This window comes from Pygocentrus nattereri, chromosome 12 (assembly GCF_015220715.1).
Source record: "Pygocentrus nattereri isolate fPygNat1 chromosome 12, fPygNat1.pri, whole genome shotgun sequence".
NCBI lineage: Eukaryota > Metazoa > Chordata > Actinopteri > Characiformes > Serrasalmidae > Pygocentrus > Pygocentrus nattereri.
Genome location: NC_051222.1, coordinates 34,598,931 through 34,740,211, shown reverse-complemented (window position 1 = coordinate 34,740,211; position 141,281 = coordinate 34,598,931). Strand labels below are relative to the sequence as shown.

The window sequence follows — 141,281 nt, the reverse complement described above, 5'->3', positions numbered from 1 at the left end:
ACACAACAGCAGGCAGGACTCTCCTTAGACACATGTCTTCAACCACCAGACCTCGGTCAGCATTTGTTGTCATATAATGATGGAGTTTTTTGCATTGCCCCTGCTGAGAGGAATAATCCAGTAAGCATATTTAAAGTGCCTAAACTGGAAGCAATGGCCTTTCCTGTCCAGTTTCCTACAGGTGAAAACACATTTGATGAACCTCACAGACACACAGCTCTCTCACCCAGCAGATACTTCAATGCCAGGCTGTTTTCTGCTGATAATCGCTTTGCAAGGGACACAAACTACATTTTCTTTGCACAGTTCATGACTGAAATGCATTTAGCTACTTCAAGCATGTCCATTCAGCTGAGAAAAGCCAAATCCATGACCTGTGATGGACGCAGAATCAACATTGCACTGTTACAGGATAAACAAGAATTAGATGCATGCAGATTCATGCAGCCCCTGAGAGGAACACCTGCTTACTGGGAAAAAACCCTAAGAGATCTGTTCGCCATGCTCAGACAGCTGGGAACTCCCACCTTCTTCTGTACATTCAGTGCTGCAGAGATGAGATGGCCCGATGTAATCACAGCCATGGTGAAACTGTGGACTTCTCAGCCTTAGACTGGTCAGAGAAATGTAAGATTCTGCGCAGTAATCCAGTCACAGCCATGTGCATGTTTAAGAAACGTGTAGAAGTTCTCATGAACCTCATTCAGTCTCCTGCACAACCCATTGGTAAAGTGATTGACTATTTCTATCGTGTAGAATTTCAACAACGAGGCTCTTCACACATTCACTGTTTATTCTGGGTAAAAGATGCTCCAGAATTTCAAAATGATATGGATCAAGATGTTTGTGATTTTATAGACAGATACATCTCATGCAAACTGCCAGACCCAAACACAGACACTGAACTACACAGAATCGTGTCAGAAGTACAAACACACAGCAGAAACCACTCAAAATCATGCAAAAAGAACAATAAACACTGCAGGTTTGGATTTCCTAAACCACCTATGGCAAAAACAATCATTACACGACCCAGGCCACCGCCTGACACTGACTCAGATGATGAAGGTGGAGAAAAAGAAGAAACTGTGACGCACACAAAACCAAAGCTTCAGCCTGTCTGGGATCTGTTGAATGATGCGACTCAGCACTTTGACAGCATTACACAGCTGCTTGAAACAGTCGGTATGACATACCAGGATTATAAGGAAAGTGTAAAGTCTCTCTCTACATCCAGTCTGATTATAATGGAACGTAAACCAAATGACTGCTGGGTAAATGGCTACAATCCACTGCTTCTAAGAGCCTGGGATGCCAACATGGACATACAGTTCATCCTGAACCCACACAGCTGCATAATGTACATCCTGTCCTATATTTCAAAAGCTGAGCATGAAATGATTGACTACCTGAAACGAGTGATGAAAGACACGTGTCCCAGCTCATCTGAGAGTGTAACCATGAAACAGGTCATGCAGGCCTATTCCAAAAACAGAGAGGTCAGTGCTCAAGAGGCCGTTGCTCGTACCTGCAGTCTGAAACTTAAGTCATCAACTCGTGCTGTGATTTTCATACCCACAGACGACAGTGCTGTACGGATGAGTCTGCCTATGAAGTGCTTACAGGACAAAGACCCTGATGATAAGAATGTGTGGATGACTGGATTAGCAGAGAAGTACATGGCCAGGCCAAACACACCAGAGTTTGAGAACATGTGCATGGCTGAATTTGCTAGTGAATATCGAATTGTGTATGCAGGACAAAGAAAGGGTAAAAATGTTTCTGTTTTGCAAAATAATATGGGACACATAAAAAAGCGCACCCGAGGGAAACCTGCCATCATTCGTTTTGCTTGTTTCTCACAGCAAAAACACCCTGAAAAATTCTATGGAACTCTGCTGAAACTGTACCTGCCTCACCGAAGCAGCGCACAGCTTAAAACTTCCCAATTCAACACTGTGTTTTACTCTATATGTGACTGGTGCAAAAGAAAAGTGCTGAATGAAAACCCACAACAGTTTTTTACTATGTTGCTGGAACAGCAGGAACAGGAAAGAGCCACCTCATTAAGTCAGTTTATGCAGAGGCCACACAAATACTACAGAAACTGCCATGTGTAAGTGAAGAAGCTGACATTTCCAAAGCCACAGTGCTTCTGACTGCATTTACCGGCTGTGCCAGTCATAACATTAATGGCAAGACGCTCCATGCACTTCTGAAACTCCCAAGAAGCCTGAAACCTCCATATCAAGGACTGGGAAACACTCTGGATGAGATGAGGGCAAACTTTTCTAATGTACAGATCATGATCATAGATGAGATTTCCATGGTGTCAAAGCCGTTATTTGCATATGTGAACTGGAGACTGCAACAGATTAAAGGCAACGATAAGCCCTTTGGTACTGTCTCCATTATGGCTGTTGGTGACTTCCATCAATTACCACCACTAGGAAAAGCCAAGCCGCTGTGTGTGTATGAGCATCATGTGCTGGACTTTTGGAGAGATCATTTTAAGATGATTACACTGACAGACATCATGCGTCAGAAAGATGATCTTGCCTTTGCTGAGCTGCTGAACAGACTGACAGTGAAACAGAAACATGAGCCGTTGTCTGATGCTGACAGGAGTATGCTCAAACAGGTCATTAAATCACCTGAAGACTGCCCCTCTGATGCATTACACATATTTGCTACCAATAAAGAAGTGGATGGATATAACTCAGCAGCCATAACGTCACGATTTTCAGACATCACTAATATAGATGCAGATGATTATAAAAAAGACCCCCGATCAGGCTACATGCAGAAGCAAGGAACACCTTTTAAAGGAGAGAAAGGTGATCTTATTGACACACTGCAGGTTGCAGTTGGTGCACGAGTGATGCTTACCAGAAATATTGATGTGCAGGATGGACTGGTCAATGGATGTTTTGGTACTGTGGCTAAAATAATCACACAGACCTGTAACAGTGTTCCTGTGGTACAGATGATTGGTCTTGAGCTGGATAACACAGATGCAGGACAGAAACACCGCAAAAAAGTGCCCGGAGGATCGGATAATATTGTTTACATTGAGAGAGAGGAGGAAAGTCTGAGAAAAAAGGGAACAGTTCGGAGGCAGTTTCCTTTAAAGTTAGCCTTTGCATGCACTGCTCATAAAGTGCAGGGAATGACCACACACTGTGCTGTTGTATCACTGAAGAAGATATTTGAACTGGGTATGGCTTATGTTGCATTAAGCTGAACTACATCACAGAGTGGACTACCTGTCATTGACTATGATGAGAAGAAGATTTTTTTGTGACCCTGAAATCAGCGCTGCATTGGAAAACATGCCAAAAGCTGACCTGCATGTCATCCAGCCACTTCTCTACATAGTAAGAGACCCAAATCTGAGCTCAACTCTGAAGATAGTACATCACAACAAAGAAGGCCTACAGAGTCACATTAAAGATATCAAACACCATCATGAGCTCCTCCTATCAGATGTTCTGTGTCTTACTGAGACTCATCTGACTGGTTCTGCTGTTCCTGACTGTCTTCAGTTGAATGACTACAAACTGTATAAGCGTAACAGACACACATCCTACACAAACTACACACACTTGTCAAACAGAAGTGGTGGAGGAGTTGCTATTTATGTGAAAAATGACATTCAAGCTCATCCAGTGCAGTATATACAGAATGTAACTGACCTGGAGTTTTGGTGTTAAAAGTAGAAGCCCCGAAACAGGCTCTGATTGCAGTTGTCTACAGACCACCAAACTACAGACTTTCAGATTTTCTGCCAAATCTTGTGGCACTTTTGACTTCGTTGAACATCATGGACTACAAACCAGTTGTTGTGTGTGGTGACTTTAATGAAGACCAGCTGGCTACCTCAAATAAGCCCATTTTGAATTTATTTGGTTCAAAAGATTACACCCAAGTTATAAACACTGCCACAACAGGGAAAAATACACTTTTGGACCCAGTGTTCATTTCCAATCCACACACCACCACTGCAGCATATTACAGCTACCACATTCCTGTTTATTGTGTTTTGTAAGATTGAAAATCTATGTAGAATTTTTATTAAATGAATTAAACATTTTAAACAGTTATTCATATTTATAATAGTATATAATTAATAAATGAATTAATAATCAGACTAACAATAATGAAGAGCTATAGAAAATGTCAAGTTTATCAACTGACTCCTTTCTGAAGAACAAAAAATGTGTGCATCTCTCTGTGTGTGTGTGTGTGTGTGTGTGTGTGTGTGTGTGTGTGTGTGTGTTATACAGGCTCATCCTCTCTCCACTCATTCCTGATTCCACCTCATCCTGGCTTCACCTGGGCTCCACCTAATCCTGGCACCAACCCCGGCTCCACCTCTTTGTGGTTCCACCTCATTCAGGCTTTATCTGGGCTCTAGCTTCACTTCATCCTGGCACCACCTCTTCCTAAATCCACTTTGTCCTGTCTCCACCTCATCATGGCTACACTTAATGCTTGCAGTAACACTGGCTTCACTTGTTTATGATTCCACTTTGTCCTGGCTCCACCCAGTTCTAGCTCCAACTATTCCTGAAAACACTACTAAACAATAGACACATCAATGCTCATCTTACATTTGCAAAAAAACACACTTGAACTATTTTTTTACTGACTGACCAATCAAACATTTGCAAAAATAGAGCATAAATATTACAATTGAGGTTAAAGCTGTAGATATGGTTAAACCGATATTACCTGATGACTATAGAGTGTTAAACCTGTTTAAATATTACAGTTGAGCTTTAAAGCTGTAGATATGGTTAAACTGATGTTACCTGATGACTGTAGAGTGTGTTAAACCTGTTTAAATATTACAATTGAGGTTAAAGCTATAGATATGGTTAAACTGATGTTACCTGATGACTGTAGAGTGTGTTAAATCTATTTAAATATTACAATTGAGGTTAAAGATGTAGATATGGTTAAACTGATGTTACCTGATCACTGTAGAGTGTGTTAAACCTGTTTTACCTTAAAAAGAGTTCCATCCTAAATTCTGTGCCACCTTAAATTTAGTGCTAGGTTAACTTCAGTTCCATCTTAAAGTCTGTGCCACCTTAAAAGAAGTTCCAGCTTAAGTTGTGTGCCACCTTAATTTTGTTTCCATGTTAATTAATGTTCCACCTTAAACACTGTGCCATATTTAGTGCTTTGTTAATAGCAGTTCCACCTTAATTTTTTTGCTATGTTAATTGAGGTCTCACCTTAAAGTTAGTGACAAGTTAATAGCCGTTCCACCTTAAACATAGCGCTATGTTAATTGAAGTTCCACCTTAAATTTATTGTTATGCTATTGTTAGTTCCACCTTAAACTTCTGTGCTACCTTGGTGCAATTCCACCTAAAAAGCAGTTAACCCTTAACGGAGCTGCTGAGAATCAGGCTGGGAGTTGGTGAGACATTGAGCTCCGTGCGTGGATTGTAGGTGTTGTGTGAGAGAACGATGCATTGTGACATCATGTCTGGCAGTCTGCCAACAGCCTCCCCATTCATTCCCTATGGGAAAAAAAATCCACTTTGAACGTTAATATTCCGGAAACCGTACGTTTCAAGCCAACTCATTTATACATCATAACCTAACAGGTAGTAGATACTGATTGCCAATTTCCTGCATTTTTTAAAAAAGTGTTTCACTGTACATCAGGTGACATTGAACATTATGAATTGTTTATTAGAGTCTGGTGTGGTATTGAATTTCTGAGCTAATTCACATACGGAAACATTTTATTGGACCTTTTTTGTCTGATGAATCACACCAATTCAACATTTTATGTGGATCCTGCAAGAGACTATATATGTCACCATATAGTCAGAAATGTCTCTGTCTGACAATAGTCAAATTGCCACACTTTATAGTTTGTATTAAGCACTGCGCTCATATGACTTAATATTATATGCATCCACTTATAACAGGCACAGATCAAGCAAAGGTACTCAAGCCCAGCAATGCTCTCCTCTCTATCAGATAAGCTGCAAGGCCCTGAATATATTATTCAAAACACACAGATTATAGAAATTTTACACAGAAATTTTTTTCACTGTTAATTTTAATTGAAAACTTATGCAGCCCTTTCTCATTTTTTCTAATCACAAACATCTCTCAGATCTAATCCTTCAGCCTTGTCAATACGAGGAGCTGTCAATACAAGTTTTTCTGTTGCTGTTGCTCGTTCACAGTCTCACACTCTCTCCACGAAGTTCTTAAACTAGTTGATTTGTCAGCTTTGCTTTGCAGAATGGGTAAGAGACCTTCTCCCAGGTCTAATATGATTGGCTTGCAACTTACAAGGTCTGATATGACTCGGCAAGCTGAGGGTACCTCTTTTATAACATTACGTTAGTAATTCTCTGGCAGCACGACAGAGGTAGGGCAGCATAAGGGCAGCAGTAGTGTCTACTGCAGGTTGTACCCTGGTATCACAGTATATTGTGAATTTGGAGAACACCAGTGAATGAATTTAACAGTTTCTAGTTTAACAGGTTCAGTGATAAAGGAAACGGGATCCATTCCAACTGGTCCTCCATTCAGAGAGGTGACCTTGAGAGGGATCTGGAGATCCTGGACCAGAATCTGAACTTTGGCCACCATGTTAGAACAGACGAAGTTCCCTTTGGCTCCAGAGTTAATTAACGCTGATGGTAGTGAAAGGAAACTGGGAGTAGTACTGACTAATAAACTATTCCCTTTGTGTGAACACTCACCATACTAGCTGATTAAAATCCACACGCTTTCCTGGGGTTGACATCTGAGGTATGTGCAGATGAGTCCGACAGTCACGTAGAATGTGACTAATCTGAATTTGACAGGTAGGTAGTGTAATAATCGAAGCTACTGATATGTTGCAGTTTTACATATTCAAAACAAGGCCGGTCACCAAACACAGGTATTGATTAACAAAGTAACTGAGTACAAATTTCTTTTCTCCTCTTAGAGATACAAACACCCACCCCTTTATTCACAAAGAAACAGAACTAGCATTACTGCTATATTCCACCAATGCATCATTAGCTATAGTTTGCAGGAAAAATAATAATGTTAAAAAATAACATTACAGCAATCCCCTATAGACTTTTTCCAATTCTTTAAAACTCTTTAAAAATTATCCAAGGTGTAAGAATCTTATAGTATTATCTGACTAATTTCTATATGTTTTACTTCTATCTAAGTGAAATAGTCTCACTATATTCATCATTATCATCATCACTTATTTATATAACGCCTTTCCCATGCTCAAGGATGCTTTACTATCAAAGAACATCAACACATTAAACAACAACACATTAAACAAAAGGCAATACAGGTAAACATTCAAGTATAAATGGAACAACAATAACACAATGAAAACAAGTTCATCTTTAACATAGATCTGAATGAAGACAGAGAGGTTGCATCCTGAATAGACTGTGGGAGAGTATTCCATATCTTGGGAGCTGCTACATTAAATGATCGACCACCCATAGAAGTCAATTGAAATGTAGGAACATGAAGGAGGCCTATATTTTGCAATCTCAAAGTACGTGATGGGACATATAGATGAAGAAGCTCTGTCAAGTTTTGAGGAGCCAGGATGTGCAGAACTTTATATGTTTAACTTTGTACTGCATATGGAATGCAATGGGCAACCAGTGAAGACTCTGAATGACAGGGGTGATGTGGTCATTCTTTTTTGAAAAGGTGATGATCCTAGCAGCGGCATTTTGAACATACTGTAACTTAGTGAGAGTTTTTTCAGGGAAGCCAGAAAAGTAAACATTGCAGTAGTCCAGTCATGATGTCATTAATGCATGCTCAACTGTTTCTACATTAGCTTGACTGAGAAATTATTGGAGATGAGAAATATTATAAACCCATCCATCCATCCATCCTCAACCGCTTATCCGGGTCTGGCTCAAGTTGGGCAGCTGGAGGGATACCAAGGCGTTCCCAAGACAGTCGAGAGATATAATCCCTCTAACATGTCCTGGGTCTTCCCCGGGGTCTCCTCCCCTAGGGAGGCATCCAGAGGCCATCCTTGCCAGATGCCCGAACCACCTCAACTGGCTTCTCTCAACGTGGAAGAGCAGCAGCTCTACTCCGAGCCTCTCCAGAATTGCTGATATTCTCACCCTAAGGGAGAGCCCGGCGACCCTGCGGAGAAAGCTCATTTCGGCTGCTTGTATCTGCAATCTCGTTCTTTCAGTCACTACCCAAAGCTCATGACCATAGGTGAGAGAAGGAATGTAGATTGACTGGTAAATTGACAGCTTCGCCTTCTGGCCCAGCTCTCTCTTCACCATGACGGACCGGTATAGGGTCCACATTATTGCAGACGCTGCACCAATCCACCTGTCCATCCTTCCTTCACTTGTGAACAAAATCCCAAGATATTTAAACTCCTCCACTTGGGGCAAGAATTCACTCCCGACCTGGACAGCGCATTCCACCCTTTTCTGACTGAGGACCATGGTCTCAGATTTAGAGGTGCTGATTTTCATCTCAGCCGCTTCACACTCGGCTGCAAACTGGTCCAGAGAGAGCTGGAGGTCCTGGCCTGATGACGCCAACAGGACCACATCATCCACAAAAAGCAGATGTGAAATCCTGAGGCCACCATACTGGACACCCTCCGCCACTTGGCTGTTCTGAGAAATTCTGTCCATAAAAGTTATAAACAGAATCGATGACAATGGACAGCCCTGGCAGAGTCCAATCCTGACTGGAAACCAGTCCGACTAACTGCCGGCTATACGAATCAAGCTCCTGCTCCATGTGTACAGGGACTGAATGGCCTGTAACGACGAGCCCCTAACCCCGTACTCCCAGAGCACTCCCCACAGGATCCCCCCGAGGGATGTAGTCGAATGTCTTCTCCAAATCCACAAAACACATGTGGACTGGTTGGGCAAACTCCCACGCACCCTCCAGGACTCTGGTGAGGATAAAAAGCTGGTCTAGTGTTCCACGACCTGGGAGAAACCCACAATGTTCCTCTTGTAGCTGAGATTCAACTATTGGTCGGACTCTCTTCTCCAGTACCCCTGCATAGACCTCACTGGTTAGGCTGAGAAGTGTGATTCCCCGGTAGTTGGAACACACCCTCCGGTCTCCGGAACACACCCTCGTTTGGGTCTGCCAGGTCTGTCCAGTATTTTCACCCACCATCTGATCCAACTCACTACTAGGCGATCTGTTGACATCTCCGCTCCTCTCTTCACTCGGGTGTCCAAAACACATGGTCTCAAATCCAATGACACAACTATAAGCACAGACAACAGTCAGAGCCCATTCCCTGACCTGAAGGCACAGGGAAATAACCCTCTCATCTACCAGAGAAAACCCCAATGTACAGGTGCTGAGCTGGGGAGCTATGAGTAAGCCCACTCCTGCCTGACGTTTCTCACCCTGGACAACTCCAGAGTGGAATAAAGTCCAACCCCTCGAGAGAGAGTCTGTTCCAGAGCCCCTGCCATGTGTTGAGGTGAGCCCAACTATATCTAGTTGGTATCTCTCAGCCTCATACACTAGCTTGGGCTCTTTCCCTGCCAGAGAGCTTATGTTCCATGTTGCAAGAGCCAGTTTCAGTAGTCGAGGATCGGAATGCCAAGGCCCCTGCCTTCAGCTGCCACCCGATCCACATTGCACTGGACTCCCATAAGTGCCTCTTCCATGGGTGGTGGGTTCATGTGAGAGAGAGAAAGAAAGAAATATTCTCTATAAGAGAGAGAAATATTACAAAGATGGAAAAATGCTGTCTTAACAATGTAATCGATGTGGATGTCAAAAGAAAGTGTAGGGACAAAGATACATCCGAGGTTGTCAACATGGGGAGAAGGTGTTACTAGAATCTCATCGATATTGATGGCAAGAACAAATGAGCTAGATATCAGTGACTTAGAGCCAATTAAAAGCAACTCAGTTTTGCTAGCATTCAGTTTTAAAAAGTTCAGTCTCATCCATGACTTTATGTCATGGATACAGTCAGATAGATCAGGTGGTGGTGTAGTCTGAACAGGGCTAATGCGAACATAGATGTGAGTATTGTCTGCATAACAATGAAAACTTAAACCATGAAGGCATATTTGCCCAAGTGGATAGTGAAGAGCAATGGACCTAAAACTGAGCCCTGTGTAACACCCTTAGTCACAGATACCATAGAAGATTTATTATTCTGAATAGCTACATACTGGTGTCTGTCACTAAGATGTGAGGAAAACCAGGAAAGGGCAGATCCAGTAATACCAATACTGTGCATATGAGAGAGTAAAATCATGAGCTAAGATCAAGAAGTATCAACATACTAAGAGCTCCTGAATCAGCTACACCCAGAAGATCATTGGTAACCATAAGAAGTGCGGTCTGTGTACTATGCAAGGGACGGAAACCGGATTGAAAAGGCTTTTTTTTTTTTTCAATTATTTGCTTCTAGGTGGGACTGCAACTGTGTAGCAACTACTCTTTCCTACAGTTTAGCAATGAATGGGAAATTAGAAATTGGTCAGTAATTATTTAAGTCATGGGCGTCTAGACCTGGCTTTTTCAGGACGGCGTAACAACAACGGTTTTGAGATCAGTAAGGACACAACAGGTTGCAAAACATCTATTAATAAGGTGTGTGATAGGGTTATCTCTGTCACACATTCCTTAATAAAGGAGGTTGGAGCAGGATCTAACTGACAATGAGTTGGATAAGATTTTATGGGCAATATGCCATCCCCTTACTTCTGTCCATCAATTCAATTCAATTCAAGTTTATTTATATAGCGCTTTTTACAACAAGGTTGTCACAAAGCAGCTTTACAGAAAAACAGGTCCACGCCTCTTATGAGCATCACCACAGTGAAGCCAATTTTGTGGTGACTACAGTGGTAAGGAAAAACTCCCTTTAAGAGGAAGAAACCTTAGAAGGGACCAAGGCTCAGTCCGAGGAACCCAACCCCCGTGGGTCGACCCGCACAGAAGAAACAGAACAGAAACAAGAACAACAGTACAAAGAGAGTGCAAAAAGATGGCTGGAACGCTGGAACCACGAATGGGGCACCTACAGACAGGCCAACGGTGCATCTCGACACATGTGAGAGAGATAGAGAGAGAGAATGGAGTGGGAGGGAAGAAAGATAGGTTAGAAAGGTTGTGTTAATCTCTGTTGAGCGGGACAGGGCCGATTCCAGAGAGCTGCAAACACGAATCGGCACCTCCAGACAGGCCGACCGAACATCTCGACGCATGCGAGAGAGACAGAGAGAGAGAACAGAGTGGGAGGGAAGAAAAAGAGGTTAGAATGGTTTTATACTTTGCTGAAGAGCGGGCCACGCCTGTGAAAAAGCACAGGGACCCTGGATGGACACCTCCAGACAGCAGCTCAGGACATGAGGGGAAAAAGAGAGAGATAATGATTAGAACAGGGTTTGTGTTTGGTGTGTGAGCTGTAAGAGAAATCGTTAAAGGGAGACCAACAGTACAGACTAAGTTTGTGTGCACAGGACAATAGTAGAATAGCTGCAGGCTACAGCTTGAGAGAACCGCTAAGATAAATTTATCTAAAAGCTTGTTCAAAAAGAAATGTTTTGAGTCTGGATTTAAAGACTGAGAGTGTGTCTGAGTCCCGTATATTAATAGGGAGATTATTCCAAAGTTGCGGAGCTTTATAAGAGAAAGCTTTACTTAATGCGTTGTTTTTTCTAATACGCGGGACTGATAATAAGCCGGCCTCTTGCGAGCGGAGTGTACGTGGCGGGTTATAAGGGATAAGGAGTTCCGCCAGATATTGCGGGGCCAGCCCTTTAAGAGATTTATACGTCAAAAGGAGTATTTTATAGTCTATACGGAATTTAACAGGTAACCAATGTAGGGATGAGAGGATTGGTGTAATATGATCAAATTTTCTAGCTCTGGTGAGCACCCTAGCAGCTGCATTTTGAACCAGCTGGAGCTTGTTCAAAGATTTACATGAACTTCCAGCCAACAAAGCATTGCAGTAGTCCAGTCTAGAGGTTATGAATGCATGCACCAGCTTCTCAGCATCTGCATGAGAGAGTATGTTGCGGAGTTTAGCTATATTACGTAGATGGAAGAATGCGGTTTTAACTATGCTGCATATATGCACATCGAATGAAAGAACTGAGTCAAAAATGACTCCTAAGTTTCGCACCGTTTTACCTGGTATGATTAGGTGACCATCTATTTCTACTACAATATTATCGATTTTATCAAGTTTGGGACCTAGTAGGAGGACCTCAGTTTTATCTGAATTTAGTAGGAGAAAATTAAGTGTCATCCACTTTCTTATTTCTCTAATACAGTCAGTTATTTGGTTTAGACAGAGGTCCTCATTGGGTTTAGCTGATATGTAAAGTTGGGTGTCATCTGCATAACAGTGAAAGTTAATACCGTGCCTACGGATTATTTTACCCAGCGGTAGCATGTAGAGTGTAAAGAGTATTGGGCCCAGAATTGACCCTTGTGGGACACCATATTTAACTCTAGACTGATAAGAGCATTTATTCTTTAAATGAACACACTGGTAGCGATCACTAAGATAGGATTTGAACCAGGTGAGGGCGCATCCTTTAATTCCTATAAGATTTTCTAATCTATTGAGCAAAATAGCGTGATCTATAGTGTCAAAGGCAGCACTGAGATCAAGGAGCACAAGAATGGCAGTGCTGCCCCTATCGAGTGCAGAAAGTAGGTCATTTGTTACTCTTAGCAAGGCGGTTTCTGTGCTGTGATTTTGTCTGAATCCTGATTGGAAAATTTCATGAATGCTATTGTTTTGTAAATAAGAGCACAGCTGCTTAAACACTATTTTTTCAAGAATTTTGGCTATGAAGGGGAGATTGGAAATCGGTCTATAATTAGCCAGCTCACAGGGATCCAGATTTGGCTTTTTTATGATGGGCTTAATGACTGCCAATTTGAGAGAATTAGGTACATAGCCAAAGCTGAGAGATGAATTGACTATATCTAGTAATGAGTTCCCAACCTTAGGCAGTGCCTGTTTAAATAGCTGTGTAGGTACAGGATCTAATAAGCATGACGTCGATTTTAATGAGCTAATTATATTAAGCAAATCCTTTTCTATAACTGGGATAAAATTCTCTAGGTGTGGCTCAGAGCTGGAGCAGCATTCATCTATGTCTATAGGTATGTTATGTGAGTGACACTGAATTTCTAGTCTAATATTATTAATTTTATCATCTAAGAACTTCATGAAATCGTTACTATTAATGGTGTCAGGGATAACGGAGCTAGTTTGTTTTTGATTTTTAGTAAGTTTAGCCACAGTACTGAACAGAAATCTCGGGTTGTCTCTGTTTTTTTCAATGAGAGCTGAGATGTACTGTGATTTAGTTTTAATTAGCGCTTTTTTATAGTTCGTCATACTATGCTGCCACTCAAGTCGGAAGGATTCTAGTTTAGTGAGTCGCCATTTACGTTCAAAGTTACGAGCTGTTTGTTTTAATGTGCGCGTGTGGTCATTATACCACGGGGCTAGCTTTTTATCCCTGATCGGTTTTATTTTCATCGGCGCAACACTATCTAGGTTAAAGCGGAGCACAGATTGAAAATGTTCAGTTATGCGTTCGAGATCTATTTCATTAGACGGAGAGGAGCTGTTTAAGTCTGGGAGGTTATTTATAAACGAATTGGCTGTTGAGGTTGTTATTTTACGCTTGTTACTGTAGCGGGGAGGCTGAAGGATTTCTTGACTAAGAACAACTTCAAACATGATTAAATAATGGTCGGATATTGAGTCATTTTGTGAAAAACTGACTATATTCTCTGCTTCAATACCCATTGTCAGAACTAAGTCTAATGTATGGCTACATCGGTGAGTGGGGCCTATAATATTTTGATTGAGGCCTAGAGCATCTATAATTGATTTAAAAGCAATTTTTAGTGGGTCCTGATCCTTTTCAAAATGAATATTGAAGTCGCCTGCAATAACGATCCTATCAGAGCAAAGAGTTACTGCTGCTAAAAAATCAGCAAATTCACTAATAAACTCTGAATATGGTCCAGGAGGACGATACACTGTTATCAGTAGAAACGAATGCTGAGTTTTGGAAGCAGGAGACGGACCTGCTACTTTAAGACTAAGAACTTCGAACGACTTAGTATCAAACCCTGAGTTCTGAGTTACACCTAGAACTAAATCATATATTGTGGCTACCCCACCACCACGACCGGACCTGCGTGGGTGACTATAATAGCTAAAGCCTGGGGGAGTGGATTCATTTAGAGCAATGTATTCGTCAGGTTTAACCCAGGTTTCACAGAGACATAGTGCAGTAAGCTGATTATCAGTAATAATTTCATTTACAATAACTGATTTAGGTGCTAGCGATCTTATATTTAGAAGCCCTATTTTAATACGGACGTTGCTAGTACTCTGAGAGACGGATACGTTTGTTTTAATTCTAATTAGATTGTTAAAACAGATTTTCTGATTATTCCGATTTCGCGTTACACGGGGGACAGACACAGTCTCAATCTTAGAAGGTTTAATTACACTGTTCTGAGAAAGTGACACAGAAATATTATTTCCAGTAGTGTAATCAGAACAGTGGTAGGGTAAATAATTAGAGCAGTATTTCTCACTAAATGGACTATTATTAAGCCCACTAACCTGCCCGGTATGACTGAATACAGGCAGTCAGTCCCGGCGTAGCACCGCCTCAATGTTTCCAGAGAGGACGGTGGATCCCAGGGGACTGGGATGAAGCCCGTCGCGGTGGAAGAGGGACGGTCGCTCCCGAAAGCTCTCCCAGTTGTCCACGAAGTCCACGCCGATGGTAGGGCACCACTCCCGCAGCCAGCAGTGGAGTGCGTAGAGGCGGCTGAACTTCAGGCTCCCGCGGCGGTAGGTGGGCAGGGGTCCGGAGACGATGATCCTGGCGTCGGTCCGCTGGCGAGCGGTGTCCAGAAGTCTCCGGTAGTGCTCCTTCAGGACCTCACTGCGCCGGGCGGACGTGTCGTTCGTCCCCACATGGACTACAACGGTGCCAGGATCCCCACGGTGCCAGAGCACCGCAGGAAGCCGCCGGGCGACGTCCAGGACACGAGCACCTGGAAAACATGCCACCGTTGCATTAGTTTTAGCCTTAGCTTTAGCCTTTGATACCTTTAAATAGCGAACAATAGAATCCCCAACAATGAGAACACTCCCCTTATCTATTTTCCTCGGGGCTGGGGGAGGAGGAGGAGGCGAGGGCGACGAGCTGAGGACCTCGAACCGGTTTGCGGACGCAAAATCCGGCTGAGAAGGTAGGGGGGAGACCCGCTTGCCTCGGCCGCGCTGCCGCTCCCAACCCCTCCCCGGCGCGGGGGTGAAGTTGCAGACCGCCGCGGTCCGCCCAGCCGGTAGCCCCGGGGAAGAGACGGCGAATGAGGCGTCACGGGCTTCCTCTAGCCTCGACTTCGCCCGATGGAGCTCCGACTGCTTCACCAACAAGGCCTGGATCTGCCGGTCCAGCCGGGCGAGCTCCTCGGAGAGCGTCTGGAGAGCGCGGTCCTCCATGGTCGCCATTTTCCTCGGAGTAAACACAGAAGAGAAGCGGGTTAGAAACACGGAGTTACTAATAAACTGAAGGACTTTATAAGTTTCGAGGAAGTTTAAAAACGCAATTTAGGAGTTAACAGATTTTAAAACTCGAATTAACGTTTAAAATAAATCCAATAGCGCGAGCTAACACAAACAGTAGGTAGACTGTCCTGTGACCTGTGACCTCCCATCAGTCCACCCTGGATTTCTTCTCCCCCCGATATTGCCCAGCCACTCTCATGTTTCACTCCTGTCACATCTGTTTCTATAGTAGAGCTGATTATAAAATCTCTTTAAACTCATTGTCAGGTAGATTAGATTTTATAATCAGCTCTACTCCTCTACTCTATCATGTTTCACTCCTGTCACATCTATTTCTATAGTAGAGGACTATAGACTGATGGACAGAAGTTGGGGGATGACATATTGAGTCAATTTTATTCTGAAAAAAGTGAGCAAATTCATTGCATAATTTAGCAGAAGCACAAGAAGCTACTATAGAGGACTGCAGTAGTTTGTCAATACATTTTGAAAAGGGTCCTGGGTCAGCATGAGCTACAGTGGATCACCAAAGATAGATAGGAGGAACGTGCACTATTTAAAGCATCTCTGTATCTAGTCATATGGTATGCATAGGCTAAAGAATATAGAGTAAGGCCAATTTTCCTATAAAGCCACTCAAAACATCTGCCAGTAAATCTCTGAATCAAGGCGTAAATGGCAGTTCCAGCTACGTAAGTCTGCTGATGTATACTCAAGTACCATGATTGGGAGATTCAAAGCAAGTATTCCAATACCCAACATCAGCCAACTGTACTGCAAACCTCACTGGCCCTACGTCCACAACACAACAGAGCCATCAGACAGTGCCTGCCAAGGTAGGGGATATTTACTTACCAAATGGGCCAAATAACAGAGTGCTCTGGGGAGGGTAACAGGAGAGAAGGCTTCTAGGCACGGCAGGGCAAGGCTGTGTTGGTGGAAACGTCCAGTGATCCGGAGGGTAAGCAAAAATCCAAAATGTTAGACAGTCCAAGAGCAGTGCAATATGACTCCAAAGATCAGGTAGGAAGACCGTATAGTCCAGAAAATAGTCCAGCATGAAAGCTTAGTGATGTGTAATCCAGCGACAACACAAAATCAAAACAGACATATTGGCAAATGAGTTGGTTTGTTTAAAAAATATGCTTGAAACAAACAAGATGATCTCCCAAAACATAAAAAATGAATAAGACATTTAGCCTATAATGAAACTGTTACAGGTTCTATTTGTATGATATATTTATATCAGTGAAATGTGACCTTTCGGTTAGTGGGGTATGTTATAAAATATGCAAATAAATTGATCTTATGGCAGATATTTTCATATCACATTTATCATACATGTGTTACATGGAAAAGGCCCAGGGCCAACAAAACACAGTCCTTTGTTTCAACAGGACATAGCAGGGAATGAACACATTTCAAAAACCAATTTAACAAAACAAATTAATTTATTGAAATTATCTTATGGCAGATATTTTCATATTACATTTATCATACATGTGTTACATGGAAAAGGCCCAGGGCCAACAAAACACAGTCCTTTGTTTCAACAGGACATAGCAGGGAATGAACACATTTCAAAAACCACATCATTTGTTTATGGAAAGAAATGTGAACTAATGACACCTAAGGAAAAAAAAACATATTTCACATCTTGTGAAAATCAGAAGGCACATTACCTGAAGCTCTGCAGACAAGAACATCTCCCCAGAAGATTATTTAAAATGAACAAAAATAATATAGGATCTTTGGCATGTGAGTATATTTTTTTTTATAATAGAGCATAGTAAAATTGTAAATAAATGTTATACATATGTGGAAAGGAATCTGTTTATATATTTAGCTGTAAAGGTACATTTTGCTTTTAAAACTGTTAATTAATCATAGCTTTAGAGTCATTCTAACAATTACAATGGTATTCAGTGTTTATCTCTTTTAAGTCTGATGTCTTGCTGCTATTAATTTTACTTTTTGACCTAGTGAGCGTCTGATCTTGTCCTTATTAATTTGGTCGTTATCAAAATAAAGCTCAGTTCAAGAAATCAAAGCAGATGCTAAATGTAATCTATTTCTAATAGGTTCAACTGTTTTAGCTAGTTAAGCCTGTGAATTTACTGAATGCTGAATCTCAATACATCTACATTAGTGCAGCTTTAAAAGCATTTACTCAGGGGTCAGACTGCAGTCCTGGAAGGTCCTAATACTTTTTTTTTTTTTTTAAATGTGTGTTTTTTCGCCTTTTAAATTCATACATTTAGTTATATTGGGCACCTTCCAGAACATTGCTTTCCCCTCAAAGACAAACAAAATATCTTAGGGAACCATGGAGTATTTTATTTTATTCTATTTGTTGGCAGTTGTATGAATTGTTTATATTGTGGACACTTGTGACAAAACATATTGGGGAAATAAGATCAGTCTAATATCTTGCTATCATTGCTGCTATTACATTAGTTGGGAAGTCTTCATGCAACATGTAGCAACCATAGTTACGGTGAAGGAGCACATATACCATGAACAGGGCAGGCTACAGAGCCCTGTGTGTACAACTGGTTGGATATGCAAGTGGAAGTTCATGGAACCCCAACTAATTGTCAATGGAAAACAACACCATACAAAGTTTCTCTCAGACTAATAACAAGGATGGTAAAAGAAAAGCCAGAAGTCAGTTGAAAATAGTTGCAGTAACAGTAGCTCTAAAAAATAGTACTGGGGCATTGCACATACATCTTTGTATGCTGTGGCATTAACATTACCCTTCTTATTATCCTTTCTCTACCAAACTTTACTGTTGGCACTATGCATTCCAGTAGGTTGCGATGTCCTGGCATCCGCCAAACCCAGATTCATTAATCATACTGTTAGATAGTGAAGTGTGATTCATTACGTTAGAGAATACATTATCTCTTCTCCAAAGTCCAGTGGCAGCATGTTTTACATCACTTTACACCATGCAAGCCAACGCTTGGCATTGCACATAGTGATCTTAGACTTGTGTGCTGTTCAGCCACAGAAACCCATTTCACAAAGCCCTTGATGCACTATTCTTGTGCTGTTGTTGCTTCTTGAAGCAGTTTGGAACATTGTAGTCAGTCCTGCAATACTGTGCCAAACCTTATACACCTGTTAGCAATGGGTGTGACAAACTTTAACTCAGTAATTAGGAAGAGTTTCTACATACACACTCTGCATGGCTATAAGTAAGTCATAGCATAGCTTTCATTATGTTGAGTAACTGTGGGTATGCTTAGTGCAAGTGATCAATCAGAATGGCCCTGTGCATTCTTATGAAAGTAGCTAAAGTTACCACTCATATTTGTCAATTTGTGATTGTTTTTGTTATAGATTTTGTCTACTAAACTTTAAGAGCCCTTCGGAAATTATACTTTAAATGATCAGAAGTTTAGTTAAATTAAAAGTTTTTATTTATTAAATATATATATATATATATATATATATATATATATATATATATATATATATATATATATATATATATATGTTTTTTTTGTTATTTTTGGTAGAATAGCTTTAACAGACTGTAAAAGAAAACATTTTTGTAAATTATTTTGCTGGAACATCTTGGTCTGCTGCTAGTTTGCCCCTGACCAACAATGATCAGCTGTGCTCACTTGATTTAAGGAGAGTTCACATGCAATTCCCTGCTCAGTCATGAGTTCACGCCACCATGTGCACGTGTCTATTGGCAAAGCTGGTAATCTCTGGTATTGTGCTCTTGAGCTAAGGGTCTTGGGCATTTGGTTCTCTCAAGTCAAATAGTGAGCATCAGCATAAAAAAGCCTCCTTTGTCCTTTGTATTGGCTTCCTCCCCTGATGTTTTCTGAAGTCCACTTTTGTTTGAAGGCACTCCTCCTGGTTTTCCTTTGTTTGCCCTTCTCCTTCATGATAAAAACACTTGCCTCTGCATCTTGAGGTTGCTCTTTCAAGGTGCAGCCTTATTTCTCTCTTTAAAATCACTGAAATGCCAAGGCACTAATGGCTGCCTTCCAGCAGGGACTCAGTAGAGAGGTGAAGTATCAGCTGGCCACTTAAAAGGCTCCTACTTAGGATTGATAAAGCTTGCCTTGACATTGTATAACTGCCTATGAGAGCACTGCAGAGACTAGCATCCTGTGCCCCCTTTGTACAGTATCCCAATTCCAAGGACCCCGAGCCCTCAATCACCCAAGCTGCCTATTCCAAAATGGGATTCCTGCATACAAGAAGGCAGGTGCCTTTACTGTGGGCAAGCTGATCACTTAGGGCCCCAATCCACTGAGCTGGCAGATCTGCCATATCCCAGCTCCTGGCAGTCTACCATGATCTACCATAGGTCTTTAGTAAACACCAAGCCCAAATCCTGACTCCAATCTGGTCTTACATCTGTGCCATAAATCTCCTCCCTAGCACTACCCATCTGCAAGGGAGCCTGTTTTCTCTTTCAGGCCCCAAGTGAACAGCCATGGAGGAGTATATCAAGGGGACATTGGTCCTGGGCTTCATTTAACCATGCACCTCACCTACTAGGTCCAGGTTTTTCTTTGTTAAAAATAAGAATGGTATGGTCTTAGATGCTGCATTAATTACTGGGCCTCAATAAAATTACCATCAAAGATCACTACCCCTTGTCGTTAATGACCTCAGAATTCAAGGCACTGCAGCAGGCCTCAGTTTTTACTAAGCTGGACCTGTGCAGTGCCTATAACCTCATTAGGATGCACCCTGGAGATTAATGGCCACATTTATAACATTATTTGGCAGTAAAGTACATTGTAATGCTGTTTGGGCTCATGAATGCCCCCACAGTCTCTTAGTGCTTCATGAGGTCCTGCATGATGTTCTGAACCACTAAGTGTTTGTCTACCTTGACAACATTCTTATTACAGCCATTCGGCAGACAAACATATGCTTTATGTCCAGTAGCTTCTCCAGCTTCTGCTTGAGAATCACCTCTGGGTGAAGCTCAATCGGTATCAGTCACCTTTTTGGGCTTTGTGGTATCTAAAGGCTGGTTGAGCATTGACCCACCCAAGATCAAGGCTGTTGTGGAAAGGCCATGCCCCACGTCTCTGTGCTGTACCCAAGGCTTAATTCACTCAACAAGTTAATCGTATTTTAACAAAAACTTTAGTTTTCTGTTTCATTTTAAATTTATTTTAAATATGTTTCTACAACAGATGCATTTCTAGACTCTTGCTTTGCAAGATAGATAAGACAAGATGATGCCCCGCTGTGAAGAGAAGCTATGTGTAATGTCCTCATAACACACACCCTAAATAAAACCTATAGAGCACATCTCTGTCCATCATCACCTCAAACTAAGCACATCAGAACACATTAGAGAGTTTCAGTGAGCCCCTAGCCTACTAGCTTTCTTCAGAATAAATTTTTTTTAACCCTGTCCCGTCTGGGGCTCTTAATGTTTTGTTTGAATCTTGAATGTTTTCTGCACAGCTGCACTCAGTAATTCTTTATCTTTCCACCAGGGGTCACTATGGCTCTAATAACTACAATCACATTGACCAACACACAAAATAATTGTAAGTGAAACCTACAGTTTACTATAGAGGTTTGACTAAAGTGATACATGTTTCTTGGTTATGTTAATAAAGTTTTATGCAATTTTATACAGAGTAAATAGTTTTGAAGAGCAAGTGAATTAAATATGTTAAAGCTGATCATCCCTGATTGCCCAAACTGACAGGAGATCCGGTGTATGGGTCAATTATCTGCATTTGTACACAATTAAAAAGTTGGTTCTTCAAAGATTCTTTAGTGAAGCAAATAAGTGTTTGTATGATTAAAAAGTGCTTTGTGAAATGGGTTCTTCTATTGTTACAGGCTTGACATTGTAACTGTATTGCAGAGATGCAGGAAAGCTATTCTAGTAATATTGTTTTAATGTCAATCGAAGGACAGACCTGGATGAATCGTGATAGCAATGTTTTATACAGATATACCTAATTTAACTGAGAAACTATTAAGTTTTAAACAGTTGGTTTCTAGCAGCTTTGGACCAAGAAGAATCCATTTTGTCCCAGTTGAATAGGAGAAAGTTAATCAACAGTCACTCTTTTACACAGTCATTAATCGTATTAAATTGAACCTCTTACGTTACCCAAGAACCTTTGAAGAACCATATTAGCATTTAATTCTAATAAAAAAACCTTTATCTCTTGGTTTTTATTTTTTTAATTTTGATCTTTTTTCTTTTTTTTTTTTTTTTTACTATTTTTCATCATTTCTTTTAATTTAACTTATACTGTTAAGCTCTATCCCTGTCTGTAAAATACTTTGAGCTGCCACCAGCATGAAAAGTGTAATATAAATAAATATATCATCATCATCATTACTGTTTTGACAAAAAAATTGTTGAAGATCTGGTGCATTTCTCAGTTGTTTCTCACAGCTGTTCTTAATGGTGGTCATATAGTAATTGTTTCAGATGACCTTCAATAGGGTTTTGACATGACACTGTCTGATTATAGAGTGTGTATGCCTGTTGTACCATTCAATATTGATGCACTTTACTTTGTTTTACACTTTAACAGTGTCTTAGCAGGGCCAGTATTCAGTGTGATATTAAATACAGAGTCCTTTTTCAACCAGACAACAGTTTACAATTCTTCTATCGGTTTGGATGTTACTGGATACATTTCCCTACTGATGCATTTTTATGTTGTTTTTAACAGCTACTTCTGATGACCCCTGCAACAACTACACTGCTCTAGACAATCCTTGGAGAGCCACTAATACAACCACCCAGCTGAACATTTGTGACCGCCCATTCAACTGGACTGGCTGGTACCGGATGCTGTATTATGGAATGAACATCCGTATGCCACAGAGCTGTGTTAATGAGTACAGATGTGGTACTGATATCACTCTGTGGCTGAATGATCCTCACCCTCAGATAGTGGATGGAATAGTTAATTGCAGGGTCTGTGGGAGCTCAGGAAGTGACTGCTGCGCCTCTGTTTCCACCCCGATTCGAGTCAAAGCATGCCCAGGAAGCTATTATGTCTATGAGTTTGTCAAGACTACTTGCAGTGCAGCATACTGTGCAGGTATTTTGATATGTTGATTTTACAAGCATTGACTAAGAGTGTTGATAATGGTGTTAGTGTTGTTTATATGGCCTTTATTTGTTTTACTATGTCCTTTTTTTCAGATGTGAATACTATCAGTCCAAACATCGTCCCAACGACTGCAACTATTACTGCAGTGTCTAGTAGGTGTCCAAAAGATCTCTACATTTTTTTGGATTCTGAATATGTTCTACTTTGGATACAGACTGCTGGCTCTCTCGTTTCCCAAATTAATATACTGTGTATTACTTGTTGTCAAAGCTACTTTTAACAGATGAACCACTATTAGTGTCAGGCCAATGACAAGTACAACTCAACGGTTAGAGGACAGTCTTTGACACATAGGCTATCAGGATATTATTTGAAGTACTGAAACTGAAACTCCTCAATCTTAGGCTGGACTATCAGTCAGAGACTCCTTTCCAGCACATTGGCATAAACTTTCCTAGGGAGGCTGAGCAGGGTGATATCCTGGTAGTTGCCACACACCCTCCAGTCCCCACCATCTTGGTATGCGAGTCCAAGGGTACTGTTCCCAAGGTCTATGCGATATTGCAGAGGGGTGTCAGCCACGATATACAGAGCCTTAAGAATCTCCAGGCGAATCTTATCCATTCCTGATGCTTTGCCTTTGAGGAGCTTACCAACTCCCTCAGTGACCTCCACCAGGGAAATGAAACCCGACACACCAGAAACCTCTGGCCCTGACTGAGTTTCTCCACCCCTGCCAAATATATGTCAGGCAAAGTCACCCCAAACATTAGTCACTGGATAATTGTCCAGAACCTCCTTGAAGCTGGCCAAAAGTTTTTTTTCCCATGGCCTCTTCAAACTCCTCCCACAGCCTGGATTTTGCTTCCACCACTGTTGCACTGCTGCTGCCTTTTTTGCCCTTCTCTATCCATTGGGATAGTCAGCAGTCTTCCAGGCCATCCAGTCCCTAAAGTCCTCTTTCTTAAGCTTGACAGCCTCCCTCACCACTGGTGTCCACCAGGACAACCCACCACTTGGGTTACTGCTCTGACAGGCACGAACAAACTTTTGGCTACAGCTATGTCTGGCAGCTTCTATGACAGAGGTTTAGAACTGGGTCCATTTAGAGTCCATTTACCCTAGCTCCTCCAGAACATGAGAAAAGCTCTCCCGGAAGTAGGAGTTAAATTTATTCTGAATAGGGGCTTCTTACAATTGTTCCCAGCACACCCTCACTATTCGTTTGGACCTCCTGGGTCTGACCATGAGTCTTCCCTGCCATCCGATCCAACTTACCATTGATTGAAAGCTCAGCTTCTCTCCAAAGTGCCCAGAACATATGTTACCAAGTCAGATCAAGATGTTGACCTTTGACACAAGGAGCTCTGGCATCATGTACACTTATAAACATCCTTGTGTTTGAACTTGGTATTTGTTATGGACAATCCATGCCTAGCATAGAAGTTATAATTAGTTATACTTAGATACTTGGGCAGGCCGCTCTTCCCAATCACCCCTCTCCAGGTCTCCCATTCATTGCCAACATGAGCATTAAAGTCTCCAAGCAAGACTATGGAGTCCTTCACGGTACCTTCACGGTACCCCATCCATTCACTGCAAGAAAGCCAAATACTCCTAACTGTTGTTTGGTGCCTAAAGACACACACAGTCAGTTTTCCTCTCTGCAGTTTTAATTCATATTGAGGCCACACGCTCATCCACCAGGATGAACTCCAGCTGCACAGCAGCCAGTTGGGGACTTGTGAGTATCCCCACACCTGCCAGGCATCTGTCACCCTGTGCAACTCCTGAGTAGAAGAGGGACCAACCCCTATCAAAAAGTTTTGTTCCAGAGCTGGCATTGTGGGTGGAGGTGAGCCTAACTATATCTTATACCTCTCAACCTCCCTCACAAACTCTGACTCCTCCCCGCCTGTGAGGTTACATTCCACGTACCAAGAGTCAATTTCTGCCGCAGGGGCCCATGCTGCCAAAGGTCTTCCGGCCATCTCTCACTGCCTAGTCCATCAAGCTGGACCTTGTGTGTTGTGGGCCCACAGGGTTCCCCCCAACATTGCCTTGACTGGCTCCAGGGGTAAGACCCAGTAACCCTCTCCTGGGCATGGTGCATGATTACCTGCTACCATGATTAAAGTCACTATGCTCTTCAGTATGTCTCATTCTTCTGCCAATGTTTGTCTATGGAGAATGCATGGCTGTCTGCTTTATTTAACTGTGCACAATGAATGTGCCTGAAAAACTTGTCCATATAGCACATACAAGGTTACAGGAATAAGCTTAACTCATAGCAAATAATTAATCTAATGATTTTTTTCTCCACAACAGACTATGCTGTGTTTGACCCTTGCAATGTCTACACTGTTCTTGATGATGAATGGAGGATAATGGATGGTCTAGCCTACACAATATACCGTGGTCATGATGACACAGTTGCTAAATGGAATGGTTGGTATCGGCTATATCTTCAGGGAAAAAGTGCTCAGATTCCTGAACCTGATTGGTGTGCAAATTACATTGTATGTGGTGGTTACACACCACTTTTCCTTGGAGGATCTCATCCACAACCGCAGGATGGCATTGTCACCCGAGAAATCTATGGATCATACGGCTATGTGACTGATGGCAGGCAGTGTAATTCCTACAGATCAAACCCAATCCAAGTCAAAGCCTGCCCAGGACAGTTCTATGTCTATAGACTTGTCCAACCAGCTGTGTTATTTCCAAGGCCTACATACTGCTCAGGTAAAATCTCTCAATTATGTAGCTGCATTTCCACTTTTATCTAAAGCATCATTTGGTTTGCTGCAAAATGTTTCTCAGATGTTAAACAAGTTGCTCACCTCATATGGTGATAGTGGTGATAGACGTCAGAGATTACAATATGTAAAAATAAAAAATAAAATACCAAAAAACGCATTTTATTTACTATCCAAAATCACTAGTGAACCGACATGTGTCTTCTGAGATTTTATATAAAAATGTTGATGGTATAATTGTAATACATTTTCTTTAGAGACTGTTTAAATAATAATAATAATAATAACATTCTATTTATATAACATTCAACGCTTAAAGTGCTTTACAGACAGGTGATAAACAGTTATACCATAAAGTATAAGAATTAATTTAGAATGAAACTAAAGTGATAGATTACATTAAAAGATCAACAGGATGAGACAGAGCTTGAAAGATGTCATTACTGATGTAGGTGGCTTATCAGGAGATTTAGTTTCAGTTAGCTGAGCTGTACCCGGGTTTATTTTATTTTAAAAATTACTTGTGAACTCTTCACAGATCTTAAAATAAATCAGCATGAGACACACTAGCAGAAAAGCTGGGGTTGATTGGTTGGTCTAGGGTGAAAAAAAAGGATTTTTATTATTATTATTTTTGTCTCTATTAATTACACTGGAGACACTGTCTGGATATTTTCATAGCATTGATATAGACAGAGATCTGATCTTTGAGAATATCATAATGTACCTGCAGTTTAGTTTTCCTTCATAAGCATCTGATTTCCAACATTTTCTCTTAAGATGGTTTATTTCTACATTCTACAAGTTTTTTTTTTTTTTTTTTTTAACCAATAGACTTGAGCAAGAATGTCAAGGGTTACCCATAATCTACCACTTAGACCAGAGACCAGATCATTACAGGATGGAGTCAGATCTGTATTCAATGAACTACTATGTATAAATGCTTTTAAACTTCTCAACTGTTTAAGTCAAAGTAAGGCTTTTTAAAACGTGACTTTCAGGTGCTTTCATCCTTACTTCTAAATTGATTTCAAGAAAATTACTTAATTAAATGACCCTTATTAGTCCCACAACGGGGAAATTTCACCTCCGCATTTAACCCATCCGTGAAGTGAAACACCACATACACACTAGTGAGCACACACACACTAGGGGGTAGTGAGCACACTCAAGGACACCTCAGTCATGTGCTGTTGGCTCTGGGGATTGAACCGGTGGCCTTCCGGTCACGAGGCTGGATCCCTAACCTCCAGCCCACGACTGCCCCCATAAATACAGAACTGATCAGATTTGAAAATAGAGATTTGGGACATGGTTGTGTTTAAACCTTTAGTGATCACCAGATCCAGGACGTGACTGAGCTTGTGGGTAAAGCTGCCCATGTGCTGATTCATATGAAAACGTCTCTGGAAGTCTAATCGATTATAATGCACTAGTATCATCAATATGCAAGTTAAAGTCCCCAGGTAGAAGGATCTCATCATACTTTGTGGATACAACTGGTAATAATTCCACAATTTCTTACCAAAAAAATTTATTTTGCTTTGGAGGTCTGTACATTACAATTGAAAAGGTTGACAGCAACATACTCAAAAGACATGAATTCACCAATAGTGGTATTTTTGCAGTAAAATAGTCACTATTATAACTGCAGGCCAATCCTCCTCCTCGTCTGCCCATCTTACTGCAGGCATAAATCTGTAGTTTTCAGGAGCAGCTTTAAGTAGAGTTGTTGTACCATTATGACAGCCACATTTCAGACAGAAACAAAATCTAGCTTAGGCTTTTTAATAAGATCTCGAACCAGCAGGTTTTTGTTATTTAGTGACCTTATGTTGAGTAGAGTGAGGTTTAATTTTCTGCCTACTACACTGTGTTTGAGGGGAACTTTTTTTGGGGGGCAAGCGAAGTAAATTATTTGGTTTTTGATTGTGCACATTTTCCTTTGATTTATTAATACTCAGGGTTTGATGACTAATAATGTTAGGACCCGGGGGGCAGGGGGGAGGGCAATAGTAGAAATGGTATAAATTCTCTATATTTTTGGAAAGAATGAGAGACCTGTGGCTCAGGTGTAGTCTGTCTCTGTGGTAAAATACCGGTCACTCCAAGAAAACACTACAGTTGCTCATGTGAAAAAGTGTTTGCCCCTTCCTGATTTCGTATTCTTTTGCATGTTTGTCACACTTAAATGTTTCAGATCACCAAACAAATTTAAATATTATACAAAGATAACAAGTAAACAAAATGCAGTTAATAAATTAAGGTCTTTATTATTAAGGGAAAAAGAAATCAAACTTACAGCACCCTGTGTGAAAAAGTGGTTGCCCTCTAAACCCAATAACTGGTTGGGCCACCCTTAGCAGCAACAACTGCAATCAAGTGTTAGCGATAACTGGCAGTGAGTCTTTTACAGCACTGTGGAGGAATTTTGGCCCACTCATCAGTGCAGAATTTTTGTAAGGGTTTCTGAGCATGAACTGCATTATTAAGGCCATGCCACAGCATCTCAAACGGATTCAGGTCTGGACATTGACTAGGCCACTCCAATGTCTTAATTTTAGTTAATCTTAATGTCTTAGGTGTATTCTGGATCATTGTCCTGCTGCAGAACCCAAGTGTGCTTCAGCTTGAGATCAGGAACAGATGGCCAGACATTCTCCCTCAGGATTTTTTGGTAGACAGCAGAATTCATGGTTCCATTTACCACAGCAAGTCTTCCAGGTCCTAAAGCAGCGAAACAGCCCTAGACCATTATACTACCACCGCCATATTTTACTGTTGATGTTTCTTTTCTAAAATGCTGTGTTACTTCTACGCCAGATGTAATTGGATATACATCTTCCAAAAAGTTGGAAGTTTGTCTTGTCAGTCCACAGAGTATTCTTCCAGAAGTCTTCAAGATGTTTTCTAGCAAAACTGAACACTGCTCAGTGTGTTTTCAACTTTAACATTGAACTATCTCAAGATATTCTACCGGGAAATATCAGTTAGTCTCAGATGATGGTTGCATTTCCAGCTAACTGAATAAACTTACAGACAGCTTCACACAACAGACTGCCAATAACTACAAACAGTAGGAAGTAAGGCCAGAGGTGAAGTGGTGTCAGGGACAGGCAAGCAAAGGTCCCCTATAGAAGAACAATCGAAAGCACTGATGTAGGGAAGGTTTACAGTGACCATCAGCATATGTCTGCATAGAATATCTGAATACGGATAATTCCATTGAGCTAGTTCAATGTTAAAGTTGAAAACACACTGAGACTAAAATCCTTTTGCTTTGAGTCAAATGTTTTGATAGTGACTGTTTTGGTAGTGAACATTTTAACTAATTTTTCAGCAGAACTCTAAAACATTAGCCAGTATATGACTAGCAATGGGTTGCTTTAAACAGATACAGAAAATCATAATCATTTATTTATTAATAATTAGATGAGATAATTGCAGAAAATATTTGTTTCGGTGTTTCATTCTTAATGGTCCAGATTGATTTTCAGTCTTTGGTTGTTGGGATAGTGTAGTGGTTAACCCCTCTGCCTTCTATACTATAGACTGGGGTTCAAACACCCTACACTATACCTGTAAGAGTCCTTGGGCAAGACTCCTAACACCACCTTGGCCTACCTGTGTAAAATGATCAAATTGAAAGTCGCTCTGGATAAGAGCGTCAGCCAAATGCCATAAATGTATGTCTGGGTACCACAGCAAATGAATGACTGTCAAAAAATGTTAAAACTGTGTGCAGCAAACTACTTCAGATGAGTGATTGACATTACTGTATATCTTCAACTCTTTTCATGACAGTTGCTTTGGACACTCCTAGCAATGATCCTTGCAACAGTTACACATCTTTGGATCAACCCTGGAGAGGCACTAATGCAACTGGAGGGACCAACTGTGACAGATCTTTTAATGGGGACGGCTGGTACCGGCTGCTGTATAACCGGATGAACATCCGTATGCCGGAGAGCTGTGTTGCTTTATCCAAATGTGGTACTGCAACCTCTTTGTGGCTGAACGGATCTCACCCTCAGATGTTGGACGGAATAGTTGCTCTCCGAGTCTGTGGGAGGTCAGGAACTGACTGCTGTTACTACAGATCCACCCCAGTTAGAGTCAAAGCATGTCCAGGAAACTATTTCGTCTATGAGTTTTTTAGTACACCTTTCTGTGATGCAGCTTACTGTGCAGGTACTCGAATTGATTTATAAGCTTTACACTGTTTTTTTCCTGTGTTTCTAGCATTTATTATGCTTAGAGTTTGTTTTATACGATCTCTTCAGATGTGACCACCATTATGCCAATCTCTACAACAACAGCTGCCAGTAGCACTAAACTGACCACGAGATCTGATCTGTACACAACAAGTAAGTTGTCAGGGGGGGTTCTGAATATATATATATATATATATATATATATATATATATATATATATATACATACATATATATATATATATATATATATATATATATATATATATATAAATATAATATTGCTTATTGCCATTTTTGTTTTCAACAAAAGGTTCAAAGGATATGATTTGTTAAAGGCTTAAAATCACTGTTTCATTATTATTCAGTTTTGATCAATTATTTAATTAGCTTTAGATTGTGCTTATTTGGTGTGGTACTAGCAATAATCAAGCTTGCATGGTTATTTTATGCCCTCTTTTCAGATGTGAGCGCTGCTATGTCCATCATAACAACAACACTGGACGTTCGCAGTCAACTGAACAGAATAAGTAGGTTTCCAGTTGGATTCTCAAAATTGTTATGTTTGATTAAATTATTAAATAGATTAACGTGGTAGGCAGTGGTATGTTTTAAGGTTCAGAGTCAAATATGCATTTGATTTCATTAAAAAATATCAAATATAGAATACATTCTTTTAAAAAAAAGTTTGGTGAAACCAATTTAGGCTTTAAAATCTATTTTACATTTGGTCTCACTTGCCAGGTGTTTTTAGAGCTTTATCAGTAATTATTATTTAACTTGTCAAGATTATAGCTTTTGAGAAGTTCAAAATTTAGGTTTTATTTAAAAGTTCAAAACCATCATTTTATAATAATGTACAGTGACACACCAAAGTCATGGGACAGGAAGTAGTATCATGTAGGACCCGAGGTGGCCTGGCAAAGTGCAGCAACTTGAAGTGGCATTGATTCCACAAGTGGACAGAAGATGTCTGGAGGGATGTTGAGCCACACCCACAGCACTGTGGCGTTTATAGGTGCAGGATCTCTGGTGTGAATGGAACTCTCCACTACATCCCCTGAAGGCCACGCCATTTATCTGAATGGTCCAGAATGCTGCTTGAGCCAATTCTGGATAATTTGGGCCCGGAGACATGGTGAATTATCCTGATAGAATATCCCATCACTGCGGCGGTGCATGAAGTTTATGAAGGGCTGCAAATTGTCACCAAGCAGTGAAATGGTCAATGCCATGTCCAGGTGGACCAGTGGACCTAACCCATGGCATGAGAACACACCCTACATCAGTATGAAATCACCACTAGCCTGCCCTGTGCTGAGGTCTATGGCTTCATGGGGTCTGTGCCACACACGAACCCTACCATCAGCCTGAAATGACTCATTGGACCATGCCATATGTTGCCAATCCTCTAGGGTCCAAGTAGCAACCTCACAAGCCCAAGTGCAGTCCTGTGTCGTGGTGTTACCAGAGGTAATCTGGTGGGTCTTCTGCTCCCATACCCCATGGAAACAAAGAATGTGGATGTGATTTCCAGAGTCGCTTGTCTGTTCTCACAGACAATTCTAGCCAGATGCTGCTGGTCACGATCATTAAGCACCCATGGGCGGCCACTGCGCTGTCCACTGTGGCAGGGGGGGTAGTGCCTTCTGTGATGTACTCCTAATATACACATGACACTGTGGATCAAGGAATGTTAAATACTCACACAACTCTGGAAATGCAATATCCCATCCATCTGACACCCACTACCAAGCCTAGTTTGAACTCCCAATTCACATAGCCTTGCCAGGAACACACTAGGCAGTGTTCAACATGACAAGATACTGTCTAATACACTTTACTGTTTGGATATCTTTTGAAATAAATTTGTATTCCAGGATCTTCGTTTTAAATATTAGCGAATGAGACTTTAACATAGCCAAAGATATTCAATTCATATTCACACCTTCTTAATCTTTATGTACTTCATTAATCCAGAGAGGGTGGCATCTGCAGCTTTCCCCACCCATACACACAACTATAAGTAAAAAAGCTAAAAGATTTGATACCCCGTTTATTTGAAATACATTTAGTGTAAGCACTAAATAAACACATTTATACAACATTTAATGCAAAGTACAGGGCAAAAGACAGAAGTGAAAAAAGCATGAGCTCATTGGAGGCATTAGCCGCAAACAAAGCAGGTTATGATGTACAACCCCATTTCCAAAAAAGTTGGGATGCTGTGCAAAATGTAAATACAAATAAAATGCAATGATGTACTAATAATTTGAACTCTATATTTAACTGAATTGATGCTTATTTGGTGTGGTACTAGCAATGATCAAGCTTGCATGGTTATTTTATGCCCTCTTTTCAGATGTGAGCACTGCTATGTCCATCATAACAACAACACTGGACGTTCGCAGTCAACTGAACAGAACAAGTAGGTTTCCAGTTGGATTCTCAAAATTGTTATGTTTGATTAACTTATTAAAATTAGATTAACGTGGTAGGCAGTGGTATGTTTTAAGGTTCAGAGTCAAATATGCATTTGATTTCATTAAAAAATATCAAATATAGAATACATTCTTTTAAAAAAAGTTTGGTGACACCAATTTATGCTTTAAAATACTATTTGCATCTATTTTACATTTGGTCTCACTTGCCATGTGTTTTTAGAGCTTTATCAGTAATTATTATTTAACTTGTCAAGATTATAGCTTTTGAGATAAGTTCAAAATTTAGGTTTTATTTAAAAGTTCAAAACCATCATTTTATAATAATGTACAGTGGCACACCAAAAGTCATGGGACAGGAAGTAGTATCATGTAGGACCCCCGGTGGCCTGGCAAAGTGCAGCAACTTGAAGTGGCATTGATTCCACAAGTGGACAGAAGATGTCTGGAGGGATGTTAAGCCACACCCACAGCACTGTGGCGTTTATAGGTGCAGGATCTCTGGTGTGAATGGAACTCTCCACTACATCCCCTGAAGGCCACGCCATTTATCTGAACGGTCCAGAATGCTGCTTGAGCCAATTCTGGATAATTTGGGCCCGGAGACATGGTGAATTATCCTGATAGAATATCCCATCACTGCGGCGGTGCATGAAGTTTATGAAGGGCTGCAAATTGTCACCAAGCAGTGAAACGGTCAATGCCATGTCCAGGTGGACCAGTGGACCTAACCCATAGCATGAGAACACACCCTACATCAGTATGAAATCACCACTAGCCTGCCCTGTGCTGAGGTCTATGGCTTTATGGGGTCTGTGCCACACACGAACCCTACCATCAGCCTGAAATGACTCATTGGACCATGCCATATGTTGCCAATCCTCTAGGGTCCAAGTAGCACCCTCACAAGCCCAAGTGCAGTCCTGTGTCGTGGTGTTACCAGAGGTACTCTGGTGGGTCTTCTGCTCCCATACCCCATGGAAACAAAGAACGCTGCACTTTGGTTTTCATCATCTGTGGTACATAATAACATTACAAGATTCAGAGAATTCAGAGAAATCTCTGTATGTAAGGGCCAAAGCCAAAAACCAGTATTTGCTGGCCATGATCTTTGGGCCCTCAGACAGCGCTCCATTAAAAACAGACATGATTCTGTAATGGAAATTACTACAGGGGCTCAGAAATACTCCTGAAAAACACTGTCTGTGAAAACAGTTTGTTGCTGCATTCATAGATGCAAGTTAAAACCCAAGAATGCAAAGAAGAAACCATATATGAAAAGAATCAAGAACTGCTGCCACCTTCTCTGGGCCCAAGCTCATTTAAAATGATAAAGAGGAAAAGTGACCTGTGGTCCCACAAATCAACATTTGAAATTCTTTTTGGAAATTATGGACGCTGTGTCCTCTCGGCTAAAGACCACTCAACTTGGTATAAGTGCACAGTTCCAAAGCCAGCATCAATGATGGTTTACAGATACACTAGTGCACATGGTATGGGTCATGTGAACAACTGTGAAGGCACCATTAATGCTGAACAATATATATACAATACCTTTCATACACATTCTGCATGTATTACAACAGCATTGCATCATATTAAAAGAGTCTCTGTGCTAAACTGACCTGCCTACAGACCAGACCTGTCACCCACTGAAAACATTTGGTGCAATATGAAATGTAAAATATGATAAAGAAGACCCTGAACTCTTGAGCAGCTGAAATCGTATATCATATAAGAAAGGTGAAAACATTTCACTTCCAAAATTACAGCAATTGGTCTCTTCAGTTCCCAAACGCATACAGTGACAAAAGAACAGATGATGAAACACAGTGGTAAAAATGCCCCCGTCCCATTTTTTGGAATGTGTTGTTGGCATCAAGTTCAAAATGAGCACATATTTTTTCAAAACAATAGCATTTCTCAGTTTCAACATTTGATATGTTGTCTTTCAAGTATTTTCCTTTAAAAATATAGTTTGCATGATTTTGCATATCATTCTATTCTATTTTTATTTAGATTTTAAATGAGATCTTAAAGATTTAACTGTTAAGGTACATTGCACTCATTTACACAACACAAGTAGGTTACTCGGTATATTAAAAAATATGTATCATACTCGGTTTGAAAAACACTGGTATTGATGCATCTGTGTTTACAATGTCACATATAAAGCTATACTGGTCTGATGGAAGGAGCATTTTTTTTATTTAGCATGTAGGTGGTGCTGTAGTGTCCACTTAGTCTTACGTGTAGAACATGATCTTGAAGATTTGATGAAAAAAATGAGAATATAATCAAAGTAAAGAATGGCAAATCATGGGGACCTCACATTCACCTGAAACACATTCTAACACAAAGTGCTAAAGTAACACCTTTTATTACAATGCTTGAGAGCATTGGACCAATATTCATAACCATTATTCTTACAGTTTATATAGTTTCACTTTATAAGTTGACTTGCTTATTGTTAAGGCAACTTCAATATGTGTCAGGTTTTCAATTGACATTAACTTTACATCAAATGGTAACAAAAACTTTGGTTTTAAAGTATATTCTCCTATTGCTTCATCTCTTTCAGATCCAAATATCATGGTGTCTGATGAATGCAAGGTTTGTGGTGATTTAATTACAAGTAATGCCTGATAACTATCATTTCGGAACTTATGTGATATATATATCACTTATATGACTTCTCCTTTCAGGACAATTTAACAACAAATTGTGCTGACAGTCTCTTTAGTCAAATTGAGAATATCACAGTTCAAGTGCTCTCACTAGAAGTAAGTAGTGGAACAATGAAGAGCAAGTAATATAAGAGTCATCCTTTGTATACAATGTGTTAATGTGTATGTAAATGTCTCTCTGATTATTGATCAGGTAGTAATACGGTATATAGACATGGTGCTGAATGCCCAGGAGCAGCTTCTGAAAATTGAAACATTAGGTACAGATGAACTGGCATCTTATGGGAACACAGTGCTGACTAGGACTGAGAAACTGGTGTCTAAACTGGTGAAGCCAACAGAGACCACTGACTCAGTTAACATCTCTATGAACAGCTTAGGTAAATGACTACATAAGTAAATAGACCAATGATTAATTTTACTCTCTGTTTCCACAGCTGGACCCTTCGGTATGATCCAATTTATTGCCAATTATTTTGCGTGTGCAGATAAACAGCTTTTACTTTTCAACAGATATCAATACTATTCATACTCACTTTTAAGAAAATGCTTGCAGAAAGAAATCCTCTTTATTTGATGTAGCATCAATGACAGTAGTATATGGTTTATGACTGATGGTTTATATTTCTCAGATGTTCAGGTCTTTGCAGTTGGACCAAAAGCCTCCTTGAAAGAAATCCTTCAGCTCAGCCTAAACAATGCACAGATGGATATCGACCTTATCCAGATTTCAATGAATAACAATGGTATAGTAGGAATCTTTTCATGTTTTTGCATGCCTTTTGGGAAAACACCATTTGACTAAGTCTTAAGTTAGGAACCACTGGATTACTTAGATATTTGCACACAAAATAAGAATAGTCCACTCATCATTCAAGCTACAGCATAAATTAGAAAACACAAGGCTGCTTATTCATGTTGGTTTCATCACATTTTATGATTTTTTTTTTACTGTTAAAGCTTTGCGCACAAGCTACAGACAAAATTGCTTCTTAAAAACATGCTGATTATAATGATGTTCATATTTTGCTGTGTTTCAGGATCAGCTGCTGTGGCCTTCATGAGCTTCACCAACATGCCAAGCATGCTGCAACCCAGTGTCTTCAAAACAGCTACCAACACATTAAAAACCATGGTGTCAAATGTGGTGTCAGCAACACTGCCCAAAACCACCAACATACAGCTCACCACACCGGTCAACTTCACCCTGAAACACACTGCAGTGAGTTTTCTGATGTTTAAATCTTGAAGAAAATCAGCCTCATTTCATGATGTACTGTTTAATGTATTTCTTGCGTTTTCCATGCCCATGGCCCACAGACTGTGGGTTTAGGCTCGTGCTCTAGTTTAGTATATCATGTTTGGCATGTTCGGCCCAATTTCTAACTAAAACTGACACAAAATGCTTAGTACATCAAACTCTCATAGTCGGTTAATCAGTGGTTCTTGTATCTTTGCCCTGCATGTTCTGAATGTTCCTCCCCTTGTTCTGCACACAGTACGTTGACATTTTAACATTCTGTGAAGTAAAAAAAAGTGCATTGATCAATAACATTTACATATTAGTAGAGTTAGAAATTTGCAGAAGATAGTAGCATTTTTGGTCACCAAAGTCTTACAAACGGCAGTTAGATTCCACATTTATGCCAGCAAACTATTTGGAACGTATGGCTGAGCAAAGCCCCTTATTTCATCTAACCACTTTGATCATTGGGACACAGTGCTAGAACTTTGACTTGAACCAGGTTCTGTGGTCAGCTGTGAAATTTTGGTCAACGAACATTCTGACAAAACGGTGGGTTTGATGAAAAAAGGATGGTTATTTAGAAAATTATCCATAACCACACAGTGGAGGGTCTGTTTTTTTGGGGCTGTGAACCTTCTTGTGGCATCATGGACTTGGTGAAGTACCTTCATTTAAATGAAAATCTAGCTGCCCCCGCCAGAAAGCTAAAACTCTGTCATGGTTTGATCTTCCAGCAGGACATGGCCATTTCAGTCCAGCGTCCTAAACCCCACTGAAAACATATGGTCTGTAATTCTGTGTTGTCTAATCTCATCGACCATTACATGAGAAGACTTACTGTGGTTAAACTGTTATACACAAAATACTAAATGCAGTGGTGCCAATAATTGTAACATGTGGTTTTGTTTATGCTTAGAAACATATTTTATAGACTACATTACAGAAGTCTGGAGGGGCCATGTGCTGTGGCTATAATTTTCTGGATTGTTATCTTGAGATCCCAACCTAATTGTGTTGTGATCTCAAGATAACAACTTGTATTTTTTCTATAGAAACACTGGTAGCCTAAGGCAGCCTTGGTAAACATTGGTAACAAGTTTTTTTGGTTAATTAGTTCAAACTCAATCTTATTAATTTAGTTAACAATCTAATCTCTATTTAATGTAGTTAGTCTATAAACCACTATTATTATGAAAGTCCATGAGGTAGTCATCATTTTCTTTATCTTGAGATCATGACTTAACAAAATTGTTATCTTAAGATCACACGACAGTTGTCTTGAAATCATGTCTTAACTATCCTGCCTCATGATAACAAAAGTTTTTTTTTAACTTAATTATCTTGTGATCTTCAGGTAACAACATTGTTAAGGCATGATCTCAAGATCTAGAGAATCTAGAGACTATCTCGTGGACATCCATAATAAATAGTGGTTGATAGGCTATCTTTACATTAAACAGAGATTAGATTGTTATATAAATTGATAAGATTGAGTTTGAACTATTTAACCAAAAATAACTTTTATCAATATTTATCAAAGCTGCCTTAGGCTACCAGTGTTTCTATAAGCTCTTGTAGTCGTGTTAGTTTAAACTTGGTGGTGGCTCAGTTTCTACCAGTAGAACGGTTCTGCGAATGTCTTCATAAATATTCCATTAGTCACACACATCTCTCTTCTGTTTGTCCAGGAAATCAGCCCAAACAGTGTGCTGTCCTGTGTGTACTGGAATAAGACTGAATGGGTTGTAGATGGGTGTTCCCTCCTCCAGACCAACAGCAGCCACTCTCTTTGCTCCTGTGTCCACCTGTCAACCTTCGCTCTCATCATGCAGACCAACCCACCTAAAGGAGATGATGTAAGATCAAAGCTTTAAAAACTATTTTAGTAGTCCAGCTACTTAAGCATTGTTGTCATACGATCATGAGTTTGATCCGCAGTGAGTACTAGAGAGGTGGCTATGAGTGATAGTTAGTGTTCTCATCCAAGCGTGTTGAAGTGCCCACTGATGTTGTGTTGGCATCAGTTTGAAAAGATGTAGAGGCTAGCTTCAGATTTCTTGCTGGTATTGTATGGAAGGTTGGAGAACTGAATGGACTGGCAGCACCACATGGTTTTAACCAGTAACTGAGTAAATGTAATTCATTTCTGTACTTAAGTAGTTTTTTTCTGTATCTGTACTTAAGTTTTTCCATTCTGAGCGACTTTTTCCTTTCACTCCACTACATTTCAGAGTCTAATATCCGACTTTTTCCTCCTACATTCTGAGAAATCTGTCGTTCCTTTTGGTTTCTGTGTGTATAAATACGTAACATGTCAAAACGAAAGAGGCGCAAAGCCAGAGCACCAATCAGGGCCCAGCGGTCACTTTGTTCTGAGCTGGTTTTGAGCTGGTTTTGACCTGTTGACCTCACTGTTTAAAAATACAACAAAGGTTAAAATAAATAAATAAATGAAAAGTATAGATGCAATGAATATATGACACACACAGACAGAACAAATGCAACTGTCCACAGCACAGGTGGGTGAAATATTATTTGAAATGTAATGTATATGGGGTACACCAAAAAAAAAAAAAAAAAAAAAAAAAGTTAAAAAAAAAAAGTTTTATCAAATGAATTTATGTTAAACACAGTATTGGTTATGTCTGTATTTCATTTGGAGTCAGTAAAGGTTGAGATATAGAGCTCATATTTTTAATGTTTTTTTAATAAACTGTAATTAATCAATTAATAAGTCAATTAACATCCTCATAATGTACTCAAAAATTTTTCAATTTTTATGCAAATAATATTCTTTTTAAAAAAACAAAACACAGGTATAATAAGAGAAGAAGATGTGACTTAATACATAACGCTGGTGCTTCTCAGCAGCATTGATTTCTGATATTTTTTTTACATTTTGCTGACACTCTTTTCCAGAGCAGCTTACAATTTTACATTTTACACAAGTAGGCAAAGGTGGTGTTAGGAGTCTTGCCCAAGGACTATTGGTACAGTGTAGGGTGCTCCAGCTGGGTACAGCTACAGCGTAGGAGGCAGAGATGTTATCCACTACACCATACCAACCACGTCCCAAGATACCGAAAACTTCATTAAGAACTTTGTTTAGCTTGGTTTTAGAAGCAAAATCCAAACCTTAAAAAATTAATTTGACTTGTCTGAGCTAAATATAAGCGCAGAGCAGTTTCCATCGTGTCTTCTGTAACATTCTTCAAAAGTAAATAGTGAGCTAAAAGATATTTTCTTATTTTTCTTCATTGTTGAATCTTCTATTAACGTAAATATATTCAGGTTTTGAGATTACATTGCAAGTAGAATAAGCAGAACTAACTGTTCGCTTCCAGAGAGACCCTCTCTTGGACCTGCTCAACACATTGGCAGTGGCCGTGGGCCTGGTGTTCCTGAGCTTGGCTCTGCTGACCTTTGCTCTTTGTCGTCAACACCTGAGAGTGAACGCTGCTCCTCTGATAAACCTGTGCATCAGCCTGTTTCTGGCTCACCTCCTCTTCCTTCTAACACAGACATTCCTGCAGTACATACGGACTAATCAGGTGAGAATACCAACACCTTGTTTAAGCTCATCAGTTTCACTTGTCTAGCACCTTCCTCAAACCAAAGGAAACTTGCATTTCTCTCTCTCTGTCTCTCTCTCTTTGTCTGTCTCTCTCTCTATCTCTCTCTCTCTCTGTCTCTCTCTCTCTTTCTGTCTCTCTGTTTGTCTCTCTGTCTGTCTGTCTCTCTCTCTATCTCTCTGTCTGTCTCTCTCTCTGTCTGTCTGTCTCTCTCACTGTCTGTCTCTATCTCTCTCTGTCTCTCTCTCTGTCTCTCTGTCTCTCTCTGTCTCTCTCTCTCTCTCTCTCTCTCTCTCTCTCTCCAGCTGCTGTGTGCAGTGCTGGCAGGTGTTCTGCACTTCCTCTTCCTCTCTGCTTTTGTGTGGATGTTCATTGAAGCTGTGCTGCTGTTCCTCTCAGTGAAGAACCTCAAAAAGATCAGATCAAAGCAGAAGGAGATGCTTGCTTGGAAATATCTGCTAGTGATTGGATACGTCATTCCTCTGACTGTGGTGGGCGTGTCTGCTGGACTGGTTCCTGATGGCTACGGCAGTCAACAGTGAGTGTGGAGAGCGGGCGAAGCTCCATCAGATGGGATTTATTTTCATAAGTAAAATTTGGTTAATTGTTTATGTTATGTTTGTTTATGAATATAAATGAATAATTATAAATATGCAGTGATGATTTATTCCATGTTTGCCTGTTTGCAGGTGCTGGATTAAGACGGACAAGAACTTTGTGTGGAGCTTTCTGGGTCCAGTGTCTTTTATTCTTACAGTAAGTTCTGAGATCGCCATCCTACAGTTTGCTGTAGCAAAGGGGTGTCCAGTCTTACCTGTATAGAGCTGGCATGACTGCAGGCTTTCACTGCTGTCAAACCAAAGTACAGGTACTTTTCCAAACAACTGATTAGCTGCTCTACTGCTTGGTTGGAAGGAGAACTTGCAACCAGACTGGCTCTGGACAGGTGGACTGGTGACTGGACACCCCTGTCCTACTAGTTCAATAAGTAAATATTTGCTTTTAAAATGTATTTCTGGGAGACCGTCACATATATTGTTGTACAGATTTAGATTTGTTGACGGTGTTACTTGTTACAGTAACACATTATAGTGAAGCCACCTGGTGAAAGTGTTGGTAACAGTGCAGTATACAGTTCAGAATGCTTGGTCAGGAGAGCAGAACAATAACTTATTGAGCAAGAACTTAAATCGGTTTTATTTTGTACTTATTCACATTTACAGTTCAACTTGATCCTCTTCATCATCATCATCCTCACTCTCAGAACCACCCTGGCAGGACGGAACACTGAACATTCCAAAATCAAAGAAATCAAGTAATTAACACACGACTCGTTTTCACATTCGGACGATCACTCCTAAAACATTCCTGCATTAAAACTGAAATGTTAATGTATAAAATCTCTCTCTCTCTGTCTGTCTCTCTCTCTCTGTCTCTTTCTGTCTCTCTGTCTGTCTCTCTCTGTCTCTTTCTCTCTCTCTGTCTCTCTCTCTGTCTGTCTCTCTCTCTCTGTCTCTTTCTGTCTCTCTGTCTGTCTCTCTCTGTCTCTTTCTCTCTCTCTGTCTGTCTCTCTCTCTGTCTCTCTCTGTCTGTCTGTCTCTCTCTGTCTCTCTCTCTCTGTCTGTCTCTCTCTCTGTCTCTCTCTCTCTGTCTGTCTGTCTCTCTCTCTGTCTCTCTCTCTGTCTCTCTCTCTCTGTCTCTTTCTCTCTCTGTCTCTCTGTCTGTCTGTCTCTCTCTGTCTCTCTCTGTCTGTCTGTCTCTCTCTCTGTCTCTATCTCTCTCTCTGTCTCTTTCTCTCTCTCTGTCTCTCTCTCGCTCTGTCTGTCTCTCTCTTTCTGTCTGTCTCTCTCTGTCTGTCTCTCTGTCTCTCTCTCTCTCTCTCTCTCTCTCTCTCTCTCTCTCTCTCTCTTACTCTAGAACTCTTGTCTTTAAAACCCTGATCCAGATTGTCATCCTCGGCTGTCCCTGGATTCTGGGGTTCTTTGTAAATGGCAGTAAGGTGCTGGAGATTCTCTTCCTGTTCCTCAACTCCCAGCAGGGCACCTTCATCTTCCTGGTCCACTGTGTCTTCAACCATGAGGTCAGCCAGCTCTTTGTTTTGTACCAGGTCTATGGGGCTAACGTAGATAACAAATAGTGGAAATCTGTGTCACCCAAATTCTTTTTCCGTGAGACAGTCTTGTATCACCTTCAGTACTGGGCACTTTTTACTTCCTTCATTTTACCTCTACCTGCAGGTGAGACTGCAGTACCGGAAATGTCTGACAACTTTATGTCCCCCCTTCAAACCTCCAACTACGACGGACGATCAGAACAGAAGGAAAGGAGCTCCACGTTTACAGCCTCTTTAAAGGATGGTAATGATGGCCCTCTAGGGTGATAATAATCCTAAATAATTAGGATAAATACTTAATAAAATTCTTAATAAAATTCAATAATAACTTATTGTCTGTAGATTATGTAGACTATATTCCTTTCCAGGTAAATCTAGCAGAAAAAGCCTATTGCAAAGCAAGTTTGTCTATTCCATTAAAATTATTTAAATCAATCCCCAAGTTTGCAATTCCTGCAACATTATGAGAGCAAGAATTTCGCTATTAGATAAATTAGACCCCTTAAACATCTGGATCTGGATCGTTGGATTTTATTTTTATTGTGTCTTTGCTTGTCACCACCAGAACCTCCTGCAGGCTGCAATGGTTATTATTAAACCAAATTCTAAGCGCTACTGACTTCTTTCCGTTGAGTATAGTATATAGTTGAGTATATAGTATATTGTTTTGCATGTCTCTCCAGAGATATAACATTTCCAAAGCCTGGTATTCTGACTTCATGAGATGATCGAGGGTCATCAGAACAACCAGTCAAATCCTACACTGAAATACAGCGTCAGTGAAAGTGATCTCTCTTATGTGGTTTTGAGATATTGAGTCACCAGGAAGATCGATTTGTTTGTATTGTTCTCCAGATACATAAACCAACCATGTTGTTTACATATGCAAAAACTCATCGTAAGTCACGCAAGGACTAATGGAACCTGAGCTGCTGGGTTCAAACCTCTGCAGAGCCTCTTTGCCCCAATCATAAACACTCATGACCCACCCTTTACCTGCTCATATGATTACACTACTATAGTGTGTTATGTCATTATCTGCTGATGTTACCTTTTCACCACCACTGTCACTCATTAGCTCAGGTTTTATTTAAAATAAAAAATTCTCTTTTTATTCACTCACTCGGGGTTTATCTGTGACCTTTTCTAGGCTCCCATCAAGGTCAATAACAGTGTGGATGTCAGGCAAATAGCTAGTTATTTCAGACCCACACTACATTATATGACCCATTATCTACTTTTTTATATCCTAATACGTTACAGCAGGTTGTGTGTAACTAATTTAAAAAAAAGAAAGAAAAAGAAAAAAAAAAAAATATATATATATATATATATGTACAGGCCAAGCTATCTTTTTTGGAGGTTTAGACTGTCAGTTAACTTCTCTGTCTCATCTCTTGATAATAAAATAACACTGATAATAATAAATACCTATGATAATTTTACTGGTTTCACTTGTTTAATATTCTCTTGTCAAATTCTGATGGTTAGTTTTCTTTAAAGTATATCTTTTATATCGCTTTTATGTTGGAAAAAAACCTTATATCTCCATTTTTGTCGTTTTTAGTTCATGTTATAATTTGAAAAGGCCTGTTGGTCTTTACATTGTGTGTAAATTTCGTGATGAATGGACCAAAAGAAATGGTCCAAAATGACTTAGAAAGACGTCTGGTTCCATTGACTTCCATTAAAAGTAAAGTAGGTTTTTTCCTTCTCCTGTAAAGTTATAATTTTGGAGATACAAGGTTTTCATCCGACAACAGCGGTATGTTTCTTTTTTCTATGTCTTTGTCTTTTTGTGTTTTTGTCTATTTTGTCATTTTTAAAATGATATTTACAGATATATTTCACCACAGTGCATTTATAGCGCTTATGACAGCCCCTTACTACGGGGTAGAGAGCAGTGCGGTTTAGTATGGTGTGTGAATTCTAACATGATGTTGGTTATGCATATATGTGATCGCGGATATGGTCTTTGTCACATCCCAAGGTGGGATATTTACAGCTGATCAGTTTAATGGTGTATGTATATCTCTTTCAGTATATATTTTTACTCCCAGTCTCCTCATGCGCTTTTGTTTATCTTTTAGTCCTGTCATGTGCTTTTGTTTTGATTTCTTCCCACTCTGGCCCCCTTGTTTTGTGACTCTGCCCCTGATTGTTCCAACCTGTTTTCCACCTGCGTCTGGTTATCCCTCGTTATCCCTGTTTGTATTTAAGCCCTGTGTTTTCCTGAGTTTCTTGTCAGTCTTTGTATCTATGTTTGTTTGATCGTGTTTGATGTGTTGGCTGTATTGTATTATATTCTCATCCAGTTTTCTGGATCTTGCATAATTGAGCAATATAAATGGTCAGTGGACATCTCATAGGAGATTTTTGAGGGCCTTTGAAAAAGAGAAAAAAATCACACTGCTGTTATCTTTTCCAGGTTTAGTCATCCAACACCAATCACAGAAAAGTGTATAATATTCTTAGTGATACTTTTTAAATCCCACCTCCACATTTAACCCATCCGTGCGGTGAAACACCACATACACACTAGTGAATACACACACACTAGGGGGCAGTGAGCGCACATGCCCGGAGCGGTGGGCAGACCTATCCACAGTGCCCAGGGAGCAGTTGGGGGTTAGGTGTCTTGCTCAAGGAGACATCAGTCATGGACTGTCAGCTTAAGGGATTGAACCAGCAACCTTCCGATCACAGGGCCAGTTGCCTAACCTCCAGCCCACGACTGCCCCCAACCATGACAGGCTGCTGTCAGTGTTCATGACTACTATCAGACTAAACTGAATAAGCTTTTTGTTTCAGGAGGATGGCAAAAAGGAAGACATTGCTCTCCAGGAAGAACGCTGCTGCCTGTTTAATGTCCCTAAAGACTGCTGGGATAAAAATGTGGAATTATTCATGAAAACAGAACTTTAAGGCCTAAATTAGAAAACTGAACCGTGGAACATGGCGGTGGCAGTACTCTTCCTTGCCTTGAGTTTAGAATAGAGAAGTAGCACCACTCTCATGATTACATTAGACCAAAGAAACCACGAAAAGAATAACTTGTTCATGAGAAAGTTCTATGACAAGTAAAGGATAAATCATCATCACCTTTGAATAAAATGACTATTCATTCAGGAGATATTTACCATGTAAAGCATTATAAGATTTAATACAAGTAGCCTACACTGCAAAAAAATGAGATGCTTCCACATCCGCTGACCTCCTCTAACACTGCATTTCCAAACTACATAAACATTAGATAACTCTTGCAATATGATAAATAAACAGGTTATCAAAGTGATTAGTGAGCAAGTCACTGAGCTAAAGAGTAAATTTGGGAATCTGGTCTTTCGTTGTGCAGTTCCACAGTGCTGTACAGTGTGTTCACCAGCATATCTTCTGCAGTAGAGGAGACCGCACCGCTTGGCTGGTTGATCTTCAGGTGTTGAGTAAAGAAAGAGGTAATTAGGTATAAATTATTGCATGAGCCATAAAAGACTACAGGCAGCTAGATGCTTGTTGTCCACTAGAGGGAGCTACACACTAGGGTGAATAAAGCTAATGCTGAGTTCTCTTCCTTACTAACAGCAGCAGCATTTCATAAACTAGTAAGAGAATTTTGGTTTTGGTGAATTATATCACAGGACGCACGGTGTGCCTTTCTTAGTATAACTGGTAAATAAAAACAAGGCATATTATTGATGACTTACTTCAGTCTGGGGTGTCTTAACTTCTGCATAGACAGAATCCGGACAGGGACCTGAAGTGAAGAAAAAAATAATGTATATATATATAATTTGAAAATGCATTCCTCAGCCCCTCAAACGGCCGCTCCTCTTCCTCAGCCCCTCAGACGGCCGCTCCTCTTCCTCAGCCCCTCAGACGGCCGCTCCTCTTCCTCAGCCCCTCAGACGGCCGCTCCTGTTCCTCAGCCCCTCAGACGGCCGCTCCTCTTCCTCAGCCCCTCAAACGGCCGCTCCTCTTCCTCAGCCCCTCAGACGGCCGCTCCTCTTCCTCAGCCCCTCAAACGGCCGCTCCTCTTCCTCAGCCCCTCAGACGGCCGCTCCTCTTCCTCAGCCCCTCAGACGGCCGCTCCTCTTCCTCAGCCCCTCAGACGGCCGCTCCTCTTCCTCAGCCCCTCAGACGGCCGCTCCTGTTCCTCAGCCCCTCAGACGGCCGCTCCTCTTCCTCAGCCCCTCAGACGGCCGCTCCTCTTCCTCAGCGCCTCAGACGGCCGCTCCTCTTCCTCAATCCCTCAGACAGTCACTCCTCTTCCTCAGCCCCTCAGACGGCCGCTCCTCTTCCTCAGCCCCTCAGACGGCCGCACCTCTTCCTCAGCCCCTCAGACGGCCGCTCCTCTTCCTCAGCCCCTCAGACGGCCGCTCCTCTTCCTAAGCCCCTCAAACGGGCGCTCCTCTACCTCAGCCCCTCAGACGGCCGCTCCTCTTCCTCAGCCCCTCAGACGGTTGCTCCTCTTCCTCAGCCCCTCAGACGGCCGCTCCTCTTCCTCAGCCCCTCAGACGGCCGCTCCTCTTCCTCAGTCCCTCAGACAGTCACTCCTCTTCCTCAGCCCCTCAGACGGCCGCTCCTCTTCCTCATCCCCTCAGACGGCCGCTCCTCTTCCTCAGCGCCTCAGATGGCCGCTCCTCTTCCTCAGCCCCTCAGACGGCCGCTCCTCTTCCTCAGCCCCTCAGACGGCCGCTCCTCTTCCTAAGCCCCTCAAACGGGCGCTCCTCTACCTCAGCCCCTCAGACGGCCGCTCCTCTTCCTCAGCCCCTCAGACGGTTGCTCCTCTTCCTCAGCCCCTCAGACGGCCGCTCCTCTTCCTCAGCCCCTCAGACGGCCGCTCCTCTTCTTCAGCGCCTCAGACGGCCGCTCCTCTTCCTCAGTCCCTCAGACGGCCGCTCCTCTTCCTCAGCGCCTTAGACGGCCTCTCCTCGTCCTCAGCCCCTCAGATGGTTGCTCCTCTTCCTCAGTCCCTCAGACGGCCGCTCCTCTTCCTCAGTCCCTCAGACAGCCACTCCTCTTCCTCAGCCCCTCAGACAGCCTCAGTCAAAATAAGCTGCCTTATGCTGCCTTCCCAATGGGACAGCACTCGACTCAGGAGTGCACAGATGCTGCCTTAGAATGTTGTCTACTTAGACAGCTGCCTTCTGATTGGAGTGCACTAAAAATCTTGGCACCCCCGCTTGTGTGCAGGTTTAGCTGTTAGACTATCATTTGTGCACTTACCTTTGATTTCACTGGTTGCTCTCTTACACTTAAACAGCACGATGAGGCCCAGCCCAAATATCATCAACATGGCAACCAGCCCAGCAGCGGTGTACAACAGGGTGCCTGCAAGTCATGTAAAAGCAGTTGTGGTTTATATCAACAGAAATCTTTGATATTAAGTAATAAACTGCAGTGCTGTGAAAAAGTATTGGCCCTTTCCCAATTTCTTTCTGTTTTTGCATGTTTGTCATACTTGAATGTTTCAGATCATCAAGCAACATTTTATATTAGACAAAGACAACCCAAGTAAACACGGCATCCTGTTTTAATTGACAATTAAGTTTATTAAATCACTCGCCACACCCAGTCCAAGTCCTGACTTGAATCCCATTTAGATGATGTGGTGAGAAGTTAATGCTCAAAAACCTCCAATGTAGCTGAATTGAAATAAATTTGCAGAGGACAGTGGGCCAGAATTCTTCCACTGTGACGTAAAAGACTCATCACAAGTTTTCACAAACATTTGATTGCAGTTGTTACTGCTAAGAGTGGCATAACCAGCTATTCGTTTTTGGAGGCTTTTCACATGGGTGGTACAGGTTTGGAATGAACTTTTATCTTCAATAAATCGAATCCTTTAAAAGACGCATTTTGTGTTTATTTTATTCTGAAATTTGTTGGATGATCTAAAACATGTAAAAGTTTAAAAACAGCAAAAATAGAACAAATCAGGAGAGGAGCTCATACTTTATCACAACACTATACAGTAGCAGTATAACCCATAAAAATAATATATAGTCTGTATGAGAACAGTGTTGGATTAATACCCACCAGATCTGTCCTGTCTGTCTTCATGGGGAACTAAGTGAGAAAAAAAGAGAAAAAAAATGACAGCCAAGCTGGCATGACTTTATAACAGTGTAATAACAGACCTTAATAAACAGCAACTTTAAAAACCTGTTAATGATTGTCACGATTGGCCCCTCCCAGTCTCCTCATGCGCTTTTATTTAACTTTTAGTCCTGCCATGTGCTTTTGTTTAGATTTCTTCCCAGTCCGGCCCCCTTGTTTTGTGACTCCGCCCCGATTGTTCCCACCTGTTTTCCACCTGCGTCCGGTTATCCCTCGTTATCCCTGTTTGAGTTTCTTGTTGGTCTTTGTATGATTGTTTGTTTGATCGTGTTTGATGTATTGGCTGTATTGTATTGTATTCTCGTGGTGTTTGGTTCTTCTTTGAGGTTTTGTGTTTATTTTGTCATGTCTGTCCCTGATGGTCTCCGTATCGTCTGTTTGAACCTGGACCCTTCTGACCATGACCCTGGGATTGCCCATAATAAAAGTCGCTTATCTCCGCATATGTGTCCACCTCCTCGCTCCCCGGCGTTACAATGATTAATAAATAGTTACATATTCATAAGAAAATTGCACCATCTGAATTATTAACCATTTGGTAATGTCATATAAATAGTCTAAAATTATTTCCATTATGAAACTCTGTCAAAAGTAGTGATACTTATACTAAGCACAAAAACAAAGTTCATAATAATTAAAATGATTATTTATATCCTGTCTTGAATTATTACATACTTATTTATTCTCTCGCTTCTTCTTGATGCATAAACAGTTCCTTAATTATTATATAATCATTATTAAATGGGTCTTTATCATAAAGCTGAGGCTTTATAATTTATTTATAAAGATATATTTTCTCACTATTTACAGTGAAATGCTGTTTAGTTATGGAAAACATTTATAATGTTTCTATTCTGTCCAAGTCACTAAATAATTCAAACTGTAGCATGAGCAACAATTATAACTATTAGATAACGATTAAGTTGCTATTTAGAGGGGACTGTTATTATGAAGTGTTACAAATAATATTTTATATAATACATCAAATGATAATAAGTAAAATGTTGGTAAATTTGAATTAATAAGTAAAGATGAAGATTACTAAGTGAAGATGAAGATACCTCGGGTAGGTGATGAGATGTTGAGTGAGTGCTGAGCTGGAAATGTTGGTTTAGGTGCGGAGGAGGAGGAGATGGTGGATGAAGAGGTGATGAAGAGCTTAAATCTCACTGTTCTTACAGCAGCTGCTGTTGGAGTAGCTTTGGGTGGGTGTTTGTGGGTGGAGGGAGCTGCGTATGAAATAAACAAATGTTATTTTATAGTTAAATGATTAATATTCATAAACACTCTAATGAAGTCAGGTGTATAGGCAGATTATAGGCTCATTACCATCTGTGACTGTGAGGAGCACCTCGCTATACGTGTCCTTCACCAATCTGTCCACTCCACACCAGTAAGTTCCAGCGTCTGATGTCTGGAGGTCAGTGATGGTCACAGTGAAGTCTCCTTTCCCTGAATCCTTCAGTGTGTATCTTCCAGTAGGTGACTGACCAGATTTAATCAAAATGTCCTGATCTTTTTTACACGGATCCCTGCAGAAATACTTTGTGTTGGTTTTAGCTAACAGGTGAGGACACTGGATCGTCACTGATCCTCCAACATGTCCTGACACACTGATATCTGACACCACAACAGCCACTTCTGTCATAAACACACACAGAAAAACACACACAATTAAAATAACAACATAAAAACAAACACAAGTTCACCCAGCAAAGGCCTTTAAGGTTAAAGGACCAGCCGTACAGCTCTCTCCTCACACCTTGGAAGACTCAGAGGAAATGACAGAAGCGTTGGAGGCGGAGTTTGAAGAACTGCTTAGGCTGCTGAGTCTCTGTGGTTAGAGACTCTATTAATGCTGCCGCCTGCACTCAACCTCTGCTTCCTGTTTACACTTGTCCACTTCATTAATACGGTTACTATGTGAAATATGTGGACGGCCGGACACTTGAAAAACAAACTTTATCCATCTTCAAGGGGAAATTTGCACGTTTTCGTAGCTAAACAACACGGAATATTGTACACAGATTAAATACACTTCATTATACAGTATTTAGACATCAGAGCAGGAACAAAGCAAAGTGCAGAAGACAGAAGCAGCTGAAACCTTTGTTGTTCATGAGAAACTGAGCACTAAGTTAAAGTAGGTTTTGATACATGTTCAGACTTTCTCTGAGCACATTGAGGCTGATTGTATACGGGCTTGTCTGGCTTCTCCTTCTGTGAGCAGAACTTCATCATTCTTCTGTTCGCTACATCACCATACAGTCCCTCAGGGGTCAGATAAGAGCTCTCCAGCCTCACTCAGCATTACCATGAAGACAGTAGAGATGTGAACCACTTTACTCATAGACGTGCACACTGTATGTGCTCTTGTATGCAGGTCAGGACTTACCCGAGAGAAGAATCCAGATGACCACACAAAAGCACCTCATTCTGACCGTTCTGGATAGATGGATTCTCTTTCAGTAGTTTTTGTAAACAGCAGAAGTTGCTGCTTCTGTATTCTGACGTCTTAAGGAGGAACTGACAGCTGAACCCCAGCATCGCCTTGACCACTAATTTGAGGTTTAGACCAGGAAACGAGTTTCTCTGTCTTTCTCAGTCTCTCTTATCAGTCCTGCACTGCATATCATACATTAGGCCACAACGCTTTTAGTTTGATTTTACATTGTCCAAGTCACCATAAAGCACTAATTTTTAATTTTATACATCGTTGATCAAATTTCTTCCACATTCTATACAGACATATGTGCTCTGTGTAGTGCCTAGACTTCCCGCCACAACACACACACACACACACACACTTGGCAAGGGGGGTGGGGGGGGGGGGGTGTGCCCACACTGCTCACATGCTGCAGCCCCAGACATGGCAGCTCCCAGTGCTGCTCTTCACAATAAGAGTCCTCCAGCACAACCTCCTCAATAACCTCAAACACATTCCCTGAACACACTACTATGCTGTTTGTTGGTAGATGGCAAAAGACTACAACTAGTTACATTTTTGATATTTTTATTTTTATTCATTCTTCTTTTCTTGTTTGTGGCTGATCATTTGAGTGTTACTTACTGTATCTAGAGATCCAGCAGTCAGTATGGCTTATACTGAGGGTCATCTGAGGGTCAGCCCTGTCTGATCATATATCAACTAAACCAGATGAATTTCAAGCAACACCAGTGAATGTGAGAACACACTGAGCCAGATTTATTAAAAGAGGCCCTATGTAAAAAAGGTTACCTACTAAGAACCTCCATGCGAATAAACACACAAATAAAAGTGCACAAATGTAAATGACATATTTTATGTATAATTGAGTGTAATCAACATACAGTTAACATACGAGCAACACAGTACAACCATGTTTGACTCATGTTATATTTTTAATGAAAACCCTTTTCCCAAAGGTAGGGCACCACATATGGAAGCACATTAGTGTCATATGTGAAAGTAGGGAACTGTATTGTTTGGAAAGCAGGCATTTTTCTTTGGAACGCATGCATGTATGTTAATGTAGGCTGATCCATAATTAAGTGAGATCCATAATTAAAATCCTCCTTAATTACTAAACATTTGATCGATTTTCAAGGGCCTAGGTTTTCCAGTGGGGTCATTGCTCCCCCCTTTACCTGCCATCCAGGAGGGAGTCATACACAGCAGTTCTTCAAAAGATGTTCATGGTGACCCAACTAAGAAAGAGATGTACAGGCCTATGTAGCATCCTGCAAAGTTTAGGTTTAGAACAAAGAGCCCAGAACTAAATCTGCTCCTCTGCCCACACCATCCAGGTCTTGGTCAATGATCTCTGTTGACTTTCTACAGGTCTACCATCAGCACAACAGCATAAAAACAGTTGTTGTAGATTGATTTTCCAAGCCCTGTAGTTTCTAAGCCCTAGCAAAACTCCCCTGAGCCAAAGAAACCACCATGATGCTGCTTCAATTGTCAGAATCCATGGTTTTCATGTGGATGTGGTTTCTGACGGAGGGCCTCAGTTTACCAGCAGGTTTTGCGGGGCATTTTGCTAATTATCCTCAGAATTGCACCCCCAATCGAATGGGAAGATTGAGAGGATACACCAGGAAGCTCTGGCGCATGGCATCCTCTAGACCCTCCACCTGCTCTGGGCAGAGTATGTCCATAATCTTCTCTAGGCATGTCGCCCTTTGAGTGCCAGTTTGGGTATCTTTCACCCATGTTTCCCAAGCAGGAGTCCAAGGTCAAGGTCAAAGCCCGAGGCCTTGTTCTGCGGTGTTGGCGGTTGTGGCAAAAGGCCCATGCAGCGCTGCAAAAGGTGGCAGAGCAGAAGGAAACAGCTGATCACAGGTGATGTTTGGGTCCTTCCTTCCATCCTGGGCAACAAGTCTAGCTCTCCACCAAGGACTAAAGGTCCAAAAAATTGGCCCCAGTGGATTTATTTTAAAGTGGTAAATCAGATTAATCTGGTACCCTACTGGCTTTTCCTCCCCGAAACCTAGTGAAAGTACTCATCTGTTGCATCTGAAGCTGATCCTTTGTAGTCCTCTTGCTAATGCCTCTGTTCTTCCACCACTCCATATAATACTGTGATCCCTGGCTTACCCTGTCTTGGGCTAGGCCTCATCCAGCCACTGGGGGAGATAAACAATCACTTCTGGCTGATCAGTGCTGATGAGGTACAGCTGTAGACGTTCTACTTAAGGAGAGCTCTCCCACAGCTCACTGCTCAGTCCTGAGTCTACACTCCCACATGTATATTGTTTAATTACCTAGTAAATGGTTTTGTCTCTCTTGGGTCTCAAGTCTTGGTAATTCTTATTTCTCTCCAAATTGTTTTTCAGCATTAAAAAAATCCTTTCAAGTTTGTTGTGGTGGTTTGTTAGTGTAGTGGGTAACATCTCTGCTTTCTACGGTGTAGACTGGGGTTCAATCCCCACCTTGACAAACACCCTACGCTATACCAATAAGGGTCCTTGGGCAAGACTCCTAACAATGCCTTCGCCTACCTGTATAAAAAAAAAAATTAAGTTGTAAGTCGCTCTGGATAGGAGCGTTTGCCAAATGCCATAAATCTTTGGTGCACACTCTGTTCTCAAGGAGCACAGCTCAGTTAAATCCCAAAAGTAGAATTATTTTGTTTTCCTTTTTTAAAACTTGGGCTTTAGTTCCTCTAAAGCCATGACTACTTCTGTCTTAGTGGAGCATTCCTTAGCATCTTGGTTTGGTAACAGAGGGTTCAAAGGTTTGATCCTCTTGTCACCTCCTTTGTCCTTTAGTTTCCTTGTATTTTTGTTGGCATCTAAGTCTTTTCTTCTCCCTTGTCACTGACTCGAGTATTTCACTGTGCTTATTTGTTTTCTCTCAAGTCTCTACTGATCTGCACTTGTCTCCCTCCTCCACTCATGTCTGGCCAGTGGCTGCCCATCAGTGCTCCTGCCTATGGACTAGGATCTTGAACTTGATAGACTTGTTTCTGATGCCCATGTGCTCATCCCTGTACTCTGTGCTGGAGAGGACATGCCAGGAGGTTCAAGAGCCGTAGCTGGAGTGCTGCCATCGACAAGCAGGGGAAAAGATACTTCAGCTACTATGGGAGACCAGTCAGTACCTGTGTCTCACTTGATCAATCTGTCTTCTCACCTCTCTTCTTTTCTCTAGGCTGACACTGCCAGACACAGGCAGCCTTTTTGTTCACTTTTCCTGGTATCCGGGTGGAACTTGGGGAAAGCTTTCATGGATCCACTCTGTCAACCACCTGTACGCTCTGGTACGTTGACTGTGGCAGAGTCTTTGTTTCTGCTGCTTGTTCTGTACCTGTCTCTGCCAGCTCACCCTACTTTCATGGAACATCTAGTGTAAATATGGAATTGTGCAAAATTACTAGTTCAGGCTTTACAGGGTCACTTCTTGTAGTTTTAACAAAAAACTTAAATAGTGCCTCACAGCGAGGAGGGCCTGGGTTCGATTCCCCGGCCGGGTGACCGAGGTCCTCTCTGTGTGGAGTTTGCATGTTCTCCCCATGTCTGCGTGGGTTTTCTCCAGGTTCCATCCACAGTCCAAAGACATGCAGTCAGGCCGATTGGACGTGCTAAATTGCCCCTGGGTGTGACTGTCTGTGTCTGTCTGTCGGCCCTGCGATGGACTGGCGACCTGTCCAGGGTGTATCCTGCCTTCCTCCCAATGACCACTGGGATAGGCTCCAGCACCCCGTGTGACCCTGAGGGGGAAGGAGCTTAGGTGTGTGTGTGTGTGTGTGTGGTTTAAACAATTTCTAAAATAAAACAGTACAATGACCATTTCCAGGAATTCAAATTTGATTATTTCCCTTTTTTAAGGGAATTTTTTTAATCATAATGGAGCTAGCGGATGTTCTTGATGTTTATTTTTTATTTCTCTTCTATTGCAGTTCTTCACTGTGGTGAAAGATGAATGATTATCTGTCTAAGCTGTAGATCACATGTGCGAGTAGTCCTTTCTCTGTGGAGTACAGCAGGTTGTCCAAAGCTTGGTTGTTGGGAGTCTCTGAGGTGAAGCCAGCAGAGCAGTTGATGACAGTAAAGCAGACGTGTGAGTGTAGATCTTCTTCTTCTAGACTAGCAGTGGAGGACATTGCTGAGATAAGATCACTTTGAAGCTGCTGGGGAAAGTAAATGAATGATAAATGGATTCAGTAACATCTAATAAATTGAGCTTTGTTAAGATAAAGCTGGTGCTAAACTCGTTTGGTGTGATATTACACCATGATTGATACTTCTTGGTGAGAGTGACTCAATGACGTAACCTAAAGAGGGCAGCAATAGTGTTGTAACTATTTGAGTAGCCAGCTGGAAAAATAATGAATATTTCTACCATTGGCTGGCATGCATCACAATTTCACCATCATGACTGAACATCGTACACTTACTTTTGAGTGCCTTGTTGGTCCTCTAATAGTGTAGATTACAGCAGCAATGCTGAATACAATAATCACAATAAGCCCAGCAGCAATATAGAGTGGAGTCCCTAAACAAAGAACCCAAAAAAGATTACTGTTATGCCTTTCTCTGGCTCTGAAGCTTTCAGACTCCATTCCCCAGAATCAACTGGGGGTTCATGTGACACCTGACCTTCCAACATGCTCCAATCAGCGCTCTCCTTCACCTGAATACTGATCTGTAACACCTGCTGTTTTGATCATGTGACTAGTTAGTGTTAGTTTAAAGCCCGGGCTTTTACTGAGTGGTTATCCTGGTTTGTTTATATTTTGGTATCGATTGTTCTTCCGTGTTTTTCGATTTATGCCCGATCCCATTTAGATTTGTTTGCCTCATGTTATGTTTGTTTTTCTGTGCCGCCTGTCTGTTTCAGATTTGACCTATGCCTGTTTTTTGACGAGGACTCTGGATCACGATTTAACTAGAAAGCTTCTCTCTTCTTTTTTATCCGCACACACCTGGCTCATTCTGACTCGTTACAATTACATTGAGAGTAGTCTCAGCATTTTACATGAAATGGTCACTAAGCAGTTCTTTGACACTCCCAATACTGATATCTTGGGACAGAAAGAAAGTGAAGATAAGGACGTAGCCCTGAAAGAGCACGAGACAAAAGGTAATAATTGCCAATTGTTTTAATCAGGATTTAGAGAATAATGGAGGTTGTATAATGGAATGTTATAAAAATATAATGAATAAAATTTGTATTAAGTTTGTACATTGTAGAATGACACACTCTACATACAGTAGTACAAACGGCGTGCCAGTTTATTAGGTTTACCTCTGATTTGTGTACCTCTACATTCACTGCCCATTTTATCAGGTATTTCCATCACATTCATATATACCTGCTTTTGTGCTAGACTGTAAGAATATCACAACTTCTAATGGTGAATGTATGGTAATGGCATTAGTACACTTACTTATGCCGCATTTATTCTAACTCACAAGTCTGGGAGACAAGTGTGTGTGTGTGTGTGTGTGTGTGTGTGTGTGTGTGTGTGTTTGTGTGTGTTTATATATATATATATCAAGTTCTAAATGAGTTCATATTTTTCATGAAATGGTTAAATGTCTCACTCTCAACTTTCTCTGCTCTATTGTGAATCAAATATGGGTCTATGAAATTTGCAAATCATTGCATTCTGTTTTTATTTATATGCATGTATAGTTTACACAGTGTCCCAACATTGTTGAGGTTATAAATATAATTGGTCAATTTTTTTGTGATCACTGAAAAATTTAGGTTTATTTTCATCTGTTGAATTTTTGTTAATGGCTGTTGCTATGACTCGCCCAACCTTGTTCGAGTCTTCACCCAGCGCTTGTACATATGTGGATGTCGTTTCACATTAAATTAGATGGACTATGATTTGAAACTCCCATGAAAGTTGATTATGATGAGTAAAGAGAGGTGATATGCTGCTAGTTTTAGTGAGGAACGTTGTCTGCTCTTTTTAACTACTGCCATTTTTGCAGTTAAGTGGGTTAGTAACAAGTGACAGTCTGGTAAAAGATATTCTATGGAGTCAAAATGAGGTCAAAAGCTCATATATTTTTTAAACAAGATTGCCGCCACTGATGTAAGGAATTAAAATTGCAGATTTTAGGCAAGTAAACATTTAGTCACACCATATATTTTGCAATGTATTTCCATAAAAAATATGAAAAAAGCAAGAATAAAAAGTTGGTCTCATCTGCTTGATTCATTAAAATATTGAAGTTTTTCCTGAGCAGTTGTTGACATGTGAACATCATTTCAGGTTAAAATTGGTTGCAGTTAAAAACTCCCTTTTGCATGCCCCCCCCCCTTATAAAGATAGATAAAAAGCAAGAATTAAAAATTAAGGCATCACTGATGTGACTGACCCACAGTCACAGTAATACAAATCCTGTTAGTTTAGAAAAGAGTACTGCATAGAGGTCTTAGTGTAACAAAGTGAAATATAAAGCTATTCATCCAAGCAGTTGGCATTAATTTGTTCAAAAATACTAAAACTAGAATGAATCAATCAACAAATTAAATTTCCATTGGGATTGTTCTGTGTGCCAATATGTATGTCCAATATTTATGTATTAAGTAGCAGAATATTTACTGTTACTTTACAATACCTTAATCACTGTTCAATAGTTTGGAATGACTGGTCGATATTAAATAAAAACTTTTACCATGTAGATTGACGTGTTATAAATTAGGCACCAAATTAAACATCAACTGATGGTCTGTTCACAATTTAGAGTATTTTTGTAATAACAGCAAGTTGGCTTTTTGAATATGAGGCGTATTGGATAAAGTTTTATTAGTTTATTTTTACTGTTGTATATGGAAGCATATCAGCAGCGAAGTAGCACGCTACTTTTTGTAGGTAAGTACAAATTTTAGTAGCTAGTAGCTGTAGCGCCTACAGATGTTTGTGTAGCTACGGCTTATAGATCAATGGAAAGAGATCGACGTGGCACCACAGACAACCAGATGTACCTCATGTGCAATACGTGTCACGATTGGCCCCTCCCAGTCCAGTCCACGTGTTCGTGTTTTGGTTTACCCATGTATGTTTGATTCGGTCCAGCCCCCTCGTTTCATGACTCCACCCCTGATTGTCGCCACCTGGTTTCCGCCTGTCCCCCATTATCCCTGTTGTATTTGAGCCCTGTCTTTGCACTTTGTCTCGGCTGGTCTTTGTATTGGTCTGTCTTTACTCTGTTTGTACTGTCACTGTGGTTTGTTTATTAGTTCTCAGCTATGTCTGTCCATCCTGAACTTGGTGTAGATTATTGGAACCTGGACTGTCTCGATGATGACCCTGGGTTTCCCCTTAATAAATCTCACTTGCTCCACGTTACAATACTCAATGTGAATTTTAGGTGTATTTATTTATTTTTCTTTATATTGTTGTTTTTTGTTAAGGGTGGTTATTTTTTCTCTTATTTTTTACTTTAGTGTTATAGATATTATTTATAAAGTGAAAGAGTAAGAAACTGTAAAAACCCTGTTAAGTAATTAACAAAGTCAATTACTTGCTTGTTAATTCTCTTCTTCCCCACTACTTTTCTTTTTCCTTGCTCTCCATTGCTCCTTGTGACACTGATCATTTCCCCCGTTGTGGGACTAATACAGGGTTCTCATCTTATGCTATTTGGATAGTGGAACATTTTCAGCACAACAGCGGAAACTGACTACTGCTGAAGAGCTAGAGGATGGCTACCACAAACTGTGCTTGTAGCACAAGCCTCTATTCCTTTGCGTACACCATGGCAGGTAGTTTAATGAAGTGGACAGTGAGCGTACATCAAAAATCCAGCTATGTTGCTGTGCCTGCAACACTTATACCAGCCATGTGTAAGGAGGAGCGAGGAGGCGGACGCACGTGCTGAGATAAGCGAGATTTATTAAGGGCAAATCCAGGGTCATGGTCAAAACGGTCCAGGGTCATAGAGCCAACACGGATAGATCGGGGGGCCGACATGACATAAACCAGAATACAGCAGAACAGAAAAAACAGAACATCCAACACAGACAGATTCAAACAACAAAAATCAGCACAAAGACCAGCACCAGACTAATGAAAACACAGGGCTTAAATACAAGAGGGCTAGTGAGGGTTCACAAGACACAGGTGGAAACACAGGTGAGAATAATCAGGGGAAGAGGCACCAAAACAAGGTGCCGGACTAGGAAACCAAAACAAATGCACATGGAAGATCAAAACACAACACGAACACATGGACGGGACTGGGAGGGGCCAATCATGACACCATGAAGTCTGAAAATAGATGAAATAATAATGATAATCATTTCTATCGATAATAGTCAATCTGACGATACATGCGAATATTATATCGGAATCGTACTGACCTGATTTCTCCCTCGGGCCGGTTAGAACTGGAATCAGAGAGAAAAGAAATCAGTTCATCTAAAGTGTGAAATCAGTATTGTGGCTAAATGAAAAGGTTCGAGAAGTTACATTACCTGTAGGTTCACTGGATCTCACTGTTCTAGCAGGATCTGCTGTTGAAGGAGCTTTGGATGGAAATATGTAGAGGGAGGCAGTGACTTAGGCTTAGACTTTGTGAGAAATGACAAGTATTATTTCCAAGAGGTGTTAAGTACTGAATATATAAATAAATAAATAAATAAATGCATATAAATAAATAAATACATGAATAAATAAAAAATGGTAACACTTTCTATGTAGCCTGTATTCATATTTCATTAAAAATGCACTTTGAACTCTTTGTAACATGGTAACAGTGCTTTGTAGGCATGTATAAACTCTAATAATGCTTCATGCTATAATTCGGTAACACTTTTTGAATACCGTGTCTATGAACATCTATAAAAACATTCATGTTATGATGAAATCACAAGGCTTTATAAGCGTGAGCGTAAGTATTTATGATGCATTATGAATTGTTAAAATAGTTCATTGTAAGTGGTGTCCACAACAGCCCCAGCTTGCAGAGTGTAAAGCGCGACATACGTTTATCAACTGCATCACGTTTCCGATGTTTTATTTTACGCTACCTAGAAAAGGTACGACACTGTCACTGGAGCTATTCCCCTCTTGTTACTGGGGTGGTACTCTCAGGGGTACATCTCAGAAACCTTTAGTCTGGATACATAACTCTATCATAATCCACTGAAATGATATTTTCTAAGCTGTACTGACTCCACACACCCCGCCTCGCCTCCAGGCTTTTTATTAAATGGTTCTGTTTTAAAACATTCGGTTATAAAAAGACTCTTAAGGCACACAATCAGACCTTAAAACTGGTTGGTTAGTGTAGTGGTTCTCACCTTTGCCTTCTACGCTGTAGACCGGGGTTCAATCCCCCACCAGGGCAAGTGCCCTACACTATACCAATAAGGGTCCTTGGGCAAGACTCCTAACACCACCTTGGCCTCCCTGTCTAAATTGATCAAATTGTAAGTCGCTCTGGATAAGAGCGTCAGCCGAATGCCGTAAATGTAAAACCGCTGTTGTACCTCTGAAGGAAGTTTGTACCTTGATGAACGAATCCTGTACCTGCATGTTGCCTTTATTTCTAACACTGTATGGGTGCTGTTAGTGCTGGACCTTTTGACTTCAGTCCTCATTATTCAGATGCCCCAAACCAAGCTGTCCAGCCCAGAGTTATGACCACAGTGCGCTTTCCTTTATCAGTGCCCTAACTTTGAAAATTACACCACAGCAATCCAAGTACTAATTAAGAACCCCCTCCCTCTCCTCCTTAGTGCTGGAGGGGCCTTTAGTACTGTATGCCTCACATTTATAGCCATATTTATGATGCCTTATGAATGAATTATAACATGTCATTCAGAGATTCTTATAAACAAGGTATTTATACAAACCATTCATTCTGTGGTCACTTACAAAAAGCATACGTGTGCATATTCATTACAATGAATATACTATACATAGATGAACAATGACCTGTGTGTAATTATAAAGAATCTATAATATATATTAATGGTAATATAACAGTTAAAATTCCATCACTGAGTGCATCAAGTGAAGCAACTGATATTTAAAGTTATTCTTTTTTGTAAATAAACTGTAATGAAGTTCTTTGTAATGTGGGAAACATTTCATACCAAACTAATACCTGTAATTTAATTTAAATAATTTCTCTAAACTCTGAAAAAAAAGATTACACAATACTTTATACATTTAAGGGAGATTTTTTCCCTACAATGTGTGCAGTAATTAACTGAATACACATGTGGCAGCTTGGAGTTAGTTGGACTAAGATAGAGGTTTATAATTAATTAGTTTATAAGCTTTCTCACAAAGCATTATTACCAAGTTAAAGAGACTTGAGCCAATTAGAATTGGTGTTGAATATAAGCTTAGTGAAGGGTTTTACACAAAATAAGCAGTACATCATGTGTGCAACTTTACAGAGGCTCATTACCGTCTGCAACTGTGAGCAGCACTTTGTGATACGTGTCCTTCAGAGATCTCTCCACTCCACACCAGTAAGTTCCACTGTCTGATTTCTGGAGGTCAGTGATGGTCACAGTGAAGACTCCTTTCCCTGAATCCTCCAGTGTGTATCTCCCAGTAGGTGACTGACCAGACTGAATCAAAATGTGCTGATATGTACACGGATCCCTGCAGAAATACTTTGTGGTGGTGTCAGCAAACAGGTGATAACACTGGATCTTCACTGATCCTCCAACATGTCCCGACACTGTGATAACTGACGGCTGACCAGTCACCTCTGTAACAAATATGCAGACGAAACAGCACGCATACAATTAATATAACAGCCTTAAAAGAAACGCATGTTACGTTATTTCTTATGTCAAAGTCCATCACAAACGGCCACCTCTCACTGAGCCTCCTCCTTATAATGTGTAGGTCTGGAGGAAATGACAAAGGCCAAAGAACTGCTTTGGCTGCACAGCCAGTGTAGCTGCTGATGCTATTTACTGTGCCATCCTGTTTGTTGTTGGTCTCCTGGTTTACACAGAGAATTATACAAACACAATGCACCTTATTATATAGTTTGTCTATAGATACACAAGTGCACAGTGTAAATAAATCATTGCACTAACAAGACAAAGTGCAAAAGGCAAACTCAGCCAAAACATTCACATTCAGTCGTTTGGGTAAATGGAGTATTGTGAGTTACAGTAGTTTGCGATGGTTATACAAACTTTCTCTAAGCACATTCAGGCTGATTGTAGATGGTACGCATTAGTTTCCCAGGCTTGTATCACATTCCTCTCTTCTTTCTTTTCTTCTAATGGAGTCATCTGCACTTCTACATTCAAATATTAACTGCACCACCACTCTCAGAGTTCAGCTAACAGCACTACAGACTTACTCAACATGCACGTCTTCCCAACCAAACAAGTCTAACTAAGCTTACGCAACCATGAGCTTATTGGCACGAATGTGAACCACACCCTCTAGTTGTCTCTCTGTCTAAACAACCCAGAAACACCCCTACTTGATGGGTGACTGCCTCCACCTTTGTAATTAAAGTAGAGGTGTTGAGGCCCAACCAGGAATTTCTAGGATGCCAGGATGTCTCCAAGATATCCATTCAACAAATGGCATTGCTAGATTGGGAAGCTATAGATAACCAGATGTGTAATGGGGAAACAATAAAACCAAATAAAGTGAAATAATATTCAACAGGACTTACCAGAGAGAAGAAACCAGATGACCACACACAAGAGCATCATTTTGATCAGAAGTGTTGTTCAGTATTCCCAGAAGCTTCTTGTGTGACCCTTGTCAGAGTCCGTCTGGTCGTCTGTATGTTTGCTCTGCTTGGTTCTTAAGTGTGGTATCCCAATGAGGAACTGACAGCTGAATAGACGTACCATCATGACCTCACTCGAGTGATTCAGGCCAGGAAGGAAGTTGCATTCTCTGTCTGTCTCTCATCTTCTCTCATCAGTATTGTAGCTCTTGCATTTTGAAAAAAGTTACTTTACTTTTAATGTAAGTCAATGGAACCAGACATTGTTCCAAGTAACTTTGGGCCGTTTCTTTGGATCCATCCATTATGAAATTTATGCACAATTTAAAGGCCAACAGGCATTTTCAAATTTTGTCAAAAACTGAAAATCATCAAAAATAGAGATATATATCATACACTACATGCACATATACATTTGACACAGACGATTGAATGTGAATGTTTTGGCTGAGTTTGTCTTTTGCACTTCGTCTTGTTAGTGCAATGATTTCTTTACACTGTGCACTTGTGTATCTATAGAAGAGGGTGCAGGCAGGATGGAGTGGGTGGAGACGGGTGTCAGGGCTGATGTGTGACAGAAGGATAGCAGCAAGAGTGAAAGGGAAGGTCTACAAGACAGCAGTGCGTCCTGCTATGATGTCTGGTTTGGAGACTGTGGCTCTGTCTAAAAGACAGGAGGCTGAGCTGGAGGTGGCAGAGATGAAGATGCTGAGATTTTCGTTGGGAGTGACAAGGCTGGACAAGATTAGAAATGAGCAGATCAGAGGGACAGTGAAGGTGGAGCAGTTTGGAGATAAAGCCAGAGAGGCCAGGTTGAGATGGTTTGGACATGTGTTGAGGAGGAATAGTGGATATATTGGGCAAAGAATGTTGGAGATGGAGCTGCTGGGTAGAAGGAGAAGAGGTAGACCTCATAGAAGGTTTATGGATGTAGTGAAGGTGGACATGGAGATGGTTGGTGTGAAAGTAGAGGAGGCAATGGATAAGGCAAGACGGAGGCAGATGATCTGCTGTGGCGACCCCTAAAGGGAGCAGCCGAAAGAAGAAGTTTGGTATGAAATGTTTCCCCTTCACATCACAAAAAAGAAGTACATTACAGTTGATTTACAAAAAAGATTAACATTAAATATCAGTCACTTCACTTGAAACACTCAGTGATGGAATTTTCAATGTTTATTTTATTGGCAATATGTTTTATATGTACTGTATAATTACACACAGGTTATTGTTCATTTATATGTAATATATTCAATGTAATGTATATACTTCTATTGTGTGTAAGTGACCAAAGAATGACTAATTTATACGTGTTTTATATTTTTTTTATTCTTTGGTCAAATTTCTTCTTGCATTGAATACAGAAAAAGTGATTGTTTTAAGAAAAAGTGGTTGTAATAAATGTAACATCTTATTTAATAAATATAACAGCAGTTTTGCAGGTGTAGTGTAGTTTGGAATCTCTGGGTGACTATATAAAAGTAACACTGACTGTAGGCATTCTGTTGTTTCAAATAAACATCTAGCAGTAGCCTTAAAATTGCTGATTAAAGACTGTACACCCAGTGTGGAAATTCAGTATTCCTCTTTATAGTTGATCTTTTTTAGTGCTTCTTTCTGTCTCTAGAAATCAAGCTTTCAGTGTGGCGCGTACCTGAGAGCACCTGAGTCTCAGCCATTTCAGATCAAATATAAACTGCACCAGATTAATTTCACACTAAGGGACACTAGTGAGTATGGCTCATACCTGTGTGAGCCCAGCTGAAGCCCGACAAGAGGAAGACAGCATGCATCCCTCTACCTACAATAGTGAATGCGCCTGAGAGCCATAAATTTGCCTGTGCTTGTGGACCAGCTAGTGGATCGACACTGTGACCTATCAGGATTGACCACAGCTCTTCAGTGGCAGTTCAGGCAGGTGGCAGAGGTGCTGTCAGTTCAAAAGCTACTTCTAGATAGATGGAGACAATAAAGAGAGCAATCAAGTGTACTGGCAGTTGAGTTAAGCATGATAGTACAGCAGACACATCCAGCGTTCGAGAGGGAGGAGTTGGCAGTGGATAAACAACCAGCGACATGATGGGCAGTAAATGACTCCTGATCATCCTGAGGGGTCTCAGCTGAGCACACGAGTTCTGGCTTGTGCCCATACGGGATGTGTGCATACTTGGCTTGGACATCCTAATTGCAGCTGGAGTCATCCTTGACCTGAAGAAGGTAATTCTGGGTTTGGAGAAGAGGCAAATAGATTGGCATGTACCAGCTAACGGTGGAGTCAAGGCAGAGAGTCAAGGCACCCTGGCAGGGGGACCTACATGTTACATAGAGGAAACCACCAGCACTGGAGAAGCTGAACATGCACTAGAGCACTAGAGCCAGTCGGCAGAACCCCAGGAGAGGACCCTTGTTGGACCCTGACATGTGGACTCTCTGTTTCTGCTTGCCTATTTAGTGTAGCCTCTTAATGAGGAACTACCAGCTGAACATCAGCATCGTCATAACCTCAAAGTGGTAAATATCTTTGGTCATCTTCATACATTCTGGACAGAACACCATTAAAGTACCATTAAATTGCATTGAAATACATTCTAAAGAGTCAACAATCCTCACGAAGAATCACTTGTTTGTTGTTTAGGCTGATTCCCTAACCTACAGCCCATGACTGCCCCAAACAGTTGTCAGAAGTGGGATAATACTAACATGACACTGCAAATCCCCTGGAGATTAATCTAATAACTAGCTGAAATTAACAGTATTATATTAGTGGTTTTCAGTTACTGACAAAGTCAGTTTACTACATAATGACAAATAATGACATTTTGTAATTCGGGTTGTGAGCACGTTCAAAGTATTCGGTGAGAACTCAGTTAAAACTTGGCGAAGGGTGTGTCTTACAAGGATATGAGTGAATTATCTTCTGCTATCATCATATCTTATTCGGCCTACTGATCATTATATGCTACTACACAGAAGCATTTGATAAGGTCCAAAACCTTCTGTGAAATCGGACTGATACAATAATCAATCAACCCATCAATCAATCAGTCTCTCTTTATTTATACTCTGAGTACAGTGAGGTGACCCTCATTTGCAAAGTAGCCAAGCATTAGAACTGAAAACTGTTTTTCTCAGAAATCAACACAGGGTGCTATAAAAAAACATTTGTAATCTCACACTGGCTTGAACACAGTACTTTCACCAATTCTAAGGTAAAGCATGCATAAAGGAAATAACATCATTTTCCTGAATTCATATGTGATCATTTACTTTTCTTGTGAAGCTACTAGGCCAAACAGATGTGCTTAATGTGTATTTTTCATTCAAGACAGTCAGGTCGAGTCAAAGATTATTTATATAGGACTTTTTATAACAACTTTACAGAAAAATACGGGTCCGAGCCCCCGTGAGTATCACACCAATGGCAACAGTGGCAAGGAAAAACTCCCTAAAAGCAAGAGGAACCCATCAAAAGGGGAACCCATCCTCCTCTGGACCAAATTGGATAACAAACAACATTAGTATAAAATATTAAAATACAGAAACGGGGAAAAACAGGTGAAGCAATGGTTTTGATTAAATAGTTTCAGAAAGGTCAGTTCATGCAGGTGAGGTCTGCACAGCTTTGGACAGCGTGAAGCTAGAAGTTTGTTCTGCTGATAGTGACTAATTACAGTTTACAGGATTAACAGAGAGCAGCAGACACTGGGGCAGGTTAAGTTATTGCAGCCTGACTAAAAGGCAGAAACCAGAAGATACAAGTTATGAGTGCTCCCTGAGATGGCAGCACCCCTCTACTCCACCGTCAGCAAACTTGAGGGAATGTGTGAGAGCAGTGGGACGACACCACCAGTTCTCCCAGTTTATATAGCACCCCCAACCCCCCCATGTAACTTTATTAATTCTAGGTGCTAATAGTAATCCAGCACCTTGTGATCTACGTAGGTATGATGGTTCATAATAACAGAGAAGTTCACTCAGGTGCTGAGGGGTGAGGCTGTTTAGAGCTTTATACATCAGTAAAAGAATTTTGTAATCAATGTAAAAAATGCAATCAGTCCTCTTACATTGCAGTTCTTCACTGTGGTGAAAGATGAATGATTATCTGTCTAAGCTGTAGATCACATGTGCGAGTAGTCCTTTCTCTGTGGAGTACAGCAGGTTGTCCAAAGCTTGGTTGTTGAGAGTCTCTGACGTGAAGCCAGCAGAGCAGTTGATGACAGTAAAGCAGACATGTGAGTGTAGATCTTCTTCTTCTAGACCAGCAGTGGAGGACATCGCTGAGATGAGATCACTTTGAAGCTGTTGAGGAAAGTAAATGAATGATATATGGGTTCAGTAACATCTAATATATTGAGCTTTGTCAAGATAAAACTGGTGCTAAACCCGTTTGGTGTGATATTACACCATGATTGATACTTCTTGGTGAGTGTGGTTGGCTAGGAGTGGATCTTAGACAGGGCTATTCATACTATGCTGTCCTCTAAATCTGCTTTGCCTAACGCTGTTATGTGTAGCTGCTTTATAAGATAATTGAGTCACACTCTAAGGTCCATCCCTGTCCTGTCGCTGGGCTACTGATCTCCGGATCTGCCCCTCACTTGCTCTTTTATCAGTTCTCTATTTAACGTACTTTAATTATTTCACTCCTTGTGAAGTCTCTGGTATGTTATAAGGTTCTGTGCCTTGCTAGTCTGTCTGTCACTTGGAAACAGCCTGTTTGCTGGTTCTTTGACTGTCAGACTGTCTGCTTACTCTGTTATGGCTGCTCATTCTCTTATAATAGTAAAAGAAAAAAAAAACTGCTTAATTACTGTTGGGCTGTTTAAAGTTGGTTGGCTGATCAAAAAGAAATAGTCTGGCAGCGTTTTCATAAAATATGATTCACACGGCATATCGCTGCTGTCGGAAGAAAACCTTGTATCTCCACTTTTGACATTTTTCAGTTTTTAATATAATTTGAAAAATGCCTGTTGTTCTTTACATTGTGTGTAAATTTTATGATGAATGGCCCAAAATTGCTTGGAAAGTTGTCTGGTTTCATTGACTTCCATTAAAAGTAAAGTAGGTTTTTTTCCTTCTCCTGTAAAGTTACTATTTTGGAGATAAGAGGTTTTCTTCCAACAACAATGACATGCATGTCTAACTTATTCTATTCTTAACAGTATTTCTATTGTCAACTGATATGTACATCATTGAGGAGAACATCGTGTTAAAAATACGGAATATTTTAACAGAACAATTTCACCTTCATGACTGAACATTGTGCACTTACTTTAGATCGTCTTTTTGGTCCTCTACCAGTGTAGATTACAGCAGCGATGCTGAATACAATCACAGTGACAAGTCCAGCAGCAACATACAGTAGAATCTCTAAACAAAGACCACCCCCCCAAAAAAACCCAAAAAAACAGGATTACACTGAGAGTAGTGTCTAGCAATTTGCATTGACCCTCCCAGTAATGATGTCTTGAGGCAGAAAGAAAGTGAACTTGATAAAGTAGCCGTGAAACAGCATGAGACAAAAGCCATAATTGCCAGTCTATTATTGGAGGTTCTCCATTCCATGTTTCAGTTTTTAAGTGATTTTGAAAATGCATTTTTCCCTTTACATTCTGTATAAATTTCATGAGGAATGGACCAAAATGACTTGGAAGAATGCTCTGGTTCCATTGGCTTACAGTAAAAGTAGTGTAAGGTTTTTCCTTCTCTTGTAAAGTTATCAGTTTACAGTGTAAAGTTAACAGTATTTTAGGTCCACCTATGATGTGCATCTACATTTATTGGCCATTTTAACAGGTACAGTGATGTGACAAAGTATTTGCTCTCTTTCCAATTTCTTCAACTTTTACATGTTTCGGATCATCCATCCATTCTCTAAGCCACTTCTCCCGCCGGATCGCGGAGGGGTGCTGGAGTTTATCCGGGCTCGCGGGTCATCGGGCGGAAGGCAGGACACACCCTGGACAGGTTGTTTTGGATCAGCAAACTGTTTTTAATAATAGACGGAGACAACCCCAGTAAACAGGTGCTGTTTTTAAATGTTAGTTTCATTTATTGAAGGAAAAATGCTCTTCTGCCCCACCTGGCCCTGTGTGAAAAAGTAATTGCCCCCTTAGCTACTAAATCAACCAGTTAACCCAATTCAATTGACTTTTGGGACCAATTTCTGCAGCCACACCCAAACAGAGTGGAACTGCCATGGTGCTCTTTGCCCTCAGAGAGGGCCTAAGGTATTTTAAAAACAACAAAAGCAGTCAACAACTAAATAAATACAAATCTAATCAAACAAATCCTTCAAACCTGCCTATTTAACTTGTATTGGAATATGAAGGGTTAAATTAAAGAAGCCTCTTTGTCTCCCTTTCAACATAATGTTGCTGGAAAGTATGTTGGTGAGTGGTAGTCCAGCTCTGAATTTACAGAGTGCCAACCAATAGTAACTAAGTGGGAGACCAATTCAAATGACAGTAGTATTGACCAATCATATCCTTCCTCTAAATGGGTGGGCTTTGTTATCTCTAAATTTATGACAAGTTCCACCCACTGTGGGGACACAAAGCTGGTGGAAAAAAAAAGCTAGCTAGCTTGTTGGTTCATGATGGAAGCTGAGAGTAGCAGTACCAGTAGTGAGGAGGACATCGCTGTGAATTTGTTATCCATGCCGTTTCCTAGATTAACTTGATGAAAAAAGAGGGAGTTAATCTGCAAAGGATGACCTACACCAGAGCTTAATTTGGTACTTGGTGTTAAAAACAAAGGTTTTTGAGCGGCATTTCATCTCCAGCAATTACATGCAATACCCCTGGATGACAGGATTGACCAAGGAGCAAAAGCTTTACTGCTGGAATTACTTGCTGCTGGGCCAAAGATGGATTTTTAGTTTTAGGAAGTTTATCCAAGCCAGCCCATTGCCATCAGAATGCTTTGGGTCATCTAAAAGCTACTATTCATCTTAAAACATTTGGGGGCACCAGGTTAGAGCTCCAGCTGGATGAACAACAGTGGTGGGATGTAATCTCTCATAATGAAAAGTTTAGGAAGAACCGGGGTATTTTGAAAGGCCTTATTAACTGCGTGGTGATCTTGGACAAGCAGGAGATGCAGTTACGAGATCACAGTGAAGGAGCAGGTGCATCAAACAAGAAGAAAAATTACCTGGAGTTGTTGGATGTAGTGTCGGAATATGAGAGCGACCTGGGCACTGACCTCGCCACATCAACAGCGTTCAGTGGCCATTATCTAAAATTCAGAACGAGCTGAACAGCACTTTTGCTAGCCTCATAACAGACAGCTTGAAGGTGAGGAAGGCAACATTGTTGTTCTGAATAACAAAACTACAGACATTGGCCACATACAATAGAACCTTTCGCCCACTGTGTTATCAACATTGTCATCAACCTTGTGGATGAAGTGGTTTGTGTTGACAGCCACTAGTTTGAAGAGGGTGCAAGTAAAAGTTAAGGAAACCTTCCACAGGCCCTCTTCATCCACTGCTGTACCTACATTCTATATCTTGTCATGGCACAGGGAGCCTCCAAGAGAAAGTGTAAAGTCTTCTTTTCACGTCTTTGCGGCTTGGCCTTCTGTTTCAGCTGCTCAGCAAAAGGAACCAAACTGCTAAATGATATTTGCAAGCACAGGCTTCCCTTAGAAGCTCCTACTCACTGGTTAAAAGTAAATGATCTAAATGTTTATTGAAGGATGTTGTTTCCATACAGTAAAAGTCATGTAACTCTCCTGGGTGTTTGAGCACATCATAGACCACCACATGGAGTTTGATGGTAACATGGTCACCCTCCTTCACAGCTTCAATTTCTGTTTTTCACGCCATCTTCTTGTATTCGGATGTTGTCTTAGGAATTCTCCAAAAAAAAAGCTTCGATATCCTGTTCTGCCTGGCCAGAGTGGATGAGCTACACGGGACAATTGAAAGGGAGAAGGAGAAGTTGGACAGCATCTATGAAGAAATCCTGATTTTTGTTGGCCTTCTCTGTGGCCGTGGTGCTCCAAGAGACATTTGCGCAGCAGTGTAATTCACAGCCTCCTTACCTAGATTGCCAACAGCTTTAGGGACCACAAAAAGCCACAAAAACCACAAAGTTCATGGCCTTTCAGGATCCACAACGGTTCAGGCATCACAATGACCATTTTCCAATGCTGTATTTTCAAATTTGATGTAGAGCTATGGTGCATGTTTCAATTGCTCTCAAATCTACACAGAACTCTAACTTTGTGGGTAAAAGCCCAGCTGATATTCATCAGTTTCTTCTTTAAAAGATCTGAAATAAAAGAATGGCACAAGTGTTCACTCTCATATGCCTCATGCTGGCAATCCGTATCCGTTCGCTGTGCTGAAGCACATGAAAACCTTCTTGAGGAACACGACGGGGAAGGCCCAACTGTCAGACGTGTCAATAATTTCCAATGAGAAGGAATTGTTGATGAATTTAACAGCAGTTGCATGACCCCACCATCAACCAGTTAACCCAAAAGGACAGGAGGATGGGCTTCATTTTTGAGTGTCCTGATCAAAGGAGAAGTTGTTTAAAATCTTAGGCCACCGTGCCACTGATTTTATTCTGGCTATCACTGACATTATTTGTGGAATTTGCAGAATTACCGGTTATTTATCTGATGATAATGTGTCTGGCGCTTCTGGCTGCATGGCTGTGCGCGCGCTGTCGTGATGTGAAGGCTTGTATGAAATGTCATTGGTTTTGTGTGGTAGGAGGCAGTGATGGTCTCGCGTTTTTAACCTTCCCATCATCTCCATATTCCTCTGCAGTGCACACAGAGCTTGTATGATGGAATTATTTGTAAGGAGGATTTCCATTTTGCTTAAAAAATAAGCTGTTTTGTCTAGATGATAAACCTCTCTGTGCTGTTTGCTCATAGCATGTCTAAGGCGAGGACTCAGTAAACTTGGCTGTTGTTGTTTTTGTTTTTTTTGTTTTTGTTTTTTTTGGTGAGGGAAGGGGTGGGGCAGGTAGAAGGTCTCAAGCAGCAGCACATGATGCCGTGCTCTAAAGAGATTCAAATACAGATGTGAAACAAGTAATTGAAATCTACTATGGGACTCCAGAGAACCACAGTGAGAGCCATTATCCATTCATGGAGAGAACTTGGAACAGTGCTGAATCGTCCCAGGAAGGACCAGTCTACCAAAATTTCTCATTCAGGAGGTCAAAAAAGAACCTGGATGAACATCTAAAGAACTTCAGCGCTCACTTGCCTCAGTTAAGGTCAAAGTACATGATTCCACAAAAAGAGAGACACTGGGCTGAAATGGCATCCATGGTAGAGTTACTACGTATAAACACCGGCTGACCAAAAAGAACACACAGGATTGTCTTGCATTTGCCAAAACCTTCTGGATGACCCCAAAGACTTTTGGCATAATATTGTGTGGACGCAGGAGTCAATGGTGAAACCTTTTTGAAGATATGGGTCCCGTTACATCTGGCAGAAAGTTAACACTGCTTTCCACCTTCATATCAACAGGCAAACATGGTGGTGGTGTGATGGTCTGGGACTGCTTTGCTTCTGCAGGACCTGGATGACTGTCATCATTGATGGAGCCATGAATTCTGCTCACTCTCAGAAAATCCTGAAGGAGAATGCTTCAAACGCAGTTGGACTTTGCAATGATTTAAATGCACACAAGCAAGTCCATCTCTGAATGTTTCCAAAGTCCTGACTTGAATCCCATTGAGATGCTGTGGTGAGACCTTAAACGGGCAGTTCATGCTCAAAACCCTCCAATGAAGCTGAATTAAAATAATCCTGAGAATCGGCCAAAATTCCTCCACATGATGTAAAAGACTCATCACAAGTTTTCACAAACGTTTGATTGCAGTCATTAGGTTTTGGGGCAATTACTTTTTCACATGGATGGTAAAGGTTTGGAATTAATGTTTATCTTCAATAAATGAAATAATCATTTAAAAGATGCATTTTGTGTTAAATTGTGTTGTCTTTATTTTTAAACTAGTAAACTTCATTGGATGAAGAAACAGTTCATAATAATTATACACTCACTGGCCACTTTATTAGTAAAAGGTTGGACCCCTTTTTGCCTTCACAACACTCTCACAAGGCATTTTCGTCCACACAACTGACCGCTCAATGGACATTTCCTCTTTTTCGGACCGTTCTCTGTAAACCCTAGAGATGGTTGTGTGTGAAAATCCCAGCAGATCAGCAGTTTCTGAAATACTCAGACCAGCCCGTCTGGCACCAACAACCACGCCACGTTCAAAGCCCCTTAAATCCCCTTTCTTCCCCGTTCTGATGCTCGGTCTGCACTTCAGCAAGTTGTCTTGACCACCTCTACACGCCTCAATGCAGTGAGCTGCAGCCGTGTGATTGGCTGATTAGCTATTTGTGTTAACAAGCAACTGAACCTAATAAAGTGGCCAGTGAGTAAATCATTGTTTATATTTTGTTTCAATTCATTAGTTATTTATTCTCTTGCTACTTTTTAATGTATAAAGTCTAATCAATCTAATGAATTACATTTTAATATTATACAATTGAAGCGGCTTAGAAAATGGATGGATGGAAAACATTTATAATGAATGTATTTTTTAAATGCCACTCAGTAATAACAGTATATCAAACTGTAGCATGTATTAATGCATAACAATTATGTAACTATTAGATCATGATTAAGTTACTATTTATAGAGGACATATACATTTTAATGAATTGAAAGTTAAGGAAAATGTTGGTAAATTTGAATTAATAAGAAAAGATGATGGTTAATAAGTAAAGATGAAGATACCTCTGGTAGGTGATGAGATGTTGAGTGAGTGCTGAGCTGGAAATGTTGGTTTAGGTGCAGAGGAGGAGGAGATGGTGGATGGTGGGTGATGGAGGGAGGGAGAGTGGATGAAGAGGTGGTGAAGAACTTAAATCTCACTGTTCTTACAGCAGCTGCTGTTGGAGTAGCTTTGGGTGGGTGTTTGTGGGTGGAGGGAGCTGCGTATGAAATAAACAAATGTTATTTTATGGTTAAATGATTAATATTCACATAAACACACTAATGAAGTCAGGTGTAAAGGCTGATTAATAAAGGCTCATTACCATCTGTGACTGTGAGGAGCACCTCATGATACGTGTCCATCATTAGTAATCTCTCCACTCCACACCAGTAAGTTCCAGCGTCTGATTTCTGGAGGTCAATGATGGTCACAGTGATGTCTCCATTGCCTGAATCCTCCAGTGTGTATCTTCCAGTAAGTGACTGACCAGATTTAATCAACATGTCCTGATTTTTTATACACGGATACCTGCAGAAATACTTTGTGTTGGTTTTAGCTAACAGGTGAGGACACTGGATCTTCACTGATCCTCCAACATGTCCTGCCACTCTGATATCTGGCGCCTCAGCAGCCACTTCTGTCATAAACACACACAGAAAAATACACACAATTAAAATAACAACATAAAAACAAACACAAGTTCATCCAGCAAAGGCCTTTAAGGTTAAAGGGCCAGTCGTACAGCTCTCTCCTCACACGTTGGAAGACTCAGAGGAAATGACAGAAGCGTTGGAGGCGGAGTTTGAAGAACTGCTTAGGCTGCTGAGTCTCTGTGGTTAGAGACTCTATTAATGCTGCCGCCTGCACTCAACCTCTGCTTCCTGTTTACACTTGTCCACTTCATGAATACGGTTACTATGTGAAATATGTGGATGGCTGGACACTTGAAAAACAAACTTTATCCATCTTCAAGGGGAAATTTGCACGTTTCCGTAGCTAAATAACACGGAATATTGTACACAGATTAAATACACTTCATTATACAGTATTTAGACATCAGAGCAGGAACAAAGCAAAGTGCAGAAGACAGAAGCAGCTGAAACCTTTGTTGTTCATGAGAAACTGAGCACTGTAAGTTAAAGGAGGTTTTGATACATGTTCAGACTTTCTCTGAGCACATTGAGGCTGATTGTACACGGGCTTGTCTGGCTTCTCCTTCTGTGAGCAGAACTTCATCATTCTTCTGTTCACTACATCACCATGCAGTCCCTCAGGGGTCAGATAAGAGCTCTCCAGCCTCACTCAGCATTACCATGAAGACAGTAGAGATGTGAACCACTTTACTCATAGACGTGCACTCTGTATGTGTTCTTGTATGCAGGTCAGGACTTACCCGAGAGAAGAATCCAGATGACCACACAAAAGCACCTCATTCTGACCGTTCTGGATAGATGGATTCTCTTTCAGTAGTTTTTGTAAACAGCAGAAGTTTCTGGTGATCTTTCTGTGTCTTTGCCTGCTTCTGTATTCTGACGTCTTAAGGAGGAACTGACAGTTGAACCCCAGCATCGTCTTGACCACTAATTTGAGGTTTAGACCAGGAAACGAGTTTCTCTGTCTTTCTTATCAGTCCTGCACTGCATATCATACATTAGGCCACAAGGCTTTTAGTTTGATTTTACATTGTCCCTTTGAATTTCAGCACAATCAGTTTTTGTTTTACAGTATGTTTGTGAGCTTCTTCACTGTCCGAATATCAATGATATGAAAAATGTATAAAGTCACCATAAAGCACTAATTTATAATTTTATACATTGTTGATCAAATTTCTTACATTTCTTAAATACAGACATATGTGCTCTGTGTAGTGCCTAGACTTCCCCCCACAACACACACACACACACACACACACACACAGACCCTTGCCAAGGGGGGGGGGGGGGGGTGGTGTGCCCACACTGCTCACATGCTGCAGCCCAGCTCCCCAGTTCTTCCTGTGTTGAAGCATAAAACAGCCCCAGACATGGCAGCTCCCAATGCTGCTCTTCACATTAAGAGTCCTCCAGCATAACAAACTCCTCAATAACCTCAAACACATTCCCTGAACACACTACTATGCTGTTTGTTGGTAGATGGCAAAAGACTACAACTAGTTACATTTTTGATATTTTTATTTTTATTCATTCTTCTTTTCTAGTTTGTGGCTGATCATTTGAGTGTTACTTACTGTATCTAGAGATCAAGCAGTCAGTATGGCTTATACTGAGGGTCATCTGAGGGTCAGCCCTGTCCGATCATATATCAACTGTACCAGATGAATTTCAAGCTGAAAGACACCAGTGAATGTAAGAACACACTGAGCCAGATTTATTAAAAGAGGCCCTATGTAAAAAAGGTTACCTACTAAGAACCTCCATGCGAATAAACACAAGTGCACAAATGTAAATAATGTATTTTATGTATAATTGAGTGTAATCAACATACAGTTAACATACGAGCAACACAGTACAACCATGTTTGACTCATGTTATGTTTTTAATGAAAACCCTTTTCCCAAAGATAGGGCATCACATATGGAAGCACCTTAGTGTCGTATGTAAAAGTATGGAACTGTATTGTTTGGAAAGCAGGCATTTTTCTCTGGAACGCATGCATGTATGTCAATGTAGGCTGATCCATAATTAAATGAGATCCATAATTAAAATCCTCCTAAATTACTTAATATTTGATCGATTTTCAAGGGCCTAGGTTTTCCAGTGGGGTCATTGCTCCCCCTTTTACCTGCCATCCAGGAGGGAGTCATACATACAGGAGTTCTTCAAAAGATGTTCATGGTGACCCAACTAAGAAAGAGATGTACAGGCCTATGTAGCATCCTGCAAAGTTTAGATTTAGAACAAAGAGCCCAGAACTAAATCTGCTCCAACCTCTGCCCACACCATCCAGGTCTTGGTCAATGATCACTGTTGACTTTTTACAGGTCTACCATCAGCACAACAGCATAAAAACAGTTGTTGTAGATTGATTTTCCATGTCCATGCAGTGGGTAACATCTCTGCTTTCTACGATTCAATCCCCACCTTGGCAAACACCCTACGCTATACTAGTAAGGGTCCTTGGGCAAGACTCCTAACAACTCCTTTGCCTACCTGTATAAAAAATAAATTAAATTGCAAGTCGCTCTGGATAAGAGCGTTTGCCAAATGCCGTATGTGTTTGGTGCACACTCTGTTCTCAAGGAGCACAGCTCAGTTAAATCCCAAAAGTAGAATTATTTTGTTTTCCTTTTTTAAAACTTGGGCTTTAGTTCCTCTAAAGCCATGACTACTTCTGTCTCAGTGGAGCATTTCTTAGCATCTTGGTTTGGTAACAGAGGGTTCAAAGGTTTGATCCTCTTGTCACCTCCTTTGTCCTTTAGTTTCCTTGTATTTTTGTTGGCATTTAAGTCTTTTCTTCTCCCTTGTCACTGACTCGAGTATTTCACTGTGCTTATTTGTTTTCTCTAGTCTCTACTGATCTGCACTTGTCTCCCTCCTCCACTCATGTCTGGCCAGTGGCTGCCCATCAGTGCTCCTGCCTATGGACTAGGATCTTGAACTGGATAGACTTGTTTCTGATGCCCATGTGCTCATCCCTGTACTCTGTGCTAGAGAGGACATGCCAGGAGGTTCAAGAGCCGTAGCTGGAGTGCTGCCATCGACAAGCAGGGGAAAAGATACTTCAGCTACTATGGGAGACCAGTCAGTACCTGTGTCTCACTTGATCAATCTGTCTTCTCACCTCTCTTCTTTTCTCTAGGCTGACACTGCCAGACACAGGCAGCCTTTTTGTTCACTTTTCCTGGTATCCGGGTGGGACTTGGGGAAAGCTTTCATGGATCCACTCTGTCAACCACCTGTACGCTCTGGTACGTTGACTGTGGCAGAGTCTTTGTTTCTTCTGCTGGTTCTGTACCTGTCTCTTCCAGCTCACCCTGCTGCTTTTGCTTTTCATGTTAATGCAGCTCAACAGCAAGTTTAATATTTAAAGCTACACTATGTGTAAGTTAAGTTTTGAGGATTTCATGGAACATCTAGTGTAAATATGGAATTGTGCAAAATTACTAGTTCAGGCTTTACAGGGTCACTTCCTGTAGTTTTAACAAAAAACTTAAATAGTGCCTCACAGCGAGGAGGGCCTGGGTTCGATTCCCCGGCCGGGTGACCGAGGTCCTCTCTGTGTGGAGTCTGCATGTTCTCCCCATGTCTGCGTGGGTTTTCTCCAGGTTCCATCCACAGTCCAAAGACATGCAGTCAGGCCGATTGGACATGCTAAATTGCCCCTGGGTGTGTGTGTGTCTGTCTGTAGGCCCTGCGATGGACTGGCGACCTGTCCAGGGTGTATCCTGCCTTCCTCCCAATGACAGCTGGGATAGGCTCCAGCACCCTGTGTGACCCTGAGGGGGAAGGAGCTTAGGTGTGTGTGTGTGTGTGTGTGTGTGTGTGTGTGTGTGTGTGTGTGTGGTTTAAACAATTTCTAAAATAAAACAGCCCAACAATGACCATTTCCAGGAATTCAAATTTGATTATTTTTTAATCATAATGGAGCTAGCGGATGTTCTTGATGTTTATTTTTTATTTCTCTTCTATTGCAGTTCTTCACTGTGGTGAAAGATGAATGATTATCTGTCTAAGCTGTAGATCACATGTGTGAGTAGTCCTTTCTCTGTGGAGTACAGCAGGTTGTCCAAAGCTTGGTTGTTGAGAGTCTCTGAGGTGAAGCCAGCAGAGCAGTTGATGACAGTAAAGCAGACGTGTGAGTGTAGATCTTCTTCTTCTAGACCAGCAGTGGAGGACATCGCTGAGATGAGATCACTTTGAAGCTGTTGAGGAAAGTAAATGAATGATATATGGGTTCAGTAACATCTAATACATTGAGCTTTGTCAAGATAAAGCTGGTGCTAAACCCGTTTGGTGTGATATTACACCATGATTGATACTTCTTGGTGAGTGTGGTTGGCTAGGAGTGGATCTTAGACAGGGCTATTCATACTATGCTGTCCTCTAAATCTGCTTTGCCTAACGCTGTTATGTGTAGCTGCTTTATAAGATAATTGAGTCACACTCTAAGGTCCATCCCTGTCCTGTCGCTGGGCTACTGATCTCCGGATCTGCCCCTCACTTGCTCTTTTATCAGTTCTCTATTTAACGTACTTTAATTATTTCACTCCTTGTGAAGTCTCTGGTATGTTATAAGGTTCTGTGCCTTGCTAGTCTGTCTGTCACTTGGAAACAGCCTGTTTGCTGGTTCTTTGACTGTCGGACTGTCTGCTTACTCTGTTATGGCTGCTCATTCTCTTATAATAGTAAAAGAAAAAAAAAACTGCTTAATTACTGTTGGGCTGTTTAAAGTTGGTTGGCTGATCAAAAAGCAATAGTCTGGCAGCGATTTCATAAAATATGATTCACACGGCATATCGCTGCTGTCGGAAGAAAACCTTGTATCTCCACTTTTGACATTTTTCAGTTTTTAATATAATTTGAAAAATGCCTGTTGTTCTTTACATTGTGTGTAAATTTTATGATGAATGGCCCAAAATTGCTTGGAAAGTTGTCTGGTTTCATTGACTTCCATTAAAAGTAAAGTAGGTTTTTTTCCTTCTCCTGTAAAGTTACTATTTTGGAGATAAGAGGTTTTCTTCCAACAACAATGACATGCATGTCTAACTTATTCTATTCTTAACAGTATTTCTATTGTCAACTGATATGTACATCATTGAGGAGAACATCGTGTTAAAAATACGGAATATTTTAACAGAACAATTTCACCTTCATGACTGAACATTGTGCACTTACTTTAGATCGTCTTTTTGGTCCTCTACCAGTGTAGATTACAGCAGCGATGCTGAATACAATCACAGTGACAAGTCCAGCAGCAACATACAGTAGAATCTCTAAACAAAGACCACCCCCCCAAAAAAACCCAAAAAAACAGGATTACACTGAGAGTAGTGTCTAGCAATTTGCATTGACCCTCCCAGTAATGATGTCTTGAGGCAGAAAGAAAGTGAACTTGATAAAGTAGCCGTGAAACAGCATGAGACAAAAGCCATAATTGCCAGTCTATTATTGGAGGTTCTCCATTCCATGTTTCAGTTTTTTAAGTGATTTTGAAAATGCATTTTTCCCTTTACATTCTGTATAAATTTCATGAGGAATGGACCAAAATGACTTGGAAGAATGCTCTGGTTCCATTGGCTTACAGTAAAAGTAGTGTAAGGTTTTTCCTTCTCTTGTAAAGTTATCAGTTTACAGTGTAAAGTTAACAGTATTTTAGGTCCACCTATGATGTGCATCTACATTTATTGGCCATTTTAACAGGTACAGTGATGTGACAAAGTATTTGCTCTCTTTCCAATTTCTTCAACTTTTACATGTTTCGGATCATCCATCCATTCTCTAAGCCACTTCTCCCGCCGGATCGCGGAGGGGTGCTGGAGTTTATCCGGGCTCGCGGGTCATCGGGCGGAAGGCAGGACACACCCTGGACAGGTTGTTTTGGATCAGCAAACTGTTTTTAATAATAGACGGAGACAACCCCAGTAAACAGGTGCTGTTTTTAAATGTTAGTTTCATTTATTGAAGGAAAAATGCTCTTCTGCCCCACCTGGCCCTGTGTGAAAAAGTAATTGCCCCCTTAGCTACTAAATCAACCAGTTAACCCAATTCAATTGACTTTTGGGACCAATTTCTGCAGCCACACCCAAACAGAGTGGAACTGCCATGGTGCTCTTTGCCCTCAGAGAGGGCCTAAGGTATTTTAAAAACAACAAAAGCAGTCAACAACTAAATAAATACAAATCTAATCAAACAAGTCCTTCAAACCTGCCTATTTAACTTGTATTGGAATATGAAGGGTTAAATTAAAGAAGCCTCTTTGTCTCCCTTTCAACATAATGTTGCTGGAAAGTATGTTGGTGAGTGGTAGTCCAGCTCTGAATTTACAGAGTGCCAACCAATAGTAACTAAGTGGGAGACCAATTCAAATGACAGTAGTATTGACCAATCATATCCTTCCTCTAAATGGGTGGGCTTTGTTATCTCTAAATTTATGACAAGTTCCACCCACTGTGGGGACACAAAGCTGGTGGAAAAAAAAAGCTAGCTAGCTTGTTGGTTCATGATGGAAGCTGAGAGTAGCAGTACCAGTAGTGAGGAGGACATCGCTGTGAATTTGTTATCCATGCCGTTTCCTAGATTAACTTGATGAAAAAAGAGGGAGTTAATCTGCAAAGGATGACCTACACCAGAGCTTAATTTGGTACTTGGTGTTAAAAACAAAGGTTTTTGAGCGGCATTTCATCTCCAGCAATTACATGCAATACCCCTGGATGACAGGATTGACCAAGGAGCAAAAGCTTTACTGCTGGAATTACTTGCTGCTGGGCCAAAGATGGATTTTTAGTTTTAGGAAGTTTATCCAAGCCAGCCCATTGCCATCAGAATGCTTTGGGTCATCTAAAAGCTACTATTCATCTTAAAACATTTGGGGGCACCAGGTTAGAGCTCCAGCTGGATGAACAACAGTGGTGGGATGTAATCTCTCATAATGAAAAGTTTAGGAAGAACCGGGGTATTTTGAAAGGCCTTATTAACTGCGTGGTGATCTTGGACAAGCAGGAGATGCAGTTACGAGATCACAGTGAAGGAGCAGGTGCATCAAACAAGAAGAAAAATTACCTGGAGTTGTTGGATGTAGTGTCGGAATATGAGAGCGACCTGGGCACTGACCTCGCCACATCAACAGCGTTCAGTGGCCATTATCTAAAATTCAGAACGAGCTGAACAGCACTTTTGCTAGCCTCATAACAGACAGCTTGAAGGTGAGGAAGGCAACATTGTTGTTCTGAATAACAAAACTACAGACATTGGCCACATACAATAGAACCTTTCGCCCACTGTGTTATCAACATTGTCATCAACCTTGTGGATGAAGTGGTTTGTGTTGACAGCCACTAGTTTGAAGAGGGTGCAAGTAAAAGTTAAGGAAACCTTCCACAGGCCCTCTTCATCCACTGCTGTACCTACATTCTATATCTTGTCATGGCACAGGGAGCCTCCAAGAGAAAGTGTAAAGTCTTCTTTTCACGTCTTTGTGGCTTGGCCTTCTGTTTCAGCTGCTCAGCAAAAGGAACCAAACTGCTGAATGATATTTGCAAGCACAGGCTTCCCTTAGAAGCTCCTACTCACTGGTTAAAAGTAAATGATCTAAATGTTTATTGAAGGATGTTGTTTCCATACAGTAAAAGTCATGTAACTCTCCTGGGTGTTTGAGCACATCATAGACCACCACATGGAGTTTGATGGTAACATGGTCACCCTCCTTCACAGCTTCAATTTCTGTTTTTCACGCCATCTTCTTGTATTCGGATGTTGTCTTAGGAATTCTCCAAAAAAAAAGCTTCGATATCCTGTTCTGCCTGGCCAGAGTGGATGAGCTACACGGGACAATTGAAAGGGAGAAGGAGAAGTTGGACAGCATCTATGAAGAAATCCTGATTTTTGTTGGCCTTCTCTGTGGCCGTGGTGCTCCAAGAGACATTTGCGCAGCAGTGTAATTCACAGCCTCCTTACCTAGATTGCCAACAGCTTTAGGGACCACAAAAAGCCACAAAAACCACAAAGTTCATGGCCTTTCAGGATCCACAACGGTTCAGGCATCACAATGACCATTTTCCAATGCTGTATTTTCAAATTTGATGTAGAGCTATGGTGCATGTTTCAATTGCTCTCAAATCTACACAGAACTCTAACTTTGTGGGTAAAAGCCCAGCTGATATTCATCAGTTTCTTCTTTAAAAGATCTGAAATAAAAGAATGGCACAAGTGTTCACTCTCATATGCCTCATGCTGGCAATCCGTATCCGTTCGCTGTGCTGAAGCACATGAAAACCTTCTTGAGGAACACGACGGGGAAGGCCCAACTGTCAGACGTGTCAATAATTTCCAATGAGAAGGAATTGTTGATGAATTTAACAGCAGTTGCATGACCCCACCATCAACCAGTTAACCCAAAAGGACAGGAGGATGGGCTTCATTTTTGAGTGTCCTGATCAAAGGAGAAGTTGTTTAAAATCTTAGGCCACCGTGCCACTGATTTTATTCTGGCTATCACTGACATTATTTGTGGAATTTGCAGAATTACCGGTTATTTATCTGATGATAATGTGTCTGGCGCTTCTGGCTGCATGGCTGTGCGCGCGCTGTCGTGATGTGAAGGCTTGTATGAAATGTCATTGGTTTTGTGTGGTAGGAGGCAGTGATGGTCTCGCGTTTTTAACCTACCCATCATCTCCATATTCCTCTGCAGTGCACACAGAGCTTGTATGATGGAATTATTTGTAAGGAGGATTTCCATTTTGCTTAAAAAATAAGCTGTTTTGTCTAGATGATAAACCTCTCTGTGCTGTTTGCTCATAGCATGTCTAAGGCGAGGACTCAGTAAACTTGGCTGTTGTTGTTTTTGTTTTTTTTGTTTTTGTTTTTTTTGGTGAGGGAAGGGGTGGGGCAGGTAGAAGGTCTCAAGCAGCAGCACATGATGCCGTGCTCTAAAGAGATTCAAATACAGATGTGAAACAAGTAATTGAAATCTACTATGGGACTCCAGAGAACCACAGTGAGAGCCATTATCCATTCATGGAGAGAACTTGGAACAGTGCTGAATCGTCCCAGGAAGGACCAGTCTACCAAAATTTCTCATTCAGGAGGTCAAAAAAGAACCTGGATGAACATCTAAAGAACTTCAGCGCTCACTTGCCTCAGTTAAGGTCAAAGTACATGATTCCACAAAAAGAGAGACACTGGGCTGAAATGGCATCCATGGTAGAGTTACTACGTATAAACACCGGCTGACCAAAAAGAACACACAGGATTGTCTTGCATTTGCCAAAACCTTCTGGATGACCCCAAAGACTTTTGGCATAATATTGTGTGGACGCAGGAGTCAATGGTGAAACCTTTTTGAAGATATGGGTCCCGTTACATCTGGCAGAAAGTTAACACTGCTTTCCACCTTCATATCAACAGGCAAACATGGTGGTGGTGTGATGGTCTGGGACTGCTTTGCTTCTGCAGGACCTGGATGACTGTCATCATTGATGGAGCCATGAATTCTGCTCACTCTCAGAAAATCCTGAAGGAGAATGCTTCAAACGCAGTTGGACTTTGCAATGATTTAAATGCACACAAGCAAGTCCATCTCTGAATGTTTCCAAAGTCCTGACTTGAATCCCATTGAGATGCTGTGGTGAGACCTTAAACGGGCAGTTCATGCTCAAAACCCTCCAATGAAGCAGAATTAAAATAATCCTGAGAATCGGCCAAAATTCCTCCACATGATGTAAAAGACTCATCACAAGTTTTCACAAACGTTTGATTGCAGTCATTAGGTTTTGGGGCAATTACTTTTTCACATGGATGGTAAAGGTTTGGAATTAATGTTTATCTTCAATAAATGAAATAATCATTTAAAAGATGCATTTTGTGTTAAATTGTGTTGTCTTTATTTTTAAACTAGTAAACTTCATTGGATGAAGAAACAGTTCATAATAATTATACACTCACTGGCCACTTTATTAGTAAAAGGTTGGACCCCTTTTTGCCTTCACAACACTCTCACAAGGCATTTTCGTCCACACAACTGACCGCTCAATGGACATTTCCTCTTTTTCGGACCGTTCTCTGTAAACCCTAGAGATGGTTGTGTGTGAAAATCCCAGCAGATCAGCAGTTTCTGAAATACTCAGACCAGCCCGTCTGGCACCAACAACCACGCCACGTTCAAAGCCCCTTAAATCCCCTTTCTTCCCCGTTCTGATGCTCGGTCTGCACTTCAGCAAGTTGTCTTGACCACCTCTACACGCCTCAATGCAGTGAGCTGCAGCCGTGTGATTGGCTGATTAGCTATTTGTGTTAACAAGCAACTGAACCTAATAAAGTGGCCAGTGAGTAAATCATTGTTTATATTTTGTTTCAATTCATTAGTTATTTATTCTCTTGCTACTTTTTAATGTATAAAGTCTAATCAATCTAATGAATTACATTTTAATATTATACAATTGAAGCGGCTTAGAAAATGGATGGATGGAAAACATTTATAATGAATGTATTTTTTAAATGCCACTCAGTAATAACAGTATATCAAACTGTAGCATGTATTAATGCATAACAATTATGTAACTATTAGATCATGATTAAGTTACTATTTATAGAGGACATATACATTTTAATGAATTGAAAGTTAAGGAAAATGTTGGTAAATTTGAATTAATAAGAAAAGATGATGGTTAATAAGTAAAGATGAAGATACCTCTGGTAGGTGATGAGATGTTGAGTGAGTGCTGAGCTGGAAATGTTGGTTTAGGTGCAGAGGAGGAGGAGATGGTGGATGGTGGGTGATGGAGGGAGGGAGAGTGGATGAAGAGGTGGTGAAGAACTTAAATCTCACTGTTCTTACAGCAGCTGCTGTTGGAGTAGCTTTGGGTGGGTGTTTGTGGGTGGAGGGAGCTGCGTATGAAATAAACAAATGTTATTTTATGGTTAAATGATTAATATTCACATAAACACACTAATGAAGTCAGGTGTAAAGGCTGATTAATAAAGGCTCATTACCATCTGTGACTGTGAGGAGCACCTCATGATACGTGTCCATCATTAGTAATCTCTCCACTCCACACCAGTAAGTTCCAGCGTCTGATTTCTGGAGGTCAATGATGGTCACAGTGATGTCTCCATTGCCTGAATCCTCCAGTGTGTATCTTCCAGTAAGTGACTGACCAGATTTAATCAACATGTCCTGATTTTTTATACACGGATACCTGCAGAAATACTTTGTGTTGGTTTTAGCTAACAGGTGAGGACACTGGATCTTCACTGATCCTCCAACATGTCCTGCCACTCTGATATCTGGCGCCTCAGCAGCCACTTCTGTCATAAACACACACAGAAAAATACACACAATTAAAATAACAACATAAAAACAAACACAAGTTCATCCAGCAAAGGCCTTTAAGGTTAAAGGGCCAGTCGTACAGCTCTCTCCTCACACGTTGGAAGACTCAGAGGAAATGACAGAAGCGTTGGAGGCGGAGTTTGAAGAACTGCTTAGGCTGCTGAGTCTCTGTGGTTAGAGACTCTATTAATGCTGCCGCCTGCACTCAACCTCTGCTTCCTGTTTACACTTGTCCACTTCATGAATACGGTTACTATGTGAAATATGTGGATGGCTGGACACTTGAAAAACAAACTTTATCCATCTTCAAGGGGAAATTTGCACGTTTCCGTAGCTAAATAACACGGAATATTGTACACAGATTAAATACACTTCATTATACAGTATTTAGACATCAGAGCAGGAACAAAGCAAAGTGCAGAAGACAGAAGCAGCTGAAACCTTTGTTGTTCATGAGAAACTGAGCACTGTAAGTTAAAGGAGGTTTTTATACATATTCAGACTTTCTCTGAGCACATTGAGGCTGATTGTACACGGGCTTGTCTGGCTTCTCCTTCTGTTAGCAGAACTTCATCATTCTTCTGTTCACTACATCACCATGCAGTCCCTCAGGGGTCAGATAAGAGCTCTCCAGCCTCACTCAGCATTACCATGAAGACAGTAGAGATGTGAACCACTTTACTCATAGACGTGCACTCTGTATGTGTTCTTGTATGCAGGTCAGGACTTACCCGAGAGAAGAATCCAGATGACCACACAAAAGCACCTCATTCTGACCGTTCTGGATAGATGGATTCTCTTTCAGTAGTTTTTGTAAACAGCAGAAGTTTCTGGTGATCTTTCTGTGTCTTTGCCTGCTTCTGTATTCTGACGTCTTAAGGAGGAACTGACAGTTGAACCCAAGCATCGTCTTGACCACTAATTTGAGGTTTAGACCAGGAAACAAGTTTCTCTGTCCTTCTCAGTCTTTCTAGTCAGTCCTGCACTGCATATCTTACATTAGGCCACAAGGCTTTTAGTTTGACTTTACATTGTCCCTTTGAATTTCAGCACAATCAGTTTTTGTTTTACAGTATGTTTGTGAGCTTCTTCACTGTCCGAATATCAATGATATGAAAAATGTATAAAGTCACCATAAAGCACTAATTTATAATTTTATACATTGTTGATCAAATTTCTTCCACAGTCTATACAGACATATGTGCTCTGTGTAGCGCCTAGACTTCCCCCCCACAACACACACACACACACACACACACCCTTGCCAAGGGGGGGGGGGGGGGGTGGTGTGCCCACACTGCTCACATGCTGCAGCCCAGCTCCCCAGTTCTTCCTGTGTTGAAGCATAAAACAGCCCCAGACATGGCAGCTCCCAATGCTGCTCTTCACATCTCCAGCATAACAAACTCCTCAATAACCTCAAACACATTCCCTGAACACACTACTATGCTGTTTGTTGGTAGATGGCAAAAGACTACAACTAGTTACATTTTTGATATTTTTATTTTTATTCATTCTTCTTTTCTAGTTTGTGGCTGATCATTTGAGTGTTACTTACTGTATCTAGAGATCAAGCAGTCAGTATGGCTTATACTGAGGGTCATCTGAGGGTCAGCCCTAATGTATTTTATGTATAATTGAGTGTAATCAACATACAGTTAACATACGAGCAACACAGTACAACCATGTTTGACTCATGTTATGTTTTTAATGAAAACCCTTTTCCCAAAGATAGGGCATCACATATGGAAGCACCTTAGTGTCGTATGTAAAAGTATGGAACTGTATTGTTTGGAAAGCAGGCATTTTTCTCTGGAACGCATGCATGTATGTCAATGTAGGCTGATCCATAATTAAATGAGATCCATAATTAAAATCCTCCTAAATTACTTAATATTTGATCGATTTTCAAGGGCCTAGGTTTTCCAGTGGGGTCATTGCTCCCCCTTTTACCTGCCATCCAGGAGGGAGTCATACATACAGGAGTTCTTCAAAAGATGTTCATGGTGACCCAACTAAGAAAGAGATGTACAGGCCTATGTAGCATCCTGCAAAGTTTAGGTTTAGAACAAAGAGCCCAGAACTAAATCTGCTCCAACCTCTGCCCACACCATCCAGGCCTTGGTCAATGATCACTGTTGACTTTTTACAGGTCTACCATCAGCACAACAGCATAAAAACAGTTGTTGTAGATTGATTTTCCATGTCCATGCAGTGGGTAACATCTCTGCTTTCTACGGTTCAATCCCCACCTTGGCAAACACCCTACGCTATACTAGTAAGGGTCCTTGGGCAAGACTCCTAACAACTCCTTTGCCTACCTGTATAAAAAATAAATTAAATTGCAAGTCGCTCTGGATAAGAGCGTTTGCCAAATGCCCTAAGTGTTTGGTGCACACTCTGTTCTCAAGGAGCACAGCTCAGTTAAATCCCAAAAGTAGAATTATTTTGTTTTCCTTTTTTAAAACTTGGGCTTTAGTTCCTCTAAAGCCATGACTACTTCTGTCTCAGCGGAGCATTTCTTAGCATCTTGGTTTGGTAACAGAGGGTTCAAAGGTTTGATCCTCTTGTCACCTCCTTTGTCCTTTAGTTTCCTTGTATTTTTGTTGGCATTTAAGTCTTTTCTTCTCCCTTGTCACTGACTCGAGTATTTCACTGTGCTTATTTGTTTTCTCTAGTCTCTACTGATCTGCACTTGTCTCCCTCCTCCACTCATGTCTGGCCAGTGGCTGCCCATCAGTGCTCCTGCCTATGGACTAGGATCTTGAACTGGATAGACTTGTTTCTGATGCCCATGTGCTCATCCCTGTACTCTGTGCTAGAGAGGACATGCCAGGAGGTTCAAGAGCCGTAGCTGGAGTGCTGCCATCGACAAGCAGGGGAAAAGATACTTCAGCTACTATGGGAGACCAATCAGTACCTGTGTCTCACTTGATCAATCTGTCTTCTCACCTCTCTTCTTTTCTCTAGGCTGACACTGCCAGACACAGGCAGCCTTTTTGTTCACTTTTCCTGGTATCCGGGTGTGACTTGGGGAAAGCTTTCATGGCTCCACTCTGTCAACCACCTGTACGCTCTGGTACGTTGACTGTGGCAGAGTCTTTGTTTCTTCTGCTTGTTCTGTACCTGTCTCTTCCAGCTCACCCTGCTGCTTTTGCTTTTCATGTTAATGCAGCTCAACAGCAAGTTTAATATTTAAAGCTACACTATGTGTAAGTTAAGTTTTGAGGATTTCATGGAACATCTAGTGTAAATATGGAATTGTGCAAAATTACTAGTTCAGGCTTTACAGGGTCACTTCTTGTAGTTTTAACAAAAAACTTAAATAGTGCCTCACAGCAAGGAGGGCCTGGGTTCGATTCCCCGGCCGGGTGACCGAGGTCCTCTCTGTGTGGAGTCTGCATGTTCTCCCCATGTCTGCGTGGGTTTTCTCCAGGTTCCATCCACAGTCCAAAGACATGCAGTCAGGCCGATTGGACATGCTAAATTGCCCCTGGGTGTGTGTGTGTCTGTCTGTCGGCCCTGCGATGGACTGGCGACCTGTCCAGGGTGTATCCTGCCTTCCTCCCAATGACAGCTGGGATAGGCTCCAGTACCCTGTGTGACCCTGAGGGGGAAGGAGCTTAGGTGTGTGTGTGTGTGTGTGTGTGTGTGTGTGTGTGGTTTAAACAATTTCTAAAATAAAACAGCCCAACAATGACCATTTCCAGGAATTCAAATTTGATTATTTTTTAATCATAATGGAGCTAGCGGATGTTCTTGATGTTTATTTTTTATTTCTCTTCTATTGCAGTTCTTCACTGTGGTGAAAGATGAATGATTATCTGTCTAAGCTGTAGATCACATGTGCGAGTAGTCCTTTCTCTGTGGAGTACAGCAGGTTGTCCAAAGCTTGGTTGTTGAGAGTCTCTGAGGTGAAGCCAGCAGAGCAGTTGATGACAGTAAAGCAGACGTGTGAGTGTAGATCTTCTTCTTCTAGACCAGCAGTGGAGGACATCGCTGAGATGAGATCACTTTGAAGCTGTTGAGGAAAGTAAATGAATGATATATGGGTTCAGTAACATCTAATATATTGAGCTTTGTCAAGATAAAGCTGGTGCTAAACCCGTTTGGTGTGATATTACACCATGATTGATACTTCTTGGTGAGTGTGGTTGGCTAGGAGTGGATCTTAGACAGGGCTATTCATACTATGCTGTCCTCTAAATCTACTTTGCCTAACGCTGTTATGTGTAGCTGCTTTATAAGATAATTGAGTCACACTCTAAGGTCCATCCCTGTCCTGTCGCTGGGCTACTGATCTCCGGATCTGCCCCTCACTTGCTCTTTTATCAGTTCTCTATTTAACGTACTTTAATTATTTCACTCCTTGTGAAGTCTCTGGTATGTTATAAGGTTCTGTGCCTTGCTAGTCTGTCTGTCACTTGGAAACAGCCTGTTTGCTGGTTCTTTGACTGTCAGACTGTCTGCTTACTCTGTTATGGCTGCTCATTCTCTTATAATAGTAAAAGAAAAAAAAAAACTGCTTAATTACTGTTGGGCTGTTTAAAGTTGGTTGGCTGATCAAAAAGAAATAGTCTGGCAGCGTTTTCATAAAATATGATTCACACGGCATATCGCTACTGTCGGAAGAAAACCTTGTATCTCCACTTTTGACATTTTTCAGTTTTTATATAATTTGAAAAATGCCTGTTGTTCTTTACATTGTGTGTAAATTTTATGATGAATGGCCCAAAATTGCTTGGAAAGTTGTCTGGTTTCATTGAATTCCATTAAAATTACAGTAGGTTTTTTTCCTTCTCCTGTAAAGTTACTATTTTGGAGATAAGAGGTTTTCTTCCAACAACAATGACATGCATGTCTAACTTATTCTATTCTTAACAGTATTTCTATTGTCAACTGATATGTACATCAGTGAGGAGAACATCGTGTTAAAAATACGGAATATTTTAACTGAACAATTTCACCTTCATGACTGAACGTTGTGCACTTACTTTAGATCGTCTTTTTGGTCCTCTACCAGTGTAGATTACAGCAGCGATGCTGAATACAATCATAGTGACAAGTCCAGCAGCAACATACAGTAGAATCTCTAAACAAAGACCACCCCCCCAAAAAAAAACAAAAAAACAGGATTACACTGAGAGTAGTGTCTAGCAATTTGCATTGACCCTCCCAGTACTCATGTCTTGAGACAGAAAGAAAAATTGAAGATAATGGGTGGTCCAGCTATAAATCTGCTGTGGGGACACAAAGCTGGTGAGGAAAAAGATAACTAGCTTTTTGGTTCATGATGAAAGCCAAGAACAGCATTACCACTAGTGAAGAGGACATCACTGTGAATTTATTATTCATGCCGTTTCCTAGATTAACATTTAATGAAAAGTTGGAGTTAATCTGCAAAGAATGACCTACATCATATCTTAATTTGTTTCTTGGAGCAAAAAGCTAAGGCTTTGAGAGGAATTTCATCTCCACCAATTACACGCGATACCCCTGGATGACAGGATTGACCAAGGAGCAAAAGCTTTATTGCTTGCTTTGGTGCAGAGAATGGGTAATGGGCCAAAGATGGATTTTGTGATTTAGGAAGATTATCCCCGTCATGCTTCGGGTCATCTAAAAGCTACTATTCACCTCAAACATTTGGAAGCAACAGGATAGAGCTCCAGCTGAATGAACAACAATGGAAGAAACAGGGTATTTTGAAAGGCCTTATTAACTGCATGGTGTTCTTGGGCAAGCAGGAGATGTTCCGAGATCATGAAGAAGGAGCAGGTGCTTCAAACAAGGAGAATTACCTGGAGTTGCTGGATTTAGTGTCGGAATATGACAGTGACCTGGGCACTGACCTCGCCACATGAAGTGTTCACTGGCCATCAAAAATTCAGAACAACCTGATCAACACTATTGCTAGCATCATAACCGACAGCAGGTCAGGTAGGCACCTTTGTGGCTGTCATGTTGAATGAAACTACAGACATTAGCAACGTTCCCCAGACGTCATATGTGCTTCATTATGTGACTGATGAGGTAAAGTTTGATGTTGTGGCAGAGGACAGATGGTAGACGCCGTAGCTACACTGCTGCTGGAGTTCTCGTGGCTGTGCTGACAAAGTGGTCACTCAGTGTTACAATGGAGAAGCCATTATGGCATCTGGTTTGAATGAGGTGCAAGCGAAAGTGAAGACAACCATTCCACAGGCCCTCTTTGTTCACTGCTTGCCCACATTCAAATCTTGTCATGGCACAGGAAGCCTCCAGAAGAATCAAGTACGAGGTCTTCTTTTCACATCTTTCTGGTTTGGCTTTATTTTTCAGCTGATTAACAAAGTGCACCAAACTGCTGGTTGCAAGTGTAGGCTTCCATGAGTAGCTCCTACTCACTGAGGCTTCCATGAGTAGCTCCTACTCACTGAGGCTTCCATGAGTAGCTCCTACTTACTGAGGCTTCCATGAGTAGCTCCTACTCACTGGTATTTCAATTCTCATTTGGTGTGACAGTGGACGAGAAGCTCAGGGAATTAAGAGAATAGGTTAATAAACATAAAGAAATATTTACTTACTTGTCCATTTACTGACCACTTTGCACAAGCCTGCACATGAAACGAGAAATGAAATATCAGTGAGTAGGAGCTACTCATGCAAGCCTGCACTTGCAATGATCATCCAGCATGTAAAGAATGGATGACAGCATTGATATTAAAGAAAAATATAAAAGTAAATATTCTCAAAATTTATTGAAGGGTGTTGTTTCCGTACAATAAAAGTCAACTCTCCTAGGTGTCTGAGCACATCATAGACCACCACATGGAGTTTGATGACAGCACTGTCCATTGCGCTGAAGGATTCATCTCCCTCCTTCACAGCTTTGATTTCTGTTTTTGGTTGAAAACCTTCCACACCATCTTATCATATGCCAATGCTGTCTTTGGAATTCTCCAGAACAAAAGCTTCGATATCTAGTTTTCCTGTCCCTGTGTCCACTGCTTCTGTAGAGAGGTCATTCTCTGTGCTGAAGCACATAAAAACCTTCTTGAGGAACATGACTGGGCAGTGCCAACTGCCAGACTTGGCCTTAATTTCCATTGAGAAGGAATTGTTGATGAATTTAAAATCAGAGTATAAGTTGCATGACCCAGCTATCAACCACTCCAGCCAAAAGGACATTTTGGAAGACATGGGTCCCGTTACATCTGGCATAAAGCTAACAGCGCATTCTACCATAAGAACGTCGTAGCAACAGTCAGACATGGTGGTGGTAGTGTGATGATCTAGGGCTGCTTTACTTCTGCAGGATCTGGACTACTTGTTATGATTGATGGAGCCATGAATTCTGCTTTCTGTCAGAGAAGGTCTTAAATATGTTAGTAAGCTAACGCTTAAGAGCAGTTGGGTTATGCAGCAGGACAATGACCTGAAGCACACAAGCAGGTCCACCTCTCACAGTGATGTAAAAGACTCACCACAGGTTATCACAAACATCTGATTGCAGTGGCTTTGAATAAATATTTATGCCGTCATTCATAATTATTTATTAGCTACATATTCATAAATAGTACTCCTAGAATTATTAACCCTATATCAGCGTCATACAAATAGTCCAAAATTATTTTCAATGTAAGAAATCACAAAAAAATTAATTATTTTCTTATTTGCATAACAGTTGCTAATAATTATGAATTAAATATCTATATTTTGTTTTAAATGATTACATATTCATTTACTACACTGCTACGTTTTGATGCGTAAACCTTTTTCTTAATAATTAATAATTAAATAATCTTTATTTAGTGATTCATGTTTAATCATTACCTGGGGCCTTATTATGAAGTTCTGACATATTTATAAAGATATGTTGTCTAACTATATTGGCTGTTATTATGAAGTGTTGCAAATTATTTTTACACGAATGCCTTTTTAGATGAAGAAGAGTTAATAAGTGAAGATGAAGATACCTCGGGTAGGTGATGAGACTCTGAGTGAGTGCTGAGCTGGAAATGTTGGTTTAGGTGCGGAGGAGGAGGAGATGGTGGATGAAGAGGTGGTGAAGATCTCAGATCTCACTGTTCTTACAGCAGCTGCTGTTGGAGTAGCTTTGGGTGGGTGTTTGTGGGTGGAGGGAGCTGCGTATGAAATAAACAAATGTTATTTTATAGTTAAATGATTAATATTCATAAACACTCTAATGAAGTCAGGTGTATAGGCAGATTATAGGCTCATTACCAACTGTGACTGTGAGGAGCACCTCGTGATACGTGTCCTTCACCAATCTGTCCACTCCACACCAGTAAGTTCCAGCGTCTGATGTCTGGAGGTCAATGATGGTCACAGTGATGTCTCCATTGCCTGAATCCTCCAGTGTGTATCTTCCAGTAGGTGACTGACCAGATTTAATCAACATGTGCTGATCTTTTTCACATGGATCCCTGCAGAAATACTTTGTGTTGGTTCTAGCAAACCAGTGAGGACACTGGATCGTCACTGATCCTCCAACATGTTCTGACACACTGATATCTGACACCACAACAGCCACTTCTGTCACAAATACACACAGAAAAACACACACAATTAAAATAACAACACAAAAACAAACACAAGTTCATCCAACAAAGGCCTTTAAGGTTAAAGGACCAGCCGTGCAGCTCCCTCCTCACACGTTGGAAGACTCAGAGGAAATGACAGAAGCGTTGGAGGCGGAGTTTGAAGAACTGTAAACTTTGTAGAACTGCTTTGGCTGCAGAATCAGTGTGGTTTAAAGTGCTATTAGTGTTGCCGTCCTGTACACAACTTTTATTTCCTGCTTAAACATGTTTGCTTTATTGGATATGAATACAGTTACTATGTGAAATATGTGGATGGCTGGAAGGTCAGACAGATGGACTTTATTAAAGGAGAAATTCAGGTGCTTCAGTAGCTAATCAACGTGCAACGGGACTTCAATGCAAACTAATGGAGATTTTCTTAGGTTAAGAATAGTTTAATAGTGGGTTAAATACAGTTATACAGTATTTACACATGTTTAATGTAGTTTGTCATAATACAGGTTTTCTCTGAGCACATTCAGGCTGATTGTACACGGGCTTGTCTGGCTTCTCCTTCTGTTAGCAGAACTTCATCATTCTTCTGTTCACTACATTACCATACAGTCCCTCAGGGGTCAGATAAGAGCTCTCCAGCCTCACTCAGCATTACCATGAAGACAGTAGAGATGTGAACCACTTTACTCATAGACGTGCACTCTGTATGTGCTCTTGTATGCAGGTCTGGACTTACCCGAGAGAAGAATCCAGATGACCACACAAAAGCACCTCATTCTGACCGTTCTGGATAGATGGATTTTCTTTCAGTAGTTTTTGTAAACAGCAGAAGTTTCTGGTGATCTTTCTGTGTCTTTGCCTGCTTCTGTATTCTGACGTCTTAAGGAGGAACTGACAGTTGAACCCCAGCATCGTCTTGACCACTAATTTGAGGTTTAGACCAGGAAACGAGTTTCTCTGTCCTTCTCAGTCTTTCTAATCAGTCCTGCACTGCATATCTTACATTAGGCCACAAAGCTTTTAGTTTGACTTTATATTGTCCCTTTGAATTTCAGCACAAGATCAGTTTTTGTTTTATAGTATGTATGTGAGCTTCTTCCTTGTCAGAATATCAATGATATGAAAAAGAAATGTATGCAGTCTCCTCAAAGTTTGTGTTAAGTTTTATTTTTATGAGATGGGGAAGAGCCTGTGGCACGTCTGCTCCGCTCTAGTGCTCCAGCCAAACTCCCCAGTTCTTCCCGTGTTGACGCACAAAACAACCCCAAACATGGCATGACTTATACACATTGACCAACATTGCCACCTACAGTCCATTCTTGGTATTGCTGGTTTAGCATATGAAAACCTTTATATGCAGCTTATGGACAAATGTTCTGGGACATCTACACATTACACTGACAGAAGCTTTTATCATGGGCATCACTATGGAGTTGGTCCCCCATTGCAGCTATAGCTGTTCTAGCTTTTACAAGATTTTGGAGAGTATCTGTGGGAATTTTCACCCATTTATACAGAAGAACATTTGTGAGGTTGGACACTGATCTTCCGGACACTGGCTCACAATCTCCACTCTATTTTATTTCCAAAGGTGTTGGATGGGGTTGAGGTCAGGGCTTTGTGTGGTCCAGTCAAGCTCTTCCACCCCAAACTCACCCAGCCAGTCCTTTTTGGACCTCGCTTTGAGCAGTGGGGCTCAGTCATGCTGGAACAGATGAGGTTCTTCCCCAAACTGTTCCCACGAATGTTCAAGCACTGCTGAAGCATTAAGATTTCACTGGAACTGAGGCTTCTAGGCCAACCTCTTATCCCTCCTCCACGAAACTTTACAGTACAGACAGACGGGTAACGTTCTCCTGGCATTCACCAAACCCAGACACGTCCGTCAGACGGACAGATAAGGACAGAGAAGTGTGATTAGTCAGTCCACAGAATATGTTTCCACTGCTCTAGAGTCCAGTGGTGGTGTGCTTTACACCACTCTATCAGACACTTGTCATTGTACTTGGTGATGTAAGGCTTGCAAGCAGCTGCTCGGCCAAGGTGAAGCTCCCAGTGCACAACTTGCTTGTTGTAATGGTAGCATCCTATTCCAGAACCATGCTCAAATCAGCCTTCAGGAAATGCTCTTTTTTTTTGTTTGTCAGTAAAGTGAAATATCTGACCATGGTGTTGAGACAAACTGCCTGTACTCAGTTTCAAATAACTAGGAACCAAGACAAGGGTCAAAACATTTACACAAAGAACATTGCTCAGAGCTCACAAAAAGAGCGAGTGAAACTTTAGGCTATACATGAGGGTAAATAAGCCCATACACTAGGTGCAGGTGTGTATAATGTTAAAGGGGTGGAGCCAGAGAGGAACAAAAACTGGTCAGCCTATCCAGACTAGGCAGGTCCAAATGGACACATCGTGACAGGTGGACACACCAATTTTTGTCCTGATGCTGAAAAGTGAATAACTTGTAACTAATTGCTGTTTTGACTGAGAGTCAAAAAATAAAAGCTGGCCTCTGGCCTTTACACAGCACTGTTTGTATTAGATTTACTTTATTAATATTTATATTTATTGAAAAATAGTCATTTTAATCATGTTTGGGATAGTGTAGTGGGTAACACCTCTGGGGTTCAATCCCCTGCATGGACAAACACCCTACACTATACCAATAAGGGCAAGACTCCTAACACCACCTTCACCTACCTGAAAGTTCCTGCGCATTCATACAAATACATCATACTGAAAGAATTAAAACAGTTCAGATAGAGATGTTTGTTTACTGGCTGAGACGTTAGTTTTATGTACTGAAAATGTTCCAAATAGTTTACAATAAACATGCAAGTGGATTTATAAAATATATGGACTTTCTATTAGAATCTTTCCTCTAATACAGGCTACATTTAACACAACCAAAAATGAGATGCTAGAACATCAGCATATCTGATTTTGCTACTTAATAGCTCTAAACTACATAAGCATGAGAAGGTTCCTGCAGCATGATGAATAAGCAGGTTATCAGAGTGATTAGTAAGTCAGTAGGCTGCAGAGTAGATGTTTAAATCTAGTCTTTCCTTCAGGTCCACAGTGCTGTACAGAGGGTTCTCCAGAGTCTCTTCATGTGATTCAGTGGATGATGATGATGATGATGATGATCTGTTTGGCTGGTTGACCTTAAAATATTGAGCAAAGACAGAATTAAACATCTAAGTTTTTGGCTGGTTTGCCCACTAGGGGGAGCAACACTATGTGCTAAGGTTGGGTTCGCTTCCTTAGTGACAGCAGTTTTTGTTGGTTGGCAGATTCGGTCATATGTGGTTTCTGTTTCTTTGATGTATGATTGGTTAAAGAAAGATAAAAGGGTGAGAAACCAAAACCTTAAACTGCTAAGATATGTTTGAGAAAAGCAACAGGACCATAATGACCATGTCACTACACACACAAACTAGAGACATTAAAGAAATAATACAAAATATTAGATTAAAATCAACATCTTATTTCAAAATCTATTTTTGAAAACTTGATGAAAATAGAACATATTACTGACCACTTACTTCAGACTGAACTCCTTTTACTTCTGCATACACAGTATATAATCCAGGACCTGAAAAATGAGAGAAGAAAAATAAACTTAACCCATGGACCAAGGCTGTTTAAAGGAGGAGGACCTTTTTGTGTGAATATGAAGTTTAAATATCCTTCAGAAAATGTAAAGATTTTAAGAAAAAAACTTGGAAAAGTTTATTTCTGCTCACGAATCATTTACAGGGAACCAAAAGTCATCTAAAGTCTCCAAATAACCGTTTTATCATTTTTATTTTTTAAGACAATTTAGTGTAACTTTAAACTTTTTTTTTCCCACAAAGATCAGAATTATCCACATTATCAAAATGTTAATTTACTTTATTGTTTAATAACTTTTCTAGCTGATTAAGGCTTAATAAAAGCTGGGGTTTATAAATGATTGAGTTCATTAATATGCACATTCCATATAGACCTAGCATTCATGCTCAGAACTGTGCCCAAGATTATGATGCATTTATGGTGAAAATGCTTTGCAAAAAGCTCAATTTACCCCAGTCATTTCTTAATAAAGTAGTAAGTATCAACCAGTTATCTACCAGCCATCAGACTGTTAAGCCTTAACAAGCTCATTATAAGAGCATTGCACCCCCATTTGTGCAGATGTAACAACACGTATGTTGCTGCCAGTCAAGACTTATTGAAGATCAAGACCTGGAAGAACTTTGGCACCCAGCCATGCAGAAGTTTACAGTGGAATGAAACAACATTCCTACAGGGCCTTGGTGAAAATTACACACAGGCTGGTTGGCCTCCTGAGACAAAACATTTGGGAACCTCTGTTATGGACAGAGTCCCTGTGCAAGAAATTCTGGTGAATATTTGTGCGCTTACCTTGGGATCTGTTGACTGTCCTCTTACACGCAAAGTGAGCAATGAACACAAATATGAGCAATGACAATCCACCCAGCCCAGCAGCAGCGTACAGCAGGACACCTGTATGCCCATAAAAGAGATCTATACAGGTGTTTAGAAGAACATACTGGTTCAAATCAGGGCGGGTCTATGATAATACAAAACTATTGGCTAGTAGAATTTAGAGAGCTGTTCCACTATGGATACGTAAATGTTCATTCTGATACGGTGCAGCAATTTCGGGTATGTAGTATCTAAACTATAGCATAATACAGAGTCTCTATACAAACAATATTGTATTAACACCCATCAGATCTATCCAGAGAGAAATCTTTGGGAGATTCAGAAAGGGAGTCAGACTGGAACATGTTTTTGGTTTGAATGTATTTTGATTTGAGTGCATGTTATTCACTGAAGATATAGTTACCTGTGGGTAGTGATGAGATGTTGAGTGATTGTGGAGTGGGAGTTGTCAGGTTAGGTGTGAAGCGAGAGCTGGTGGATGGTGAGGAGGACGATTCATCAAATCTCACTGCTGTTGGAATAACTTTCTGTATGGTTTTGCGGGGAGTCAGTGCTTGTGTGTTTTTAAAAGAGATGTGAATAGAAAAATGTTATTGCCAGGAGACATAATTAATACTCACATAAACAGTAACACTTCATTTTGAGGAAGACATATTGGCTATTAAGATGTTTAATAAAGCCCAAATTAGGCATCTTGTGAATGGTGTATTCAGTGTGCATTCACTGTTTGTTCATAATTGGTCTTTGTTATGTGAAAAATTCATAATTGTATTCTTAGTTATAAACATGCACTATTGCACTTTGTGAAGGGCATGAAGAAACCGTCTAAATTCACATCATTAGTGTATAACTGACAACATTTGTTTCCTGCAGGTTTAAGTGTCCAGGTAGTTCTAAGTTTCTTGCTTCAGAGGTCGTAAGTGTTTAGTAAGTCATTAATATTTCAATTGTTTTATATTCGAACATAGAGTTACTGTCATCGTTAATTAGCATCTAAAAATTACTCAAGTTTTCAGGATGACAGTTTGTAACATTGTGGAGCGATGAAGAGGTGGATGGATGCGAAGACGAGTGAGATTTATTCGGAGCAATTCCAGGGACACGAGGCACAGAAGCCAGAACAGGCACAGGAGAACGCTGAACATGAACCGAAGGCACAGGCATAGAAACAGGAGCAGACACAGGAGAACACGGAACATGAACCGAAGCCACAGGCATAGAAACAGGAGCAGACACAGGAGAACACGGAACATGAACCGAAGGCACAGGCATAGAAACACCGGCACACACAAGAGAACGCAGAACAGGAACCGAAGGCACAGGCATAGAGACAGTAGCACACACAGGAGAACGTAGAACAGGAACCAAAGGCACAGAAACAGGAGCACACACAAGAGAACGCAGAACAGGAACAGAAGGCACAGGCATTGAAACAGTAGCACACACAGGAGAACATAGAACAGGAACCAAAGGCACAGGCACAGAAACAGAAGCACACACAGGAGAACGTAGAACAGGAACCAAAGGCACAGGCATAGAAACAGAAACAGGAGGGGAAACCAATGCAGCACAGGGAACAGAGGAAACACAAACCGAATGAGGATGAAGGCCAGGAGGGAGAACGAGGAGGAACAACAGAAAACGACACCAAACGAGGGACGACCGAAGGCACAACAGGATGAGGAACACAAGAACGCGACACAGACCATGCAAAAGACAAGGGAACAGGAAGAAGAACAGAAACCGACAGACACTGGGACAGAATCAGAAGGAGAGACCAGAACAGGAACCACAACAGGAATGGGCACAGACACAAGAGTAGGGAACAAGACAGCACCAGGAAAAAAGGAGGGCAAAAACAAAGGAAAAGGCAAAACAGGGGACACAGGCAGAAACAGGAGGTCAATTGGGAGCAAACACTGGAACAGAGGAGCAGACACAGGAGGAACAGGAGGCCCACGGGGAGCAGCAGACACAGGAGGAACAAGAGGCCCACGGGGAGCAGACACAGGAGGAACAGGAGGCCCACGGGGAGCAGACACAGGAGGAACAGGAGGCCCACGGGGAGCAGACACAGGATGAACAGGAGGCCCACGGGGAGCAGACACAGGAGGAACAGGAGGCCCACGGGGAGCAGACACAGGAGGAACAGGAGGCCCATGGGGAGCAGACACAGGATGAACAGGAGGCCCATGGGGAGCAGACACAGGATGAACAGGAGGCCCATGGGGAGCAGACACAGGATGAACAGGAGGCCCACGGGGAGCAGACACAGGAGGAACAGGAGGCCCATGGGGAGTAGACACAGGAGGAACAGGAGGCCCACGGGGAGCAGCAGACACAGAATGAACAGGAGGCCCATGGGGAGCAGACACAGGAGGAACAGGAGGCCCATGGGGAGCAGACACAGGAGGAACAAGAGGCCCACGGGGAGCAGCAGACACAGGCGAGGGTGGAATGGGCAGAAACAAAGGGGCTGTGACGTCCACGGAGGCAGGCGGACATGCAGTGTCATCCACGGAGGCAAGCGGCAGCTCCGGAGGCACAGGCATGCCGCGGGGTGCGGCCATAGGAACAGGCATGCCATGGGGTGCAGCCACGGCATCAAGAACTTGGGCGGTGTACTACTGCACCAACCTGGAGGGACACACAGAAACAGAACCCATTTGGCTGCTCCCAAGGCTTACTCGAGCTACGGGAAGCTCGCAGTGGCACTTGAGAGCGAGCTGAGTGCCATATAAGGGTTTTCTGCATGTTCCTTCCGTCTCACCTCATCTTGCGCTGCAGGTTGCTCCTCCCTGCAGCGTTGCTCAAGATGGGTGGACCTAAGGCGCTTATCTGCACTCTCATCATCATAATATCAGACAAGATTGTCCTTCGCCTTTTTTCAGGAATGATGAGATGCTCTCAGCGCCAGAGGATTTGCTGTCTCCGGTTTGGTGGCGTTGGGCCAAGTCTAACTGCCTGGAAACAGCCGGAGTCTCGTCCCAACAGAACAACCGCATACCGGACTCTCGCTTTCTTGCTGCATCCTTGGTTGGCTGGTCTTTGTTTGTGCTGTTTGTATTGTTTGGTGTTTGTTTACCCCTGTGTTAATTTTTCATCATGTCTTTTCCCCATTCGATCCGTGTTGGCTCTATGACCCTGGACTGTGCTGACCTTGAGTTTGGATTTGCCCTTAATAAATCCTGATTGTCTTTGCACATGTGTCCACCTCCTCATTGCTCCCCACTGTTATACAGTTCACATCCTATTTTAAAGAAAAGATCATTGTATTGACTTTTGGTAAGCTAAATCATACAAGTTGGGTATTACATTTTACAATCAAAATAGATTTAATAGGTATCTCATTTGATTACTTAATCAGTAATCAAATATATATTGTAATCAATAACCAAATAGGTAGTATCAACTAACAGAGAATATTAATTCTCTCACAAAGGGTAGGCCTTATTCTGTCTGCATAGGAGATTCTAGACACTGGACAGCCCCTGGGTCCGACACCCAGACAAGGATTAAGCCTCGTCCTGGTTTACAATGCATTCTGAATGGAGATAACCCATTGAAAGAAACCTAGTCCAGGGCTAGACTTAATCCCTGAGTGGGAAGCATAAAATAACAAATTCCAGAAGTCATTTGATGATACCTAGAAACTGTAGGAATAAAACATTGCCAATTAAACACAAATAAGATCTTGATCTAAGGAATACATTTATGTTTAATCACTTTCATAGCAACGTCAAAACAATTCTTTATTGTTTAATAAAAATAATTCAATTGTTAGTTATATTGGGTTAGTGTCTAAGTTTTGAAAAGAAACCCATGTGTGTTCCTCAAACAATGTTTTGCTCAAAAACTCATGTGTGAAGTGGAATTTAACAAAGGCTCATTACCATCTGTGACGGTGAGGAGCACCTTGTGATACGTGTCCTTCACCAATCTGTCCACCCCACACCAGTAAGTTCCAGCGTCTGATTTCTGGAGGCAAGTGATGGTCACAGTGAAGTCTCCTTTCCCTGAATCCTTCAGTGTGTATCTTCCAGTAGGTGACCGACCAGATTTAATCAAAATGTGCTGATCTTTTTCACACGGATCCCTGCAGAAATACTTTGTGTTGGTTCTAGCAAACAGGTGAGAACACTGGATCTTCACTGATCCTCCAACATGTCCTGACACTCTGATATCTGATGCCTCAGCAGCCACTTCTGTCATAAATATGCAGTAATATTAACAACTTAAACACACACACACACACACACACACACACACACACACACACACACACACACACACATGACGTGAGTCACAACCTGCCAAGTCTTATTGAGTGTTCTCTGCAGGTATGGAGGTTCAGAGGAAATGACAAAGACCACAGCTTTAGCCACACGGTCAGTGTAACTGTTGTCTCTATTAATAGTTGCATCAGTTTATTTCCTGTTGGTGCACTTTTCTCTATATGAGTGCATTTGCTGGGTGGCAGCTCTGCCTATTATTGACATGAACTGACATCTGCAGCCAACAGACCTTTTCTGTTTTGTAGTCTGAGAAGCTGGGGTGAGGGAGTAATGCAGCTGGTCAATCATGTCTCTAAAGGAATAGATGATCCTGGAGCTGAACAAGAGATGATAAGAAGAACAAGCTTATAGATAACTTTATGTTTTTTTGTTTGTTTGTTTGTTTGTTTTTTCATGATATTAACGTTATACCATTTGGTTTGGCTTGTAGTAACTTCTTGATCTGGAGTCTGTCTAACAAAGCAGGTTTAATTTAGACAGGCTGCTTAAGTTTCATCTTCATGAAAACTAACAAACACAGTTGCAGTTCATTCTTTCTACAACAGCAGTTATCTTTCTATTAATCCAGCTTTAGAAACTCCGGCTGTGAATCCAGGTTTAGATACTCAGACTGTGATTAACCCAGGTTTAGATTTAGATACTCAGGCTCTGATTAATCCAGGTTTAGATACTCAGGCTGTGATTAATCCAGGTTTAGATACTCAGGCTGTGATTAATCCAGGTTTAGATTTAGATACTCAGGCTGTGATTAATCCAGGTTTAGATTTAGATACTCAGGCTGTGATTAATCCAGGTTTAGATTTAGATACTCAGGCTGTGATTAATCCAGATTTAGATACTCAGGCTGTGATCACTCCAGGTTTAGATTTAGATACTCAGGCTGTGATTAATCCAGGTTTAGATACTCAGGCTGTGATCACTCCAGGTTTAGATTTAGATACTCAGGCTGTGATTAATCCAGGTTTAGATTTAGATACTCAGGCTGTGATTAATCCAGGTTTAGATTTAGATACTCAGGCTGTGATTAATCCAGATTTAGATACTCAGGCTGTGATCACTCCAGGTTTAGATTTAGATACTCAGGCTGTGATCACTCCAGGTTTAGATTTAGATACTCAGGCTGTGATTAATCCAGGTTTAGATACTCAGGCTGTGATCACTCCAGGTTTAGATTTAGATACTCAGGCTGTGATTAATCCAGGTTTAGATTTAGATACTCAGGCTGTGTGTAAGGGGGAGCGAGGAGGCGGACACACACGCTGAGATAAGCGAGATTTATTAGGGGCAAATCCAGGGTCGTAGTCAGAACAGTCCAGGTTCATATAGCCGATGCGGACGGAACGGGAAATAGACATGACAAAAACCAGAGCGACCAGCAAACAGACTTCAAACAATGACCGATACAGGGATACAATGACTGGCAAACACAAGGGGCAAACACAGGCTTAAATACACATAACAATGAGGGACAGGTGAAAACAATCAGGGGCGGAGTTACAAACCAAAACAAGAACACATGGACAGGACTGGGAGGAGCCAACCGTGACAGTACCCCCCCCCCCCCCAAAGGCACGCACACCGAGGCGTGCCAACCAAAAACAGAACCAAAACAAAAAGACACAGGAGACCAAAAACCGAAACAAACTACACAGAGACAGGCAAAGACACAGGAGCAAGAGAACACGAAACCACGGGCACAGGCTCAGGAGCAGAGGCAGAAACGGGCACAGAGGCAGGAACACAAGAGGCAGGAACACAAGAGGCAGGAACAGACACAGATGGAGACACACCAGACACAGGAACAGACGAAACAGAACGAGGACAAAAAACGGAGGGAGGACGAGGAGGCACAACAAAAAACGACGCCGACCGAGAGACGACCGGAGACACAGGACGAGGAAAACAAGAACGAATAACAGACCACGCAAAAGACAGGGGAACAGGCACCAAGACAGACACAGGAACGGAAACGGGCACGGAAACAGAAACAGGAACAGAAACAAAAGGAGACACAGGAACGGGAACCACAACAGGAACGGGAACCGAGACAGACACAACAGTAGGGAAAAGGACAAAACCAGGGACTGAACAAGGCAGAAACAAAGGAACGGAAACAGACACAGAAGGACCACAGGGAACAGAGACAGAAACGGAAGGCCCAGGGGGAACAGACACAGGCGAGGGCGGGATGGGTGGGAACAAAGGGGATGTAACGTCCACGGAGGCAGGCGGGCCTGCTGCGACGTCCACGGAGGCAGACGGGCCTGCTGCGACGTCCACGGAGGCAGGCGGGCCTGCTGCGACGTCCACGGAGGCAGGCGGGCCTGCTGCGATGTCCACGGAGGCAGGCGGGCCTGCTGCGACGTCCACGGAGGCAGGCGGGCCTGCTGCGACGTCCGCGGCGACTGGCGGCGGGTCCGGAGGCGCGGCGACTGGCGGCGGGTCCGGAGGCGCGGCGACTGGCGGCGGGTCCGGAGGCGCGGCGACTGGCGGCGGGTCCGGAGGCGCGGCGACTGGCGGCGGGTCCGGGGGATCAGGAGTGCCGCGGGGTGCGGCCACGGGATCAGGAGTGCCGCGGGGTGCGGCCACGGGATCAGGAGTGCCGCGGGGTTCGGCCACGGGATCAGAAGTGCCGCGGGGTGCGGCCACGGGATCAGAAGTGCCGCGGGGTGCGGCCCTCTGCTCCAACCTGGAGGAACACACAGATACTGGACCCACTCGGCCGTTCCCAAAGCTCACTCGAGCGATTGGCAGCTCGCAGTGACGCTTGCGAACGAGCCGAGTACCAAAAAACGGGTCATCTGAATGCTCCTTCTGTCTGACCCCGGAGGAGCGACCTGCAGTGGCGCTCAAGACGGGCAGACCCAAGGCGCTTACCTGAGCTCTCGCCTCCCGGATACAAGGCGGGAAGGTCCTCCGCTTTCTTGCGGGACTGACGAGACGCTCGTGTTCCCTCAGCGGCAGGGGATTTGCTGTCTCTGGCTTGGTGGCGTTGGGACACGGCGAACTCGGACTGCTTTGAAACAGCCGGAGTTTCGTCCCAACGGAACAACCACATGCCGGAGTCTCGCTTACCTGCTGCGTCCTGTGGTGGCCAGTCATTCTGTAAGGGGGAGCGAGGAGGCGGACGCACACGCTGAGATAAGCGAGATTTATTAGGGGCAAATCCAGGGTCGTAGTCAGAACAGTCCAGGTTCATATAGCCGATGCGGACGGAACGGGAAATAGACATGACAAAAACCAGAGCGACCAGCAAACAGACTTCAAACAATGACCGATACAGGGATACAATGACTGGCAAACACAAGGGGCAAACACAGGGCTTAAATACACATAACAATGAGGGACAGGTGAAAACAATCAGGGGCGGAGTTACAAACCAAAACAAGAACACATGGACAGGACTGGGAGGAGCCAACCGTGACACTGTGATTAATCCAGGTTTAGATTTAGATACTCAGGCTGTGATCACTCCAGGTTTAGATTTAGATACTCAGGCTGTGATGAACCCAGGTTTAGATTTAGATACTCAGGCTGTGATTAATCCAGGTTTAGATTTAGATACTCAGGCTGTGATTAATCCAGGTTTAGATTTAGATACTCAGGCTGTGATTAATCCAGGTTTAGATTTAGATACTCAGGCTGTGATTAATCCAGGTTTAGATACTCAGACTGTGATTAATCCAGGTTTAGATACTCAGCCTGTGATTAACCCATATTTAGGTTCTCAGGCTGTGTTTTATCAATGTGCACATGTACATGCATGAGTGTGATGTTTATAATAAACAAAAGGAGTCACCAAAGCAGTTATACTACCTAAAGAGTATTTATACCTGTTAACAAACAACACTGTTGCTACAAACAGCAGGGTTAGATCCAACTAAGCCTTTAGCTGGGTAAGCAAGAAATCCTGCATTGTGATCCAGGACGCTGAGAAGATAACCAGTAATTAAAATTATAACTTATTCTAGCCCAAAATGAGCATCCAATCATCAGCCATGCACAGTTATCCAGTTATCCAGAAATGTACAATATTTAGAAATCTTATGGCTGTAATTGTTACTAGTTAGCCTTTAATGAGAGGGAAGAGGCAAAAATTCCTGCTTAAAACCCTCAAAGGTCGAGTCTTTGTATATTTTTAGTTTGCTGTTTATTGCATAAACTCTCTGTTAGCACACATACCGCTTTAAAATAAGACCACCTATATAAAGCATTAACAAATGGATTAAAATGAGTAGGTTAGCAGTTTTTTTTTAGTTAGGTCATAAGGCCTTATGATCATTAATGAAAAGTTCCAACACTTAAAAAGGGCAACAATGACCTGTTGCTTGTCTAATTGTTAATCCACACTCATTTATACAGTTACACCTCTGATTCTGATGTTTCCTCATCTTCATTTTTCTTCATCACTCAGCATTACACCTGTCAGCTTCATTACATTCATATTCGTCAGATGTCACAGCTCACTTTTGCCCTATTGTGTGTTGTAACTCATTATTACTGGTTATTAAAGTAGTTATTAGCCAGTAATTATAACCCACTTGCTCTAATGTGGTACTGAGAGCATTCAGACTGATTGCATCTGATCAGAGATGAGTTTCTCAGGCTTGTCTGACTTCTCTTAGTACTGAGTCAGCTACACTTCTCTATTCTACTATTAACTGCATCACTACACACACTCTCCCAGTTCAGATAGGAGCTCCAGAGCCTTATATAACCTTAACATTAAGCCATTAGAGATGAACTTTCTTGTTCTTAGACTTTATTCTGTATGTGTTCTTGTTTGCAGGTCAGGACTTACCAGAGAGGAGAATCCAGATGACCATACAAAAGTCCCTCATTTTGACCAGCAGTATTGTTATTTCCAAAGGCTTCTGGTTTGACTTTTGTCAGAAGCTGCCTGGTGGTCTGTTTATGTCTCTGCTTGCTTCTTTGCTGAGTCACCTTAATAAGGAACTGACAGATGAGCACCAGCCTCGCTTTGACCTTAACTACAGATCACAGGCTTAGAGACAGGAAGCAAGTCTCTCTCTCTCTCTCTCTCTCTCTCTCTCTTCTATCTTACATTGAATGATAATCATCACAGTTGCAGTTTCTATTGCATTTCAGTGCAACATCAGTTGTTACGTCTCATAGAGGAGGGGCTAGTAAAGAATGCGTCTTCAATACCTTTGTTAGGTTTGTGTTTAGATCAGAGAGCCCAGAACTAAACTTGTAGGTCTGCCCATGCCATCCAGGCCTTGGTCAATGATCTCCATTGAATTTATCACTGGCCTACTGCCATCTCAGGGCAATACAGTGATGACAGTTGGGGTAGATGAATTTTCCAAGGCTATCCAACATCAACATGCTCATTATACTAGTATATGAACCCAGTTATTATGTGAAATATGTGGATGGCTGGAAGGATGGACTTTATTAATCTGCAGTGGGAAAGCTGGGTGCATCAGTAGCTAAATAACACAGAATATTATATACAGAGACTAAATATTATGAAATATTTATAATTTTATAGTATCCACACAATGTAGGGACATCAGTGCACAAACTTGACCAACTGAAGCAGGTCCAAACTGCTGAAATATTTGTTGTGAGAAATCGAGTACTGTGAGTTAATGTAGTTTGTAATAATACTTAAACTGATTTTCTCTGAGCACATTCAGGCTGATTGTACACGGGCTTGTCTAGCATTTATTTCTGCTAGGAGAGTTCCCTGCATCACCATACAGTCTGTTGGGGTTCAGATAAGAGCTCTACAGCCTTGCTCAGCATTACTACAAAGATTTTAGAGATGTGAACTACTTTACTCTTAGACATACATTCAGTATGTGTTCTTGTATGCAGGTCAGGACTTCAGATGACCACACAAAAGCACCTCATTCTGACCATTCTGGACAGTTTTTTCTCTCTCAGTCGTTTTGCTAACACCCACAGCTTCTGGTGATCTTTCTGTGTCTTTGTTTGTTTCTGTATTGTGGCGTCTTGACAGCTGAACCCCATCATCGTCTTGACCACAGACTTGTGGTTTAGACCAGGAAACAAGTTTCGCTCTCTTTCTCAGTCTCTCTGTCTCTACTGTGTATATATATATACAGTATGTACAGTGCCTATACAAATTCCTTGTATGTGTAACATGCTTGGCAAAATAAATTGATTCTGATCTGACAAAATTCTAGACCTTTACACGGTGGCCACCTACAGGCCATTCTTGGTATTGGTGGTTTAGCATATAAACCTGTACACTATGTGGCCAGACGTATTGGGACCCTTACACACCACAGGAGTTTTGTAACTTCCCATTTTAAATTCATAGGCAATAATATGGAGTCCCCCTCTTCAGCTATAATGGCTTCCACTCTTCTGGGAGGTTTTCTAAAAGGCTTAGTGTTTAGTGTGTTCGTGGGATTTTTTGTCCATTCATCCAGAAGAGCATTTGTGAGAACAGACACTGATGTTGGATGAGAAGGCCTGGCTCACAATATCCACTCTATTTTATTTCCAAGACTCTGTGCAGGCCAGTCAAGCTCTTCCACACCAAACTCGCTTATTCATATCTTTATGGACCTTGCTTTATGCCCTGGGGCTCAGTCATGCTGGACTAGAAAAGGTTCTTCTCCAAACTTTTCCCACAAAACTGGAAGCATAGAACTGTCCAAAATGTCTTGGTGCTGAAGCATTAACATTTTCCTTCACTGGAACTAAGGGTTCTAGACCAACCCCGGAAAAACAACCCCATATCATCATCCCTCCTCCACCAAACTTTACAGCTGGAACAGTGCAGTCAGGCAGGTAATGCTTTCCTGGCATTTACCAAACCCAGACTCATCCATCAGACTGACAGATAGAGAACAGTGATACATCATGCTACAGAACACATTTCCACTGCTCCAGAATCCAGTAGTGGCTGCTTTACATCACTCCACCCACCCAGCATTGTGCAAGGTGATGTAAGGCTTATATGCAGCTGCTCAGCCATGGAAGTCCATGCCATGAAATAGGTTTTGTGATGATATTGATGCCAGAGGAGGTTTGAACTGCAGTTATTGAGGCAGTGGAGCATTGGAGACTTTTATGCATTATGCTCCTCAGGACTCTGTTCTCTGTCCGAGACTCCCAGTAGTTTTATATACTGCATTTATTTCTACATATTTTACAATAAACATGTAAGTAGGTTTAGAAAATTCATTTATTATGGGCATTTCCCCTAACACAGGCTCCATTTGACACTCAGACAAGAATGTGATGCTTGAACATGAGCATATCTGATTTTGACAATATCTCTAAACTGCATAAGCATGAGAAGCAGCATGAAGAATAAGCAGGTTATCAGAGTGATTGGCATGTCAGTAGGCTGTAGAGTGGATGTTTGAATCTAGTCTCTCCTTCAGGTGCTGGTGCTGTACTGCGGGTTCTCCAGAGTCTCTTCAGTGTGATTCTCCAGTGGCTCTGTATGGCTGGTTGTTCTTGAGATGTTCAGTAAAGACAGAGTTGCATAAGTTTAAGTTATTGGGTGATTCATTTATGTCTGAGGTAGATATAAGCTAAAGTGTTTACATATGAGGTGCATCTTTTATAGTACAATTGACTGAAGAAAGACCCTTCAAAAAGCTCAGGAAAACGACAGCAAAATAATGGATATGCCACTAACCACTGAATGTAGACATTGCATGAAAAACATCTCCTTTTAAAACCCATTTATGAAAACTTGATGAAAACAGATCATATTGTGGCAAATTTACGTAAGTCTGAGGTTTCTTTACTGGAGTGTAGACAGTCTATGAACCAGAACCTGAAAAACAAAAGAAGAAAAAGAACTACACATCCAGACCGAGGGTGTTTAAAAGAGGATCGGACAATCAAATGCATACAAAAATAAAGATATTTAAGTAAATTGCAGTGTAATGTCATAGAATGAATATTGTGGCAAACCTTTAGTATATGGGCTGTTTATAATACCATTGTAATGCCCTTATTAATGTATAATAAGCCAGTAATTAACTCCTTACTTTTGTTACTCCTATTTTAAGCAGTAACTAGGATAAATTAAACATTCTTCAGAGCCCCTTTAATTGTATACATCATAATCTTGTGGACATGAGCTACATGGTGGCTGCTATGTATTCCTAGTATGCCTTATAAGGCTAACAGCTGCTAACTAGATTTTTTAAGAGAATAAATGATAATTATACTATATATTCTACATTATAATCTTGTATTCAACCCTTCTGAGCATTGCGCCTAGATAGAACATATAATGGCCAAAAGCATGACTTGCTAGCTTGCCTTCAACTCAGCCTCAAGGCATGCTCCTTGAGGCTCCCACAGTTTCTTTATTTGTATATTTTCTAGCTTTTTGGCTCCCAGCCTTTGATAAAATTGCACTTTGTTGCCTCAAAACAAAGCAGTTGGCTACCCCTGCAAAAGAGAGAGCTTGTGTGTGTGTTGAATTTTGTCTGGTGATCATCGGTGCACTTACATTTGAAGCTCCGAAGCTCCTGTTTATCCTTTTAACCTTATAAAGAGCGATGAGGCACAGCCCAATTATGATCACCATGGCAACCAGCCCAGCAACAGTGTACAGTATGACACCTGCATGCCCGCCTGTGCATGGGTTTAGAAGAACATTGAAGCTCACATCAGGCCTAGTTTACATCATAGGTTGATATCACTATACATAATGCAGTACATCACCATGCCTTAAATACAGGCCAATGAAATTTTGCGAGCTCTTCCACTATTAATAAATGCATGTTCTTTCTGATGCACTGTATCCAGTCTCGGTTATGTTTATGTCTAAATTAACACAATAGCAGTAAAAGAGTCTGTATGCAGACAATATTGGATTTATGCCCTTCTGGATCTGCCCTGTAGGAAAACTGTGGGAAATACTGGAAATACCAAACAAGTAATTGAATTTAATATGAAATTATATGGTAAAAAGCTGTGGAATAAAGATAAAGTTACCTGTAGGTTCCAGGGAGAGTGGCTCTTGAGCTGGAGATGATGCGGAGAAAGAGATGGTGGGTGGTGGGAATGTGGAGCGTTCACTAGACCTCGCTGTCTTTACAGAAGCTGCTGCTGAAGTCACTTCTGGAGGGTATGTGTGGGGGGGGTTGCACATATATATGTGCAATATATATGTAAAAATATGATTTTTAAGCATTAAAATGATCTAATAGGTCAGGAATTCCCACCATACAACTCATAACTTACCATCTGTAACTGTGAGAAGCACCTTGCGATATGTGTCCTTCATATATCTCTCCACTCCACACCAGTAAGTTCCAGTGTCTGACTTCTGGAGGTCAGCGATGGTCACAGTGAAGACCCCTTTCCCTAAATCCTTCAGTTTGTATTTCCCGGTAGGTGGCTGGCCAGATTTAATCAAAATGTGCTGATCTGTACACGGATCCCTGCAGAAGTACTTGGCATTGGTGACAGCGAACTGGTGAGAACACTTGATCCTCACAGATCTTCCCACCTGTCCTGACAGCGTCACATCTGATCCAGCAACGGCTGCTTTTGTGAAAAATATACAGAGAAAAACAGAAATAAAAACATTAGTTTGTGTAACAAAGGGTAAAACTGAATAGTGTTGACTAACTTTGGTGATGCATGTGTTAACATGATGCATTTGATAACATGGGTGGTTGGTTAGTGTAGTGGGTAACACCTCTGCCTTCTACGCTGTAGACTGGGGTTCAATCCCCCACCTGGGCAAACACCCTACACTATATCAATAAGGGTCCTTGGGCAAGACTCCTAACACCACCTTGGCCTCCCTGTGTAAAATGATCAAATTGTAAGTCGCTCTGGATAAGAGCGTCAGCCAAATGCCGTAAATGTGTGAAATGTGAACATGAACAACACATGAAGCCCTATGTTAAAAATGGTTAGCTGATAGTAAGTAAGCAATATAACTACATGTGTTCAAGTTTTCACAAATGTTGACTAAATTGATGTATTTTATTATGAGGATTAGGTTTTGGGTTGATGCTAAGGTTAGGGTTAGGAGTAGGGCTGGGGTTAGGTTTTAGGTAAGGTTGATAAGGTTAGATTTTTTTGTAATGGAAGTAACACATTAACAATATATCTACTTGTTTATCAACGGAACGTCTCTGAAATATTTACTTCAGTGTATTCAGATGCTTCACTACTGCTACTTCACTGATTGATGTGTTACTCATAATCTGCTAAGAGTTTATTAATCATCTACAAAGCGCCACTACAATTAAAGTGTTACCAGTAATATTTTCATTTTCCGTAATAACACTTAAGCAGCAGCCAGATGTAACTAGTTGCATGTATATGTATTCAGGTAAAATTTTGTTGGATTTGATGTTGATCGTATCTGAGAATTTTCAAATTTTTCAGCTTTTACTTCTATTTTTTCTGTTTACAGGAGGTCCTCGGGTTACGTCAGTCCCGAGTTACGATGTTTCGTGGTTACGACACATCTCCCATATACTATATAAAGCCTTGTTTTGACTTAAGTGGTTTTGCGTCGTAAACGCAAACTTCGTGTGCGGGAACTAGTTGGTGTGCGCGGCGGAAGAATACTCCGTGATGTGGCTGTGGACCGAGGAAGACGGCGTCACCCCAGTCGCATTGTAGGCTCCCAAGCATAAAGCAGACTCTTCTGATGGCAGTGCATCGAAGAAGAGGAAAGCCATCACCATGGACGTGAAATTGGATATCGTTAAGCGATCCGATAAGGGGGAAATGGCGACAAACATTGGCCGGTCGCTTGGACTTAGTCGCTCGACTGTCGCTACGAGTATTACTACGAATATACGAGATTCACTGTCCTCTGAGAATAACTCAACACACAGCCATTAATATCCAAATAGCTGGCAACACAAGTGAGTCCACCTCACAGTGAACAGGTCCACATTGTGCCCAGTGTTGTTGTCTCTCCCCGACATCATGTGACTCGTTAGAGTTACAAGGTTTCAGATGTGAACGGGGAGCAGGGCTGTTAAATTATGTATAGATACACATATAAGCTTTGAAATGTTTGGGGAAACATTACTCATAGAAATGTGCCATACAGAAATAAATATAGTAGCAGATAAAACTTTAACATGGAAAAGCAAGAGTTGTAGATATTGATACTCCGTGAAAATGCATTTAATATCTTGTTTATTTGAAATACATTTAGTTTGAGCACTAAATATTACATACCTACAAGAGTTACTGCAAAGTACAGTGCAAAACGCAGAAGTCAGTATCATTTATTATGTATCTGTATTATATCTGTTATCTCCATTAAAACGATGTTCAATTGAAAAAAATATCATTCATATCAAATAAAAAAATACATTTTAAAATTTATATTTAAGAAATACATCTTGGGCATGTTCATACATTGCTAAGCATATTTGATAAATATATAAACAAATGCGGTGTGTAAATATTTTACATATCAGAAATATTTGTGTGCATTGTGTATATTTTAAGGAAGTAATCATCATACCGATTCAGACTTGGATGTGTGTGTGTGTGTGTGTGTGTGTGTGTGTGTGTGTGTGTGTCTTTACATAACATAAAGTAGGACATTATATGCATAATATCATTACTGCTTGAGCAAAAAGAATTAGTTTAACCAAAACTACCATTATCTTCTTTAGGTAAAAAGGATTATTTCTTAATATTTGTTTACCTGATCGTAGGTAATCATTATTAATGTAGCATCTCATCAAAACAATTGCTTTACTTTATGATAGGATGTCAGCAGCTGCAAATTCAATCTCCTCTGATTCATCACACGAAACTATCAGTGCACTTTCTTACAGTGAATGCTGTGGAATATTGATAGAGTTCCCAGGATTATTACATACTAAAGCTTATTATTCAGTAACTACAGAGAAGTCAGTGCGAACCGGTTGCTCTATTCTTAGGCTATTGAATTGTGTATTAAACTTTGGGCTTTAAAGGGGTTCATTTAAAACTTAATCTGAGCACATTAACATTCATAAACCATCATCAAAAATGAGGCGCACAGACTTTTCGGGCTTCTCTTCTTGAGTCAGCTGCACTCGTCTGGTCTGGTTCACATAACAGCTCTACAGCCTCGGTCAGCATTATTATCATATAACTGTGTAGTTCTTAGACTTTGTTCTGAATCGGGTTTATGTACGAATTTAGGAATGTAGGTCAGAACTTACCAGAGAGGAGAATCCAGGTGACCAAACAAATGTACATCATTTTGACCACTGGAAATCAGTAGTGTTAGCTGTTTGCAGGAGCGCCTTGTTTCACCCTGGTCAGAGTCTGCCTGGTGGTCTGTGCTTGTTTTGTAAGGCGTAATGAGGATGTGCGGGCAGAATGCCAGCATTATCTTGACCTCTTGTTAGGGTTTAGGCCAGGAAGCAAGCTGTTTTGTCTTTGTCTATCGTCAGTATTTTAAGGCTTCCACCTCAAGTGTGAAATCAGGGTTTTACTTCCCATGAAGGACAAAACAGTAATCGTGAAAGTGTTTCATGAAGGTTCTGCATGTATGTGAGCTTCTTTACCATGAGAACAACGATCAAACAGGGGGAAAACACCTATCCGATCTTTATGATATCAATTTCTATTTTCTAGAAATCTGTACAGGATACAAACTCAAGATCACAAGGTCATACAAGATCAAGCCTGCAGCACAGACAAAGTGATTATTAATAAAAACAAGCACAACAGCAGTTTGGTAGGTAACTTAGCTTTGTAAGAGAACCTGTTTATTTGTGTAAGTGTACCTCAGTGTGGCCTTGCCGTGATTTTAGTCTCGTTTCCTCTAAACCTACATTTTGCTCAGTTCCGTATCTCTGGGTCACCATATACAACTCAGAATCAGTGTTTTTAACCTACATCTGGAAAAAGACAAGGTCTCACTTTATTTCAATAGCCACAATAGAACCCTCAGTTGGGAATCGAGGAGACCGACTGCTGTAGTTTTTCCATTCTTGCATGTTATAGGATTTCAGCTGCTCGACAGTTTCTCCTTTGTCATATTTGTGTAATTTCATAATGCACCAAATGTTTTCAGTAATGACAGCTCTGCATTGCATACAGGCCAGTTTAGCTCTTTTACCACAGAGCCACGTTGGTGTAATACGTTCAGAATGTGGTTTGGCATCGTCTTGCTGAAACAAGCAAGGCCTTCCCTGAAAAAGGCATAGTTACATATCTATATGTTATTGGTTGGTTCATCAATGACCCCTAGAGGGAGCCACACAAAACCAGGTATTCTAAAGTGAATGTTGGGTTCTAGTCCACTGTGTCAGCAGTTTGATGTTGGTTTGGTATATTACATCACATGTGGTTTGTCTTTCATGGTATGATTGGCTGGATAGGGGTGAAGATGGGACCTTGTCCGCAAACAGCTCAGCTGAATTTGAGGAAGATAATGGATAATTTCAAAATATGTTTGTGAAGCACAATGAAAATAGCACCAGTCCCTTCAGTCTGGGGGTTTTGCATGTCTGCATAGACTATATGTGGACCAGGACCTGTAAGAAGAAGTAAAACCTATAGAGTTAAACCTACAGACCAGACCAGAAAGCAAGAAGACATTTGATTTGGCCTCCTATCTCCCACCTCGTCACCCAATGTGAGGATAAAGGTACTCTTATACAGCATTTTTATAAATCTTATCATAATAACAAAACATACATTCTCAAAAATAAGTGTGCGCAGTAGAGTTCTTTGGAGTGATGCCACTTGGTTCCCTTAAGAAGATTTCTATTTAAGTCATTTAAAGTCTCCAAATTACCCATATTTTATTTTTAAGGATGTGTTTTACACAATGAATGTTTTGGTAATGTTTTAGTATAGAAGGACATTATAATGCCATTATAATGCCTTTATTAAGGCTGAATAATCCAGTAGCTGGTAATTGGCAGCTCATTACTATTTTATTATTATTATTTTTAGTAGAAAAATAATGAATAGAGCACTTTTATTTGTATATTACACATCGTAATCTTTTGCACATTTACATTGTGGATGTCCACTAAGTCTAATCACACTGATAGCTGGTAACAAGCTGACCAGTGTCATCTACTTGCATATTGAGTGTTTCTTCCCAATTGTTTTACTCACTGTCAGTGTGTTTTCATCCCACCCAGTCTTTTACAAAATCTTAGTTATTCTAACTCAAGTTTTCAGCACACTTACTTAACTTTTTTAAGGCAACCGGTTTCCTCCGTCTTTTAAAGTAAGTTCAACTGGTCTGGGCTTACAGTATAAAGAGGGATGAACAAATCTGATTACCATGGCGATCAGCCCTGCTTCAGGGTACAGTAGGCTGCCTGTAAGCCTATGTAAAATGTACATGGGCATAGAAGAACATTGTGTTTTAGGTCAAGATGGTCAAGATGGCCAGTGGAGTTTTAATTACATTGCAATTTTAAACACTACTGAGTCTCACAGATTGTTCTCCTGAAAAAGGGTGAAGGTTTAGAGCAAATTACAAAGACCACGTTCTGCTTTGGGTCAAGGTGCACAGGATGGCTGCTAATTCTATTTATGGTCACATCCTGTAAACAACTGTTATTTCCTGTTCAAACCTGGTTCATTTCGCTCTGTGTGAATACAGTCACCACATGAATCTTGCATGTGTTTGGTTTGCTGTAGTTGTATAAAGGGCCAGTCGTGGGCTGGAGGTTAGGGAGCTGGCGCTGTGACTGGAAGGTCGCCGGTTTGATCCCCAGTGTCGACAGTCTATGACTGAGGTGTCCTTGAGCAAGACACCTAACCCCCAACTGCTCCCCGGGTGCTGTGGATAGGGCTGCCCACTGCTCCGGGCAAGTGTGCTCACTGCCCCCTAGTGTGTGTGTGGGGTTTCACTTCACGGATGGGTTAAATGAGGAGGTGGGATTAATAAAGTATCATTGAACTTAAAGGTTCTCTGGCTGATTATAGATGATCAGAGATCAGGTTCTTGGGTTTGTCTGACTAATGCAATCAGCTGCACTTCTCCATTCTACTATTAGCTGCATCTGCAGTCTTTCAGTGCACAGCTAGCAGCTCTACAGCCTCCACGAAGCCATTGAAGATAGTTTGCAGTCTTAGACTTCATTCTTTACATATTCTTGTATGCAGGTCAGGACTTACCAGAAATGAGAATCCAGGTGACCACACAGCGGTACATCATTTTGACCAGCAGTATTCTTAAATCCAGAAGCTTCTTGGCTGACCCTTGTCCAGCCCCGACTGGTGGTTTGTTTGTATCTCTGGTTGCTTCTTTAGTGTCGCATCTTTATAAGGAACTGGCAGCATCGTCTTCACCTCCCATGAGTGGTTTAGTGCAGGAGGCTCTCTCATCAGTATTATGTAGCCTTTATTGGATGACAGTCCTCACAATTGCATTTTAGAATAAACCTATGCATTTCAGTGCAACACTAGTTCTTACCTCTCTGTTTGTTGAAGGGTACGTCTTTAGTACCTTTAGTTGGGGAACGTAAATGCACCACATTCCATTGCAATGATATGTTTTTTCAAGCTGCAGTGATTCCGTACACCCGGTCTTGATTCCAGGTTTTTACTTTAGTATTGTTTTAAATTATTAGTTATACATTAGCATGTTTGATAGAGTTTAATCTTCCAGTACTGTAAATATTTTCCCAGAATTCAAAGCAAAATGCTGTTTTAAATTGCAAAACACTTTAGAACATAAGTGCACCAAAGTTTTTCTTTTTTTTAACAAAAAAAAAATATATACTATTTCCTGTATTTGTATCATATATTTTTGAAACCCAGTTTTTATGGTCTCCCAGTGGTCCAGAGAAATTTGAAATTTTCAGCCAAATGGCTACGTTTTTATGGTCTCCCAATGATCCGAAGAACTTTTCAGCCAAATGGAAGCTGTAGAACACATGTGAGTAGTTGTTTCTCTTCAGAGTAAGCAGGTTGACCAGTGCTTTGTTGTTGGGAGTCTCTGGGGTGAAGCTAGCAGAGCAATAGGTGCCAATAAAGCAAACATGTGAGTGTAGCTCTTCTTCTAGGTAAGCAGTGAAGGAGATTTAAGATTTAACTTTGAGGCTGTTGAGGAAAGCAAGCAATCACATGATATATTGATTCAGTAATATTTAACAAAAGCTATTTGCTATGATATCATCATGTTTGACATTTCTAGCTGAATATAGTTAATCAGGCCATGAATATACCAAATATGATGTCCCTTAAATCTACTAAGTACAAAATGCTACAACTAGCTAACTTAAGAGACACGTCAAATAAGATGTGTTCTACTTTAAAATTTCAAATTTTACTGAACTTTTATCCGTTAATTATTAATTATATTTAAATGCAAATCTTGCTCTGTATTGAATTTTAAAGGATCATCCTTCCTGTCATATGTGTTAACGTTTTGTAGCATTATTTGTAACTAAAATGTATTTATTAATGGTTTGTTTATTGACAAAGACTTACTGAATACAGTGAGATCCTCCAAATTGAGACTCCTGCTGCCCTAATTACTGTTAATTAGGTACTGTTGAGCTGTTTGTTTTTTTATTAAATTTATTTATAGTTTAGGGCTAAAACAGTTATTCAGCATTAGTGATAATATGGACAATAAAAATTGTCAACAAACATTTACAATCTAGAGTCAGTTAATGGATTAACCTGAAGAGGGCAGCAATTTGCCCAGAGGGTCATACACTATATGGCCAAAAGTATGTGGACATCAGTATATGATCGTCACACCTATATGAGCTTGGTAGACAACCAAAACTGGCATTAATATGGAGTTTCCCCACCTTTGCGGCTATTACAGTCTTCGCTCCTCTGGGAAGACTTTCCACAAAATTGTGTAGTGTCTCTAGGAGACTTTGTGCCCATTCTGTAAAAAGAGCATTTGTGAGGTCAGGCATTGATATTGGACAAGATGGCCTGGATCACAGTAAATGTTCTAATTCTTAAAAGTACTTATTGGTTGAGGTCCAAATTCTGTGCAGACCATTGGAGTTGTTTCCGACCAAACTCATCAAATCATGTTTTTATGGACATCACTTTTTGCACAGGGGCACTGTCCTTCTGGAACAGGAAAGGGACTTCACCAAAGTGTTGCCACAAAGTTGGAAGCATGTGATTGTCTAAAATGTCTTTGTATGCTGCAGAACAGTGCACTTCATTAATTAGGGGCCCAAACCCTAAAAACAGCCCATTATCCCTCCTCCACCAAACTTTATAATTAATACTATGCATTATGGTAGGTAAAGTTCTCCTGGCATTTGCCAAATGCAGATTCAGACTGCCAGATAGTAAAGTGTGATTCGTCACCCCAGAGAATGTTTCCACTCCTACAGAGTCCAGTGGCAGCATGTTTTACACCACTCCAGCTGTCTCTTGGCATTGTGCATAGTGATCTTAGGCTTCTGTGCAGCTGCTTGGCTAAGAAAACCCACTTCATGAAGCTCCTGATGCACAGTCCTTGTGCTGATGTTGTTGGCCATTTTAATTCACTACATGCTTTAGCACTCACCAGCCCCACTCTAAGGAATATCACTTCATGACTGAGCTGTTGTTCCTCCCTGATGCTTCCATTTTACAATAACAACACTTACAGTTGACAGGAGCAGATTTAGCAGGGCAGAAATTTCCCAAAGTGACTCGTGGCAGACCTCTTACAGTGTCTTGCGGAGTCCTATGACAGTACCACATTTAAAAATCACTGAGCTCTTCAGTATGACCCAGTCGGCTGCCAGTGTTTGTCTATCAAGACTACATGTCTATGTGATTAATTTTATACCCATAGTCACAATAAGTGGGGCTGAAATACCTAAACTTAACAATAAGAAGGGCAGTCCTCCCACTTTTGACCATATAGTATATCTATGTGTATCTATTATTTTAAAACATATGACAATGCCTCAGAAAATGGAATGCTATGGAAAGTAGTACTGCTGCAGACTGAATGTTAAACCCTATTTTATTTTGAATTCTCACTTTCTAACGTTCTGTCTCTAAATACAGTACTATACACTGAGTTGCCAGTTTATTAGGTCCACCTATCTTGTGCCTGCACTCATTAGCCATTTTAACAGGTACACCTGTTCCAGCTTGTTTGCTGATTTGTGTATACTGACCTCTAGTGGTAATTTTTTTAACATACCCCTATTATACTTGCAGAAATGACAGTATGATTTACAAGCCTGGAAGAGGAAAAACGTTGGTTTATTGGTGAGCTATTGTCATGCCTCCTCTGCCTGTTCTCTTGCAGGATCACTTGAATCCATGGACTGCCTAGAGGAATCCAACTCCCATGAGTCAGTGGGAGATCACATGACTCTCCACCTACCACTGTCTACCAATGACATTCATTCTAGAGCTCCTTCTTACCAGAATTTAGTCATTGCAAAGCATGTCCAACTCCGTCCACTGTGTACTGTGCACCTTTTGTCTGACTTTGTTTGGGCTGGAGGTTAGGGAGCCGGCCCTGTGACCGAAAGGTTGATGGTTCGATCCCCAGGGCCGACAGTCCATGACTGAGGTGTCCTTGAGCAAGACACCTAACCCCCAACTGCTCCCCGGGCGCCATAGATAGGGCTGCCCACCGCTCCGGGCAACTGTGCTCACTGCCCCCTAGTGTGTGTGTGTATACACTAGTGTGTATGTGGTGTTTCACTTCACGGATGGGTTAAATGCGGAGGTGGAATTTCCCCGGTTGTGGGATCAAAAAGAAAAAAAAAATTCTATGTTTAACCTGTTTTTATGTTTTTCTTTCATATTTGCCCTTCTTTGGTTGGATTGGTTTGTATTTTATGCTGTCTTGGACCAGTTCTTGGTTTCTTTCTGGATGTCCCTCTTGTTTTGGTTATTCTGCTTCCTGACACTGACCATAACACCAAAAAACTATCAAGTAAACTTAAACCTTGTCTTTTTATTTGCACACTTTTAATCTGTGCTGACTTTGTAACCGTTCTGATGATATTATGTGCTTAATGTGTTTGTTTGGACTGATTTATTTTTGTTTCAGTGGCTCTCCCAAGTTTTTTACCCAGCACGTGTGTGATTTCAGGTTAAGATAGATTTCAGCTGAAAATGCCCATTAATGTTGATTATGATAAGAAAAGCGTGGGGAGATGCTAATGGCAGTAGCGTGGAATATTTATGTTAAAAAAGACGTAGCGTTAACAGCAAAAATATATCCAATGGCATTAAAATAGGGCCAAAAGATCCAAAACGTAAAATGTTTATGAATGACAGACCTGATGTCAGTATTTTTAAGAGAGCAGATTATCAGATAATATATTTACAGACATGACAGTCTTGAGTGTAAAAGCTAACTAGCCAAATAACTGAGCTAATGAAACATTGTCATTAGATAATTTTTCAAAATGAATATTTCAGAAACAATTGATTGTATCCTAACCCTCACCCTGGCCCTAATCCTAACCCTAACCTGAACCGCAACCCAAAACCTAGTCCTAAACCTCATATGGTTTTCACAGTTACTGAAAGCCTGTTGAGTGTTTCGTTTAGAAATGGCCTCTCAAAATAAAGTGTCACCAAATATTTTATTGGATTAATACTCATCAAGTTTCTCCCTGTTGCTGGTTGGGGCTTCAGGAGAGTGGGACATGGAATCAGAGAGAAGCATCTCTCGATCTGGTGTACATAATCCAAGGTCAGGCCAATTACTGCTGGGATAGGCTCCAGCACCCACTGTGACCATCACCCCGCACTTGGAGACATGAGCATTTCCAGAGAGAGCAAGGCCTCCTAATCAAATCTCCCAATGATAGGGTCAACACTAATGTTGTTCATCAGCCATATGATCAGTGAGATTTTTAAAGGAAGAGCTTGCAAAAATACACAAATTACCTACAAACACTGTGCAAAAATAATAAAAACTATTAAAATATCTTTAATAATATCTACTTGTCCATATTTCTTTTATTTACATGTCATACAAAGACATTACAAGTACATTTTGAACCAAAAGACAATTAATCAATAATAATTAGCAATAATTCCTCAACAAACGTTTAATAGTTAATTTACAGAAGACCCTTTTACCACATTATGCAAATACATTTATAACACATTTCTAAGCTTGCTTACAGATGTTATGTTCCTAATTATGATTGCATTATTACTTGCTTGCTAATTCCATCTCCCTGCCTTTTTCCGCGTAAACTGCACACTTGTCTGGCCGGACACTGATGGATTGCTGTTTGTCGAGCTCTCCTGCTACCTGCTTCAGACCAGCTGCCCACACCCCAGCTACCACCACATGCCTTGGAATAGCTGCCCACCCAATATTGAAGTTTTCATAGACTCCTAGCTATCATTACTACTAATGCTACTGCTATTAATATTAGTAGTATAATCACCTGTAGGTAGTTTGACCAGAGGAGGATGGGTCCCCCCTGGTCAGCCTTGGTTCCTCCCAAGGTTTCTTCCTCAGCTCTGAGGGAGGTTCTCCTTGCCACTGTCACCCCTGGCTTGCTCACCTGGGGGTTTTACATTCTTATTAAAACTTTGTCTTTACTGGAATTCTGTGGAGCTGCTTTGTGACAACATCAGCTGTAAAAAGTGCTACAAATAAATTTGATTTGATTTGAACAGTTAAAAATTGTTAAGAAGCAGACCTTAAAAGAAAGCATTACCAAATGCTGTATGGGACTATCAAGGCTCCACAGCGTTTCAAGCATATAAACATGCAAATATATATATATATATATATATATATATATATATATATATATATATATATATATATACACTGCTCAAAAAAACAAAGGGAACACTTAAACAACACAGTATAACTCCAAGTAAATCAAACTTCTGTGAAATCAAACTGACCATTAGGAAGCAACATTGACAATCAATTTGCTATTCAGCTGTTGTGCAAATGGAACAGACAACAGGTGGAAATTATTGGCAATTAGCAAGACACACTCAATAAAGGAGTGGTTCTGCAGGTGGGGACCACAGACCACTTCTCAGTACCTTTCTGCTTTCTGGCTGATGTTTTGATCACTTTTGAATGTTGGTGGTGCTTTCACACTCGTGGTAGCAGGAGACGGACTCTACAACCCACACAAGTGGCTCAGGTAGTGCAGCTCATCCAGGATGGCACATCAATGCCAACTGTGGCAAGAAGGTTTGCTGTGTCTGTCAGCGTAGAGTCCAGAGGCTGGAGGTGCTACCAGGAGACAGGCCAGTACACCAGGAGACGTGTAGGAGGGCAACAACCCAGCAGCAGGACCACTACCTCCACCTTTGTGCAAGGAGGAACAGGGGGAGCACTGCCAGAGCCCTGCAGAATGACCTCCAGCAGGCCACAAATGTGCATGTGTCTGCACAAACGGTTAGAAACTGACTCCATGAGGATGGTATGAGGGTCCGACGTCCACAGATGGGGTTTGTGCGCACAGCCCAACACCGTGCAGAACGCTTGGCATTTGCCAGAGAACACCAGGATTGGCAAATTCACCACTGGCGCCCTGTGCTCTTCACAGAGGAAAGCAGGTTCACACTGAGCACATGTGACAGACGTGACCGAGTCTGGAGACGCAGTGGAGAGCGATCTGCTGCCTGCAACATCCTTCAGCATGACTGGTTTGGCAGTGGGTCAGTAATGGTGTGGGGTGGCATTTCTTTGGAGGGCCGCACAGCCCTCCATGTGCTCGCCAGAGGTAGCCTGACTGCCATTAGGTACCGAGATGAGATCCTCAGACCCCTTGTGAGACCATATGCTGGTACAGTTGGCCCTGGGTTCCTCCTTATGCAGGACAGTGCTAGACCTCATGTGGCTGGAGTGTGTTAGCCCTGATGGAGTCCAACTCTCACTGGGAACGAGTCTGACTTACTGCCGGCCATGTGAACTGAAACTATATATATATATACATACATCCACCTGCACTGCACAGAGACTCAGTTTTGTGATTGAATGTTGTTTTGACTACTTTCCTGGTTTTTGTGCCTGGATTTGACCGTTGGTATTTAGATTGTTAAGTGCTGGATTTTAACTGTTGTTGGTTCTCAAGTTTTGTGTGATGATTTCTGGCAACAAATCCTTGATTTGCATCCGCCTTCTTCCATCCCAGCATTTCTACTTTTTCATTTCTCAGGGCCAAAGCTACTTTCTTTTTATGACAACTGTCACACTGGACATTTCTAGAATTAATTAATTGCAGGCCAGAAAAAGTAACCAACTTGACAGATTCCTGTTAATTGACAGAATTACAGATATTCACACACACCCAGCTTTTAGATGCGATCCAGCCATGCTGAGGAGTGTAACACACGAAAACCAGGATGTAAGGGTTCTGTGAATGTAGCACAGAATGTGTGCAGGTGTTCCAGTGCTTTAGTGTCAGGGGAGACGTTATAGAAGGACAATGTTCCGGCCTCCCAGTCCAGAAACACTCCAATTATTGTAGAGCAGTGAACAGACATGTATATGCTTTTCTTACAGTGCCAAGCAGTATAACTGTCGTGAGAGCAGTAAAGTTTCCAGGACTCTTCATTGTGTCCCAGCCAGCAGTCTTCCCCTTGTCCTTCTCGCCGTATTTGCTTATAAGCCACTCCAATATGAACTCCCTCTCCACTCCAGCCAACCTCCCAGTAACTCCGTCTGGACAGAGCCTCTCTGCAAAGAACCTGCTCCTTGAATTTGAACCTGTTTGAGTGCTTGGGATGCTTCTGTTCTTCTTCCTCCCATGTTACCTTCTTGTTACCCTCTGAAAGAGAAAGGTGCTGGTGCACTGTGGTTGGGTCCAGTGTGAGCTCACAGGCATCTGGCAGGAGAGAACAGGTGAAAAAAGAAGGGTCCATATATTTTAAGGTTAACGTACCAGAAATTCTAAAACAGTTCAGCTTTCTGACCATATGCCATATTGTGTGCTGTACTTCTTGAAATCTACAAAGTAATATAGCTCCAAAAATGCTCTTAAAAACATTCAAATATACCCATTTTACATTAAAAATTAACTTCTTATTAGAATTCAAGACCTTTTGAGTCCTTTTTAGACCTTTTCATGATGTGTTCATCATGAAGTCTTTCAGTTATGAGCATTTTCCTAGGCATTCTGTCCAATCTTTTCATCCATTTGGTGGAATTTGACCCTCTTTTGAGGTAAAGAACATGAAATTCCAAAGATCTGCTAAGACGCAATCAAGCTAATCTTCAAAAACTTCACTTCAATTATGTTTTTGTTATGTGTGTTGGGTTTAACTGCTCACTGAAATCTAATGGATGGCACTTTATGTATATGATATACTACAGATTTAAATTATGAACAAACACTCAACATTCGAATTTGATTTTATGCAGAACTAATGTAAAAAAACATATTACTGTATGCATTCTAAACAAGTAAACAAGTAACTGCTCACATTTCCGGGGGCCAGTCAGCATTCTCAAAGGTCCACAATAGTCAAAACTGTAAGCAAAATAAAACATAAATACAATAAACAAATATGTAAAATTACTGAAAATTGAACTCAAACACAGGGCCATATGTATGGCCAAATTTGAATGTACATATTAATCGCATCGTGGATGATTTTACACATCATGAAAATTAATGGCATTGCAGCTGACAAATCACCATTTGAAAAGACGCCGCATCTTTCGTGTCTTTAGTCCCAAATGCATACTCACATTTAAATATTCAATAAAGGATCCCCGGTGAAATAGACAATATGATGAAAAATCAAACTGTGTGCCTGAGTGAAGCGTAACCCATAACAGGGGTTCTAAACCTGGGGATTGGGATGTGACAGTGGTGCTACAAGACACATTGCATCCCAAACACAGAGAACGGGTTTAGACAAGTGCATGCAAGCTCTGCTGAATGGCTCCACCTACAGGCCATGGAAGACAAGCTAATGTTTTATTATGAATTTCTTTGCGGTGAGGTCTTGATCGATTGCTAAACTTTAAGCATATTTTCAGCACCATACATGAAAAAGATCTGTGGTTTGTGGTGAAGTGCTAGCGAAGGAATGCAGGACCAGTAAGTAAGTAGACTTACTATTTAATTATTCTTATGTAATTTCTTTAATGTGTGTAATGGTATGTGCAGGGGTAGAAGGGGCTGGAAGAAGTGGTATGTTGGTAAGGAGGAGGTTATAATTTATTCCAAACCCTAAAAATGGGAAACCCTATGAAACAGGACCCCAACCGATGAGCATTACAAATATGTTGTAAGCAATGTAAAAAGTACTGGGGAAGGAAGGAATCAACTTACTTGAGCTTTTCAAGTTTACACTTTGGATCATCACGTCTATCATTCAGCAACTGCACTCCGGCATCTCCTGGGTTATTGTAACTCAGATCAAGCTCTTTCAGGTGCAAGGGATTGGATTTCAGGGCTGAAGCCAGAGAAGAACACCCTTCATCTGTGACTAAGCAGCCAGATAACCTGCAGGAAGAAACGTAGTCTTGAAAGCTGAACACTAAAAATATGTATTAAAGTCCTCAGAAATTATTTCATTTTCCCAGTTAACAGAACATTGCAGACCAGTGCAGGTATCTACCTCAATGTCTCCAGCTTACAATGTGGATCCTTGAGACCGGCAGCAAGCTTATTTACTCCAGAATCCTGCAGATTATTGTCACTGAGATCCAGGCACCGCAAATATGACGACTTTGAGGATATTACAGAGGCAATTCCTTCACAGCTTGCGTTAGTGAGGTTGCATCGGTCCAGTCTGTTAGAAAAGTAAAACTTGTTCATGTATTCAATAATTGATAATTCATATGTAATCAGGTGTCATCCAGTAAACAAAGAAGAAGAAGAGGATCAGGATCTGTACAGTGTGATAATATTGTCAAACATCTAATAATCCATGACTTTAAATTTACTTATCAGACATGTCTGAGAACTATGAGCATCGTCCTAATAAATTGTCTCTGATGAGCATAAATGGTTGTCTTTAGTCTCCAGTTATCTTTAAATTTACTAAAATCCTTGATTTATGTGGTCAATTTGACCCCAGCAATTTAAACCTCTAGAAAATGTCTACGTTCCAGTGGAAATTATGTTTTCCCCTCCCCCAAGTAATGTGGTTCTTACACTACTACATGTATGGTTATCTTAGCTTAGACCATACTTGTGAAAGTGAAGACTGTGAAATTGCATCTTATATTACTCAATGTAATCCATAACAACCAAATCAAATGTGTGAAAATGTTGATATTTCTCATTTTGTATAGAGCTAAAACAGCCTGGAGTCAGATTGAACCCAGAGAATACTGATGCATACAAAATGTGTACAAGACATTGAAAACATATCATGTTAGCTGTGTGTTTACCCAGTTGTCTCCATTACAGTAGTAAAGTTCATTAAATATGAAGGAAAAATGGTCAAATCGACCCCAAAGATAACAAGATTGTTAGAAGACTGTAAAGAAGGGTCTTATTCATTTTACTGCTGGATGTGCATCCAAGTAATGCTGGCATGGCCAAATGACCTAACACATTGATGAATAAATGGTCTTGCTATCTCAGTTATCCTTGCTATCTTAGCTTTTGTTCATCATTGGCTTGTTCTTCTTACATCAAGAGACAAGAATTGGTAATTTAGTGGGCAACCGAAGCTTACTTACAAAGACTGGGCAGAATATCCAACAACAGGCAGTAGTCTCCTCAACCCTTTATCTGTTTGTGTGTATTTCTTCAAGTCAAACAGCTTCTGGGTGTCCTCTGAAGTCAGCAATAGAAATACAAGAGCAGACCACTGTGGAGGTGACAGCTCCTCAGATGCAAGACTTCCCTGCCTCACGTAGCTCTGAACTTCTTCCACAAGTGAGTCATCTTTTAGCTCGTTCAGGCAGTAGAAAAGATTGATGCTTCTCTCAGGCGAGATGTTTGCTCTGATTTTCTCTTTGAGGTGCTTGATCGTCTCTTTGACATGGTCTTCACTTTCCTTGATTTCTGGCAGGAGATCTCTGACATGGTCCTGATTGGACTTGAGAGAAAGACCCAGCAGGAAGCGGAGAAAGAGGTCAAGGTGGCCATTTTTACTCTCCAAAGCCTTGTTCACTGCGGTCTTGTGTAGATCGAGCAGAGTGTGTTGGAAAATCCATTTGAACTTCCCTGCCAAACTTTGTAGGACAGGATTCCTCTTGTAATTTCTGTGTGCATGAAACACATAAACAGCAGCCAGGAACTCTTGAATGCTGAGATGCACAAAGCTGAAGCATCTCTTTTCCTGCATTGTCCTGTCCTGCCGAAAAATCTGTGTGCAGACGCCAGAATACACAGAGGCCTCGTTGATGTCAATGCCGCATTCTCTTAGGTCCTCTTTGTAGAATATTAGATTCCCACTTTGCAGTTGGAGGAATGCCAGTCTTCCCAGTTTCAACACGATTTTGTCTGTTTTATGGTACTTTATATCCATCTGTCTGGTCTGATAAATAAGGAAGCTTGCGTACATCCCTGTCAAAGTGGTTGGGATCTCATGATGGTCGCGTTGGCAAAGCATTGTTTGCACCACAGTGGCAAAGATCCAGCAAAAAACTGGTATATGGCACATAATGTGGATACTTCTTGATGTCTTCATGTGGGAGATGACTTTGCTGGCTGTATCCTTATCTCTGATTGTCTTCCTGAAGTACTCCACCTTCTGTTTGTCTGAAAAACCCTGGATTTCTGTGATTTGGTTGAAATACGCATGAGGGACACGACTGGCAGCTGCCGGGCGAGATGTGACCCAGACCAGAGCATGAGGAAGCAGCTCTCCCCTGATGAGGTTAGTGATCAATGCATCCAGTGTCGTGTCTTTCTGTACATCACAGACAAGCTCGTTCTTAGCAAAATCCAAAGGAAGTCGGCTCTCATCGAGCCCGTCGAAGATAAACAGCACTTTACTGTCATCAAAGGTGCTCTTGGAATTCAAAAATTCAAAATGTTGACTGAGCAGCTGCATTAGGCTGTAGTTCCCAGTCATCAAATTCAGGTTGCGGAAAGCGAGAGGGAAGATGTAGTCAATGTCGTGATTAGCTTTGTCTTCTGCCCAATCTAAAATAATCTTATTCACCAAGACTGTCTTTCCCACACCAGCGATTCCCAGCGTCAGCACTTTCCTGACTGGTGTCCTGTCCTCAGGACATGCTTTGAAAATATCACTGCTTTTGACAGTGGGTTTTCCTGCAGTGCCTCTGAACAGTCCCTCAATTTGCTGAATTTCATGCTCAGTGTAAACCCCACCTGTACCTCCCTTTACAATGTAGAGATCTGTAAAAATCATGTTGAGGTATGTGGAAGGCTTGTCCAGTGAAGGCCCTTCATGGATTGACTCATATTTTGTCTTCAGTATGTTTTTCAGTTTCTCCTGTACAGTTTTAGGTTTCTTTGCTAAAGAGGTAGAAATAATAAACAAATTATTGTAGATGAACCTTCAGATAAAACCACGTAATGGTCCCGAATGCTTATTTTCCTATTCTAGTTTTACTTCGGTTCAAGGTTAGATTTTAAAAAAGTGTGCTTCATGTTCTTTTATTACTTTAGTATTTTTAATATTTGCCCTATTTGGCCCAAAAACACATCTAAACTTTTTAATATTACTAGATCTAGAATAGTACAAATAATCCTAGAAAAGAGCTAAATAATTACAGTAATATATACATTATATTTTTGTATTTGAATGTATTATGTAGCTTCATGTAAAATTAATACTTCATATAAAAATATTTGGAAAACTATGTAGAACCTAAATTTAGCAAAAATAATTTTGAAGACTGATTATGTGAAACCAAAAGGACATCTTTCAATAAAGTGCCATTAGAAACTTAACAAACATTCAATTACAGTAATGTTGTTAAAGCTTAAAGCATACCATTGAAAATAGCTTTATTTATCCCCACTGTAGTCTCAAGTTTCTCAGCAAGATTATTTTGGCTCATTTTCTTCAGGATCACCACTGCAATTTCAAGAGCACCACTGTCCTTGTAGCTTTGACACATCCTGTCCACTATATTGAATAGATTGCCTTTCAGACGGGCTTTGGGTATTGGAGCGAATCTTGGGAGATTAGGTTGCTGAAGATACCACTGAAATCTCTTCAGGTCTGCTTCATCCAGGTCTTCTAAAGCTTTGAGCAGGATCTCACGAATGAACTCCATCCCAGCTAAGAGCACACACACAGCAAGTGGAAAAAAACATGCAACATTATTTTACTGTCATTTTAATGTAAGCAATTAGATATCCAACAATATACATTCAGCTTGTGATAGGTTTGATAATGAACAGACATGGTAAAGTATGAATATTAAAAGCATAAATTATAAAGTGCTGTCGTTCACTAAGATGCTTCTATTCCAAAGTTTTGAAATTTCATTAATGTTTGAGATTTTGCATAAATTTACATTAACTGTATTTGGCAGACGATCTTGTCCAGAGCGACTTACAATTTGATTATTGTTACACAGGCAGGCAAAGGCAGTTTTAGGAGTCTTGCCTGTGTAACTTGTGGTGGGTGTTTGCCCAGGTGGAGATTGAACCCCAGTCTACAGTGTAGAAGGCAGAGGTGTTTCCCACTACACTAACCAACCACGCCAAAATGTGTCTGGAAATCTTGACCATGGTCCAATACCAATACCAGTCTAATAGTTCTTCTTTAGAATCTAAAAAGCTCTAAATTGAGCCTTTTTAAAATATAAACTGGTGCCCTGTCCTCAGGACATGCTTTGAAAATATTACTGCTTTTGATAGTGGGTTTTCCTGCAGTGGCTCTAAACAGTACTTCAATCTGCCGAACTTCATGCTCAGTGTAGACCCCACCTGTGACTCCCTTTACAATGTAGAGATCTGCGAATGTCTTGTTCACAAATGTGGAAGGCTTGTCCAGTGAAGGCCCTTCAGGGATTGATTCACATTTTGTCTTCTGTATGTTTTTCGATTTATCCTGTACAGTCTCAGGTTTCTTTGCTAAAGAGGTACAAATAATAAACAAATTATTTTAGATGATTATTTAAATAAAAGGACATGTAATTACTTTAATATTTGTATATATTATAAATATTATATATTATATATATTTGCCCTATTTGGTTCTAAAACACACCCAGAATTTTAAATAATATTAGTAGAATGATTGAACAGAGCTAAATATATACAGTGTATAAACATCTTCTTCTTTCGGCTGCTCCCTTTAGGGGTCGCCACAGCGGATCATCTGCCTCCATCTTGCCCTATCCACTGCCTCCTCTACTTTTACACCAACCATCTCCACATCCACCTTCACTACATCCATAAACCTTCTCTGAGGTCTACCTCTTCTCCTTCTACCCGGCAGCTCCATCTCCAACATTCTTTGCCCAATATATCCACTATTCCTCCTCAACACATGTCCAAACCATCTCAACCTGGCCTCTCTGGCTTTATCTCCAAACTGCTCCACCTTCACTGTCCCTCTGATCTGCTCATTTCTAATCTTGTCCATCCTTGTGACTCCCAATGAAAATCTCAGCATCTTCAGCTCCGCCACCTCCAGCTCAGCCTCCTGTCTTTTAGACAGAGCCACAGTCTCCAAAACATACATCATAGCAGGACGCTCTACTGTCTTGTAAACCTTCCCTTTCACTCTTGCTGCTATCCTTCTGTCACACATCAGCCCTGACATCCATCTCCACCCACTCCATCCTGCCTGCACCCTCTTCCTCACCTCTTTTTTGCACTGTCCATTGCTCTGGATGGTTGACCCAAGATATTTGAAGTCATCCACCTTTACGACCTCTACTCCTTGCATCTTCATCTTTCCACCTGCCTCCCTCTCATTCACACACATGTATTCCGTCTTGTCTCTACTGACCTTCATTGCTCTCCTCTCCAGTGTAAACCTCCACCTCTCCAGATTCTCTTCCACCTGCTCTCTACTCTCACCACAGTTTACAATGTCATCTGTAAACATCATGGTCCATGGAGCCTCCTGTCTCCTGACCTCATCTGTCAACCTTTCCATCACCATTGCAAACAAGAAGGGGCTCAAAGCTGATCCCTGATGTAACCCCACCTTCACCATGAAACCATTTGTCACTCCAACTGCACACCTTACCACTGTCTCACTATCCTCATACATGTCCTGCATCAGCCTAACATACTTTTCAGCTACACCTGACTTCCTCATACAGTACCACAGTTCCTGTCTTGGCACCCTATCATCTGCCTTCTCTAGATCCACAAAGACACAATGTAGCTCCTTCTGACCTTCTCTGTACTTCTCTACCAACACTCTCAATGCAAGAATTGCATCTGTGGTGCTCTTTCTGGGCATTAAACCAAACTGCTGCTCACTGATTTGAACCTCTCGCCTTAGCCTTGCTTCAACAACTCTTTCCCATACCTTCATGGTGTGGCTCATCAACTTTATACCTCTGTAGTTACTGCAGCTCTGCACATCACCCTTGTTCTTAAAAATGGGGACCAGTACACTGCTTCTCCACTCATCAGGCATCCTCTCACTCTCCAGGATTTTGTTAAACAACCTGGTTAAAAAGTCCACTGCCTTCTCTCCTAAACATCTCCATACCTCCACAGGTATGTCATCTGGACCAACTGCCTTTCCATTCTTCATCCTTTTTAAAGCTGCACTCACTTCCTCCTTACTAATTCTCTGGACTTCCTGATCCACTATCTCTCCCCCGTTGTCCTCCTCTCTCTCTCGTTTTCCTCATTCATTAGTTCTTCAAAGTACTCCTTCCATCTACTCATCACTCTCTGTTCACTCACTAGTACATTTCCCTCTCTATCCTTTATCAGCCTAACCTGCTGTACATCCTTTCCAGCTCTATCTCTCTGTTTAGCCAAACGAAAGTCCTTTACTCCTACTGTCCAGCCTCTCATGCAGCTCATTATAGGCCTGAGCCTTTGCCTTTGCCACCATTCTTTTTGCTATGCGACTAGCCTCACAGAACTCCTGCCTACTTCCTTCATCTCTCTGGTTATCCCACTTTTTCTTAGCTGCCTTCTTCTTCTGAATACTCTCCTAGACTTCCTCATTCCACCACCAACTTTCCTTGTCTTCTTTCCTCTAACCAGACGAAACACCCAACACATTTTTGCCAGTTTCTCTCACCAACTTAGCTGTAGTTTCCCAGTCCTCAGGTAGCTCCTCACTGCCCCCAAGGGCCTGATGCAATTTTTCCCTGAACTGCCTGCAATCATCCTCCTCCTTCAGCTTCCACCATCTAATCTTTGGCTCTGTCTTCATTCTCTTCCTCTTCTTTGTTTCTAATCTCATTCTACAGACAACCACCCTATGCTGCCTTGCTACACTTTCCCCTGGTACCACTTTACAATCTCCAATCTCCTTTAGGTGGCATCTCCTGCTAAGGATATAATCCACCTGTGTGCACCTCTCCACTCTTGTATGTCACCCTGTGTTCTTCCCGCTTCTGAAAATACATGTTCACCACAGCCATTTCCATTCTCTTTGCAAAATCTACAACCATCTGACCTTCAGCATTTCTGTCTTTGACACCATACAGACCCAGCACCTCTTCATCCCCACTATAAACATAATATGTGTAATATTTTTGCTTTTTTGTTTGAATGCATTAGGTAGCTTCATACAAAAATAATATTTCATATAGAAATATAGGAAAACTATGTAGAATGTAAATTTTGCAAGAAATGTATTTGAAGACCGATGAATACCTGACAAACAGAACATCATTTATTAAAGCACTCTGCTATTTAAGTGCCATTAGGAAGTTAACAAAGATTAATTTACAGTAATATTGTTAAAACTTGAAACATACCATTGGAAAGAGCTTTGTTTCTCCCCATTGTAGTCTCGAGTTTCTCAGCAAGATTATTCTGGTTCATTTTCTTCAGGATCACCACTGCAATTTCAAGAACACCACTGTCCTTGTAGCTTTGACACATCCTGTCCACTATATTGAATAGATTGCCTTTCAGACGGGCTTTGGGTATTGGAGCGAATCCTGGGAGATTAGGTTGCTGAAGATGCCACTGAAATCTCTCCAGGTCTGCTTCATCCAGGTCTTCTAAAGCTTTGAGCAGGATCTCACGAATGAACTCCATCCCAGCTAAGAGCACACACACAGCAAGTGGAAAAAAACATGCAACATTATTTTACTGCCATTTTAATGTAGGCAATTAGATATCCAACAATATACATTCAGCTTGTGATAGGTTTGAAAATACAGACATGGTAAAGTATGAATATTAAAAGCATAAACTATAAAGTGCTGTTGTTTGTTAAGATACTTCTGTTCCAAAGTTTTGGCATTGCATTCCTGTTTCAGACGTTGTATATGATGTGTCTGGCGTGATATCACTTTTTCTCATTTGATAGTGATTTTGTAATCTTGACCATGGTCCAATACCAATACCAGTCTAATAGTTTTCTTTTTTTTCTTTTCTTTATTTAAATATAAACATTTCACTTAAGATGATCATCTAAAGGTGGGCTGTAGTGCAGAAAAATACTCTGTTAAGCCCACAGGATGGGCCACACAGCTAAAAACATCACATCACACTGTGAGAGAGAGCTAATTTAGGATAGATCTGGATGCAGCATCCATATTTATGCACACTATATTGCCAAAAGTATTGGCTCATCTGCCTTCACACACACATGAACTTGGGTGACATCCCATTCTTAATCCATAGGGTTCAACATGATGTCGGCTCACCCTTTGCAGCTACAACAGCTTCAACTCTTCTGGGAAGGCTTTCCACAAGGTTAGGAGTGTGTTTAAGGATTTTTGACCGTTCTTCCAGAAGCACATTTGTGAGGTCAGACGCTGATGTTGGACGAGAAGGCCTGGCTCGCAGTCTGCACTCTGATTCATCCCAAAGGTGTTCTGTCAGGTTGAGGTCAGGACTCTGTGCAGGCCGGTCAAGTTCTTCCACACCAAACTGGCTTTAACTTTAAGAGTTCTTTTCACTGGAAGTAAGGGGCCGAGCCCAACTCCTGAAAAACAAACCCACACCATCATCCCCCCTCCACCAAACTTTACACTCAGCACAATGCAGTCAGACAAGTACCGTCTCCTGGCAACCGACAAACCCAGACTCATCCATCAGATTTACAGATGGAGAAGCGTGACTTGTCACTCCAGAGAACACGTCTCCACTGCTCTAGAGTCCAGTGGCTCTTACACCACTGCATTTGACGCTTTGCATTGCGTTTGGTGATGTAAGGCTTGGATGCAACTGTTCAGCCATGGAAACCCATTCCATGAAGCTCTCTATGCTGTTCTTGAGCTGATCTAAAGGCCACATGAAGTTGGTGACCTCTGTGCACTATGCGCCTCAGCATCTGCTGACTGCTCTGTCATTTTACATGGCCGTCCACTTCGTGGCTGAGCTGCTGTCGTTCCCAATCGCTTCCACTTTGTTATAATCCCACTGACAGTTGACTGTGGAATATTTAGTAGTGAGGAAATTTCACGATTGGACTTGTTGCACAGGTGGTATCCAATCCCGGCACCACGCTGGAATTCACTGAGCTCCTGAGAGTGACCCATTCTTTCACTAATGTCTGTAGAAGCAGTCTGCAGGCCTAGGGGCTCGGCTTTATACACCTGTGGCCATGGAAGTGACTGGAACACCTGAATTCAGTGATTTGGATGGGTGACTGAATACTTTTATATAGTCTTTTTGAAACCTTTAAGTAAATTTGAAATCTTTTACTGCAGATGGAGCCTTATTTTAGCCATGCCCTGCATTTTAGAGCAGGGCCTGCATCCCTCATGACCATGTGGTGAGTAGGTAAATCCCATTGTTTTGAAGTAAATGTTTATTAAAGGAGTTTATGTGTGTACATAAAAGCTGTATTTGCTAGTCATATACTGGTCATCATTTTTGAGTTCTGCTCATATTTGGCTAAAGTAGTCACAAGGAAAGCACTCACTACCAAAACATTTTTTATTTGTTTCAGTGACAAAATGGAACGTTCCATCATTTGTTCTAATAAAATCAACATATTTAAAGTATAGGATCACTCAAAGCAAAAAAGTCCAAGTCAATTAAATTTTTTCAACTATGACTTTGACCCAGTTTGGCAAAATGATCTATAAACGGTACTATATGAAATTTACATTCTTTGAATTTCTATTACGTGCCATGAAATCTTATCAGATTTCAAATTTTAAACGTCTAAACACAGAACACACGTGTTATTTTATTCTTTTTTTCCCCCACATTCTCACTAATATAGGCTTATGCTTGTTATGCTTGGCCCTAAACCTAACCATTCTTTTATCATGATGTACTGTTGTGTTTGTTAATTAAAAGAACAGAATGTTAAAAAGCTTAGATCTTTTTGCCACATTGTCTTATCTCACTTTGCAAAATATTTGGTGGGTCACAGGGCAGACACCATCTCTCCTTTACTGCTCTGTGCAATTTGCTGTGTGGCTTTGTCTTCCTGTGGTTTGTCACTCACCCACAGTCCTGTATAGACTCCTCAGTGTGTCTCTTGAAACGTCTAGTAATATACAGAAAATGATTTGCCAGTTGACTTAAAATTGAGTTAACTCAATTCATTTGCTATGAACTTGCAAGTTAAACACAGGCCTTAAGCACTGGGAAGAAATCTCAGAGATTAGAAGATGCCACACAAATCTCAATGGGCCTCATTCACCAACCATTCCTAAGAAGAAATTTCTTCTTAAAACACACACAGTTTCCACAAAGACTCCGACATTCACCAGTGTTTTCTTATTTGGAATTTGTTTTTAGGTAAGAACAGAATCTACACACACTGAAGAGCAACAGAGGTGTGAACATATCTGTGGTTTAAGAACATGTCATGAGTCTGAAGTAGACTTTTTCTTAGAACCTTTCACAAGAACACATTTAAGAACAAGCTTAGGGAGATATGGTGAATGAGGCCCATTGACTTGACAATGCCAAGTTCACTTAAAGTTTGTATGAAGTGTAGAGGTGGCATGTAACCACTGCCCCTGCCATGGAAACAGGCCTATAGCCGTGCAGGCCTATAGCAATCCAATAATGTTTCTTTAAAAACATTTTAAAGATTAGCTATTATTAATTAAAGAACTTCAGTTATGATGATGATCTGAAAGTGGGCTATGATGCTGAAACTACTCAGTCAATCTGTAAACCTCACAGGAAGGACTACGCAATGGTGTCAGTGGTGCTATTTCAAGGTAGATTTGTTGCACAGTTGGTTAAGATTAATTTTTTTTAATCGCTTTTATCTCACCTTTAATATTTTCTGCTATTTTGGCCTGATACTGATATCCAGGATTGGATCTCTGACATATCTACTTATAAGTCATCACGTTAGTCATTATATCTTGGCAAGTGAAATCTTAAACCTAATCAAAATGACTAATGTCAATAATTTTGAGACTGCAGGTTCATCGATTGGAATTGCATTGGTAGGTCACTCCATTAAACAAGCAAAATTACTTGCATTTGTTTATTTGCATTTTTATTTGCCAATGGAACATGACACATACACTAGATAAAGCTACAAACTCCTTAATCCATCATAGCTAACAAACTTACCTGTTTATTTTGATGGGGTCCAAATCAGCTTGAGCTCAGCTCTTCATGACAAGCAGTGTTCTTCCTTGGCTGCAGGTGTACAAGGTTGCATGCAAACCCTTGACTGATCTGCCAGCTCAGTTTCTTACTAACGCAACCCCACTTCCTGTCACGACTGATGTATGAGTGCAACCACATAGCATTTCCTATACGTATGCAATCTTGATGTGCTAGGTTCTGCACTGGCCACTTTGTGTTGTGTTTCCTGTATTTTCTTGTTGTCCTAATTCTCGGTGTGCATGGCATGTGTGAAGACTGTCAACCTCAAACTAGTTCTAGTGTGTGCAAGAGCTTTACTGTTTGATTAATAGTTATGAAAAAGTGTTGTAGATTGTGGCTCATGATATTTCTTAGAACTGGACATAGATACACACATTTGCCTGTTTCAAATAATCAGAGGGTAAAAGCTATCCACTTTTAAAACTTACCGCACTGTCAAAGTGGATTTTAATATTTTAATAGTAAATGGGGTAGATGTGTTGATAATAAGTCACTTCCATTATGCAAAACCTAACCTGACCAAGCTTACCAACTACTAATCGTCACCCTGGCCCTAATCCTAACTCTAAGCCTAACCTCCACCCAAAACCTAATCCTAACCCTCACTCTGGCCCTAATTCAAACCTTAATCTCAACCCAAAACCTAATCCTAATCCTCACTCTGGCCCTAATCCAAACCTTAACCACCACCCAAAACCTAATCTTAACCCTCACTCTGGCCCTAATTCAAACCTTAACCTCCACCCAAAACCTAATCTTAATCCTCACTCTGGCCCTAATCCAAACCTTAATCTCAACCCAAAACCTAATCCTAACCCTCACTCTGGCCCTAATTCAAACCTTAACCTCCACCCAAAACCTAATCTTAACCCTCACTCTGGCCCTAATCCAAACCTTAACCTCCACCCAAAACCTAATCTTAAACCTCACCCTGGCCCTAAACCTAACCCTAACCTTAACCTCAACCCAAGACCTAATCCTCACCCTGGCCCAAATCGTAAATCTAAACTTAAAATCAACCCAAAACCTAATTCTAACCCTCACTCTGGCCCTAATCCTAAACCTCAGCCTGGCCCTAATCCTAACCCAACCCTAACCCAATGAAGCTCCAGGTACAGGATGGTGTCAGAGTGTCTCTAACAGCTTGTTGAGGATGTTGATGGTCTGCATTAAACCTGTTAATGTTCAGTTCCACTCAAATGAAACACCTACAGATCTGAACTCGGATACCGAATGTAGTGAAAAACAACTGAATTCAGCCGATTATGAACAAATTTTATATATGTAGGTAATTAAAAGACGGCAAGTCACTCTCTTTACAATTTCACGTCAGTTGCCAGTTTGTAGTGGAATGTTTCTCCAGCCGTCACTGTGATATTGCCAACCCTCAAATCCAGTTTTGGAATCTCAGTTTGTGTCTTTGCTATGCATAAAAGCAAAAACAGGTCCATTTAGCTTTGCTTGCTTCACATGATGACATGACTACTTTGTTCTTGAAGCTGGCACCAGCTGACCTATCCACTCCTCAGGAAGCAGCCAGCTTTGCTGGAGGCCCATGGTCAACACCATCAGTCTGCCACACCTCACCACCAGGCAGGTCCTCAATGCTGGCCACCATCCAGGCATCTTCCAACCAGGCCTTACTGCTGAGCCATGCCACTATAGCTCTGCTGTTGACCCTCACCAAGTTGTACCCTTTGGAGTCTTTTACCAGGTTCTGATCACTTCGCTGTTCACCTTTGAGCTTGTGGAAGTGCTACTCCTCTCCAGACCACTGTGGGACACTATCCTACTTCTCAGGTGCTTCCCAAGAGCCTCTTTACACAGCCGCTTTACATGACCACACCTCCTGGGTTCCTATGGCAGCATGGCCACTGGCAAACACCGCAGTTATTCCACATAGTTACCGAAACATGAGATATATTGCTGCCTGTTTCACTGTAATTCAGTTAGACTGTCTTGGAACTTCACACTTACTCTGCTAATATCTAGAACTCGGAGGACTGTAAGAGAGAGTATTACTAGTTTTCTAAAATACAAAATACATAGAGGAACAGGCCAAAATTAAAGCCAAAAGTCTTTGATTTAACTAAGGCACTGGCTTTAGCCATTTTCACAGCTGACAACACACACACCATTATCCTCGCACTGAAGTAGGAGGGGAACTTTGAGCTTTGAGCTTTGCAACCACCAGAGGGCACCCAAGAGATTCAGCTGAGCAAGCCAAGTGGTAGAAAGTGATGTTTTTTCTCATAATGTATTAACATTTCTCACACTTAAAGAACATAGTTCACAGGCTGGATTTCACATTACTTTAACATAAAACAGTAAGCAATAATGTTTTAGCCATTTTAAGGCCAGGATAGGTTCTAGTGCTGTATTCATGACAAATGGAAAACTCTGAATTTCCAACTTCCATTTCCAATTCGGAAATTCTTACCTCCCAAACTGCTCATGTAATGTTGAAAAACTGATGCACACAGCAAGACTGCCACTGGTTTGTCTACTGTGGAAACATAAAAAAGCTCTTTAAAAAAGAGTTTATGTTGGAAATCAAGCGTTCTTTAGTGTTATTTTAATGTTGGTGTAGGAAGCTCATATCATCATTCTGTTCATAAGAATTAATAACATCAAAGATCTTCACAGTTTGATAAAAATATCTTGCACACAATTTTTTAACCTTCCAGGCATCCACATATCCTTCTGCATGTATAGCTACATCATACGCAAATCAGATGATATTCGCAATATAAGGGTCAAGATGAGAGTTTCTTGTTCTTGGAGCACTGCTATGTTGACCTGATGTCACGGAACGGAAACATTAAGAAGCGTTTTGAGAATCTGTGAGTTGGAGCTTCATTTAAGTGGACCTTTCTCACTTGGAAGTAGAAGACTTCCCAGTTCAGAGTTGCAGCAGAAGGTCAAACAGGCCCAGTCATGTGGATCGATGTTGTGACTAGGCACTGGAGCTCATACCAAGTATGAACATAGAAACTATAGCCCCCAAAAAAGAGACTAAGACTTAGAAATTTCAGGATCCAGCATGTGTGGAGAGTCTGGTCTATAATGTGAGCTCATTAGGTTGCTCTGAGAGAGGGGGCCTTGACCTGACAAGAGTACTGGATGTCTTGTCTACATAAAGACCTGTAACAGTCAAAGAGAGATGGGAAGTGGAACATGTGGGCATAGATCTGGGTGTATTTGTGATCTGAGGTGCAGAAAGGGGGCCTGTTAGCATTTTCTGGGGCCCAGACATTTTTGGCCTGGCTGCATATTGCACAATTCCGTGATTTTGTTTTTGTTATAGATTACATTGAAACCCCCACAAAGGCATGAATACAAACTACTCTGTGTGTGCGTGTGTGTGTGTGTGTCCACATGAGTGTGTATATAACTGTTTGTGTGTGTGCATATATATATATATATATATATATATATATATATATGTGTGTGTGTGTGCATGTAAGTGTGTATGACTGCGTGTGTGTGTGTGTGTGTGTGTGTGCTTATGACTGTGTGTGTGAGTGTGTATGACTGTGTGTGTGTGTGTGTGTGAGAGAGTGTGTATGACTGTGTGTGTGTGTGTATGTATGTATGTGTGTGTATGTGAGTGTGTGTGTGTGTGTGAGAGAGAGTGTGTATGACTGTGTGTGTGTGTGTGTGCGCATGTGAGTGTGTATGACAGCGTGTGTGTGTGTGTGCGAGTGTGTATGACTGTGTGTGTGTGTGTGTATGAGTGTGTATGAC

General features: G+C 41.2%; 10 protein-coding genes across 18 annotated transcripts; 2 read left to right on the top strand and 8 right to left on the bottom strand.

Moving 5' to 3' along the window:
• The first annotated feature begins 16,325 nt into the window (after positions 1-16,325).
• Positions 16,326-32,998, top strand: LOC119264678 (uromodulin-like). Its single transcript, XM_037543300.1, has 9 exons — positions 16,326-16,440; positions 22,300-22,674; positions 22,779-22,838; positions 25,015-25,431; positions 29,250-29,636; positions 29,729-29,812; positions 30,124-30,189; positions 32,022-32,087; positions 32,988-32,998. The coding sequence occupies exons 1-9, from the start codon at positions 16,326-16,328 to the stop codon at positions 32,996-32,998; spliced, it is 1,581 nt and encodes a 526-aa protein (XP_037399197.1).
• Positions 32,999-34,811: 1,813 nt separating this feature from the next.
• Positions 34,812-41,956, top strand: LOC108411216 (adhesion G protein-coupled receptor E3-like). The gene is made up of 11 exons (XM_017682677.2): positions 34,812-34,883; positions 34,981-35,167; positions 35,420-35,533; positions 35,828-36,009; positions 37,722-37,889; positions 39,378-39,584; positions 39,911-40,143; positions 40,295-40,361; positions 40,829-40,920; positions 41,523-41,685; positions 41,843-41,956. Exons 2-11 carry the CDS (start codon positions 35,002-35,004, stop codon positions 41,954-41,956), a joined length of 1,506 nt encoding a protein of 501 aa, XP_017538166.2. The 5' UTR covers positions 34,812-34,883; positions 34,981-35,001.
• A 2,461-nt stretch (positions 41,957-44,417) lies between these two features.
• LOC108411220 (CMRF35-like molecule 5) lies at positions 44,418-50,398 on the bottom strand. The gene is made up of 7 exons (XM_017682684.2): positions 50,234-50,398; positions 49,168-49,479; positions 48,900-49,037; positions 47,758-47,787; positions 46,945-47,049; positions 45,423-45,472; positions 44,418-45,148 (listed from the first exon to the last, which is right to left on the bottom strand). Exons 1-7 carry the CDS (start codon positions 50,271-50,273, stop codon positions 45,026-45,028), a joined length of 798 nt encoding a protein of 265 aa, XP_017538173.2. The 5' UTR covers positions 50,274-50,398; the 3' UTR covers positions 44,418-45,025.
• A 3,590-nt stretch (positions 50,399-53,988) lies between these two features.
• Positions 53,989-62,082, bottom strand: LOC108411222 (CMRF35-like molecule 8). Its single transcript, XM_017682686.2, has 6 exons — positions 61,948-62,082; positions 60,706-61,014; positions 58,760-58,810; positions 58,646-58,672; positions 54,720-54,817; positions 53,989-54,452 (listed from the first exon to the last, which is right to left on the bottom strand). The coding sequence occupies exons 1-6, from the start codon at positions 61,985-61,987 to the stop codon at positions 54,249-54,251; spliced, it is 729 nt and encodes a 242-aa protein (XP_017538175.1). The 5' UTR covers positions 61,988-62,082; the 3' UTR covers positions 53,989-54,248.
• A 3,427-nt stretch (positions 62,083-65,509) lies between these two features.
• On the bottom strand, positions 65,510-74,294 carry LOC108411221 (CMRF35-like molecule 8). 2 transcript variants are annotated; one of them, XR_001856549.2, is made up of 5 exons: positions 74,161-74,294; positions 73,090-73,404; positions 72,788-72,984; positions 67,277-67,374; positions 65,510-66,303 (listed from the first exon to the last, which is right to left on the bottom strand). XR_001856549.2 is itself a non-coding variant. In XM_017682685.2 (4 exons), the coding sequence occupies exons 1-4, from the start codon at positions 74,198-74,200 to the stop codon at positions 69,858-69,860; spliced, it is 612 nt and encodes a 203-aa protein (XP_017538174.1). In that variant the 5' UTR covers positions 74,201-74,294; the 3' UTR covers positions 69,823-69,857. The 2 variants fall into 2 exon arrangements, 1 of the variants encoding a protein (XP_017538174.1); XM_017682685.2 differs by lacking the exons at positions 65,510-66,303; positions 67,277-67,374 and adding an exon at positions 69,823-69,917.
• Positions 74,295-77,304: 3,010 nt separating this feature from the next.
• On the bottom strand, positions 77,305-85,620 carry LOC119264831 (CMRF35-like molecule 8). Of its 2 annotated transcripts, XR_005131238.1 has the most exons (5): positions 85,487-85,620; positions 84,416-84,730; positions 84,114-84,310; positions 78,602-78,699; positions 77,305-77,628 (listed from the first exon to the last, which is right to left on the bottom strand). XR_005131238.1 is itself a non-coding variant. In XM_037543873.1 (4 exons), exons 1-4 carry the CDS (start codon positions 85,524-85,526, stop codon positions 81,184-81,186), a joined length of 612 nt encoding a protein of 203 aa, XP_037399770.1. In that variant the 5' UTR covers positions 85,527-85,620; the 3' UTR covers positions 81,131-81,183. The 2 variants fall into 2 exon arrangements, 1 of the variants encoding a protein (XP_037399770.1); XM_037543873.1 differs by lacking the exons at positions 77,305-77,628; positions 78,602-78,699 and adding an exon at positions 81,131-81,243.
• A 2,832-nt stretch (positions 85,621-88,452) lies between these two features.
• Positions 88,453-94,117, bottom strand: LOC108411215 (CMRF35-like molecule 6). Its single transcript, XM_037543119.1, has 5 exons — positions 94,032-94,117; positions 92,982-93,293; positions 92,714-92,881; positions 89,750-89,847; positions 88,453-88,776 (listed from the first exon to the last, which is right to left on the bottom strand). Exons 1-5 carry the CDS (start codon positions 94,069-94,071, stop codon positions 88,576-88,578), a joined length of 819 nt encoding a protein of 272 aa, XP_037399016.1. The 5' UTR covers positions 94,072-94,117; the 3' UTR covers positions 88,453-88,575.
• Positions 94,118-95,973: 1,856 nt separating this feature from the next.
• LOC108411226 (CMRF35-like molecule 3) lies at positions 95,974-106,985 on the bottom strand. 4 transcript variants are annotated; one of them, XM_017682695.2, is made up of 6 exons: positions 106,847-106,985; positions 101,644-101,955; positions 98,154-98,303; positions 97,706-97,828; positions 96,837-96,893; positions 95,974-96,462 (listed from the first exon to the last, which is right to left on the bottom strand). In XM_017682695.2, exons 1-6 carry the CDS (start codon positions 106,884-106,886, stop codon positions 96,416-96,418), a joined length of 729 nt encoding a protein of 242 aa, XP_017538184.1. In that variant the 5' UTR covers positions 106,887-106,985; the 3' UTR covers positions 95,974-96,415. The 4 variants fall into 4 exon arrangements, 3 of the variants coding, with proteins under 3 accessions (XP_017538184.1, XP_017538183.1, XP_037399154.1); XM_017682694.2 differs by having other exon boundaries at positions 96,844-96,893; XM_037543257.1 differs by having other exon boundaries at positions 96,844-96,893; positions 97,706-97,807.
• Positions 106,986-109,213: 2,228 nt separating this feature from the next.
• LOC108411219 (CMRF35-like molecule 6) lies at positions 109,214-114,339 on the bottom strand. Of its 3 annotated transcripts, XM_017682682.2 has the most exons (6): positions 114,213-114,339; positions 111,259-111,564; positions 111,010-111,135; positions 110,522-110,646; positions 109,785-109,834; positions 109,214-109,508 (listed from the first exon to the last, which is right to left on the bottom strand). In XM_017682682.2, the coding sequence occupies exons 1-5, from the start codon at positions 114,250-114,252 to the stop codon at positions 109,802-109,804; spliced, it is 630 nt and encodes a 209-aa protein (XP_017538171.2). In that variant the 5' UTR covers positions 114,253-114,339; the 3' UTR covers positions 109,214-109,508; positions 109,785-109,801. The 3 variants fall into 3 exon arrangements, with proteins under 3 accessions (XP_017538171.2, XP_017538169.2, XP_017538172.2); XM_017682680.2 differs by having other exon boundaries at positions 109,214-109,834; XM_017682683.2 differs by having other exon boundaries at positions 109,214-109,834; positions 111,259-111,561; positions 114,213-114,317.
• A 9,498-nt stretch (positions 114,340-123,837) lies between these two features.
• On the bottom strand, positions 123,838-137,602 carry LOC108411223 (protein NLRC3-like). Of its 2 annotated transcripts, none has more exons than XM_037543187.1 (9): positions 137,496-137,602; positions 133,748-134,038; positions 130,770-130,916; positions 129,826-130,116; positions 127,595-129,344; positions 126,523-126,696; positions 126,234-126,407; positions 125,377-125,423; positions 123,838-124,778 (listed from the first exon to the last, which is right to left on the bottom strand). In XM_037543187.1, exons 2-9 carry the CDS (start codon positions 134,031-134,033, stop codon positions 124,249-124,251), a joined length of 3,399 nt encoding a protein of 1,132 aa, XP_037399084.1. In that variant the 5' UTR covers positions 134,034-134,038; positions 137,496-137,602; the 3' UTR covers positions 123,838-124,248. The 2 variants fall into 2 exon arrangements, with proteins under 2 accessions (XP_037399084.1, XP_037399085.1); XM_037543188.1 differs by lacking the exon at positions 137,496-137,602 and adding an exon at positions 134,648-134,666.
• Between the last annotated feature and the right edge of the window lie 3,679 nt (positions 137,603-141,281).

Excerpts from the sequence above, each read along its gene's own strand:
- LOC119264831 (XM_037543873.1), bottom strand. The coding sequence starts at position 85,526 with ATGAGGTGCTTTTGTGTGGTCATCTGGATTCTTCTCTCGG. Across the intron at positions 84,731-85,486 it reads CATCTGGATTCTTCTCTCGG|AAGTGGCTGCTGAGGCGCCA; the intron begins GTAAGTCCTGAC and ends TGTTTATGACAG. Across the intron at positions 84,311-84,415 it reads GCTCCTCACAGTCACAGATG|CTCCCTCCACCCACAAACAC; the intron begins GTAATGAGCCTT and ends TTTCATACGCAG.
- LOC108411220 (XM_017682684.2), bottom strand. The coding sequence starts at position 50,273 with ATGAGGTGCTTTTGTGTGGTCATCTGGATTCTTCTCTCGG. Across the intron at positions 47,050-47,757 it reads AGACAGACAGGACAGATCTG|GCACCCTGTTGTACACCGCT; the intron begins GTGGGTATTAAT and ends CATGACTTGCAG. Across the intron at positions 45,473-46,944 it reads AGCAACCAGTGAAATCAAAG|GTCCCTGTCCGGATTCTGTC; the intron begins GTAAGTGCACAA and ends TCTTCACTTCAG.
- LOC108411223 (XM_037543187.1), bottom strand. The coding sequence starts at position 134,033 with ATGGAGTTCATTCGTGAGATCCTGCTCAAAGCTTTAGAAGACCTGGAT. Across the intron at positions 126,697-127,594 it reads GGATATTCTGCCCAGTCTTT|ACTGGACCGATGCAACCTCA; the intron begins GTAAGTAAGCTT and ends CTTTTCTAACAG. Across the intron at positions 124,779-125,376 it reads GCTGACTGGCCCCCGGAAAT|ATGCCTGTGAGCTCACACTG; the intron begins GTGAGCAGTTAC and ends CTCTCCTGCCAG.
- LOC108411219 (XM_017682680.2), bottom strand. The coding sequence starts at position 114,252 with ATGATGTACATTTGTTTGGTCACCTGGATTCTCCTCTCTG. Across the intron at positions 111,565-114,212 it reads CACCTGGATTCTCCTCTCTG|CAGCCGTTGCTGGATCAGAT; the intron begins GTAAGTTCTGAC and ends TTTTCACAAAAG. Across the intron at positions 109,835-110,521 it reads GGAGCTTCGGAGCTTCAAAT|GTTCTGGTTCATAGACTGTC; the intron begins GTAAGTGCACCG and ends TTTGTTTTTCAG.
- LOC108411215 (XM_037543119.1), bottom strand. The coding sequence starts at position 94,071 with ATGAGGTGCTTTTGTGTGGTCATCTGGATTCTTCTCTCGG. Across the intron at positions 89,848-92,713 it reads AGTCTCATCACCTACCCGAG|AGATTCTACTGTATGTTGCT; the intron begins GTATCTTCATCT and ends GTCTTTGTTTAG. Across the intron at positions 88,777-89,749 it reads GACCAAAAAGACGATCTAAA|CTTCAAAGTGATCTCATCTC; the intron begins GTAAGTGCACAA and ends TTTCCTCAACAG.
- LOC108411222 (XM_017682686.2), bottom strand. The coding sequence starts at position 61,987 with ATGATGCTCTTGTGTGTGGTCATCTGGTTTCTTCTCTCTG. Across the intron at positions 58,673-58,759 it reads GAGATCCAGTGAACCTACAG|TTCTAACCGGCCCGAGGGAG; the intron begins GTAATGTAACTT and ends CTCTGATTCCAG. Across the intron at positions 54,453-54,719 it reads GACCAACAAGGCACTCAAAA|CAGCTTCAAAGTGATCTTAT; the intron begins GTAAGTGTACGA and ends TACTTTCCCCAG.
- LOC108411221 (XM_017682685.2), bottom strand. The coding sequence starts at position 74,200 with ATGAGGTGCTTTTGTGTGGTCATCTGGATTCTTCTCTCGG. Across the intron at positions 73,405-74,160 it reads CATCTGGATTCTTCTCTCGG|AAGTGGCTGCTGAGGCGCCA; the intron begins GTAAGTCCTGAC and ends TGTTTATGACAG. Across the intron at positions 72,985-73,089 it reads GCTCCTCACAGTCACAGATG|CTCCCTCCACCCACAAACAC; the intron begins GTAATGAGCCTT and ends TTTCATACGCAG.
- LOC108411216 (XM_017682677.2), top strand. The coding sequence starts at position 35,002 with ATGGTGCTGAATGCCCAGGAGCAGCTTCTGAAAATTGAAACATTAGGT. Across the intron at positions 36,010-37,721 it reads TCACCCTGAAACACACTGCA|GAAATCAGCCCAAACAGTGT; the intron begins GTGAGTTTTCTG and ends CTGTTTGTCCAG. Across the intron at positions 41,686-41,842 it reads ACTGTGTCTTCAACCATGAG|GTGAGACTGCAGTACCGGAA; the intron begins GTCAGCCAGCTC and ends CTCTACCTGCAG.
- LOC108411226 (XM_017682694.2), bottom strand. The coding sequence starts at position 106,886 with ATGAGGGACTTTTGTATGGTCATCTGGATTCTCCTCTCTG. Across the intron at positions 101,956-106,846 it reads CATCTGGATTCTCCTCTCTG|AAGTGGCTGCTGAGGCATCA; the intron begins GTAAGTCCTGAC and ends TATTTATGACAG. Across the intron at positions 96,894-97,705 it reads GACAGTCAACAGATCCCAAG|GTCCTGGATTATATACTGTG; the intron begins GTAAGCGCACAA and ends CTCATTTTTCAG.
- LOC119264678 (XM_037543300.1), top strand. The coding sequence starts at position 16,326 with ATGATTGGGAGATTCAAAGCAAGTATTCCAATACCCAACATCAGCCAA. Across the intron at positions 16,441-22,299 it reads ATCAGACAGTGCCTGCCAAG|CTACTTCTGATGACCCCTGC; the intron begins GTAGGGGATATT and ends TGTTTTTAACAG. Across the intron at positions 29,637-29,728 it reads TGATGCAGCTTACTGTGCAG|ATGTGACCACCATTATGCCA; the intron begins GTACTCGAATTG and ends CGATCTCTTCAG.